The following is a 144179-nucleotide window of genomic DNA, read 5'->3' on the forward strand; positions in this document are numbered from 1 at the left end:
TTTTAAATCAGCAAATATTTCAAAACCAATAAACTATTTTGTAATTCATGATCATTTTTTGAATTTTTAGCTTATTTATAAAATTATATGAGCAGTTTTTCTTAATTTCATTAGCATCTTTTATTATTTGACAAAATCATGAACATAGTCTGTTTTCCTTTTTTTCTTAAAAATCATTATTTCTTTTGAATCATCAAACTTTTTTCATTTACTGAACATTTTCTTTTCAAATCACCATTTTTCAACATTTCAGAAGTTTTTTAATGTCCTAATTTATTTATAATACAAAATCATACAGTAAAACAGAAAAAAAACAAATAAAAAACAGGTCGCCCGCACATGGGCTGGCCCAAAAAGGCGCACTGCGTCTTGTCCCAGCTCGCAGAGCGCTGTATTGGTGGGGTGCTCCTGGCGCCTGCAGCGCCCATTTCCGCTCCTGTCGCCTGCAGCGCCCCATGCTGGGTCAGCCCAATAATAGTTGACTAAAATAACAAAGAAATAAAAAATTAATTAATTAAAAAATCGGTGTTTTAAAAAACTTCATTGATTTTCAAATACTTCAAAAACAATTATAAAGTCAACAGAATTCAAATAAGTTCACTGACTTTAAAAAAAGTTCATCGAATTTGAAAATTGTTCATAAATTTTTTAAAGTTCATCAAATTTTCAAAACGTTCACCGATTTCTTTAAGAAATCATAGAACTATATTAAAGTGCAATATTTTTGAAAAAGTTCACAGATTACGAATTTTATTTACTGATTTTGAAAAAAGTTCAGCGAATTTGATAAAAGAACATCATTTTTGGGAAAAGTTCATCGAATTTTAAAAAATCACAGATTTTGAAAAAACAAATCCATCGATTTTTATTCCCATGCCCCTGGTTCCTTAGTCGTACTCAATTTTCCCCATTTCCTTAGTTTTTGCTTACTTTTCCCCATTTGATGAAATTCTGCTTTCACATTTTCCTCACTTTTGCCCCTGAAAAATGGCTTAAAACTTACCTAAAATGAGCGTGTGGGGAAAACTGAATATGACTAAGGAACCAGGGGCTTGGGAATAAAAATCCCTTTTTAAAAACTTCATCAATTTTTTTAGAAAAATGATTGAATTTTATTAAAAAAAAGTTCATCAAACTTGTAAAAATTCATCAATTTTGAAAAAAGTCATCAAAATTTTTAAAAAAAGTTATTTCATCATAATTAAAAAAAGTTCAACAAATTTTACAAAAAGTTCGTGCAATTGAAAACAAACACGAATAAAATAGGAAAAAGGAAAAAATAAAAAGTGAAAAATGAAAAAAGAAAACGAAAAAAGAAAAAGACGTAAGGGGAAAGAACAAAGAGGGAAGAAGCATTACGAGATCAGCTAACGCAGGCGGTGGATTGGTTAGTCCATCGCACTATTGACCGATAGGTTGTCAGTTCGAATTGCAACAATGCTGTTTTTCTTTTTGTCTTACAACAGAAGATGAGCCGAGCCCAGCTAAAGCGCTGCAGGCGCCGGTTAAAGAATTTGCCTATAAACCGGCACCTGTGGCGTTAAATAGGATTCACCCTATAGGTGGTCCAAACAAGGAAATTTCCTTATGGGTAACGTTTTTGGGGAGCTCCTACCTGCCGCTCGTTGCGGCAGGAAGTCCCGATCTGCAAGGGGGCTTTCCCCGACTGGGCCGGCCCAGCTTTGGTTCCTTCTTTCTTTTCAGTTACTTTTTTTTCCTTTTCTTCTTATTTCCCTTTTTTTGGTTCGGCTTTTCTTTCCCTTTTTCTTTCATTTTTTTGTTTGATGCAAAAAAACTTTCGAATTTGAAGAACATTTTTTGAAATAACGAACAAAATTTTAAAAACGATAATTTTCTGAAATTTGGAAGATATTTTAAAATCTAGAACATTTCTCAAAATTGAAGAACAATTTTCGAACACAAACTTAGTTAATAATTGAACAAAACTTTGATATTTGAAACATTTTTTGAAGTTATAAATGTTTTTTAGAAATGCAACTATTTCAAATTTAAAACATTTTTTAAAAGTGAAATTATTTTTCGAATTTGAAGAACAATTTTGGAAAATATGTAACATTCTTTAGAAATCCCTATCATTTTTTTAAAATTCAAAACATTTTCCTAAAGGTAAAATACCTTTTTTAAATTTGAAGGACACTTTTCACAATACTGAACATTATTTCAAAATCCAGAACATTTTTTGAAAATCAAGAACATTTTTTATGAAGCGAAAATATTCTTTGAATTTGAAGAATTTTTTTGAAAATCCAAAAATTATTTTGAAAATCAAGAACATTTTTTGAAATAAAAAAGGAAAATAAAAAGGCAACATAAAAGAATTAAAAAAAGAAAAAACCGGTTTCCAAACCGGAAAAACCGGCTGGGAACCTGTGCTAACTGGAGCTGGGCCGGCGCATCTGTCGTTGCTAGCATCGCTGCTCTTGTGCGAAGCCGTGACATTTCGTCATAACAAGCGGCGTATAGGGCTTTCAACGTTTTTGCTATCACTTATAGGTGACATCGATGGATAATATTTTGTAACCTTTGGGGCAATTTCATGACTGACGGGGAGGAACACCAAACCCTTTCTTATCTTACAAATGATAAGTGTCACACGTGTGGCACGAAACAATCCAGTCTTGACGTTTAAAAAAAAAATTGTCATTCGAAAATAATAATCAAACCCAAATAGAAATGAAACCTGCCATTCTAACAGAAAGGTTCCCCTCATTACTAAACTTGCCATATAAAACTTTCAGAGTTGTCATATATTCGTGCCACACGTATAATATTTATCAGGGTCTTTTGTTATATTTAAAAAATAATATTAGTACGTAGGTTTAGATAATAGACACTATAACGTATCGCAGCAGCGTTGTCTATTTCACGCGATCCTTCTCTCAAGAAAAACGAAAACCAGGAAGACATATACACAAAACACTACATAGCCCAAGCTTGAATAAATTTGGTTCTGTTATGGAATCATGACTATCGTTTGTTATGTGACCGTTTAAAAAAAATAAACCATTTCAAAAAGGAAAAAAATGTTATGTCAGCTAGACACATATGTGCTTTGGCCATGCTTACTTCATGATCTACATTGTGATAAAGAAAATAACAGATACACAAAATATTTATGTGTTTGTTGTGGATTTTGTTCAGAAAAAAAAAAGCACAGCAAACACAGAATTGATGTGGCACATTATTATAACAAACCCAAACTCTTCAAAGATAGATAAATATGAACATGTGATGCCAAGGCAAATATAGCCGGCGCAACGAAGTGCGCCGTACCATCTAGTTCCGTGAAATGTCAGACATGTATTTTAGTAAATAGATGATGCCCCACACGTTGTAGCGGGAATTTTGATAAAAGAAATACGTTAATAATTGTTCAAAATAACTAAAACTAATACGAAGCACATATATGTTTAAAAATGATTTACAAATATGAAGCATATAAAAGTATGTTTTTAAGTTATAATCAAGTAATGTTAAATGCGAAGGCTGCACTACACTAGTATATGGAATTGCTCAACACATATATAGAATAGAATGAAAAATAATAATTTAGGACTAACGACATGATGTATTGGTGATGTGACAATCCTTTATACGTGCATAAATAAATACACAAGGTGTAACCTGTAGTAACATGCATGACTTGCTTGTGGTTTGGAATCATGACTATAGTCTGTTATGTGACCATTTTAAAAAAATAAACCGTTTCAAAAAGGGAAAACAAATTGTTATGTCAGCTCGACACATATCTGCTTTGGGTATATATGTAATATACATGTTATTGATGTGTACCTAACCAGTTCTCGTAGTAGTGTCTCGGTATTTGATACCGGTTCTGTTGCTCACATTTCAACTCGAAACAGGAACTGCGGAATAAACGAAGGCTAGCGAAGGATGAAGTGACGATGCGCGTGGGAAATGATTCCAAGGTTGATGCGGTTGCTGTCGACACGGTCTCACTTCAGTTACCATCGGGATTAGTTATGAACTTAAATAATTGTTATTTAGTGCCCGCGTTGAGCATGAACAGTATATCTGGATCTTGTTTATTGCAAGACGGTTACTCATTTAAGTCAGAGAATAATGGTTGTTCTATTTATATGAGTAATATCTTTTACGGTCATGCACCCAATGTGAGGGGTTTGTTCATATTAAATCTCGATTGTGATGACACTCATATCCATAACATTGAGACCAAAAGAAGTAGAGTTAACAATGATAGCGTCACTTTCTTGTGGCACGGCCGCTTAGGTCATATTGGTGTTAAGCGCATAAAGAAACTCCATGTTGATGGGCTTTTGGAGTCCCTTGATTTTGAATCACCTGACACATGCGAACCATGCCTCATGGGCAAGATGACTAAGACTCCGTTCTCTGGAACAATGGAGTGTGCAAGTGACTTGTTAGAAATCATACATACTGATGTGTGCGGACCAATGAGTGTGGAGGCGCGCGGCGGATATCGTTATTTTCTCACCTTCACCGACGATTTGAGTAGGTATGACTACATCTACTTGATGAAGCACAAGTCTGAAACATTTGAAAAGTTCAAACAATTTTCAGAGTGAAGTTGAAAATCATTGTAGCAAGAAGATCAAGTTCCTACGATCTGATCGAGGGGGTGAATATCTGAGTTACGAGTTTGGTGCTCACTTAAGACAATGTGGAATTGTTTCACAGTTGACACCGCCTGGAACACCACAGCGTAATGGTGTGTCTGAACGTCGTAATCGTACTTCATTAGATATGGTGCGATCTATGATGTCTCTTACCGATTTGTCATTATCTTTTGTGATATGCATTAGAGACAACTGCATTCACTTTAAATAGGGCACCATCAAAATCCATTGAGATGACACCATATGAGCTATGGTATGGTAAGAAGCCAAAGTTCTCGTTTCTTAAAGTTTGGGGATGCGATGCTTATGTCAAAAAGTTTCAGCTTGAAAAGCTCGAACCCAAAGCGGAAAAGTGCGTCTTCATAGGTTACCCAAAAGAGACAGTTGGGTACACCTTCTATCTCAGATCCGAGGGCAAAGTGTTTGTCGCTAAGAGCGGAGCTTTTCTTGAGAAAGAGTTTCTCTCGAAAGAATTGAGTGGGAGGAAGATAGAACTTGATGAGGTTGTTGAACCTCTGCTTCAACAAGATGGTGGCGCAGGGCAGAAAGAAATTTCTGTCGAGGCAACACCAGTTGAAGAGGAAGCTAATGATGATGATCATGAAGCTTCGGATCAAGTTACTGTCGGACCTCGCATGTCGACAAGAGCACGTACTGCTTCTGAGTGGTACGGGAATCATGTCTTGTCTATCATGTTGTTAGACAACAATGAGCCTGCGAATTATGGAGAAGCAATGGTGGGCCCAGATTCCAACAGATGGTTAGAGGCCATGAAATCCGAGATAGGATCTATGTATGAAAACAAAGTGTGGACTTTGAAAGTATTACCTGAAGGTCGCAAGGCTATTCAGAACAAATGGATCTTTAAGACCGTTTATAAAGCTCGACTTGTGGCAAAGGGTTTTTCACAAGTTCAAGGAGTTGACTACGATGAGACATTCTCACCCGTAGCGAAGCTTAAGTCCGTCCGAATCATGTTAGCAATAGCTGCATTTTTCGATTATGAAATCTGGCACATGGATGTCAAAACGGCGTTCCTTAATGGGTTTCTTAAGGAAGATTTGTATATGATGCAACCTGAAGGTTTCGTCAATCCAAATAATGCTGACAAAGTATGCAAGCTCCAGCGATCCATTTATGGACTGGTGCAAGCATCTCGGAGTTGGAATAAGCACATTGATGAGGTGATCAAGACATTTGGGTTTATACAAGTTGTAGGAGAAGCTTGTATTTACAATAAAGTGAGTGGGAGCTCTCTAGAGTTTCTAATATTATATGTGGATGACAAATTGCTAATTGGAAACAATGTGGAGTTTTTGGAGAGCGTAAAGGATTACTTCAACAAAAGTTTTTCAATGAAAGACCTAGGAAAAGCTGCTTATATATTAGGCATTAAGATCTATAGAGATAGATTGACGCGCCTAATAGGACTTTCACAAAGCACATACCTTGGTAAAGTTTTGAAAAAGTTCAAAATGGAATAATCCAAGAAGGGGTTCTTGCTTGTGTTACAAGGTATAAATTTGAGTAAGACTCAGTGTCCAGTAACTGCAGAGATAGAGAAAAGATGAATGTCGTCCCCTATGCTTCAGCCATAGGGTCTATCATGTATGCAATGATGTGCACAAGACCGGATGTCAGCCTGACCATAAGCATCGCAGGCAGGTTTCAAAGTGATCCAGACGGTCAAGAATATTCTGAAGTACCTGAAAATGACTAAGGAAATGTTTCTCGTTTATGGAAGTGATGAGGAGCTCGTTGTAAAGGGTTACATCGATGCAAGCTTTGACACTGATCGAGATGACTCTAAGTCACATACCGAATACGTATTTATTCTCAATGGGGGTGCGGTAAGCTGGTGCAGTTCCAAGCAAAGCGTCGTAGCAGATTCTACATGCGAAGCGGAGTACATGGCTGCCTCGGAGGCGGCTAAGTAGGATGTCTGGATGAAGCAGTTCATGATAGATCTTGGAGTTGTGCCGTGTGCACTAAATCCAATAACTCTGTTATGTGACAACACTAGTGCCATTGCTCTGGCCAAGGAACCAAGGTTTCACAAGAGGACCAGACACATCAAACGACGCTTCAACCTCATTCGCGACTATGTCGAAGGAGAGGACGTAAATATTTGTAAAGTACACACGGATCTGAATGTTGCAGATCCGCTGACTAAACCTCTTCCACGAGCAAAGCCTGATCAACACCAGAACTGTATGGGTGCTAGATTCATTACAATGTAAATCACATAGCGATGTGAGACTAGATTATTGACTCTAGTGCAAGTGGGATACTGTTGGAAATATGTCCTGGAGGTAATAATAAATAGTTATTATTATATTTCCTGTTTCAAGATAACCGTCTATTATCCATGCTATAATTGTATTGAATGGAAACATAAATGCATGTGTGGATATATAGACAAAACTATGTCCCTAATGAGCCTCTAGTTGACTAGCCTGTTGATCAAGGATGGTTAAGGTCTCCTAACCATAGACATGTGTTGTCACTTGATGATGGGATCACATCATTGGGAGAATGATGTGATGGACGAGACCCAAACTATAAACGTAGCATGTGATCGTGTAATTTTGTTGCTATTGTTTTCTACATGTCAAGTATTCATTCCTATGAGCATGAGATCATGTAACTTACTGACACCGGAGGAATGCCTTGTGCGTATCAAACATCGCAACGTTACAGGGTGACTATAAAGGTACTCTACAGGCATCTTCGAAGGTGTCCGTTGAGTTAGCATGGATCAAGACTGGAATTTGTCACTCTGTGTGACGGAGAGGTATCTCGGGGCCCACTCGGTAATACAACATCACATACAAACCTTGCAAGCAATGTGACTAAAGAGTTAGTCACGGGATCTTGTATTACGGAACGTGTAAAGAGACTTGCTGGTAACAAGATTGAAATAGGTACGGGGATACCACGATCAAATCTCGGGCAAGTAACATACCGAAGGTCAAAGGGAATGATATACGGGATTGTTTGAATCCTTGACATAGAGGTTCAACCGATAAGATCTTCGTAGAATATGTAGGATCCAATATGAACATCCAGGTCCTGCTATTGGATATTGAACGGAGAGTGTCTCAGGTCATGTCTACATAGTTCTCGAACCCGTAGGGTTTGCACACTTAAGGTTCGGTGACGTTTATGTATAGTTGAGTTATATGTGTTGGTGACCGAAGTTTTGTTCGAAGTCCCGAATGAGATCCCGGACGTCACGAGGGTTTCCGGAATGGTCCGGAGACGAAGATTGATATATAGGATTGTTGCATTTCGCTTCCGGAAAGATTTCGGGCATTTCCGGTAAAGTACTAGGAGTGAAGAATGGGTTCCGGGGTTTTACCGGGAGGGGCCACCCACCCGGGAGAGAACCTAATAGGCCCATGGGTGGCGCACCAGCCCTTAGTGGGATGGTGAGGCCAGCCCAATAGGGCTATTTCGGCCAAGGAGAAAAATAAAGGCAAAAGGAAAAAAAGAGGAGGTGGGAAGGAAGGAAGCTTGGAGTAGGATTCCTCCTTCCAAACCGAAGTGGAGGAGGATTCCTTCCTCCATCTCGGCCGAAGCCCTCCTACTTGGAGTAGGAGGCAAGCCTCACCCCTTGGTTCCTCCTATATATACTAGAGGCTTTAGGGTTTTTGAGACACAACTTTGCCACGTGCAACCCTAAACCTCTACTTTTTAGTTCTTCCTCTAGATCGGATTTCTCCGGTGCTTAGGTGAAGCCCTGCACGAATAGATCACCACCACCACCGGCGCGCCGTCATGCTGCCGGAGAAATCATCTACTTCCCCGTCTCTCTTGCTGGATCAAGAAGGTGGAGATCGTCATCGAGTTGTACGTGTGCTGAACGCAGAGGTGCCGTCCGTTCGGTACTAGATCGGGACAGATCGTGGGACGATGGTGATTTGGATCGCGAAGACATTCCACTACATCAACCGCGTTTCTTAACGCTTCCCGCTTAGCGATCTACAAGGGTATGTAGATCCGATCTCCCTCTCGTAGATGATCATCGCCATGATAGGTCTTCGTGTGCATAGGAAATTTTTTGTTTCCCATGCAATGTTCCTCAACAACTTGACGGGGGGATAACCCCAGGGTAGGCTCATCAAGCCTACTCCTCCATAATTTGGGTATAGAGGGAAGCAATAGCTTCCTCAACTACCGGCTCCTCCTGGTCGGCTATGAAGTGATTGCCGGCAAGGAGCATAGCCGGCTACTCTATCTGGCCGGCTGGCCATGCCACCAGCCGGCTGAAGGGCTCCTGTCGCATCAATCCCTAGGATGTGACGTGGGCCTTCGACAAGGTAAAGGTATGTCAGGACGGGTACGAGAGAGAAGCGTACACATGCCTACAGTGTGAGCGGCCGTACTGCTGACCGATGTCGGCTCCGATCCATCAACCATGCACAGTACCCGCACGCCAGCGCCCACTCCATTACCCGGTCCGGCGTGGCTATAGTGGAGACGACCGTATCAGTGACCGGCGCCGGATCCCACAAGACGACGCCGGACGTACAGCACGCGTCCTGCGTGGGCAGCACGCACCAACCCCATAGGCTGGCCTGCGGGTCCCATGGCCAGATGGGACCTTGCACCCGGCAGGCCCCTCAAGCGACAAGACTAAACCATAGTGGCCCCCTGGCCGGCTAGAGAGGCTGCCAGCCGGGTCCCCCATTGTGTACTTGTATCTATTTTGTAGGTCGGTGGGTTCGTCTATAAAACCCCCCGACCCCCTTCATGCAGAGGGTCGGCCATTCTTACATCCACACACACAGGAGAGGGAGAACACGAGCCGACAGCTCCTTCTTCCTCCTCCGTCGAACAGCTCAAGGAGCATCCTGTAAACACTCTGGTTCATCAACCATTCCGACAGGACTAGGGGTACTATCTCCCACGGAGAGCCCCGAACCTGGGTACATCGTGCGTCTTGCTCGCTAGTTACCAATCTCGTTCCTGGAGCCCGCCGGTGTCCTTACGGCTCCAACCACTCCCGATAAGCCTACATATGGCATATGTCGTGAGGAAACGACGACAACACTCTTATCATTCTGCAAGTTGACCATGGACAACTTCAAACGCTAAAATATATCTTGCTTGAATTTTCAAATGCCACTGGGTTGGTGATTAATTTTCATAAGATCACGTTCACTCCTATTCATGTGGATCAAGGCCTTGCCTCTAATTTGGCATCTATTTCTCGGTGTTCGGTAGCTTCCTTCCCCCAATCCTACCTAGGTCTACGTGTATCCACCCACAAACTAAACATTAAGGACTTTTTCTTCATCATCGACAAGATTGACCGGCGTCTTGCGGGTTGGCGAGGCGTGCTTCTAACCATTGCCGGTCGCGCAATTCTGGTTCGGGTAGTTCTTAGAGCTTTACCTATATATGACATGACCGCTCTTTTGCTGCCTATGGGCATTGTCGAGGAAATCGATAAATGTTGTCGGGCCTTTTTCTGTGCGGGTCGGGATAAAGTGTCGGGTGGTCAGTGTGAAGTGGCTTGGAATTTTTTGTGTGCGCCGTTCTCTCGAGGGGGTCTAGGATTTTCTTCCCTGCAACACTTAAACTCTTGCTTACTCCTCTCTCGCTTGAATAACCTTCACTCATATGTCCCATGTTCAAGAAGTTCTCGCCTTGCGGCCAAGTATGGTTGGTCAGATTCTCGTGACCTTGACACCACTCATCCTTCGGAATCCTATGTTTGTTGGGGCATCGCCAAGGGGATAAATTTCTTCCGGTCCATAACTATGGTGCATATTGGAAATGGTACGACTACTGCCCTTTGGCTCGACCTTTGGGTCCCCAACCACACCCATAATCTTGCAACAACCTTCCCCGCTATTTTCTCCCACTCTTCGGCCTTCGGCCACCGTTGCCCGTGTGCTCGGCATTCCTGAGTTGCAGCTCGACTTGGCTCCGAGACTCTCACATGTCGCCGACCTTGAACTGGATTATCTGTGTGCTTTGCTGGCAACCGTCTCCTTGAATGTGCAGGTACATGACAAACGAATGTGACATATCGATGGTAAACCTCTGACTTGCAACTCCGTATACAAGGCTGTTTGGATCAACATAACGATGGACCACTTCGCTCCGGCCATCTGAAAGAACTATGCACCCAATAGATGCATAATTTTTCTCTGGCTTGCATGCAAAAATTGCCTCTTCACCAACAAAAGACGCTTCCACAAGGAGTTGACAGACTCACACCAACTGCCCATTTTGCCCAGCTCCAGAATCAACATGTCACGTATTCCTACAATGTAGCCATCTACGCCTCCTTTGGCAAGAGCTAACATTGTTGTCTGATATGCCGCCAACGGACTTTTGGCATCTTTGGGGACCGCACCTTGCCAACAAGATTCGCTCCACGGTCATCATTGCTATCCTTTGGAATATCTGGAAAAGAGGAGATGCAAAGATTTTGAGGTGGGATCTGCAACCTATCCACCTCATCGCCCGTTCGGCGGCGGATGGCATCATGCTTTGCTCTAAAAAGTGCTCAAATGAGCAGGCCACAATCCTCCTTCGAGATTGGGGTACCATGTTGTTTCACTTATCTGAGAGATTGTAACCTAAATGCATTGTACTTTCAACCATCCCTCCAACTCCCTTCCTTTGTAAATGTACTTGATCTTATTAATGATATGATTCAGGCCGGCGTAAGCCCTCCGTAGTAAGTACCATTAAAAAAGAAATCATGATGCATGGGGGTAGAAATAAGCCCGTGTGGATGTTACCTGCTGATAGATTTTCTGTCAGATCTTTATATTTAGACATTGTTAAGATTGAGTGTGGTTTCCCACAGAAATTTCTGTGAAAAAATAAAATTCCTGTTAAAATTAAAATTTTCCGTGGCTGTTGAATAGGAAAAGTATCCTTACTAGAGACAATCTTCTGAAAAGAGGGTGGACGGGGGACAAAAACTGTGTGTTTTGTGAGGAGAGGGTGAAAGCATAGACCACTTGTTTTTCTCATGTTCTGCTGCTAAATTGATTTGGAGTCTTTTAAGATGTGCATTTGATCTAAATCCTGTTCCGTCTAGATTAGATGATTGCTTTGGCACTTTAAAAAAAAAGGAAGATCACCCCTGCCCTCTACTCCCTCCGTTCCTAAATATAAATCTTTCTAAAGGTTTTACTAATGGACTACATACGGATGTATATAGACATATTTTAGAGTATAGATTCAATCATTTTGCTTCGTATGTAGACACATAGTAAAATTGCTTAAAAGACTTATATTTAGAAACGGAGGGAGTATATCCGAATGATGCATGCGACCATATTCTTAAGCAAAATGTCGCACAAATGGTCTATGATACAGTAGTCCCTCCCAAAAGAGCCAAAGTAAAATGATAAATAAAGCTGTCACAACCGCCTAAAATAGAACAAGATGACTAAATGTCCAATCTATTATTGGGCAGTCATCCAAATCAGTTATAAGTATTTCGTGCTACCATCTCTCATCGTTTGCGGTCAATATCTTTGGTACTTGGGCTTTGTAGATGTAGAAATGATGTGGTTTTTAATGGGAGGAAAATTTATGATCCGATGACTTTTGTGAAGCTAATATATAATTGGATAGTTAATTGGTCCATCTTACATGCCTGGATCAATCATTTCGGCGGAGTGGATAATGATTGAAGCTCTTGTGTGTGATCCGTTGTCAGCAACCACAAACGTTGTATGCTTGAAAGAGACGGGGAGAGTGTGGAAACCAGGCAAGGAGAGACCTCAACGCCGAGCGACAAGAGAAGAGATAGCATGGTCCAAACATTTGCTGTCGCCGCCTGATTGGATGGATCATACGGGGTTTATAATCTGTCCACTCTTTTGGATGTTCCAATCTAGGGTTCCGATTCTGTACTAGTACTAATTGGGATTGGACCTTTTTTACAGAAAGTTTGATTCCAGAAAAGCCCTAAAACTTTAATAAAAAAAGGCTCTAAAACAGCGACCGAGGAAAGGTATGCGATGCATTTTTAAGCACCTGTTGTCGTCTCTCGGGCCGGCGGCAACACATTGGCCGTCCGATCAGAAATGAGGGAACGACGACAACAGATTCCTTGTGAAAATTTCTTGTTCTGGTTAGTGTAGTCCATTGGCTTATTAGTTAAAAGGCACGTATCTATTCCCCCATCCACACCCACAAAACAAAAGTACCTTTCGAAACGTAGTCACACTCAGTCAAGATGCTTGCGTAGGAACTTCACTGAAAGGCCGAGCCGGCATATATAAACAGCACTAGCTAGGACGCGCCGTGCACATACCATAACACTCTATCTATCTATCTATCTATCTATCTATCTGAACGCCCTATTAAGAAGTAGGGTTAAGTAAGTAAGAGGAGGTGACCCTGGGGCATATGTTGAGGTCGAGGGATCCTTTAATCGTCGGGAGGATCGTCGGCGACGTGGTCGACTACTTCGACGCGTCGGCGCGGCTCAAGGTGTTGTACGGCAACCGTGAGATGACGGTTGGGTCCGAGCTGAGGACGTCGCAGGTGGCCAACCAACCCACGGTGCGCATCACAGGAAGAGCGGGATCACTCTACACGCTCGTGAGTGGTCGATCTGCTCCATCATATTTCATGCATATAACCCGTCCATTTGTTCCGGCTACTTCCTCGCTTCAGGTCCAGGAAATACTGTATTGCAAATCCAACAACTCAACAAAAAGTTAAACCAACACCTCAACAAAAAGTTAAATTGCAAATCCAAAGGTGTTATAGTCACAGAGTCACTTACCCAGACCACGCTGCATCACAGGAACTATATAGCTAGTATCAAACCCACTACTTCCTCCATCCAAATATATAGTGCCTAGTACATATTTCGAGGTTGATTTTGACAAAGACCTAATAACTTGTTACAGTCATCAGGAGCATTATCAATGGTCAAAATCAACATCTAAAATTGTATAGGCCCTGTATATTGGGATGGAGGGAGTAGTAAGTTTCATATTCCCTCCGTAAAGAAATATAAGAACGTTTAGGTCACTATTTTAATGATTTAAATGAGTTTATATTTCTTTACATAAAGAGTAGTACTACATAGTTCCGGGATCTAGAGTAACGCTTGGAATATTTCTTGGACACACCACATACTTTATTTTGCACTCATACCGACACCCGTCAATTTTGTTTAATTCAAACACCCGTCATTTCTTTTAACAAAGGAGTTACTCACAGTTATTTGTCCATGCAATGCAATAATGTGTTCAATGTTATTTTTTTTAACTAGGTGATGGTTGACCCTGATGTGCCTAGACCAAGCGACCCTTCCGAACGGGAGTACCTCCATTGGTACGTGCGTGCATGTCGGCTAAATTAAGCTAGCTTTACCTTAATACCTACTAGTACTTCCGTTATTCGTGCGCTTTTTGGAGGGTTAATTATAACCTTTTCGACAAAAAAATATCCATTACTTTATGTATACTATATATATAGTACTTCCTCCGTCCTGATTTATTAGTCCTCCTTGTATATTATGTCAAACTTTGATTTTAGATCTAACTAACAAACTGTTAATGCATGACATTAAAAATAATATCATTGAAAACTATGTTCAAATACAAATCCAACAATATTATTTTGTATGACATGCACTAACATTTTATTAATTAGATTTATGATCAAAATTTTACATAAAATATGAAAAGGACCAATAAACCTAGACGGAAGTGATAGTTAATTAAGCTAACTGATTCAGTTTAACTCCTGCATATATTCACAGGCTTGTCACAGACATACCAGAAGGAGGTGAAGTGGGCCTTGGTAAGAAACTAATTTACCCATGCATCGAGTACGTACATGTAGAGTATCATGCCAATTATCTTCCCTAGCTGTCTTTTTTCATAAATATGAATGAAGGAAAAATAACCATGAGCTGGTGCACTGAAGAGGATTTTTTTTGGGTGCATGCATGAACCGAGGTGGTGGCCTACGAGAAGCCGGAGCCGACGGTGGGGATCCACCGTTTGGTATTCGTGGTGTTCCGGCAGGCGGCAGGGTGGTGCCATTGTTGTTGAATAAAGCTCATAGTTTCCTGAAAAAAAAAAACAACTTCGTCACGAGGGACTTGGCTGAGTGCTACAGCCTCGGCGCTCCAGTCGCAGCCGCCTACTTCAACTGCCAGAGGGAGGGCAGCTGCGGTGGCCGGAGGTGGTACACATGAGGCAAAATTAACAAATCTGACCCAAAAACGTATCAAATTCATAAAGTGGACTGTTTTCAAAAAAAATTCACTCACGTAATTTTTTTAGTGTGTCGTCCGGAAGCTTGGCGTCACACTGCATTATATGGCATCTGAGACATAGACGCCGCACCCCGGCCATGCTAGCGCCCCGTGTCAAGGCCCGACCCCACCCCCTGCAGTGTGGCGCCCTAAGACAAAGACGCCACATAGTGTAGTGTGGCACCACACTGCAGGATGGGGGCGGGCCTATAACGGAGCGTCAGCATGGTCGGAGGTGTGACGTCGTCTAGGACTTAGGCGTTATTGTGGCGTCTAGCTGTCGGGCAACACACTAAAAGATTATGCGAAAAAGATCTTCCAAAAACAGATCACTTTATGAATTTGTTGTGTCTTTAGATCAGATTTGTAAATTTTGCCTACATGAAGCAAGCTGACTATAACTACGTACCCACCATCCATCCAAAGAGATACATGAATAAATAAAACATTAGAAAATTGTAAGGGCATGTAGGTGCCGGAGCATTGCGACTGCTCTCTTAGCCCGGCCGCCCAATTGCCTCGCGATTCTTAAAGTTGTTTGATCTCATAAAAACGTACATCAAATTGTAAGTTTTAATACCTAAAACTTACGATTTGATGTTCATAGTTTTGGAAAACTTGTAATTTTTCAGTTCACTCGCACTAAGGTTCAGATCTGAACGTCCGCATTTCCGAAACTTGTGATTTTGTCGCTCTCTCGCACTAAGGTTCAGATTTGGACGTCCGCATTTCCGAAACTTGTGATTTTGTCGCTCTCTCGCACTGAGTTTCAACAATTGAAACTTAACAAAATCTCCAAATTTCCTCAAAAATATCCAAAATGAATCTTGTTTGAAATTCCTCGTCACAAGAAACACAAACCTGAAAACGAAACTTATTTTAAACTTTTGGTTGAAAAGATACGAAAGATTCAAGTCTGAAAGCCAAAGAAAAAGCACGTGAGAAGATACGAATTTTTTTGTCAGAAAACCGATTTTATACCTCGCCGCAATGCACATGCATTGTCCTAATTTAATTTAATGATGCTATATGTGTTGACGTTGGCAAACGAATATTGCTTCCCTAGCAGGAGATCCAAAAGCAGCATACCACGGTGTCCGAGAGACCAACGCAGACGACAACCGACAACTTTGGCTGCTGGGAAGTCTGGATGAGGGGCCTGAGGGAGTCCCGAATTAAGGGATCCTCAGGTATTCAGCTTACCGTGAAGAAGCCGGCCTTATGGGTCGTACTAATTGAAAGTCGGGCTGTACGGTCGTCTCGTACTCGAGTGGGAAAACACCGAAGACCGGTGTGGCGTCCAAGTAAAAGTAGACTAGGTCGGTTGTATGTAACCTTAGGTCCCCTCGTGACTATATAAACCGGGGGTCCTCGTCCATGTAGACAGGTTGATTCATCTAGGGTTTAGTATACACGATTTCGAGGTAGACTGTGCAATCAGCATCCACGTCAATATAATCAAGCAGGACGTAGGGTTTTACCTCCTCAAGGGGACCCGAACCTGGGAAAATATTGTCTCCTCCTCTTTCCTGTAACCCATCGATCTAAGGTCCACATTTCGGGACCCCCTACCCGAGATCTGTCGGTTTTGACACCGACATTGGTGCTTTGATTGAGAGTTTCACTGATTGGATCGCCGAATGGATCGATGACACGCCTAGTCATCAGCTAGGAGATCATCAACAGGGATGTCTTCGTCCCCAGATAGATCTTCGCTTTTGAAAGCGTCGTTGTGCACGCCAATCCGGTCGGCCACCTCGGCCTGGTCGGGAACTTCACCCCCAGTCAGGAAGTCAGGTTTGGGAGCCTAGAGTTCACCACTGACCCTCGAGGAGATCTTGCATTAACCAGACTTTTAGCTCCTCTCGAGGAGATCTTGCATAAATATCTCAGAGCAAATAAATAGGTAAAAGTACTCTCTCCGTCCGATAATAAGTGTACTTCCTCCGTTCGGTAATAAGTGTATTTTGTTTATGGAGCTGAGATATTTATTTATTTGCTCTGCTACTCCAACAGGGAGAGCCAGACTGCTCATGAAGAAGATTAGCAAAGAGGAAAATACAGATTTGATAAAATGGAATCTGCCATCATAAGATAGCATAGTGAACAGCCAGAGAGTCTTCTTTCAATTCGTTGCATAATGGGGTTGAAATCTTCAATTCTGGGCATGGATGTATTCATTAGAAGACCCAGATAAGTGAATGGAAATGGTCCTAGCTTGCAATCCAAAACATATAACAAAAGTGACATCTGGGTTTTAGGAACATTGATTGGCACTATGATGGATTTGCTATGGTTTACTTTCAAGCGCGTGAAACCTCAACAGCTAGAACAAAAGCAAGAGAGACGGAGGGTCCCCTTGCCTGACTCCTCTTTTGTACTGAAATATCTTGCGAGGGACTCCATTGAGGACAACACAGGTACCATATGAGAAAATCATGTGAATCCAGTTTAGCCATTTCTCTCCAAAATCTCTGGCTCTAAGAATATCAATGATTAAGTCATGGTCAATTAGATCAAAAGTTCTCTCAAAGTCGAGCTTAATTACCATAGTAGGTTTTTAGAGTCATGGCATGGATGAAGATATTCAAAAGCACAATCAAGGCAAACTTAGACAGGAAGGAAGCCAATTTTCACTTTACAGATCAAAGTCCCATATCCCCTACTCAAGGCACAATTTACCGACTCCCAAATTTCTTCCATCTATGGAAGTGGAGAGAAGCCTTACATCCTTGTACACCATGCACTCTTCGAATAATTTGAAGTCATCAACATAACATCGTCTATCATCGCTCTGCATCATCAACTTTTACTTAACTTAATTACATGGCAAGATATCCAAAAATGACAGCACAACACAATGCTCAACAACTGTTCTTACTAGTTAATTTCTTCTCTCCTAGTGCGATCGAGTGACAGAACAAAGGATTGCACTAGACTTTTTTTTAAGAACACCTCAAAACGGATAGGGGTTCATGCATTTCATTAAGAAGAAGAGAGTTGGTCCAGTTTATGAGCAAAACCGGACCTGAAAACCTAACATTGAAAACCTAACATTGAAAACCTAACATTCTCGGCTAATCAGGAAAAACCGAATGAAAACCCAAAAATAAAAAGAATACGAGAAAAAAGAGACACTAGAACTAGGGATAGGGACAAAGGCCGATCGAGTGACAGAACAAAGGATTGCACCAGACTTTTTTTTCAAGAACTTCTCAAAACGGGTAGGGGTTCATGCATTTCATTAAAAAGAAGAGAGTTGGTCCAGTTTATAAGCAAAACCGGACCTGAAAACCTAACAATCTCGGCTAATTAGGAAAAACCGAATGAAAATCCAAAAAATAAAAAGAATACGAGAAAAAAGAGACACTAGAACTAGGGATAGGGACAAAGGCGAAAACAAAATTAAGGGACATCATCAGAGCGATTGCACCAGACTCAACATAACATGTTACAAGTCCAGAAACTAAACGTTCACACCCTGCAGCATTGTGGCAAAACGACCCCACACATGCTAAACCCGCTGTTTGCTACAGAGTCGCTAATACCACCATCAGTCAAGGCCCAATTTACTTCCATCTCTAAACTACTCCTTCCGTCTCAAAATAAGTATCTTAACTTTGTACTAGCTCTTGTATAAAATTGTACTAAGTTTGAGACACTTATTTTGGAACAGGGGAGTACATGCTAGACTCCGGTCAGAGTCAGACTAGAAACAAGAACGCTGCATCTCACTGACCACTAGGAGGACGGATCCGCAGAACAAGGGTGCACGGGCCACAGATCTCTTCGCCCTCCCCCCAGAGCTGCTGCTGCTCCGGGAGAACGCCCGCCTCAGAGTAAATCCACGCCTTGATGTCGTCAACGGTCTGTGGGTGCATAAACGCATGGTCAATGATTTTCTTCCCAGCAACTGTCCTGACAACGATGCGCATGCAGCGCAACACGAGATAAATGGTAAATTCATTGAGCACGCCGTAGTCAGCTAAGAGCAACTCAGACCCCGCAAAAATCCGACGAGTATGCGGATTATGCTGCCCATTTTTTCGGTCAGAATAGAGCCCGCGTACTCGTCCGGTCCGTAAAAGAAATTTACCCCGGCCCGTACTAATCCTGCCCATTGGGCCTAGTCCGTTGGTACGTAGTGCCGGTCATAACAATCCTTGCTTGCAATCCATAACATGTAAGAAAAGTGACATCTGGGTTTTAGGAACATTGATTGGTACTATGATGGATTTACTATAGTTTACTTTCAAGCGCGTGAAATATGTAAAATGTAAGAGCGGGTTTTTCATCTGCATGAATTGAGGACTTGCAGGTAGCACTAGTATGGTATCATCAACAAATTGAATCATCGGGAATTTAGGACAAGCGTTAGTTTGAATTTGTGGGCTAATCAGGTTGTGCTGCATTGTGGTGGAAGTTAGATAAAAAGAAAGGGTTGTGGCAGGACATTGTGAGGGCTAAATATATGTTGCGTTGGTTAAACAGAAAGCCAGCGACTCCCCTTGCTGAAAAGCGCTTTTGAAAGTTAAAGAATATTATATGGCTGGTAGAGGTATTCGGGTTAACAAGGGTAATATTGCTAGCCTTTGGTTTGATGATCTGGATGATAGTTTCATTCTTAAGGATAAGTTCCCTGATCTGTTTGAGATTTGTATGGATCAGAATAATACGGTAGACAAAGTTGAATCTATGAATCCTTGTTCTTCCTTTAGAAGAAGGCTTACCAATGATATGCTCCTGAAATGGAATGAGCTTAAGAATTATGTTGTGGAGAAGATGGATATGAAAAAAGATGATGAGATATACTGGAAACTTGATAGTTCTCAGGAGCATACTACTAGATCTATGTATCGCTGGCTAGAGAGGAATTTGGCTGGTTCCAATTATAAATGGATATGGGGGGCAAAAATACCTTTGAAAATCCAGATTTTTATGTGGCAACTGTGCCAAAAGGCCATTCTAACTAGAGACAATTTGAAAAAAAAAGGCACTCGCAGGGCATCCAAACTGTTCATTTTGTGATCAGCTGGAGTCTGCCCAGCACGTGATGTTTCTTTGCCCTATTGCTAGAGTAGTATGGAGGACAGTGGGTGCAATGCTGGGGACTGAGTATGGGCCTAATTCTATGTGGCAATATTATGCTTGGATTAATGCATTCTTACCTGCCTACAATGATGTTTATATTGTTGGTCTTACTGCGATATGCTGGGCATTCTTACCTGCGTGGCCTGTCGTAGTACTGGTGGCTTTGTCTTGTTGTCTGGTAGGACTTATTGTGGTACTTGGTGGTGATTTTTCTTTCCTAGTTTCTGGCGGGTTTGGGTGATACCTAGGTTTTCGCCCCATAGTCTTGTGTTCCTGATGACAGGCGCAGACGGTGGGTTTCCTGGTATTGCCCCGAACTCGCTTCTCCCTCTTTCCCTTGTTCTTGCTCTGGTTCGGAGGAAAACTGTGTATTTCCGTCATGCTTTATAAAGGAAAGGAGAAGAGCCCGGTTCGAAAAAAGGTTGTGCTGCATTGGTTATTAAGAGTGGTCTATAGAAAATCACCAGATGAGAAAATCATGTGAATCCAGCTCTACGAGTATCAATGATTGATGTATGGTCAATTAGATCAAAAGTTTTCTCAAAGTCCAGCTTAAGTACCATAGTAGGTTTTTAGAGTCATGGCATGGATGAAGATATTCAAAAGCCCAATCAAGGCAAACTTAGACAGGAAGGAAGCCAATTTTCACTTTTCACATCAAAGTCCCATATGCTACTTTTCAGATCAAAGTTCCATATGCCCTACACAAGGCAGAATTTACGGACTCCCAAATTTCTTCTATTCTTTGGAAGTGGAGAGAAGCCTTACATCCTTGTACACCATTCTCTCCTCGAATAATTTGAAGTCATCAACTGCAGGAGACAAGCAAAAGTGAAGCAATAATTAATTTGAAGACCATCATCCATCTTCGCTCTGCATGATCAACTTTTACTTAACTTAATTACATGGCAAGATATCCAAAAATAACCGCACAGCACAATGCTCATCAACAGATTTTACTAGTTAATCTCTTATCTCCTAGTGCGAGTGATAGAACAAAGGATTGCACCAGACTCAACATAACATGTTGTTTCTTTAGGATTAGGAAAGAAAGCCAAACTGAGTCCTAGTGGTATTAGGATTCCTAGTCCTAGTCTATTTCCATAGTCCCTTGTGGACGTGTATAAAAGACACCCTAGGGGTGTTGATTGTAACAACCAGAAAAACGAAAAGCAATACAAAGCAAAGGCACGACACGGGCCTTTAGCTATCAAATCCATCGATCAGTTTTATTCGTGTCGCTAGTTACGCAAGTTCCGTCAAGTAGCCGGCCGAAGCAAGAATCGCGTAGGCACGCCTGCACAGCTGCATACGCACGTTCAAAAGCCAACAATTGGTATCTAAAGCCTCGACGATCTACGATGACGGACAGCGACGCTGAGTCGGTCAAGTCCGGCAGCGGCGGTGCCAAGGCGAACAAGAATGGCGACAAGGTGAAGAAGGGCGTCAAGTCAACAACCGGTGGTGGAGGAACGAGCGGCGCCAACGTCCAGGCGCATCGCAACATCCCCATCCAGTACCCGATGCTCACCGACGCCAACTATGGCGTGTGGGCGGTGAAGATGAAGATTATTCTCCGAACCCTTCGAGTGTGGCAGGCAATCACGGACGACGACGTCGATGACGAGTCCGACGAAGGTGCCATGGCCGCCATAGCCCAGTCCGTGCCGGATTCCGTGCTAATGACATTGGCGGAGTTCGAGACGGCAAGAGAGGCGTGGAACGCACTCAAGGAGATGAGGATCGGAGAAGATCGCGTCACCAAGGCTCGGGCACAAGTGCTGAAGCGCCAATTTCACAAGTTGCGGATGGAGGAAACTGAATCGGTGAACGACTATGCCATGCGTCTTACTACTTTGGTAGGAGAGATCCGCGCGCTTGGTGCAAAGCTCGAGGAGACCGAGATTGTGGAGAAATTTTTCAGTTCAGTGACTGACAAATTCACGTACATCATCGGCACGCTCGAGCAGCTTTACGACATCAACGACATGACCATAACGGAGGCGATCGGACGCCTGCGGACATGGGAAGAGAATGCTCGTGGCTGTCGAAAAGGCAAAGGAGGAGGTAGTGACCAACTCATGTACTCGCGCGCAGATTGGGAGGCCCCAAGTAGCAAAGGAAGGCGTGACGGTGGCGAAGGCTCAAGCAACACGAAGGGCGATGGACAAACCAGAAAAGGCAAAGGAAAAGGCAAACCACAAGGTCGTGGTAAGGCGGGCCAATCTAAAGAGCAGAAACCACGGAACTTGGACTTGTCCGAGGTCAAGTGTTATAACTGCAATAAGATGGGTCACTTTGCGAAGGATTGTCCAAAGCCTAACAAGCGGGAGATCATGGCAAATTTGGCAAAGCAGGAAGACGAAGGTCCATGTCTTCTGATGGCTGAAATTTGTGATCTCGCTGAAACAATGGTTATGAAACCAAGCCGGAAGGTGCTACTTCTTGAGGAAAAAGTGACACCAAAGTTATCCGATGATCAGAACGTGTCGTGGTATCTCGACACGGGTGCCAGTAACCACATGACGGGGTGCAAGGAGAAATTCCTCGAGCTGGAATACGATGTTGAAGGCTCGGTCAAGTTCGGTGATGGTTCAGCTGTGGAGATTTGCGGGCAAGGATCTGTCCTCTTTGAGGGTCTCACAGGCGAACATCGCATACTCACCGGAGTGTACTACATCCCACGGCTGCGCAACAACATCATCTCTATTGGGAAGCTTGACGAGGATGGATGCAAGGTGAATATCGAAAGCGGAGTGATGACGATCTTCGACAACCTCCGAAACGTGCTAGCTCGTGTTAATCGCACACGGAATAGGCTATATATCCTCAACCTTGATCAATCTCAACCGGAGTGTTGGCTCGCCAAGAGTGATGATGATTCGTGGTTATGGCATGCTAGATTTGGACACGTTAACTTCTACGCCTTGAAGAAGATGTCAAAGATGGAGATGGTATCCGGGATGCCAGTTATCGACCATGTTGATCGAGTATGTGACGGGTGCTTGGTTGAAAAACAGCACCGCAGGCCATTCCCTGCTCAGTCTACCTATCGTGCAAGTGATGCACTCGAGCTGCTCCATGGTGATCTATGTGGCCCTATCACCCCGGCAACTCACGCTGGAAAGAAGTATTTCTTCCGTGTGGTAGACGACTACTCGAGATATATGTGAGTCATTCTCCTACGGTCTAAAGATGAGGCGTTTGAAGCATTCAAGAAGCTGAAGGCTGCAACAGAGATGGAACACAAGCTGAAGGTTCGCGCTCTACGGACAGATCGCGGCGGAGAGTTTACGTCGAATGAGTTCAACGACTACTGCGAGAAGATTGGCATAAAGAGGTTCCTCACGGCACCTTACACGCCGCAGCAGAATGGGGTCATTGAAAGGCGCAATCGAACCGTCGTTGACATGGCAAGGAGTTTACTCAAGAGCAAGAACCTGCCGAGGACTTTTTGGGGAGAAGCTGTCTCGGCGGCGGTCTATCTTCTCAACCGGGCTCCAACGAAGGCGGTGATCGGCAAGACTCCGTATGAAGCAATTTATGGGCGTAAGCCGAATGTGTCTCATCTACGGATGTTCGGGGGTGTGGCACATGTGAAGACGGCGGAGCCGCATCTCTCAAAGCTTGCCGATCGTAGCACCAAGATGGTGTTCATCGAATACGAGAGGAGTTCCAGCACCAAGGCATACCGCTTCTATTATCCACAAATCAAGCGTCCACGGATTTCACGCGACGTCGTGTTTGAAGAAAACAAAGCGTGGAATTGGAGTGCAGCAGCCGACGATGCTCCAAACAGTAACATATTTGCAGTTGAATTTCCAACTGATGATGATGCAGGGGAGGATGTCCAGGTGGTTGGCAAGACGCCCAACCAAGGTGACCACAATGGTAGTGATCATCATGGTGCCGACACCGACGACGACGCGCATAGGTCGCAAGGAGATAGCGACAACGCCGCGCACGACACAGGCGGAGATCTCGACGACAACATCGACAACGAGGCGCATAGTGACGACGACAATCAAGATGATGGTCACGGTCACGACGACTACGCCGACGACAAGGATGTCGATGACACACCAGGGTCTCAGCCATCTTCCTCAAGTGCATCAACACCGACACAATTTGTGTCGCCTCCTTCGCAAGCCACAACGGACTCCTCAGGGCCTCGTCGCTACAAGACCCTCAAGAAAGTATACAAGTACACAAAGCCAGTTACGCTCGAGTACTCCGGACTATGTCTTTTCAGAGTTGAGGATCCGGCGAACTTCGTAGAGGCGAGCAAAAGTCCTAGCTGGACGCACGCCATGGATGAGGAGATGAAGGCAATTGAGAGCAATGGAACGTGGACTTTGGTAACCCGACCTCCAAACCAAAAGACGATAGGTTTGAAGTGGGTTTACAAGTTAAAGAAGGACACGGAGGGTGCCATTGTGAAGTACAAGGCAAGACTCGTTGCAAAGGGCTATGTACAACGTCAAGGAGTTGACTATGATGAGGTGTTTGCACCGGTTGCTCGAATCGAGACGGTGAGAGTGCTCCTAGCTTTGGCAGCACAAGAGGATTGGAAGGTTCATCATATGGATGTTAAATCCGCTTTCCTCAACGGCGATCTCACAGAAGAAGTGTACGTGGAACAACCCCTCGGCTACGAGAAGAAAGGCGAAGAAGGGAAAGTTTACAAGCTCAAGAAGGCACTTTACGGGTTGAAGCAAGCGCCAAGAGCTTGGAACTCAAAGTTAGACCGAAGTCTGGTCTCGCTCGGGTTCAAGAGATGCCCCCTCGAGCACGCAGTCTATACAAAGAACTCCAAAGGCTCAAACCTGCTAGTTGGAGTTTATGTTGACGATCTGATTATCAACGGAGATAGCGTACAAGAAATTGAACGTTTCAAGGCGCAAATGAAGAACAAGTTTAGCATGAGTGATCTGGTATTACTCAGCTATTACTTGGGCATCGAAGTGAAGCCAAGCTCCGGGGAGATTTCCCTATGTCAATCGGCTTACGCGGTCAAGTTATTGGACAAGTGTGGCATGTCAGACTGCTACGCGACACAAGTTTCAGTGGACCAACGTCACAAGTTGAGCAAGCGTAGCTCAAATCCGCCGGTGGACACCACAATGTATCGAAGCGTTGTGGGTAGCCTAAGATACTTGGTTCATACCCGACCTGACTTGGCTTATTCAGTCGGGATCGTGAGTCGTTTCATGGAGAATCCGACAACCGAACACATGAGCGCGGTCAATCAAATTCTACGCTATGTGAAAGGCACAATTAATCTTGGCTGCACGTACAGAAAGGGAAAGGAAGGATTGATACTTCGTGGATATTCAGATAGTGACATGGCAGGTGATGTTGATGACCGAAAGAGCACAACGGGCATGGTTTTCTACCTTGGCCCGAATCCGATTAGCTGGAATTCTCAGAAGCAAAAGGTGGTGGCATTGTCTTCATGCGAGGCAGAATACATAGCGACAAGCACGGCGGCTTGTCAAGCAGTGTGGCTGAGAAGACTCCTAGCTATTCCTGCAAAGCGGGAGGTGCAGAAGGTGTCACTGAAGATCGATAACCAAGCTGCAATCTCGTTGTGCAAAAATCCGGTTCATCACGAAAGGAGCAAGCACATAGATACCCGGTTCCACCATATCCGGGAATGCATTGAAGAAGGGTTGATCGAGGTTCAACATGTGAACACGAAAGACCAACTTGCCGATATTTTCACCAAGTCCCTCGGTCGACAGAAGTTCATCGAGATGAGGAGGAAAGTCGGAGTGCAAGAAGTGAAGTCAAGCAACAAGATTAAGAAGGTGAATGTAGAAGTTAATCATGTTGTTTCTTTAGGATTAGGAAAAAAAGCCAAACCGAGTCCTAGTGGTATTAGGATTCCTAGTCCTAGTCTATTTCCATAGTCCCTTGTGGACGTGTATAAAAGACACCCTAGGGGTGTTGATTGTAACAACCAGAAAAACGAAAAGCAATACAAAGCAAAGGCACGACACGGGCCTTTAGCCATCAAATCCATCGATCAGTTTTATTCGTGTTGCTAGTTACGCAAGTTCCGTCAAGTAGCCGGCCGAAGCAAGAATCGCGTAGGCACGCCTGTACAGCTGCATACGCACGTTCAAAAGCCAACATGAGATTCATGCCTAGCTCCACCACTAACTCCATCTAACCAGTGCCAAGGTCTGACAAATCTTATGAATTCATCTTTGGCCAGCAAAGATATCACAATTTGCAAATTATAGATGATTGACTGGCCAAAAAAACAAGCATGCATGGGGTAATGTTAAGTGCTCAACAGGAGTAGGAAGACCTTCAAATCATAGAAGGCTAATCACCACCACAATTCTCATGCGCAACAGGGGGTATGTCAGAAATGTTGGATCCACTTTTGGATGATAAAAAGTGAAACACTTAGGTCCACTCAATTTCTAGAGGAGAATAGTAAACCAACCAAATCGAGCAAAGATTCCTAGAGGAGAATAGGAACACAGATGCTATATCTGGGATGCATAGAGGAAAGATGGAGCAGCGAGGGAGGGAACTCGAGTTGAAGGAAGACTCACCGTGTGGTGTTGAAGATCCATCTCATCGGTATCTTCACTAGTCTGAGACTCTGGTCTATTAGCACTCCCCCAAAGCGGATTATCCTACGTAGACATCAGATATAATTCTTAATTACTGGTTTTTGTTTCCAGTAACACACACAGGGTCTCGTGTGTGCAGACTATCAAGAATCAGGACCCTTATGACTTTTGAGCAAAAGGCGGTTGAAAGGGAGACTTACCAATTTACCATGCCCTGTTGAAGATCCATCTCATCAGCATCGTCGTCACTATTCTCCTGTTACAAAAAAGACTCTGGTCTATTAGCACTCCCCAGATAAACTAAATATAGACATCAGATATCATGGAAATCAAATATAATTCCTAATAACTGATTTTTATTTCCAGTAACCTTCATTCAGCTCAGCTGTATCTTGTGCAGTACTAAGAAAACAACCATGCAAATATGCAATACAGATCAATGATTAAGAGAATCATGACATGCACAAGCTGAGTACAGAATGTTTTTTTTAGTTATGGAATGGTCAGTACCTTCAGTTGAGACTCTTGAGAGCTATCGGCAGCGGTAAGAGCTTCACGGGCTTGGTAATCCACCAAGTCGCTCTCTTGAAGTTCTGCATTGAACACAGAGGCAATGATATGAATAGGAAGGAGCTAGCATGCATATATATATATATATATATATATATATATATATATATATATATATATATATACCTAATAATAAAGAGGCTATCGCTTTCGTCGAAAAACCCATCGAGATGATTTTTTAAAAAAGCCCTTACTGTTTATGACATTAAACTCGTAGCATATATTAAATATTTTGTAAATACTCATATCTTTAAAACCGTAACTCCAAATTTAACATATTATACATGGAATTTGATTAGAAAAATATGTAGAATTTAAATATGATATTATTTTATCTGTTAAACGTTTAATAAAAATACTATCTAGGGTGCAATCTTAATAAATAAGTCATTATTCGTCTTTTTTCATACCGGTACTCATCCGGGTTGGGGATGAACACGTCAACAAAATCAGGATTAGAGATGAAACTGAAGGTCACTTGACTGATTCTTTGTACGTATTAAATCTACATACAAGCCGTGTTAAAATAGAAGACCTGTGAAATTTTGAACTGCATTTTTATAGGATAAGACCATCTTTATTTGTATCGTAACTATAAATTCTTAAATTATAGACATTTTTTATAAATTAAGAGCGTGTGCCGTGTGGTATTTCTTTCTCCCGTTGCAACGCATGAGTCTTTTGCTAGTATATATATATGTGTGCAATTCCACCAAAATCGGGTGCTTCGTTCTAGCTACATGTTAAAATCTCCAAATGGCCAACCAAATTGTTTGTTATTGAGCACATCATATACCAACATATATATATATAGACGATCTCCAATGGCGCCGAGCTTCCCACCCAAATCAGTCGCCCAAAACATCCTGAGAAGAAGAGGAGAGATTGGTCTCTCTTACCGGCGAGCTTGGAGTTGGCACCGGGAGGAAGCTGCTGGGTGTAGGCCGTCTTCCACCTCTCCCTGCTCGCCTCCGCCTTCAACCATCAATCGCAAACATCATCATGAGCCGCCATGAAATTCAATAATAGATTAAAACAAAGAACAAATTAAAAAAATTCAAACCCTGAAATACATACAGTAAATAAATAGGAACCCTAGCCTAGAGGGGATGCATCACCTGGAGGAGGCGGGCATAAAGGGCTTCCAGTAGCTGGTGCTGGGCCCTGTTGGTTTCCTCCACGCGCGCGCGGTCGGCGGCCAGCGCCTCCACCCGCGGCAGCATCGACTCGAGCCGGTCGGAGAGACGCCGGACGGGATCTCCGGCAACCACGCCCTTTACAGAGTGGACATCCGGCGGCGCCGGCCCCGAGCCGCCGCCGTTCATGGACACGGAAGATGATCCCTTCTTCCCCCTCCTCACTTCCTATAGCTAGCAGTGACCGATGAGAGCGGAGCGGAGAGCAGATGAGCTCAGCTCAATGCACGTGGACGAGGCTTGGGTCGATGGGAAGATGGCGGAACGGGGAGTCCGATGGTGTGGTGAGTTGAACGAGAGATAGAGGGGATTGATGAAATAGTTGTTTGTATGTATTATTAAACCTGATGGACGAGTACATATTGGGTACAAGACTTGAAGGGCAAGAAGCCTTTTCTAAAGATAAGGTAGGAGACGGATTACAAATCCGACTACCAAAATACATGTACACCAAATATATCTCTAACATCCCCCATAGTTGTAGCGGTAGCGTTGCGAACAACAGGAACGTCGCGGACGGTCAGACTGGAGAGAATAACAGCCGACGGGCTGACATCCCCCCCCCCCCCCCCCCGCGTCGATGACGGTGCCGCATCGCGGACGCGTGGTAGAGGAAGCCAATGAGTTGCTCAAGCAAGGTGATAGTCCTTTATGTCGATGTTGAGGTAGCCGAGAGCATAGGGTGGTGTAGTCGTGGTCGAGGTAGCCGTGCGAAGAATGTCGTGGTCGATGTCGAGTCGGGGTAGCCGGTGTCGAGGAAGTCACCATGAAGCTGTGGGCGCAAGGAGGCGCCGAGTTAGTCATAGGCGCAGTGGTGTCGAAGTAGTGATGCGCCGGGAAGAAGACGGAGTTGAGACGCGTCGCGCTGAGTTTGCCAAGCCCGGAGACACATCATGGACGAAGGCACACATCGGTGTTGCCAGCACCGCGCATGCGTAGACGGACGGAGTCAATGTTGACGATGCGTCGCTCCAGGTTTGCCAGGCCTGGAAACACACCGGGGACGAAGGCATGCGTCAGTGTTGCGAGCACTAGGCATGCGTAGAAGGGGACCTGCACACAACTTGTACGCCGTGTCGAGGAGGCTAGTAGAGAAGGACTCGACGACGGTTGCGGCGCAAATTGGCGGGGGGCAATGTAGCCCGCGGTGTTCGGAGTAGACGAAGTGGTCGGGGAAGACGACGGCGACGCTGGCGATGAGCTGGTTGTGGACGAAGATGAAGGAGGTGGACGGGCGGTGCGACTCGGATGCGCGAGCTGCAGCAGCGTCAAAGGAGAGCGCCGGCGGTGGCCAGATGGCGACGGCAGCGACTGGTTAGGAGCGCGGCGGCGATGCTCGAAGTAGGCGAGAAAGAGCCCGACAACATGACGAAGACCGGCGCGGACGATGGCGTTTCCGCATCGAAGGAGACGGCGCGACGCATACCATAGGAAATCGACGCGCGGGGACGGCGGAGTGGACCGCGCGCTGCGTTGCTACGACCCAAAGGGGCGACGAAGCGGCAATGCGCGGGTCGAAGCGACGGCGGGAAGACCTTGGGGGTGGCGGCGTAGACCGCGTGTCGCAACGCTATGGCCCGAAGAGGCGACGCAGCAGCGGTGCGTCGGTCGGTGCAACCACGGGGACGGCCTCAAGCGGCGGCGAGGACCGCGTGCCGCTGCACTGCAGCCCGAAGGGGCGGTGTAGCAGCGGCTCGCGGGTCGGGGCAACCGCGGGGAGAACCACTGGGCGGCGGCGTTGCGACCCGACGGGGCAACACAGCGGCAGCCCGTTGCTCGATCGATGGAGGGGCGCGCTGTTCTTGGGACAGCCTTCACAGGACCTGCGGAGGCGCATGCAACCGACTGATCAGGTCAGTCGCATGGCGTAGATGACGCGGATCGCGCGCAGGCGAGTGATCAATCCGATCGCGCGCCAGGTCGAGGCCGTCGTTCGGTGGAGGCGGGGTGGCGGCGACCGAGTAGTCGACAGCCGACAAGGCCGATGCGGCAGGAGCCGCTAGCCGGCCCAAAGCAGCCGATGCAGCAGGAGGCGGCAGCCGGCACGAGGCAGGCGGCACGGCCGGACCGACGCAGACGGCGAGGCCGATGCGGTCGGAGCCGGGAGCCGGCCCGACGAAGTCGGCCCGAGGCAGGCGGTGCGGCCGGAGGCAGCCGGCCCGACGCAGCCAACCCGAGGCAGGCGGCGCGGCCAGAGGCAGCAGCCGGCCCAAGGCAGGCGGCGGCGCGACCTAACGAGGCGACGGTGGAGATCGACGGGCAGGTGGCGCGCGAACAACGGCTATGATGGGTCGTCGCATGGCGCGAGGCCGTCGGGTCGGGGCGATGCAGGAGTCCCGATTGGAGCAGGGCGATGACGACCGGCGGAGATCGACGGGCGTGCCGGCGCGCGAACGGCGGCATTGAGGGGCCGTCGGGTTTGCGCGAGGCCGCCGGGTCGACGAAGAAGTCGGGTCGCGCCGATGTCGCAGTAGAGGCGCGGTGGTTGACGGCGACGGCGGACGATGCAACCCGATCTTAGATCGGAAAATCAAAAAGGAAGAACGACCGGCAAAAGAGAGAAAATCCGGATCAAGAGACCGGAAAAAAGACTCTTTAGGGCAGCCGGTCAACACGACCGGCGGACGAACCCTAGGTACGGGCGGCGCGGCCCCCGACGACGGTCATGGAGGCCGACCGCCCCGGAGGCGGCGCGCTGTGCGGAAGTGGCGGCGGCTAGGTCAAAGAACTTGCGGCGGATACCAAATTGAACGAGAGATAGAGGGATTGATGGAATAGTTGTTTATGATAGATGTGTTATTGAACTTCATGGACGAATATATATTGAATACAAGACTTGAAGGTTAAGAAGCCTTTCCTAAAAGTAAGATAAAAAAACGGATTACAAATCCTAGACTACAAGTACATGTACACCAAAATGTGTGTGAGAAGGCGATTTGGGTTTCTCTCCTACACGAGCAAGCAAGCTCATCGTCGTCCATCCATAGCGGCAGCCGGCAGGAGGGAGGCGGCCGTGGTCAAGTGTGCATTGGGTTTGGGGCTGGACCCAAGTGGAAGCGTGCCAAAATAGATACTGGAGCCTCCTTTGACTCGTTGACCGTCCATCTTAATTTCCTTTTCTTTTCCTATTTTCTTTCGTTATTATAAGAAAAAGGAAATGATTTTGATCAGCCGGTCCAATCAAACGCGGGCCGTCCGCAGCCGCCTTATCTTTTATCTTATTAGCAAAAGTATCCGTGCGTTGTAATGGATAATAAACTTCTTATATGTTGAGGTATCGATGCTAATTACATGAGAACTTTATAGCAAATATGTCCGTGTGTTACAACGTGTAGTAAATATTTCTTACTGAGGCACGATCATTTCGATCCAATTCTAATTCTGACTCATCATATTGATGTTGTGCACCTACGACCACATTCAGGCATCATCGATGTGGTGTCGTTCGACACTGAGGAGGCAGCGTTTATAAATTAGGTATATTCCAAAAAGCCTATATGTATAGCCATCACATGCAATAGATGAAAAATATATTAAGATTGCACTTATTAATTCAACTGTTATCCTAAAAAATTAAACTATCAACATTCATTATTATCAAATGAATAGTTTGATTTTTTTAAATAAACCTCCATGTACTTTGATGTTCATCAATTTTATAAGTGCATATACATCTTATAAAAACTGTTTGTGTATTTACTAAAAAAAGTGTAGTCCGTTGATAAGAACGCATGTGATTTCTGCCAACAAAAGGCACGTACGTAAGGTCTTAGATCATAAAATATGTATAAAGAGAGAACTTAGATTATAACATTTTCCAAATATTGACATTTACGTTTACATGTTACAATACAGATTATGAGTATAAAATAAAGACAAATACTGATTTTGTATTATATTCTATATAGTATTTTAAAAGTATTAAATAACAAACTATTCAAACTCTACACATTCTAATCAAATTTGATATATAACATGTTTAAATTGGATTTATGGCTTAAAAAATATTGTTATTTAAAATACATATTTATTCTCGATAGACTCCGGGGTTATTAAAATTATGTGACATGTAAAATAACAACATATTCAAACTAAGCAGATTTTTCTAATCAAATTTCATATATAACATGTTTAAATTAGATTTAAGGTTTAAAATATATTGTTATTTGAAAATACATATTTATTCTGAATTCACTCCGGGGTTATTAACACATATGTCGGGGGGTTTACGCAAAATTATTAAAAAAACGATTCGCTGTGACTAAAGTATGGAACGTGGGTTATTTAGCGCAAATGTTGGGGGTTTTGTGTAAATACAAAAACGGTTCACACTCACTTGAAGACAGACTGCGGTTGATTTTGGGAAACTAGAGGGTGTTTTTTGTAAAATGACCACGACGGACGACAAAAACAATAGCTGCTTTATTATTAGAAAAAGATCTTGCAACTACTTCATCTACTATCTATCATCTAAAAAGGAAAGAAAGGACAGATCCAAATACAAATTTGGACCATCTAATCATACGATCAACGGTCTAAAAGATTCGTAAAACTAACGAAAACTTGGTTAACGTTAATCCTCCCTCGCACCTACCCTAAAAAAAAGAACCTGCCTCGCACCTCGCAAAGTCGCACGTCCTCTCGTAACTGCATCGCACCCCGCTCGCACCTTCGCTCGTCCGCCTCCGCCCGCTCTCCGTGCTTGTTAGCCCCGCCCGTGCCGGCCGCCGCGCCGCACCGCGCCTGCCCGCTCGCCCTGCCGCGTCGCGCCTTGCCCGGCGCCTCTGATGACGAGATGATGAATATAAATGTTCCTCCCACGGTCGAGTCTAACAGATTCCGCGAGGTAAAGTTCAATCCTGCATAGAAAGTTTGGATAGCCATCCAAGTAGTCAAACCATGTGTAGGGCAATTCTTAACAAGAGATTTCATACGTTCCCAAGCTTGAGCAACGTGTCCATTATCCAGTTGCCTAAAATTCATAATATTACTTCTTAACTGGATAATCTTAGCAGACGGGTAATACTTCCCAGTAAAAGCATCTTTGCACTTATCCCAAGAATCTATGCTATTCTAGGCAAAGATTGAAGCCACACTTTAGCTCCTCCTCTCAAGGAGAAAGGAAAAAAGTTTAAGTTTAACAATATCACCATCTACTTCTTTATACTTTTGCATATCACATAGCTCAACAAAATTGTTCAAGTGCAAAGCAACATCATCTCGAGCACCGGAGAATTGATCTTTCATAACATGGTTCAGTAAAGCAGGTTTAATCTCATAGGACGTGGCTCCAGTGGCGGGAGACGCAATAGGAGTGCAGATAAAGTCATTGTTGTTGTGACTAGTAAAGTCAGACAACTTGGTGTTCTCAGTGGAACCCATAGCAGCAGCAAGCAAGCAAGAACAAAGCAACTAATTTTTTTGTGGTTTTTGGTATAAGAATCTAAAGCAAAAACTAGAAAGCAAACTAACAAGACTAAAAAGCAAAGGTAAAAGATAGCGTGCAACTCCCCTATCTTGAAGACTGGAGACTCCAACAACGGCGCCAGAAAACTTGCTTGATGATGAGATGATGTATATACTTCTCGCTCCTTGTTGGTTACCCCAAGTGGAAGGTTGAGATGTAGTCAGCAGCAAGTTTTCCCTTACACAGAGACTGTAAGGTTTATCGAACCAGGAGGACTCCTAGGATCAACAAGTAGGTGTCTCCCACCCTGGCGCTAGTAGAAGACGTGGACCTACACACACACAAATAAATTTGCTTCCAACGAGTACAGAGAGGTTGTCAATCTCTCCGGCCTTGTAGTTTGCAAAGGATCAAAACACAAGCGGGAATAGTAATAGTGATTGCAACGGGAAAGTAAATGAAAGCAGTAAATGATGGAGGTGTAAGCAATGGTGGTGATATGGACCGGAGTCACATGATGTTCACTAGTGATGTCTCTCTTCCAAAAGACGATAAACAACTATGCTTGGGTAAACAAATTATAGTTGCGCAATTGACAGAATTATGAACGCACCGCAATGCTAATTATGCTACTTGAAAGTTAGAGGCTCAATAATAAAGGGCAGTACATCAAGACAAGTAGACCGTTTATTCATCAGCATCTACTTACTAATCATCCACCTTGAGATATATATCTAGAACATCTCGCTGGTATTAAGTTGCGAGCCCTACCCAAAGTGTAAACTCAAAGCAACGGACAACTGCATTAACGAATTATGCGTAAGGTAAACAATCCTTGCAATCCTGGTCACAAGCACCATGGTTTTATCCCTGGTGGCAACAACACATCCCCTAGTCTCATGTTTATGTCACTCAAGCTAGACATCAAGGGGCATGAACCCACAATAATGCATAACGCTCCCTCTTGGAGTTGCAATCTACTACTAGGCCAAAGCAATACAAAGCAACGGATAACATGCATGAATCACCAAAGAACATAATATAAAAGGATAATCAAATATATAACTCGTAACAATCTGAACATAATCTCATAATCCGTCGGTTCCCAACAAACCTAGCATTGCAATAGCATGAAAATTACATAGGTGCCTTGATCATATAGAGCACCTCACAAGGACTAATCATGGAAGCACAAGATTGGAGAGAAGACATCACATAGCTACTGGTCATGGACTCATGGTCTAAGGAGGACTACTCATGGCACGTCCGGGAAGCGTCCATGGCAGTGGAGAAGCTCCCGGAGGTCAATCCTCCCTCCGACAGGGCACCGGGAAGAGGTCTCCTAACGCTCCTGATCTCGGAAGTGCTGCGGCGGCGGAACGATAGAGAAATTTGCGATTCTGAATCCCGTATAGGGTTTTTCTCGACGAGGGGTAAATATAGGCGAAAGGAGGGCACCAGAGGGCGTGGGCCCCGCCCAGGGGTCCTCTTGGCATGCCCACAGGTCGCCTAGGCGGCCCCTGGCACCCCTCTGGCCTCTTTTCGTGCTTCGTGAAGCTTCTGGTGCGCTGATTTTTATATATTTTTTTCGGGATTTTTGTGGCTCCGGAAAATTGGGTAAAAGCCCCTACAAAAAAGACATCAGCATACAAAAACTGACACTGGATGCACTGAGTTAGTAGGTTAGTCCAAATATGTGTAGAAAGATATAAAAGTGTAGCAAAACATATAACAATGATACCAAAAGATCATGAAACAAGCAGAAATTATAGATACGTTTGGGACGTATCAGCCTCGCGCACGCACCGCGCCCCGCTCGCGCCGCTCGTCCGTCGCCGCTGGCGGATCCAAATACAAATATGGACTAAGAGCAAGTACAGTAAGATGTCACAAGAGTGGTTTATGCTCCCTTTTTCGCATTGGGTGCAATTAATCCAAAATATAAAAATCCCTAAGAGCAAGTACAGTAAGATGTCACAAGGAGGTTATAAGGAATAAAATAGTATATCTTTCCTTAGTTGGAGGAGAGAGAAGAGGGAAGGAGAAGGAGGAGAAGCATGTTGTCGGTTAGTAGCCAAATATAGCACGAGCCCTAAAACTCTTTATGAGGTTGTGAGGTGGGTCAACTACTAATAAAGTGATACATATTTAGAGCCTGTTTGGAACTGCTCTACTTCAGAAAATCCAGCTCCGCTCTAGAAAATGTAAGCCAAACGGGGTAGCTCCAAGATATACCGCTCCGCAAAAAAACTAGAATCTAGGGTTCAACATCTTGTTTTTTGTGAAGCTCTCTAGGATGTGTTCCATAAAATTATAGAAGCTGGAGTTGGAAAAAAATTACCCACCACTGCCACCAGTAAGTGGATACCCTTTCGTTTCTTACCTCTCATCCAATCAAATAGATCTTTTCCACCAAAATTTTCATTCGTGAAGCTGGAGCTCAATGAGAGCCAAACATTCTCTTAAAATGGTTGCACCTTCTATATGAAACTGTTCTAAAGTGGATTTGGTGAAGCGGAACTGATTTTGATGGAACAGAGCAGCCTCAAATAGGACATTAAAACTTACTATTGTATATGTCGGTTATTAATTAGATTGGTTCTAGATGACGTGACAAATCCTTATAGCCAATAGTTAGTTGTATTATTAACCATGCTCTAACATGAGCTTGTAGTTCAGCAAATCGCCTAGAGAAGGCAAACATGGGGCATCGCTGCAGGCTTCTTGTAGCTCGTGTTGGGTTGTATTTTTTTTGAACCGGGCAACCCCTTGTGTTGGGTTGTATTGAGCGCCTCTAGGCGCATGTGGTCGTTGGTGAGCACCCCGGCAGCGGCATCAACGCCTCGAACCAATTGTAGATACGCCTCATTCGATCGGCACTCCCGCCCTTCCCGATAGAAACCTCCGACGAGTCGCCTTTGAATCATCATTGCTCATGTTCAAGGAGCAGAGAGCATACGAGCTCAATGCATGTGGACGAGGCTTGGGTCAATGGGGTGAAGAGATTCAGCTGTCCATCCATGCAGTGGCGTAGCCAGCATCCACGTATGCCCCGGGCCACAGGGCAGCCACTGCAGATACATTACGTTATTGTAGTTACATCAACAGAGGAATCACCTTCCACGCTCCAGGCCATGGGCCTCGTAATCCGGGGCCTGGCTGCGCCCCTGCATCCATGGAAGCATGAACTATAGAGGGGTTGTTGGGGTTTGGGGTGGGAAGAGACCAATCGTCTCTCGGCTAATTGACTGCATCTTTTGGACTCTCCCCAACCCCCGTCGATACAATTTGATTGGTTTCACCTTGATTCAATGTAGCGTGTTGGCCCCTCGCCCTCCTTCCGCAAACCATGACATATGAATGGCGAATCTGCTCCTCCCGAACTCCGCCAGTGAAGTTGCTGGTCCCATCTCCCTCGGATTGTAGGTTGCTACTACGACTTATTATAGAGATTAGGTTGAGTGTCATGTGGTAACCCCCCCCCCCCCCCCCCAGTGGTAACGACGATGACAAGTAGCATATATATATATAGGTCATCCCTTGACCCGACTCCATCTTGGTCCTTGGTGGTGGCTAAAAGTTCATTGGGTTCGTCTTTGGTCGTTCCTCTTGTGGTGCAGAGCACCCTAGGATAATCACCATGGACTTGACTACATCTTCAAGGAACATGTGCATCACATATACTAAGGTGAATCTTCTCCTCTTTGCGTATTTACTTGTCACCTTCGACGGTGGTATACTACTTGACCATCTTTCCTCATGCAAGTCAAGGAAGAGTGCAAGAACAAGAGTATGCTTACACCACCCACGAGGGAAGTATGGAAGCGTGGACAGAAGCGCGCATCGGAGAACAAGACGAAGGAGACTACTACTGCTGAATAGCGGCCAGATGCCTAACCAGTTACCCCGACACCCGGGTTAAGCCCGAACGAAACGACTCTCTCGATAGTCATTCAGTCCCATATCCACTAATAGAAATAAGGGCTTTCGTTCCAGCTCGAAAAACACATTAGTCCCGGTTCCTTTACGAACCAGAACTAATGTTAGTATTAGTCCCGGTTCGAGCGGCAAAGGCGTCGGTCGGGCATTAGTCCCGGTTCAAATAGGACCTTTAGTTCCGGTTCGTGTCTCGAACCGGGACTAAAGGGTTTGGAGGCTTTAGTCCCGGTTCGTGTCTTGAACCGGGACTAAAGGGTAGACCTTTAGTCCCGGTTCGTGACACGAACCGGGACTAAAGGTGTTCAGATTTTTTTTCATGTTTTTAAATTCTTGTTTGTAGTTTCTGTTTTAAATTGCTTATATCTTTTAGGATATTTGATGTTTTTGATTGATTCTTTTTGCATTAGATTCAAAATTTTGTCTAGTTTCTGTTTGTGCCATTAGTTTTCAAATTTGAATGGTTTAAATTTGAATTTGTTTAAATTTGCTTCAAACCCAGTTTTTGAATAATTTAATTTAATTTAATGAACTTCACTATTGTTGTTACTTATTAAGTTTATTTTAATAATTGTTTGTAATTCAAAAAATTAAATCATGTGACATGACATCAAGACCCAAGTTGTTTAGGATTGATAGCTTATTATTGTCAGGAAAACAACAAGTGCACACTTGGCAACTAGGGGCGATAGAACCAGAAAGTTAAGCGTGCTCGGGCTGAAGCAGTGAAAGGATAGATGATCGGCCGGGAAGTTAGACGATTTGAAATGAGTGATCCACGCTAGAGTGGTGAGGATGAGTGATTAGAGATTAAATTGTCAAATAATTCAAAGATTTGAAAATTGGAATAAAACATAAAAAATTGAAAAAAAAATCTACCTTTTTGGGTCAAACAAACAAAATAAACAGACGGATCCTTTAGTCCCGGTTCGTAAGTAGAACCGGGACTAAAGGTACTCCCTCCGAGGCGCCCACGTGGAGCACCTTTGGTCTCGGCTTGGAACAGGGCCGGGACTAAAGGTTAGGCCTTTAGTCCCGCCTCTTTGGTCCCGGTTGGTGAACCAGGACTAAAGCCCCTTGCGGGCCGGGACTATAGGCCCTGTCCCCACTAGTGATCCAGGATCAATCTGGATGTCCAACCAGCTACCCGAACATTTGGGTTAAGCCCGGACGAAACGACTCTCTCGGTAGTCATTCGACCGCCACATTCGGGATCAATCTGGATGTCCAACCAGCTACGTGGACGTCTGGCCTGTGAAGCATGCACCACGTTGGCCAACCCAGACCATGCGTCGTCTACATCCGTCTAGCAACCGGGATTGTCCCGCCAAAGCCTAGACATCCCAGTTGCTACCCGAATGCCCGACGTGTGGCATGCAGATTTGGGCAAAAGCCCTTTTTTCCTTCTCTTTTTGCACCTCACTTGCCCTTCCATACCTTGAGCCTATGGGCATGTTGTGAAGTCCTCCAACTCCGTGCTCCACGAACTCCTCGAGCGGAGCGGAGCCGATTGCCTCAGCTCCTGGAAGCTAAGCTTTGAGAAGTTGTGATAGATCGTAGTGTTATTTTGAGGTGTTAAAGAATATGAGAAAACACAACTTCATAAATCCTCCAAAAACTGGAGTTGGCTGAATTTACAAGGTATGCCACCTCGTACATGCCGTATATATACCTCTTCCCCTCCTCCTTTTTAAGGTTAGCTAAGAATTAGAAAATTGAGAGATCTTAGCTCCTCGACCTCCCCATGTGGGATCCCTCCAACTTGGAGTAGAACCTTCCATGGTTATCAAGGCATCCTAATGGGAGAATGATTTCCCAAGTTAATGATCAGCGCCTCCGCATCCTTTGGCTCGGGGACTATCTACCTATCTCTTAGGACTCGTATGTCCTAGAGATTTGGATGAACTACCTAGTATTTTCATTTCCTTTGTTGTTGTTGTTGAATGCTTGAGATCCAACACTTTGCCCTTGTGGTTTGAGTATCTAGTGTGGATTTTGTCCCATAGAGTATTCCTCTTGTGTGATTTCCCCTTTATGTTGTTCGTGTGCTTCCTCAAGTGCACCTTCATTTCGTGGAGAACACATACAAGGGCTCGACCCTACATCATTTGGTGTTATGAGAAAGGTTGACATGATTTGGAGCCCTCCCCCTGAGTTTTCTAGCCTTCTTTTGATTTATTTTTCGTGCCTATTCTGAAAGTAACCCCAAAAAATAGCCACACCCAATTTTCAAGTGTTTCATCGTTCTAGTGAGTTGTTGTTGGATATGATTATGGACCTGGTGTTTTGCAACGTGTTCTACCGTCATTTGCATTCCCTTTGAGTTGTTACCAGGTCGGTCAATTTTCGAGTGTTCTGTCGGTCGCTCGCTTTACAATTCCCTCATTTTTGTTTTCTTCTTTGTTGTCTGTCAGTTGGTTGGTCCGGTATTCACATTTATTTTTCTTTCTTTCCTTTTTTGTTTTTCTTTATAATTTCCTTAGGTTTTCACTGTTTTTTCTTTTCTTTCTTTTCTGTGCGTTTACCTTGCAATTTTAGTTAAATTTTCTATTTACTTTACATGTTTTTATTTATGTTTTTTATCAGGTTTAAATTGATATTTGTTTTTTCTTTATTTTTTGTGTGATTTCTTAGGATTTTCATCCGGTTTTCATTGTTTTTCTTTATGGTTCTATCCAGTTTTCATTATTTTTTTTGTGTTTTCATTATGGATTTCACTATGTTCCACTGTTTTGTATCGGTTTCTTAGTTTTCTTCTAGTTTCCTTTTTTTATCTTCCTTCAGTTTCTTTGTTTCTTTCTCGGTTTTTCCTGTTTCCCGTCTTTTTGCGGTAGTTCTCTTTGACTTTTTCTCCTTTTTTTTCTCCTTTTGATTTCCTTTACTTCTTGTTCGATTTTTTGTTGGTTTTCTTTATCTTTCTCTTGTTCATATGAATAAGTGTGATCATGTATTTTAAAATGTTAAACATGTATATAAAAATGTTGATATTCGACACAAACAATGTATAGTGTACATAAAAAAAGAAACACCATATAACATTACTAAACTTAATTGTGTAATTAAAAAAAAATTAAACATGCATATAAAAATGCTCATGTTGTATGCAAAATGTACATTGTGTGTAAAAATTTGCTTATTTGCACTAAATATATTTTTGAAACATGATAAATATTTTTAATACACGTTTAACATTTCAAAAATATATGATCATCATTTGTATATACATGTTTGTTTTTTTAAATACATTATCAACATTCTTTTCATACACAATGTACTTTTTATATACTTGGGGAAACCTTTTATCCATATATATTTAACATTTTTCAAATTCATAATTAATATATATTTTAATCCATGATTATTGCTTTCTATTTTTAATTAACATTTTGGAAATTCTCGTTTACCATTTTTGAACCTGGTGTTTTGCAACATGTTCTACATTCATTTGCATTCCCTTTGAGTTGTTACCGGGCCGGTCAATCTCGGCTATGAACCAGGTGACGCTTAACCTTTCAAAAATAAATAATTAACATTTTTATATACATGTTTAAGTTTTTCTAAATGCATTATCAGCATTCTTTTCATAAACAATATAACCTTTTTGTATACTTCGGGAAACCTTTTTTATATACATATTTAACATTTTTCTAATTCTTGATTAACAATCCCTCCGTCCCAAAATAAGTGTCGCTGCTTTAGTACAAAATTTATATACTAATTTAATACAAAAGTTGATTCACTTATTTTGGGACGGAGGGAGTATTTTTTTTAAATACTTGATTAACATTATCAAATTCTTGATTGACATTATGGTAATGCTTGATTAACATTTTGATAAATACATGATCAACTTTTTCATATATATTATATATTTTTTGTATATGTGAGAAATATTTTATCTATACACATTTAAATTTGTACTTCATTTAAAAGTATAAAAAAAAGTAAAAATGGGAAGCAAAGAACGGGAACAAAAAGGTGAAAAAATGAAGAAAAATACGAGCATGTGGCATGTGGCCTGTGACCTCTAGCGCCCCTGGGCTGGGCTACTCGGGTGCTAAGCGGGACATGGACGTGCCCGTGCCCAAGTTGTTGAGGGAGGTGCTGGTGCAAACCAAAATCTCCAACAGAAAATGGCCACGAATCACTAGGATTACACTAAAACAGAAACAGTAAAACGACCAGATGGCACTAATGCTCCTGATCGCTTGTTGCAAATGCTATTTCTCGCATATTGCGAGTCGTACTACGTCTCGCCTACAACGGGGCTCTACCAGTCTTTTTTAATACTGTAGCTGCATGCGAGTTTTTTCACTAGTTTTTTAATGATTTTTCACTGTTTTTTTTTTGTTTTGTATGGTTTTCTCGTAGTTTTTGTGGTTTTCTTTGTTGCTTCCTCGATTTTCATCGTTCTTCTTTAGGATTTTTTAACACGTGTCCACATTTTGCAGTTTTCATATACAACATGAACAAGTTTTATACTCCCTTCGTTTCTAAATATAAGTCTTTTTAGAGGTTCCACTAGTGGAGTACGTACGGATGTATATAAACATATTTTAATGTCTAGTTTCACTCTTTTTGCTTCGTATGTAGACCCCTAATGAAATCTCTTAAAAGATTTATATTTAGGAACGGAGGGAGTATATGTTTAACAATTTTTAATACATGATTTACATTCCTGAAATACGTCTTGATATATTTTTTTATGACATGTTTATGTTTTTTGTATATACTTCCTCCATTTCTGAATATAAGACTTCTATAGATTTTAATACGGATTACATACGGATGTATGATGATATATTTTAGAGTGTAGATTATTTTATTTTGCTCTGTATGTGGTTTGCAATAGAATCTGTAAAAGGGATTATAATAACGGACGGCTGGAGTATATAAATTTTATGTAATGTTTAAAATTTTCTAAATACATGTTTTGACCTATATTTTCATACATATTGTATAAAAAATTAGATATTTTTTTTTTCAAATACGTTTTGATGTCTATTTTTCATGCACATTGTACATATTTGGTATGTACATAGAAATTTGTAGAAACATTTAAAATTTCGAAAATACATGATTAATATTTTTATGAATATAACTTACTTTTTTATTCCCTAAAAAAACTAACTTTTTCATTGGTATAAACCATTTTAATTACATGAAAATTTTGTGCATTACATAAAAACATTTGTAAAATTTCATGTACATTTTCTTTTGAAACGTGTGAAATTTGTTTCAGCTTGACAAACAATTTTTACACTATTAACATTTTATTATACTGACTTGTTTTTACCCTGTGTTAATATTTTAAATAATTAAGTATATCAAGGTTATGGAACATATGAATTTATAATATTTTATAAAATATATAATACAGTGATAGAAACCAACAATCAAAACCTGTATAACGATCAAACGTAAGAAATAGCAGATTTATGCAAGCAAGATGCCCGTGTCCCTCACGCACGACTCTCTATGACCTGGGCAGCGCGCAAGGGGAACTCCCAACCGAAGAGCGTGAGTTATTCTTATTATTTTATATCATTTATTTATTAAACTTTTATTGTTAAATTTTAATTTAAATAATATTCTTGACTCCAACAAAATATGTGAATTAAAAAAATTCACAAATTGAAAATATGATTTGTGATTTTTAAAATGTTTATGAAATGGGAAACCCGTTTTACAAAATTAAATATATGTTCATGAGTAAATTAAAATATTGAATATGAATTTTTTGCATAAGTACTAAATATTCATGAATTCAAAAAATGTTCACAAATTCAGCAAATATTCATTAATTTGAAAAAAAGAGTTCCAAATCGAATAAAAGTTCATGAATTTCAAAAATGTTCAAAAATTTAAAAATCATCATGAATTTGGAAAAAAACATGTACTAAAAATTATGTTCGTGTAATTTGAAAAATGTGCACAAAAATTTAGAATATTCAAAACTTCAACAGTTTTTCTTGATTTCAAAAAGTTTTCTGAAATTTATATAAGTTGTTCATGAATTAAAAAATAAAAACAGAAAAATAAATAAATAAAAGGAAACCGAAGAAATCCTTCAAAAATTTGTATATGCCTTTTATATACAAACTAGCAAAAGGCCCCATGCGTTGCAACGGGAGAAAGAAATACCACACGGCACACGCTCTTAATTTATAAAAAATGTCTATAATTTGAGAATTTATAGTTACGATACAAATAAAGATGGTCTTATCCTACAAAAATGCAGTTCAAAATTTCACAGGTCTTCTATTTTAACACGGCTTGCATGTAGATTTAATACGTACAAAGAATCAATCAAGTGACCTTCAGTTTCATCTCTAATCTTGATTTTGTTGACGTGTTCATCCCCAACCCGGATGAGTACCGGTATGAAAGAAAGACAAATAATGACTTATTTATTAAGATTGCATCCTAGATAGTATTTTTATTAAACGTTTAACAGATAAAATAATATCATATTTAAATTCTACATATTTTTTAATCAAATTCCATGTATAATATGTTAAATTTGGAGTTACGGTTTAAAAGATATGAGTATTTAAAAAAATATTTAATATATACTACGAGTTTAATGTCATAAGCAGTAAGGGCTTTTTTTGTAAAATCACCTCGGTGGGTTTTCCGACGGAAGCGATAGCCTCTTTATTATTACTAGCAAAAGGGCCCGTGCGTTGCAACGGGAGAAAAAAATACAACACGCTTTTAATATTTTTATAATCATTTTAATTTATTAAAATAATAAGCTAACTAACTAATGTAGTCAGTCCTATCCTATTTTGTTGAGAAATCAACACATCCATTGTTAATTCCACCATGATGAGAAATTGAGCGGGACAAGCAAAGCAAAACAAGAGGCTACGTGAATTGATCAATGGACTGTTATCTTATTTCACTCATGGGGTAGAGAATGTGGGATCATATGACAAACTGAAGGTGGTGTTCCATTCTCTATCTCTACAACAATACAATCTTACATTCAATACATTCATTCATCAGCAAACAAATTCCCACAAAACAAAATTTCTTGCCGGTGCTTGGCACACGGTTGGAGGCATGGGGAGGGGATCTCACCAGATGATGAGTTCCTGCCGGAGGAGGGGATACGATGAGGGGAGCAAGGGTTAGGCACCTCTATCTGGCCATAAGGAGTCGCCGTTGCCGCGCCATAACCTCGGAGTTCCCCGTGTGAGCCATGGAGGCCCGTCTCCACCTGGAAGTACTTCGCTCCGCCGCGCCGCCGCCGTTCTGCATCGAGCAGACGCATCGTCCCCAGTCACTGTAGCTGTCGCGTTGATTTGATCCAGAAGCTGCGCTCGAGCGCCGAAACGGGGGCAGCAAGCGGGCAGAGGTACGGCCGCAGAGGCGGGTGGGTTGAGATCGACAACAGTGGTGGTTGAGGTCGGCCGCGGCGGCGAGTGGTGTGGCAGCGGCCTAGGCACACGCCAGGGTGGACCAGGGTCGACGCGATGCGCTCGAGCGCCGCAACGGGGGCAGTGAGCGGGGAGAGGTACGGCCGCGGAGGCGGGTGGGTTGAGATCGGCAGCGGTGGCGATTGAGGTCGGCCGCGGCGGCGGGTGGTGTTGCGGCGGCCTGGGCACAGGCCAGGGTGGCCTAGGGTCGACGGGAGGAAGCGATGTGTACGGGCATAAATTTTTGCAGCGGATCGTTTTTTTCCTTTTACGTTGCAGATAAATAATGGAGCACAGGTTGAATAACAAAATTTACAGGGGCTTTTTTATAAAAAAAATTGTCGCGGTGAGTTTTCCGACAAAAGTAATAGCCTCTTTATTATTATTAGGTATAGATATAGATTATAAAAAATATATGCCTTCTCATCAGCGGCCGTATATGCCTTTTCATCCAAGGTTTGATCCCTCGTGATTTCCAAATTTGAAACATCTGGTTAGTGGTTACCCCGATCGCCGTCCGCCCTGCCTAGGTGCCCTGACCCTGTATACGGTCGGAGCACATCTCTCTTTTCTATTTTGTAGCCCAATGTATCCACCAAATAAGATCCAATTAAAAAGAAAAATAAATGGAGTTGTCTGCTCTGGTTGTAAAATCCATGGCATGACACTTGTGTAAAAAAAAGGTGGATGAGCTTGCATGCTAAAGAAAATAAAAATGAAACTGTATTATAGATTGACGAGCGATTGCTTATTGCGTCTTTGGAATGATTAAGTTTTTCTCATAGCGAGTTTTTCTGATAGCGTGGGCACTCGTATGTCAAAAAAAAAATATGTGTATGTTGTGTGCATCCTTGGCTTGATTATATGCTGTCCCATTGTTGTAAGATGGAACAACTCTACCGACAAACAGTACTCCCTCTATGAAGAAATATAAGAGCGTTTAGATCGGCTAGAATCACTGCATCAAACTTGAGTGGAATATAAGAATAACATCACAGTTAATATTTTCTCCTAAATTTCAAAGGTATACAATAAAAATAGTGCACTATTTTATCGCCGCGAGTCAACAAGTACAAAACGAGTAGCCAAACAATGTCAATTACACATAAATTATTGTCTGAAAGCAGAAAAAACAGACAAATTGTTGAGATCACACCATGTCTAGGAGATCGGAGTTGAAAGTTTTACCCAATCGAAACCTGAGCTTCAAGACAGGCCATTCGCCAAGAAGCTTAGTTAGAATGGGCAATAAAGCTACCAGAACGGAAATTGCAGTGGCCAGCCAATGTAGACGCGAGGCTAACACCGTGTATAAAGCAGTTGAAAAAGCCGTCGTTGTTGCCACATATGCAAACCACATGAGCTTCTTGGTGAAAGATGTGTAATAAATCAAGAACTCGTAATCCTCCCACCTTGCTATGACACATATGAAGGCAACCGCAAATGAGGAGCACATTGCTAAGGTGTCGGAGATCAAGAATGCCTGAAATGCAACCTTCCGAGACATGATTGGAAGTCCCTCGCTTCCATCAACACTGCTGTATCCTCCAGGCAAGGTGAAAGCAGCAGCAAAGGTGATTGTCGTAATGAGAATGGCCACTAATGAAATGTTGGTTGTGTATGTCTTAGTTAGTGACTTTGCATCCTTCCTTCCAGCATCGACAGCCTCTTGCTTGGCTTTCCCATGAAGATTATAGAGAGATGTGGCATTTTGGGCATCTGCTTTTAGCATAAGCATCAAGACTTCATTCTGCATGAGTTCTAACGAAGGTATCAATGCAGTTCATAGGATAATAAAACTTAGCTATTCTACTATATGTGGATAAAAGATCTGTTCCTCCTAGTCTATAAGTTTTTGATGCCAAACTAATAAAGCTATGTCTACTGGAGCTGATAAATGAAATAATCAAACTTGTTACTATATTGAGTGCATAGCAGAAATAAATCAAACATTTCTGTACCATACAGCAGCAGCACCTGTGAGGCTTCCAGAAATAACATCAGTTGTCTTTCTTCATCCGGCTTGGCCTGGAGTTGGGTAGCCTGTTTTTAGTTGCTTCTCCTTTAGAGTTGTCGGGTGTTAGGGGCGTCGGTGACTAGACATTAGCCGAGTAACTGGTCATCTATGGCATATTTGGCCCGTCAGTGACGGGCATGTGTACTAGTATTGTGGACATTAATTTATCTAGGTTAATGTTTACATCGTCAAGAGTTTCCTTATAGCATGGAAAGATTTGTCCAGAAAAAGGGGGAGGAGGCACGAATGCTCTACAGCCCGGAGCAACAATTGGGTAACAGGCTTGGACTTCGACATTAAATGTGTACTTTGACTGTCCAGATAATTACAATGTATCTAGGAAAACTCTCACACATTTAACAGATAATTGGCAAGGATATGAATAAAAATGACCAAAGGGGGCATTGACAAGCAACAGCTTGGTAGCATAGCAAAGTGACTCATACTTGGGCGCTAGCGGGTGGTAGGCTGGTTTACGCACAAATCAAGCACAGCCAGTAAAAAATGTCCTGGGGGTGGGTCATTTTTCTAAACATAACAATCTCTGAAGATGATGATTATATGGCCAAATATGACTCTCCAGTACCTATATGATCGATTAACCTTTGCTAAAAGCCCGGGATGAGTAGTCATCCTAAGTAACAAGCACAGGAAACAAGGAGCAAGAATGTTCCTTCATCCGACCAGTAGCTAGAATTAGATCCCCAAGATTAACAATCAAGCCATGCTATTAAAGAACATATACATAAATAAATTTTAAGAGCCATGTAATGTCAAGTGTCAATATGTATATATGTATTTAAGCGAACGGTTTTATTTGAACAATGAATAATGGTTAACTAAACTTGAAAACATGAGTCTAATATATGTGCATACCCAGTTTAAAGTCTTGGCATTCTCCATGACGTACTTCAGTTGCCAAGCCGCTGAAACACCGTCGTTGTCAACCACTGTTACATCTATATCCTCGTGAGATAGTAAAATACTAACCAGTTCCGGATCACACTTCCGGACTGCATAATGTAGAGCGGTTTTTCCAGTCTTGTCTTGCATGTTGATGAGTTTGCGAAGTAGTGGTGTCGTCAGGACAAATTTAACAAACTTTATTTGGTTATCCCATACAGCCCTATGAAGCAATGTCCCACCATTTTCTTGGCGATAAGGAGCATCAGGACAGTGTTCCAGAAGCTCTCGAGCAGAATTAATTCGACCTCGATACGCGGCAGCAGCAAGTAGAGGATCACCCATGCTGTTTATTTCATACCCTTTGGTCGGATCATGTAACAGTATTACTCGTAACATGTCAATCTTGCCGAAAAGTACAGCATGTCTTGTTGGAGTAACTTTATTAATGTCCTCAGTGATCATTAGTCCAGGATAGTTTTCCAGAATCTGTTTAGCGATTTCTGATGACAAATTATCAAGACATGACTGTTAACATCATGAAATGATATTGTAACAATTAAGTTGATGTTTAGTGACTGTAATTTGCAGTCCATGTATTATTCAAAATCTTACCTGGATTCCCATTTCTGACTGCAGCATGTAGGCAATTGCGACCGTGTAGTCCTCCCGTATAAGAAGAAAGAGGATCTTGAACTAGTTGCTCATAGACACGTGTAAAATTCCTTGTCAATGCGAAGAACATGGGTGACTCCTTGCATTCGCTCACAGCTCGCGACAGAGAAGGCTCTGCTATAATCAACTCCAGCGCAAGCTCCTCATGGCCGTTGCGAATGGCATGGTGTAGCACATTAAATCCATATTTATCTTGTTTTAAGATTGATTGCCGCATTCTTGGCTTATGGCAGCTTCCGAGTAAAAAAGAAGCCAAAGAGACGTGACCATTTCTCACCGCTACAAGAAGTGGCGTCTCCCAATCTAAGTTTACAGCGGTGAGGAGAGACTCCTCCAGTGCCACCACATCTTCGGAGAATCTCTGGTGACCATGCATGGAGGATATGTGAAGGCAGGTGTTCAACCGCAAAGTCTTTCCGAGAAGAATGCCTGGATTATGACAAGCATAGTGCTTCATGGACGTGGAATCACCATCTGTCGCTGCTTTCAGGAGGTGTTTGTCCATCTGTATGTCCTGATGAACTAGTTGTTTGATGTACTGATTGACATCTATGTATTCGTATTAGTTATTACTACAAGAAGAGAAGAATACAATAAGTATGATGCAGTGTCAACAATAGCGATGACAATTAAATGAATAGCTACTTGTTATTAAGGGGAAATCATAAACCAGACCACACCATATTTAAGATCAATGGAAGGAAATCTTGTAAAAAAATCAAAAATAAATAACGGAAAAGACAGTAAAAAAATCAATCAATTGAAGGAAGAAGTGAGCTTGTTATTAAGCATAAACTCTGTGAAAAAAATAACACACCTTATACAATAGCAACGGGTAGTCGCAAGATGAAGATAGCATCGCAGTGATGCTGTGTTGGGATGGCCTGTACTTAAGGCAGCTGGAAGTCAATGTACCACTTCAACTATTCATGGATGGAAACCAAGTTAGTTTATCATTTGCATACGTACAAAACGACTTTACTCGTTCAACAACACGGTAAAATGGTCTAGAATCACAAACTTGCCAGTTATTGTAGCAATTACATCTCAATCATTAAGTTTTAAAAAACATCACAATCGTTCTTGTTTACGAATCACAAGTTGTTTTACCAAACAAAAGTCAAGTGGTTTATTGAACCTGATAAGGACAGGCTAGATTGTGGTTTGTTGAACTCAGCTCCCCCTATGGGAGTGGGAGGCTTATGTAAAAAATAACTACTGCAAAATAACAAATTGTGGCCATGAATTAAATATATATTGAACAACATGATCTAAATCAGTGACGAGCAACTTACGACTAATCTAAGTTGTTGTGCTTTAATTTAATTAATTAATAGGTCGACAGTGGCTTTTTTTCCTGTAAGTCCAACAGAAAAGCACAAATGCAAGTTTTCAATGAACACTCCAGGTCCGGAGGACAATGACGAGTTCTGAATCGTCAGGATATATACTACTGTAACTCATTTGGGCAATTTGCTTATTTAACTTTGACAAATGTGCAAGACCATGGATGTGCAATTCCTCAGAAACATCCTGCGTTGCCGGTTCCATGCACAGCAGTTCTTGCTGCGTCTACAGGCATAAAACAGTCCTCAATATGGAGTATCACTTCATACTCCATGTGTGTGATTGGGAACCAACACAGGAAGTCATACTCCCTTCGTCCCAATTTACGTGGCACACGCATTTCAAATTCCAAGTTTGACCATCAATCTAAACATCATTTATTTGTCACAAAATGTAAATCACCAAATTTGTATCCAGAAAAAGTTTTCAATGGTATGATTATTATGAGGCATATATTACTGATGAAATTAGTGGTCACAGTTAAATCACGAAATGTGAGGCCCCGTGTAAATGGGGATAGTGAGAATATTACTCAAGAATCCTACAGATTAGTTATTTTTTCTCTTTCAGACACAAGTTTGAAATTGATACTGCCCATCTAACAAGTCCTAAGATCAGGCAAAACCTATGAGATCAGCCCTGCATATGATGCATCACCCCTCCAAATTAATCCACGGATGGTAAATATACAAGCAAAAATACTAGCAAACAAATCAATCCAGATCAGCCGCAATGCAAGTATGCAACTGGTGGACTCTACAAGAGGATAGGACCAAAATTCCCGTGTACAAGGTTAATTGCACAGTAAAATCCTCAATTAGCAGGGCCTAAGCCTAAACAAACTCCTCCCTCGGAGATCGAGCAACAACAAGGCAAAAATAGTGACCAGTTTTCCACCACAAGCAACACGCGTCATTGAAAATAACTAAATAAGTCAATAGGAAGGCATCGAATTACCGGCGAGCTTGGGATTAGCACCAGGAGGCATCTCCATGTAAGCCGCCTTCCATCTCACAAGGCGAACACACAGACAAATCATACAGAGATAGAAGAATTTGCAGAAAAATCAAGCATGGTGTTTCTGTACATTGTGTTCTTGCTGTCAGCTACAGCAATGAGTAGAATTTTAGTTTCAGAGTTGCACTTTGGTGTCTCCTGATTTCAGCTAATTAATCATCATCATTCGGCAAGCCTACCTTGTGCTTCTGTCTTGTAATGCACTAGGTAAAGGTAAGTAGGTAAATAAGATGAGAACTATTATTTACTGAACTGAAGGTATGACTGAATGATCAAATTTCAGGGCAATTATTTTCAGAGTCCCAGGAAAGTAACCACGATAGGCTCTACTCTAGTGTATGAATTTACTGAACTGAAGTTGAACAGAAAGGAAGCCAGTTTTCAGAGCAATTGATTACTTTTGTCAATATCTCTTATCCCCTACCAAATCCATTCAAGGCATAATGTACCGGCTCCAAAATTTATATGCATGGATGCGAGTGCACAAGCCTTACTTACATCCTTGTACGACGTGCACTCCTTGAATGATTTGATGCAGGAGACAAGCATAAGTTGCAATGATCAGCCCTGGTGATTGGTGAAGATCTCTATCATCCAGCTTTGCTCTGCATCTATATGGTTTAGGGATTCTGAGAAGAAACAGAAACAAAATGTAGGCAAAACAGAGCAGCGCGATGCTCATCAACAGTTAATGTCTGAAGAGCAAGGAAATATATACACATATCCTTCTCTCCTTAATACCAAACTCAACATTACTTGTCAGGCTAACGACACCATAAGTGTCACACTGAAATTATCATTCCTTCAGAGAAACCCCAGGTACATAAGTACGTACACAGGTCTGTTATTACGAGCCCAGAAACTACAACACTTCACACATTTTACACCCTGCATATTGTTGTACTAAAATAGGTGCAATCGCAACCGAGTCTAACTGAGCTCTCACTACTAGTACCACCAAAAGCAAAGGACCAATTCACATCCATCTCACCAACCACCAGGAGGACGGATCTGCAGAACAACAGTGCATGAACTACGGATCACTTCCGCCAGGGGGGCGCCGTCCTCGCCAGAGAGCTGCTGCTCCTCCGGGAGAATGCACAACTCGGAGTAGATCCATGCTTTGATGTTGTCAATGGCCTGTCTGCGCTTCATTGCATGTTCAATGACTTTCTTCCCAGTCACCGTCTTGACAGAGATGCGCATCTCACCGCTCTGACGCGTGATGCCGCGAAGCACAACATGAAGGGTAGATTCATTTTGCACGTCGTAGTCAGCCAAGGTACGGCCATCCTCCAGCTGCTTCCCAGCAAAGAAGAGACGCTGTCTGCTTGGGGGAATGCCGGTTTCATCGAAAAACTTTGCCTTGACACTGTATAGGCTATCTTCTCCCTCAACACCAATAGTCATGGTCTTGCCACTCCGTGTCCTGATAAAGATATGCATCCCTCTGGGGACAAGATCAAGGGTGAGGGTCGACTCCTCCTCGATGCTGTAGTCCTCTAGGCTGCAGCTGTCCACCAGCAACTCACTGCCAAACATGAGTCTCTGCTCGCCTGCGGGGATGCCCTCCTTCTCTTGAATCTTATCCTTGACATCATAGATAGTATTTGATCCCATCACCTCAAGAGTGATGGTCTTTAAACAGTGGGTCTTTCTTTTTTTGCGAAAAATTGAACAGTTGATCTTGACAAAGATCTGCATCTGTTGAACGAGCGCACAGAACATTAGCATCTTAGACAAAAGGCTTTCATTGAAGACACCAAACCGTAAATGAAAAGAACAGTAGCTATTCTAACAGATAATAGAACTAAAAACAGAAATCTAATGTGCAAGTATGGGCCACTGTTAGATGATTCACTGGCCAGAAACAAGTTTGGGCCAATGCTAAGTGATGAATTGAACTGAAGCAGGAAGACCTTCAAGTTGCGATCACGTCCACAGTTCTAATGTGCATGGTTAATTTATTAGGGAGTCTGTCAGCAATATTGGATCCACTCAGATGACAAAAAGTACAAGAAACAGCTGTCTTATAAGGAATATGAACACTTAGGGCCTGTTTGGTTCCCAGCCTAAGGTTGCCACGCCTAACCTTAGTCATGCCACAACATCTTAGGCATGTGTTTGGTTCATTGCCACACTTATCTAGTTATATGGTCCACATGTCATAGGCTCGATTTTTTGCCAAATCTTGCCGCACTTGTGGTGGCCATTTTGTTAGCCACACTTTTTATGGCAGCCACCCTTTGCCTAAGGCTAGTTGTGGCAAAGTTAGTCATGAACCAAACAGGCCCTTAGATCCACTCAATTACTAGAAAAGATGACACAGCTAAATTGTTTACAGCAAATGAACCAACAAAACAGTCTCGATCTCGAGGAGATAAGCAGCACAAATGCTAAATCTGGGATGCATCGGGCAAAGGTGGAGCAGGGCGTGAGCAAAGACGAGCGAAAGGGAGACTCACCGTGCAACGTTCAAGATGCATCTCATTGGTAAGCTTCGTGCGCTTATTTTGACCAGTCTCCTCATTGGTGAGCTTTGTGCGCTTTTTTTTGTTAGTCTTGTCATTGATAAGCTTCCTTCGCTTTTGACTAGTCTCCTGTTACAAAACAGACTCCAGTCTATTAACACTCCACAGAAACTGATTATCCTATATGAAGATCAGATATCATGGAAATCAAACTTAATAATTCCTAATTAACTTTCCATTAACCTTCCTTTGGTTGTGTCTTGCATTATTGACAAAATAACCATGGACAGAATGCTTTTCGATTTATGGAACTGATGTTTCAGTAAGTATACCTTCAGTTGAGAGTTATCAGCGTCAGGAAGTGCTTCTTTGCCGGATTGGGAATCCACCAGGTCGCGCTCTTGAAGTTCTGCATTGCACACGACGTCGTCAGTAGCAGCAGCATAATTCCACCGTAATTCGGCGCTTGGTTGTGGTAGAAGTTAAAATGATAACCGAATTGTTATTGAGCAGGCCATAAAGGTACATTGACAAAGGGATCGAGCCAACAAGGGGAATTGATGCCAAATTTTTTTACCCAAATCATTCGTCACTCTTACCAGCGAGCTTGGGATTAGTACCGGGAGGAAGCTCGGCGTAGGCCGCCTTCCACCTCTCCCTGCTCGCATCCGCCTTCAATCACCAATCGCAAACACAAGAGCCACCAGCATCAATCATCAGGCGCCAAACAGATGAAAACCCTAGACGGAATCTCGCGCACGGTTGAGCGAATGGATATCACCTGGAGGAGGCGGGCATGGAGGCTCTTCTCGCGGGCGTCCGACAGCCTGACGGCCTCCTCCAGGCGCGCGCGGTCGGCGGCGAGCGCCTCGACCCGCGGCAGCAGCCCCTGGAGCCGGTCGTACAGGCCCCGCCACCCCGCGGAGGGGAACTCCAGCGGCGGCGCCGCCTCCGGACCGCCGTCGGCCATGGAGACGCAGACGACGGATGGCTTATCCGTTCCCCCCTCGCTTCCGTGAGCGGAGAGCGGAGCAGATCGGATCAAATGCAGGTGGACGAGGCTGGGATCGACGGGGAGCTCGCGGGACGGGGGATCCGACGGCGTGGCGCGGGCGAGGAGGGGGTCTGGGCTTCTCGTCGGCGAGCAATCGCAAGCTCCTCATCCATCCATGGCGGCGGCAGGAGGAAGACGAGATCAGTCCTCTTCACACTCCTTGACCGCGTCTTCTTCCCCTCCCGCAACCGCAACCATATAAATGACCGTTTTGCCCTTGATTTACTCTAGCAACATGTTGGCTCCCCTCTCCCTCCCACGTCATATGGACGGCGACGGCGACTCCGAACCTCCGGTGAGGCCGGTGGTCTCCTCTCCCTTCGTGTGCACTTCGGCGGCGAGAGGATACTCGTCTTTTGCTTTTGGTGTTTTAGGCTTGTAGCTAGGGTTTTCAGTCGACATGTCATTAGGCAGCGTTTTACGTGGTGGGGGTGGCGTTGTGCATAAATAAGTCTTCACTTAGACGATAAATGTATGGCTATCAATGTTGTGGTGGGATTTGTGAAGATTGCTTCACAAGCATGGCAACGATTGTTGTTTTGTCGGTGGCGGTGTTGCCATGCAGGAGATGTTGGTTATGGTTGATCTGGGCAAGCGGCTAGTCGAAAGGCGGATCCAACGCCTTTCTCCGATAAGGTTGAACCGGTGTGTCAGATGAGGCATATGGACAAATCTTCATTCGACGAGTCACATAAACAAGGGCTTCCATATTCGCGGCAAACCATCTTTTTGTCGATTCACAAAGTGTATGGTCAATGGTGCGTCCCGACTCTATGGGATCTTCAACGAAAGCCCAGGCATGCTGGGATTATGTGTGGTTTACCTCTGAGGGACGATTTCTTTCTTCTTCTTCTTTTTTGCACCCTTAAATGCATGCACAATGTGTGAGCTCTTAATAATAAGGGCAGTGCTCTGCGCCGGCACGCCGGTCAAAACTTTCGCACAGCGGCACGCGGGTCACCCGATCCGCTAGCTGCACGAGGGCCGCACCGTTAGATCTCCATGCAGCAAAAATTCTCGATGCAACAAATTTCGTCCACGATGCAACAAATTTCGTCCACAGTTGCAACAAAAATATAGTTGTAGCAAAAAAAAGCAATGTGGTCGTAACAAAAAAACGAAGCTGATGATGTGTGGTAACAAAACAAAATAAGGGTTGTAGCAAAACAATCCGGTAAACTCGGGTTGCAACTCTAACGAACGTGTATGTAAATTTTTTTAGTGAACAGTTGCAGTAAAAAATGATACCGGTTGTAGCAAAAATTAACACGGTTGTAGCCAAAAAATCTGACGAACTAAGGTTGCAACCAAACGTATATGCAGTTTTTTTAGTGAACAAGCAAATTTAGACACGGGTTGTAACAAATTTAAACGATCACCAGAGGAGAAAATGTTGCATGGCCGTACGCGCGGGTCGCTTGCGAGACGCGTGGGGCAGCGAGAGACCGGCGTGTTGCTTCCACCGACGCGTCGAAGGAAAACGTTTCCCTAATAATAAGGTCTGCATTTTGATGTGTGAGAACAATGGGCATCTTACTTAAGCTCGATCCATCCATCCATGATCTTTACTTAATTTGTGTGGCAAGAGGGCAATATCAAGGCAAGAAGATGGGGTCAAGGAGTCGAAGAGGAGCGGTCTCTTCCCCGCTCCACTCCCCTTCCCCTTTCCCTCTCGCCGCCGCCATGGATGGATGAGGAGCTTGTGATTGCTTGTCACAATGTGTGTGCTCTTAATTAACCGATTTGCCCTTTTATTTACTCGTGATCTAAACGTTTTTATATTTCTCTATGCAGAGAATAGTAACATGTTGGTTGTCCCATCTTTACTTGTGAGTGATGTCATATAGACCGCGACTCCACTCGACTCGACTCCTCCAGGTGAGCCCATTGGTCCCCTCTTCCTCCGCTTGCACTTTGATGGCGACGAGAGGAAGTCTCCGCTGGCTCTAGGCCCGCCTTGAGTGCAAGAGGGAGCTTGTTAATTTGTTTAACTTTTGTTGTTCCTCTTGTACGACGAACCTAGGGCTATACACGTCGTGGTGGAGTTTTGTGAAGATTGCTTCGGGAGCATGGTCGACGATGGCGTTGGCGAGCGGGAGATGCTAGGTGTGTTTGAATATGGCAAGCGATTAGTGGAAAGGTGGATCCAACGCGTCTTTCTCATGCAAGGTCGATTTATAGAATTGGCAAGCACATATACGATTCTTCATCTGAAGTGCCACAAAAGACAAGGGCTCCCGTATTCACGCCAATCATCTTTGTCGACTCACAAAGCCTATGGACGATGGTGCATCTCGAGATCTCCAATCATCTAGGGCCTGGCCACGTCAGGATTATGTGAGGTTCAAAGACGGATCGTTTTTAGGAGTGTATGCTACATACACGCATAATATGTGTGTTCTTAAATAACAAGGGTCACTTCATATAATGCACCATTGCCGACTCCTATGCCACTGCTTATTTTCATCCATTTTTCTTAATTCTTATAGCATTGAACCAGTCAATTCATGCTGAACAAGAAGAGAGACCTTGCAACCACTCACACTGGGTCAGTCAGCACCTGCAAAAAAAACATATTCAATCGGCAAGTGAGACTGACTCGTGGGGCCCAATTGACTCTAGCAGAAGATAAAAACCAGGAGTGACAGGCGAAGAACATGGACAAGACAAGAGCATTCACAGGCCGAAGAAGTATGCTGAGGAGGTGGCAATGTTCCATTTCCGCTTCAGGTTCAGAGCACAGCGGGCTCAGGAGCCTACATCAGCTGGTTGCCTAGGCTCCTGAGCCCGCTGACGACAACCAGCGGATGAAACCGCGGATCATCGGGTCGACGACGGAATGCAGCTCCAGGCATCTCTCGACGACCGGATGAAACCGCCAAAGTGCATGCATCTGCATCCCACAGGGCAAACACGGAGAAAGTAAGCCGGCAACCGAGCATAGCACTTGCTCTACATTATTCTTGCTCTCAGCTAGGGCAGTAGGTAAAGAGTTTCAGTTTCAGGAGCTCGGTGTCTCCTGATATTAGGTTACAAATCGCCAGCGTTCTGTGTGCCTAGCTTGCAAAGTTTGTGCAGCTCAAGACACATCTGCCCGCGACCGGATCAAACTTGGATGCCCGCGTCTGCATCACACAAGGCAAAACACAATGAAGTTATGTTCAGATGGAAATTGATTAGGCATTCGCAACACAATCGTGCATAGTGCTTGATGTTCATTATTCTTGCTTTCAGCTAGAGATATGGGCAGAGAGTTTCAGATTTTAGCTGACTAATCATCATCGTTGCTCTGTGAGCCTAACCTAGCTTGAGCTTCAGGTTCTGGCGTTTTGCAGTGCAGTAGGTGAAGGCAACCAAGATGAGAGATCCCAGTTTCCAGAGCCACTGTTTACAGAACTGAAGGCATGACTGAATCGGTTCGATTTCAGAGCAATTATTTTCAGAGCCCCAAGAAAGTAACCCCAGCAGGTTCTAGTGTATCGAACCACGGATGATCTAGTGATTTACTAGTCTTGATCAGGATCTATCTTTCCGATGTGGCAGAGTCCCATTTCAGCTTCAGGTTCAGAGCTTCAACTTGATAATCGAGTTTCAGAGTTTCAGTTAGAGCATCTCTTGCTGTCTGCTAGAGCCATGTGTAGAGTTTCAGTTTCAGTTTCAGCTTCAGAGTTGGATTTGGTGCGTCCTGATTTTAGGTGCTATTCATATAAGCAGTATGTACAAGTAACTAACAGGTCCTACTTTTTATTATTTTTCGAGAGAAGATACCAGTTTTCTGAGCAACCATTTACTGAGCTGAAGGTATGGATCGTCTAATGTAAGAGCAAATGTTTTCAGAGTCTCGGGAAAGTAACCACAACAGATTGTAGGGTATGAATGCTCCAGTAATTTACTCAACTCAAGTCACACAGAAGCGAAGCCGTTTTAGTGAGGATGTCCAACATCTTTCTTTACTCTACAATCTACATGCTCTAGGGATTTTGAAATGGAACAGAAACAAAACGTGGTGAGAACTTACGCGATGGAAAACGGGCAACGCCGGCATGACCATCAGGAATTGTTCTTACGATCCAGACAAAACCCTGATTTGAAATATATCATCAGGAATTGTTCTTTCAGACCAAGGAAAAATTATGCAGGGGGATGTTTGTGGAAATTATAAGTTGTCAAGTAGATTAAGATAGAGGGTGCAGTCAAGTGCAGTGGAGATTCAGAGTCATATCAGCAATGTGACGGCAGAAGCAAAAGAAACCCGTTTTCGTCATACCTGAGATTGCCTGTACTGTAATGGAACTCCAGGCATCTCTCCAGACAAAACTTTGACGCCCACATCTGCATCCATTTCACAAGTCAAACACAATGAAATTATACTCAGATGGAACTTGGTTAGGCATTCGCGACACAATCAGGCATAGTGCTTGCTGTTCAGTATTCTTGATGTCAGCTAGAGCAAATGGGCAGAGAGTTTCAGATTTTAGCTAACTATAATCATCATCATTATTCTGTGAGGCTAGCCTAGCTTGAGCTTCAGGTTTTGCAATGCAGTAGGTAAAGATAACCAAAATGAGGGATCCCAGTTTCCAGAGCAATTATTTACTAAACTGACTGTACGACTGAATGATTCAGTTTCAGAGGGATTATTTTCAGAGCCCCAAGAAAGTAACCACGGCAAGTTCTAGTGTATCGAACTAAGGATGATCTAGTAATTTACTGTACTAATGTTAGTCTCTTAGTATTATCTGATCCTTGATAAAAACAAAAATTCCTCTTCAAATACAAGTGCAGAAACCTTACATCCTTGACTGAATAATTTGAAGTCATCAACTGTAGAAAACAAGAAAAGGTAGTAATCAGCCTTGGTGATTGCTGAAGATCTTTCTCCATACTTCTAGGTTCTAGCTTTGCTCTACATATGGATGGTTTAGGGATTCTGAAAAGCAACAGTAACAAAATGTGGTAAAAACTTACTTGATCCAGACAACAACCTGATTCGAAATATAACATCAGGATTTGCTTTTTCAGACCAAGGACAAACTAACTATGCAGGGGAATGTTTGTGCAACTTATAAGTTGTCAAGAAGATCAAGGTAGAAAGTGCAGTCATGTGCACTGCAAATTCATCGTTATATTGGCAATGTGACAGCAGAAGCAAAGGAAAACCGTTTTCGTCATACCTAAGGTTGCCTGCACTGTAATGAATGGTCAGCTTCTGAAGATGAGATAATTCATCCTCCCCTGCCTCTCTGGATGCAGTATACAAGTAAGATATCAACAACATAAACTCGACCCGTTGAAATCCTGTTGAGAAAACTTATTTATTTATCTGACATTTTTAGGCCGAGTTGCACAAAAAGGAAGATGTTTCCAGTAGTAATAAAGTACTGCTTTGTACACCAAACTCCAGAGTCCAACACATTTTTTTTTCGAAAAGGAGGCCTCGCCCCAGAGTCCAACACATGGAACAAGCAAGTACATTCAGAAACAAAGTAGTACAGTGCAGATAAAAATAGTGTCTCACTGCAAGTTGGCACAAGCAGATCAGCTTAAACCTGTTGTATGCAAACTCTTGTTGTGAGTTGTGACAGCATAACCAAGCAGCACTACTCTACAGGCTCATCAAAGTTCCAAACAGCCTAACAACCAGATTTTATACCAAACAACAGATTTCACTGCTAAACTCTTGGAATAATACAAAGACAGTAGCATTAGTCGCAACTCGCAAGTGTTGTAGATTTGCAAGGTCAGATAACTATTGACAAATCAGACTGAAGAACAACACTGTCAGCTGTCATGCTGGATTCAGATATAACAGTGAGAGTTGAAGAGAAAGTGATAAACAAACCAGATGGCGACGTTAAAACAGAAGGAACCGCCATTTGCCATAAATTCGAGACAAACCTGCAAGCTGATACCCTTCTGCCCAGGATGCAAAAAAGAGCAGAGCCACCAGGCAAGATACTTATATCCTTGACAACTTTATACATGCTTCATGGCTGTAAAGCATGCTAATCTGTTGACGTTGAAAAATTCAAATAAGCTATTACAAATTCAGTGGCGATATCCATTCATTCAACAAAGAACATGATTAAATATACCTTTCTAAAAACATGTTCCCCACCACATCAGGTGTACAAATTACTCCCTGCCTGTACAAAAGTAGGCTCTGGAATATTTGAAGGGGTCTGCAATAGTGCTTTTCCAAATAAGATGAACAGGCTATAAATTAGTTAGCAACAATAGATCATACAACTAAATGTTAATGTGATCTTTCTCCCAAATAAACATCCTCCACATCAACTCAATGTTTAAACACAGATCGGTTACAGTTCCTAGATATAGGCATTAAACGATAGCATAGGTACTGCAACGATAGGCTACATCCTTGCCATAGCCAACTTGACGGAGTTCAAGATCCTAAAGTAGTCGTAAAACAAGGAAGAGTGCTCGCCCTCCAATCCATCACGATGATACCGGTTGCTTCCAGCAAGATTGTTACATGGGCTGCCGCCGATCACCAAGTCGAAGCCACCAAATCTACTAACGTATGATGCAATTTCATCATCCTTGAGGGATTTCACATCAGCTATCTCAATCAATGTGCCTGTCTGTGTCTGATCCCACCAATTCCTCAGAATCTGTCTATTAGCTTTGCATATCTCAACAGAAACTACTACCCTCATGTGAATCCCAAGCTTGTGCAAGGCAACCTCTCCTCCTCCAATACCAGTGAACAAGGATAGCACACAAACACCATTGGGAAACATGTCCCTCAGCACTGACAAGTGATAAGCGACTGTATCGACTTGGAATGAGTTCCCAAGAGACTTGTATCTCAGTGTTCTGCCGAAGCCTCTCGTGTGATCGATCCTTCGGGAAACCAAGTAAATATTCAATCTCATGAGGCTCCAATGGAGCAACCTTGTGTTTGCCGATCCAGACTAGATTCCATTTTGAGCACTGACGCCTGACATATTTCTGCACACTTTGAGGTGGTGGATTGCCTGAGCTTGAAAGAGCCTGCTGGATCCGTTCTGCCTCCTTTGCACTTGCCATACATGTTTGCAAGCAATTGAGGTGCGTCCTCTGGTCCCAGGATGGCCACCACTTCTTGTAATGAGGGAATGCCTCAAATATGGTCTTTGGAGGCAGAGGGAGAATCGGCGATCTGTTCTCAGTTGGCAAATTGTGGATGTAGCCCCTTTTCCTGGCAGCTGCACACAAATGAAGAGAATCCACAAACTCTGGTTGAATGTCAAACAGAAATCTTGAAATTTTCGCCCATACACCTTTTGGAGCTCGGGCCACATTTTCATAGTAGAAATAAGGTGGTCCGATAGCCAGTTCAGGAAGCACTCGGGTCATTGATAGTCCCCAACCAGGAAGGTTAAACCCAATCATTGGATTTGGGAGAGGCATTGGTTCCTCATCGCTGCCATCCAAGGAAGGTCGATTCCCTTGTGCTCCACCTCCATATCTCCTCCTCCTTTTCTTGCTCTCTTCAGTCAATCTTGCTCTCTTTCTCCCTCCAAAGGAATCGAAGCATCTAGCTGTAACCTGCCAATGTACACAGATTCCAGTGTCCTTCAACAAACTAAAAGAGCGAAATCATTTTCCTATTCAAATGCACATCAAACCACAAGTTACCTGACGGTCCGATAAGTTTCTAGAGTGACAAGCTTCTTCAACTTGTGATGCAGTAATCGAGTCAACCAATACAGAAATATCAGCATCCACGCCTAGGAAAATTCAAACAGAAGTATATAGCATAAGATCCCTTGTCCATGAAAGAATGACGGTCAAACGGGGGCATACCACATATCAGAATTGTCATCTTTGCTTCATCTTCAGAAAAGCCCATGCCTCGCAATGATTTGATCTTCTCGTCCTTCTCTGACATCTTTCATAGAAAATCCTGCACATAGATACGACAAAAGCCGAGATTAGACGTCAGATCTAACAGGTAGATGTTGCTTTCCTGAGGTTGGTCTTGGAGGGCAGTTTGATGCAACTAATGTGGTAAGTGATGTTCTTTTCCAGCATTATGATCATTTTGCGTAGCTGAAAGTCAAAAGAAGAATCTTGAACTATTCCATTTAAATCTTAAAGGCCTCGTTTGTCCTAACCTGCATGCTAGTTTTCAACCCACCTTTATGGAGAAGCGAGGAGCTGGGTTGCAGCACAAACTTTACAACAGTGCAGAATAGAATTATTTAGGTCTAGCTATATTCTTGCTTCTTTCTATAGTATTGAGAGTTCAAGTTTAGCTTCTGTTTTTTTCGAACTCTTCTGAGCTCGGTATGATTGTAAACTATATTTTGGACTACAAAATACATCAAAAACCATAACCGTTGCATGAATTTAGATTTCTGCAGGTTAAAGCAGCTGTAGCATGTGTAATATCTTCTCTTGGCTCAAGCAGCTGTAATATAATTTGCTTGTAGCAACATAAATCCACAAGTCGTAAGCCATGTTACTGATATTCAAATGCATAAGAACTGAAGAGAAAATGAATTGTGGCTAACAGAAATAAATTTCGTGATTCATGAAAATCACAAACAAGCAGGACAACAATACGCTCAGTTTCTACTGTTTTCCAGTTTGTTTGATTGCTCTTGGGAGGTATTGTCTAACGTTATAAAACTCACTCCTTATATTACGCTCTTATAAGATAAAATTTTAACATGGTGAAAATTCTATGTAAAAAATCAAGAGCTCAAACTTCAAGACGAAATGCTACTACACTGATGAAATCCCCAAACAGTAAGTACCAGGGGTGCTCAAGGTGTGCATAGCAAAGATTTCACAAATATCAACATACATATGATGAAATAATTCATGGCTACTGAACTGAAGATAAGTAAGCATCTACCTCACAACCAGAATCATCAGAGCTTGACTCTCTACCAGCAGCATCATAGTCGCCATCCCAGTTCTCAAAATCAAGATCATTGTCATCTTCAACAATAGGTGGGTTGCAGCCAGAAGTAGAGTGATTGCCCACTGCATCATCATCACCTAGTGCCTGCATTTCACATCTCAATCGGAATAAACGACCCTTGACATGAATCAAGAGTGCTACAGAATAAATTCAGTAATAAAGCACATGGATATAAATAGTCAAATACCTTATACGTGAGGAGTAGCTCGAGCAACGCATCTGCATCACTATGTCCTGAAATTAGAAGGCGTTAAAAAAAGGTACAAACACAAAAAGGATAAATAAAATGGAACTGATTACTTTTATATTACCAATCTCCTTAATACTCCTCACGACCATCTCTTTTGGGAAGCCCATTGCCACAAATCCCTCGATCAAAGAAGTAGGCGGTGCTTCCCCGTTGATCCACCCCTTGGAACTCTTTAGGCAGTTACATGAATAAATATCACACCATGACCATAATTATAACAAATCATGGATAGCTCTTGCGCTGAAATACAAAATTTATATCTGACTTACGAGCGTGGATGGGCCAGGAGCATCGAAGTTCCTCATAGCAGGAGTCAATGAGGGCTCAGCCTCACCATCACTGTCCCACTCGAACTTGTCATTGTCATCACTATCACTGGTCCAGTCCTATGACATGAGTTAAGCACAACTCGATTAATATTGAAAGCAAACCAAAAGAAAAGCAATTATCGAGAATAAATTGGTGCGAGAGAACAATAATTTTATCATGCCACAAGTCCACAACAGCCACAAGATACCACGATCGAAATCTCCACCATGAAATCAGTGCAACTGCATTTGACTTTAGAGTTCAGAATGCATCCAAAGGGAAGAAGGAAAAACCATATTTTTATTGAACAAACTCCCCTCGACCACTGTCACAAGAAGAAATTAAGCTAATGCCAGGAAAATATACATCAGTGCAATTAAAAACAGTTTGATTTGTAGTTTTGGGGATGTCTAAGTAACCAAAGTATGTGCTATGTTTCAGATAGCGGGAAGGATAGTTCGCTGGGCAGTATGACACGACGTGCATAGTATTTACAAATCATGATGGAGCAAACTAAAGTTATCAAGTAGGTAAAACTGAAAAGGTAAGCAGATTGATCAGGATTGCCATTATCATGCCTAGAGTAATAAGAATAACTAAACAAGCACTAGTGCAGTACCATTTCGATGCTTTTACCAAATGGATAAACAACAGTGTCTGTAGTTCAAATGAACCGTGCAGATGCATGAGCTGAAGCGCTGGACAAGTAAGAGTTTTCTTCATTTTACCATATATATAGGTGGATCACGGTAACATAAACTAAAACAACAGAATCCCGACATTAAAGAGTGCCAACCTGGTAATGCTATGGTTGACTACAACATGATAAGTAACAAGAGATCATTAATTCAGTCTCATTCAACTCTGCTGCAACTGTCTATGTCACTTGGACAGACAAATGCAGCATGCCATCTGGTGTGATCCTGATGCATGGCAACTTAGCAACTGTGTGAGACAGAATGCAGGCAAGTTCAGGTAAACCGACCCCAGGCTGTGAGGAACAGATTGAGGAGCTAATAACCGGGCAATGCAGCATCATGTCCGGTGAAAATCAATAATACAGTCCGATCCGATTCGATTCTACCACTAACCGTAACGCTGACGCATCGGGGAAGGGGGGAAAAACCCCATACGCAGAACCAAATCGCACACACACGGAGAGGTAAACTACATCAACGGCAACCCTGTATGCTTTCCATATGCATCGTAACGGAGAGAGTCTCTCTGGGATTGAGCGGCAGGAAAAAGGCGGAAGCTTTCACAAAATTTCGTACGGACGCCGTGCAGAGGAATCGCTCAAGATTTTGCCGGATACAATCCAATCCCCGCTCGGGACACAATACCTCACGATTTCTCCGAAATACTGGGAATCGAAGCGGCTGTGAAATCGAAAAGAAAGGGAGGAAAGGAGAGGTAACCCACCGCCATTGTTGGTGCCGGAGGTAGGGGGGGCCTCCGTCTATCTCCCTGCCGCGCAGAGGAGGAGGAAGAGGAGGCGAGGAGGAGCGGGGGCAGGGGCGGACGAGCAGGAGCAGATCGCTACGGCGGCGGCGGCGGGCTCGTCCGGCCCTCTGCTGGCTCGGACGAGGAGGAGCCGCGGCGTGTATGCGGGCGTGTGGTTTTGTATCCCAAAGAAAGAACTCACACACGCGGGCGGGAACATGACGTGCGGGCCCTTCCTTTGTTCACATGGGATGGATGGCCGCACACAAAACCGTCCGCACAGCGCACATCCCAATAAAAAATAGAAGCAGGAGAAAAAAGTATGAATCGGGAAAGATACATCGGTGGTGATAATAATAACCCTAGCTAGGGTTGGTGTTAGGCTGGGCATAGTTGTCAAGCTTTAACTGGTCCTGATATGTTAATTAAAATTATAATTAATATGCTATATTAGTGTTATTGATTTTGATATTTTCTTTATTTGTTATAGAATATTGTGAAGTACTCCCTCTTTACTGGTTTATAAGGGTTATATCTAAAATCTCACCAACCAAAGAAAATGTCTATTGGCTGGGATGAATTAAGCTGGTTTAGAAAGTGCCCAACTAGCCTTCTGCCTTTTTTTTCACAAAAAACGTACACGTTGTAGTATTAATTATCAGCCGTTCAACTCCGAACGCAATAACTCCAGCGCCGGCTGCGCCCTAATGACTGCATGCACGTGTTTGCTCCCGCCTTCGCTTTGGACATACTCCCTCCGTTCCTAAATATAGGTCTTTTTAGAGATTATATTAGTGGACTACATACGAAGCAAAATGAGAAAATCTACATTCTAAAATATGTCTATGTACATCCGTATGTAGTCCTTTAGTGAAATCTTTAAAACTACTTATATTTAGGAAGGAGGGAGTAATATGCATGCGTGCTCTCTCCGGCCTCCCCTTCACTTTTGCATGCATAGCATCTCATGCCCCCCTCACTCTCATCTGCATGGCGCATGGATAGATCAGCTTTACTCCCTCTATACCAAAATGTAGGTCGTTAAAGGTTCATGTGTAAATCTCGGCACGTTACGAATTTTTGTAAGCTTCCCAAAATACCCTCCCACCCGACAGCCCACTCGCCTCGCTGCCTCACACCACTTGTTGTCCAGATCCTCTCTCGTAGTCGTCGGCGGCCTTTCCTCCCGTCGTCGGCGGCCTCTCCTCTCCCTGCCCCCCGTCGGTGACGGCCTCTCTTCTCCCTGCCCCCCGTCGTCGCCAACCTCTCCTCTCCTCCCACCTTGTTTTCTCCCACCCTTGAGGTCCAAAGATTGATATTTTAGGCGTTCTCGACGAGTTTCTGGGCGGCGGATGTCCATGCTATCAGGTATCTCCATCTACTCTTCGTCGGAGTACAAGCGACGGCGACGGCCATGCCCGCTCCCCCAGATGTCGCGACTATTGCTGTGGAGGAGCCACCGTGGTCGGGCAGGAGAGGACCCACGCCACTGTTGGGAACGTCGCATGGGAAACAAAAAATTTCCTACGCGCACGAAGACCTATCATGGTGATGTCCATCTACGAGAGGGGATTTCCGATCTACGTACCCTTGTAGATCGCACAACAGAAGCGTTAAGAAACGCGGTTGATGTAGTGGAACGTCTTCACGTCCCTCGATCCGCCCCGCGAACCGTCCCACGAACCGTCCCGCGATCCGTCCCACGATCCGCTTCGATCTAGTGCCGAACTGACGGCACCTCCGCGTTCAGCACACGTACAGCTCGACGATGATCTCAGCCTTCTTGATCCAGCAAGAGAGACGGAGAGGTAGATGAGTTCTCCGGCAGCGTGACGACGCTCCGGAGGTTGGTGGTGATCTAATCTCAGCAGGGCTCCGCCCGAGCTCCGTAGATACGCGATCTAGAGGTAAAACCGTGGAGGTATGTGGTCGGGCTGCCGTGGCAAAAGTTGTCTCAAATCAGCCCTAAAACCCCACTATATATAGGAGGGAGGGAGGGGAGGAGGCAGCCTCAAAACCTAAAGGTTTGGCCGAAATTGGAGGTGGAGGAGTCCTACTCCAATCCTAATTGGAGTAGGATTCCACCTTCCCACTTGGAAACTCTTTCCACCTTGTGTTTTTTCCTTCTCAAACCTTATGGGCCTTAGTGGGAACTTATTCCAGCCCACTAGGGGCTGGTTTATCTCTTCCCATAGCCCATGAGACCCCTTGGGACGTGACACCCCTCCTGATGGTCCCCGGCACTTCCAGTACACTACCGATGAGCCCGAAACTTTTCCGGTAATGCACGAAAACCTTCCGGTAACCAAATGAGGTCATCCTATATATCAATCTTCGTTTCCGGACCATTCCGGAAACCCTCGTGACGTCCGTGATCTCATCTGGGACTCCGAACAACATTCGGTAACCAACCATATAACTCAAATACGCATAAAACAACGTCGAACCTTAAGTGTGCAGACCCTGCGGGTTCGAGAACTATGTAGACATGACCCGAGAGACTCCTCGGTCAATATCCAATAGCGGGACCTGGATGCCCATATTGGATCCTACATATTCTACGAAGATCTTATCGTTTGAACCTCAGTGCCAAGGATTCATATAATCCCGTATGTCATTCCCTTTGTCCTTCGGTATGTTACTTGTGTGAGATTCGATCGTCAGTATCCGCATACCTATTTCAATCTCGTTTACCGACAAGTCTCTTTACTCGTTCCGTAATACAAGATCCCGCAACTTACACTAAGTCACATTGCTTGCAAGGCTTGTGTGTGATGTTGTATTACCGAGTGGGCCCCGAGATACCTCTCCGTCACACGGAGTGACAAATCCCAGTCTCGATCCATACTAACTCAACGAACACCTTCGGAGATACCTGTAGAGCATCTTTATAGTCACCCAGTTACGTTGCGACGTTTGATACACACAAAGCATTCCCCCGGTGTCAGTGAGTTATATGATCTCATGGTCATAGGAACAAATACTTGACACGCAGAAAACAGTAGCAACAAAATGACACGATCAACATGCTACGTCTATTAGTTTTGGGTCTAGTCCATCACATGATTCTCCTAATGATGTGATCCCGTTATCAAGTAACAACACTTGCCTATGGCCAGGAAACCTTGACCATCTTTGATCAACGAGCTAGTCAACTAGAGGCTTACTAGGGACAGTGTTTTGTCCATGTATCCACACAAGTATTGTGTTTCCAATCAATACAATTATAGCATGGATAATAAACGATTATCATGAACTAAGAAATATAATAATAACTAATTTATTATTGCCTCTAGGGCATATTTCCAACAGTCTCCCACTTGCACTAGAGTCAATAATCTAGTTCACATCACCATGTGATTCCAACGAATCCAACACCCATATAGTTATGGGGTCTGATCACGTTTTGCTTGTGAGAGAGGTTTTAGTCAACGGTTCTGAAACTTTCATATCCGTGTGTTCTTTACAAATCTTTATGTCATCTTATAGATGCTGCTACTATGTGCTATTCGGAAATACTCCAAATATCTACTCTACTATGCGAATCCGTTTCACTACTCATAGTTATTCGGATTAGTGTCAAAGCTTGCATCGACGTAACCCTTTACGACGAACTCTTTAACCACCTCCATAATCGAGAAAAAATCCTTAGTCCAACAGTTACTAAGGATAAATTTTGACCACTGCTAGTGATTCAATCATGGATCACTCTATGTACCTCTCAACAGACTTTGAGTCAAGGCACTCATCAGGTGCGGTACCCAGCATGGCATACTTCAGATTCTACGGCCAAGGCATAGAAGACGACCTTCGTCTATTCTCTTTATTCTGCCGGGGTCGGGTTTTTAGTCTTACTCAAATTCACACCTCACAACGCAACCAAGAACTCCTTCTTTGCTGATCTATTTTGAACTCCTTCAAAAACTTGTCAAGGCATGCATCTTGTTGAAACTTCTATTAAGCGCTTTCGATCTATCTTCATAGATCTTTGATGCTCAACGTTCAAGTAGCGCAATCCAGGTATTCCTTTGAAAACTCCTTTCAAACAACCTTCTATGCTTTACAAAAATTCTACATTACTTCTGATCCACAATATGTCAACCACATATACTTATCAGAAATTCTATAGTGCTCCCACTCACTTCCTTGGAAATACAAGTTTCTCATAAACCTTGTACAAACCCAAAATCTTTGATCATCTCATCAAAGTGTATATTCCAACTCCGAGATGCTTGCACCAGTCCATTGAAGGATCACTGGAGCTTGCATACTTGCTAGTATCTTTAGGATCGACAAAACCTCCTGGTTGTATCACATACAATGTTTGCTCAAGGAAACCGTCGAGGAAACAATGTTTTGACATCCTATGTGCAATATTTCATAGATAATGCAGCAACTACTAACATAATTCTAACAGACTTTTAGCATCGCTACGAGTAAGAAAGTCTCATCATAGTCAACTGTTTGATCTTGTCGGAAACATCTTTGCGACAAGTCGAGCTTTTCTTAATAGTGACTTATCACCATCATCGTGTGTCTTCCTTTTAAAGATCCATCTTTACTCAATAGTCCTATGACCATCAAGTAGTTCTTCCAAAGTCTACACTTTGTTTTCATACATGGATCCTCTCTCGGATTTCATGGCCTCCAGCCATTTGTCGGAATCCGGGCCCACCATTGCTTTCTCCATAACTCGTAGGTTCATTGTTGCTCAACAACATGACCTCCAAGACAGGGTTACCGTACCACTCTGCAGTAGTACGCGACCTTGTCAACCTACGAGATTTGTAGTAACTTGATTCGATGCTCGATGATCGCCATCATCAGCTTTCACTTCAATTGGTGTAGGCGCCACAGGAACAACTTCCTGCGCCCTGCTACACACTGGTTGAAGTGATGGTTCAATAACCTTATCAAGTTCTACCACCCTCCCACTCAATTCTTTCGAGAGAAACCTTTCCTCGAGAAAGGATCCGTTTCTAGAAACAAACACTTTGCTTTCGGATCTGAGATAGGAGATGTACCCAACTGTTTTGGATATCCTATGAAGATGCATTTATCCGCTTTGGGTTCGAGCTTATCAGACTGAAACTTTTTCACATAAGTGTCGAAGCCCCAAACTTTCAAGAAACGACAGTTTAGATTTCTCTAAACCTCAGTCTATACTGTGTCATCTCAACGGAAATACGCGGTGCCCTATTTAAAGTGAATGTGGTTGTCTCTAATGCATAACCCATAAACGATAGTGGTAATTCGATAAGAGACATCATAGCATGCACCATACCAAATAGTGCGTGGCTATGATGTTCAGACACATCATCACACTATGATGTTCCAGGTGGCATGAACTGCGAAACAATTTCCACATTGTCTTAACTGCGTACCAAAACTCGTAACTCAGATATTCATTTCTATGATCATATCGTAGACAGTTTATCCTCTTGTTACGACGAACTTCACTCCAAAACAGAATTGAACTTTTCAATATTTCAGACTTGTGATTCATTAAGTAAATACTCTTGTATCTACTCAAATCGTCATTGAAGTAAGAACATAATGACATCCACTGCGTGCCTCAGCACCCATTGGACTGCATACATCAAAATGTATCACTTCCAACAAGTTACTATCTTGTTTCATCTCAATGAAAACAAGGCCTTGCTCATGTGGTGTGATTTGCATGTCACTAGTGATTCAAAATCAAGTGAGTATAAAGATCCATCAGCATGGATCCTCTTCATGCAATTTATACCAACATGACTCAAGCGGCAGTGCCACAAGTAAGTGGTACTATCATCATTACCTCGTATCTTTTGGCACCAATATCATGAACATGTGTAACACTACAATCGAGATTCAATAAACCATTGAAGGTGATTATTCAAGCAAATAGAATAACCATTATTCTCTTTAAATGAATAATCGTATTGCAATAAACACGATCCAATCATGTTCATGCTTAACGAAAGCACCAAATAACAATTATTTAGGTTTAACACAAATCCCGATGGTAGAGGGAGCGTGCGACGTTTGATCATATCAACCTTGGAAACACTTCCAACACGTATCGTCACCTCGCCTTTAGCTAGTCTCCCTTTATGCCGTAGCTTTCATTTCGTGTTAGTAATCACTTAGCAACCGAACCGGTAACCAATACCCTCGTGCTACTAGGAGTACTAGTAAAGTACACATCAACATCATGTATATCAAATATACTTCTTTCGACTTTTGCCAGCCTTCTTATTGTTGGGAACGTCGCATGGGAAACAAAAATTTTCCTACGCGCACGAAGACCTATCATGGTGATGTCCATCTACGAGAGGGGATGAGTGATCTACGTACCCTTGTAGACCGTACAGCAGAAGCGTTAGAGAACGCGGTTGATGTAGTGGAATGTCCTCACGTCCCTCGATCCGCCCCGCGAACAATCCCGCGATCAGTTCCACGATCTAGTACCGAACGGACGGCACCTCCGCGTTCAGCACACGTACAGCTTGACGATGATCTCGGCCTTCTTGATCCAGCAAGAGAGACGGAGAGGTAGAAGAGTTCTCCGGCAGCGTGACGGTGCTCCGGAGGTTGGTGATGACCTTGTCTCAGCAGGGCTCCGCCCGAGCTCCGCAGAAACGCGATCTAGAGGAAAAATCGTGGAGGTATGTGGTCGGGCTGCCGTGGAAAAGTCGTCTCAAATCAGCCCCAATACCTCTGTATATATAGGTGGGAGGGAGGGGACCTTGCCTTGGGGCTCAAGGAGCCCCAAGGGGGTCGGCCGAGTCCAAGGGGGGAAGGCTCCCCCCCCCCAAACCGAGTTGGACTTGGTTTGGTGGGTGGGAGTCCTTCCCTTCCTTCCCACCTCCCTTTTTTTCTTTCTCTTTGATTTTTATCTCTATGGCGCATAGGGCCCTTTTGGGCTGTCCCACCAGCCCACTAAGGGCTGGTGCGCCACCCTTATGGCCTACGGGCTTCCCCGGGGTGGGTTGCTCCCCCCGGTGAACTCCCGGAACCCATTCGTAATTCCCGGTACATTCCCGGCAACTCCGAAAACCTTCCGGTAATCAAATAAGGTCATCCTATATATCAATCTTCGTTTCCGGACCATTCCGGAAACCCTCGTGACGTCCGTGATCTCATCCGGGACTCCAAACAACATTCAGTAACCAACCATATAACTCAAATACGCATAAAACAACGTCGAACCTTAAGTGTGCAGACCCTGCGGGTTCGAGAACTATGTAGACATGACCCGAGAGACTCCTCGGTAAATATCCAATAGCGGGACCTGGATGCCCATATTGGATCCTACATATTCTACGAAGATCTTATCGTTTGAACCTCAGTGTCAAGGATTCATATAATCCCGTATGTCATTCCCTTTGTCCTTCGGTGTGTTACTTGCCCGAGATTCGATCGTCAGTATCCGCATACCTATTTCAATCTCGTTTACCGGCAAGTCTCTTTACTCGTTCCGTAATACAAGATCCCGCAACTTACACTAAGTTACATTGCTTGCAAGGCTTGTGTGTGATGTTGTATTACCGAGTGGGCCCCGAGATACCTCTCCGTCACACGGAGTGACAAATCCCAGTCTTGATCCATACTAACTCAACTAACACCTTCGGAGATACCTGTAGAGCATCTTTATAGTCACCCAGTTACGTTGCGACGTTTGATACACACAAAGCATTCCTCCGGTGTCAGTGAGTTATATGATCTCATGGTCATAGGAATAAATACTTGACACGCAGAAAACAATAGCAACAAAATGACACGATCAACATGCTACGTCTATTAGTTTGGGTCTAGTCCATCACGTGATTCTCCTAATGACGTGATCCAGTTATCAAGCAACAACACCTTGTTCATAATCAGAAGACACTGATTATCTTTGATCAACTGGCTAGCCAACTAGAGGCTTGCTAGGGACGGTGTTTTGTCTATGTATCCACACATGTAAATGAGTCTTCATTCAATACAATTATAGCATGGATAATAAACGATTATCTTGATACAGGAATTATAATAATGACTATATTTATTATTGCCTCTAGGGCATAATTCCAATAGTCTCCCACTTGCACTAGAGTCAATAATCTAGCCCTCACATCATCATGTGAATTACATTGTAATAAATCTAACACCCATACAGTTCTGGTGTTGATCATGCTTTGGCCGTGGAAGAGGTTTAGTCAGCGGGTCTACTACATTCAGATCTATGTGCACTTTGCATATATTTACGTCCTCTCCCTCGACGTAGTCGCGGATGAGGTTGAAGCGTCGTTTGATGTGTTTGGACTTCTTGTGAAACCGTGGTTCCTTTGCTAAGGCAATGGCACCCGTGTTGTCACAGAACAAGGTTATTGGATTCAGTGCGCTTGGCACCACTCGAAGATCCGTCATGAATTGCTTCATCCAGACACCCTCTTTAGCCGCCTCCGAGGCAGCCATGTACTCCGCTTCACATGTAGAATCTGCTATGACGCTTTGCTTGGAACTGCACCAGCTTACCGCACCCCCATTAAGAATAAATACGTATCCGGTTTGCGACTTAGAGTCGTCCGGATCTGTGTCAAAGCTTGCATCGACGTAACCTTTTACGGCGAGCTCTTCGTCACCTCCATACACGAGAAACATCTCCTTAGTCCTTTTCAGGTACTTCAGGATATTCTTGACCGCTGTCCAGTGATCCACTCCTGGATTACTCTGGAACCTACCTGCCATACTTATGGCCAGGCTAACATCCGGTCTAGTGCACAGCATTGCATACATGATAGAACCTATGGCTGAAGCATAGGGGACGGAGCGCATATGCTCTCTATCTTCATCAGTTGCTGGGCACTGAGTCTTACTCAATCTCGTACCTTGTAGAACTGGTAAGAACCCTTTCTTGGACTGTTCCATTTTGAACCTCTTCAAAACTTTATCAAGGTATGTGCTTTGTGAAAGTCCTATCAGGCGTTTTGATCTATCCCTATAGACCTTAATGCCTAGAATGTAAGCAGCTTCTCCTAGGTCCTTCATAGAGAAACTTTTATTCAAGTAACCTTTTATGCTCTCCAAAAACTCTACGTTGTTTCCAATCAGTAATATGTCATCCACATATAATATTAGAAACGCCACAGAGCTCCCACTCACTTTCTTGTAAATACAAGATTCTCCAACCACTTGTATAAACCCAAATGCTTTGATCACCTCATCAAAGCGTTTGTTCCAACTCCGAGATGCTTGCACCAGTCCATAAATGGATTGCTGGAGCTTGCACACCTTGTTAGCATTCTTAGGATCGACAAAACCTTCGGGTTGCATCATATACAACTCTTCCTTAAGGAAACCGTTAAGGAACGCCGTTTTGACATCCATCTGCCAGATCTCATAATCGAAAAATGCAGCTACTGCTAACATGATTCTGACGGACTTAAGCATCGCTAGGGTGAGAATGTCTCATCATAGTCAACTCCTTGAACTTGTGAAAAACCCTTTGCCACAAGTCGAGCTTTATAAACGGTCACATTGCCGTCAGCGTCTGTCTTCCTTTTAAAGATCCATTTGTTCTGAATAGCCTTGCGGCCCTCAGGTAGTACCTCCAAAGTCCACACTTTGTTCTTATACATGGATCCTATCTCGGACTTCATGGCTTCTAGCCATTTGTTGGAATCTGGGTCCACCATTGCTTCTTCATAATTCGAAGGTTCATTGTTGTCTAACAACATGATTGACAAGACGGGATTACCGTACCACTCTGGAGCAACACGTGATCTCGTCGACCTGCGTGGTTCAACAGAAACTTGAACTGGAGTTTCATGATCATCATCATTAACTTCCTCCTCAACCGGCGTCGCATCGACAGAGGTTTCCCCTTGCCCTGCGCCACCATCCAGAGGGATGAGAGGTTCGACAACCTCGTCAAGTTCTATCTTCCTCCCACTCAATTCTCTCGAGAGAAACTCCTTCTCGAGAAAAGCTCCGTTTTTAGCAACAAAAACTTTGCCCTCGGATTTGAGATAGAAGGTGTACCCAACTGTCTCTTTTGGGTAACCTATGAAGACACACTTTTCCGCTTTGGATTCCAGATTTTCAGGCTGAAGCTTTTTGACATAAGCATCACATCCCCAAACTTTAAGAAACGACAACTTTGGCCTCTTGCCATACCACAGTTCGTATGGTGTCGTCTCAACGGATTTTGATGGTGCCCTATTTAAAGTGAATGCAGCTGTTTCTAATGCATAACCCCAAAATGATAACGGCAAATCAGTAAGAGACATCATAGATCGCACCATCTCTAATAGAGTACGATTACGACGTTCGGACACACCATTACGCTGTGGTGTTCCAGGCGGTGTTAACTGTGAAACAATTCCACATTGTCTTAAGTGAGCACCAAACTCGAAACTCAGATATTCACCCCCACGATCAGACCGTAGGAACTTGATCTTCTTGTTACGATGATTTTCCACTTAACTCTGAAACTGCTTGAACTTTTCAAATGTTTCAGACTTGTGCTTCATCAAGTAGACATAACCATATCTACTTATATCGTCAGTGAAGGTGAGAAAATAACGATATCCGTCGCGTGCCTCCACGCTCATCGGACCACACACATCGGTATGTGTGATTTCCAACAAGTCACTTGCGCGCTCCATTGTTCTGGAGAACGGAGTCTTAGTCATCTTGCCCATGAGGCATGGTTCGCATGTGTCAAGTGAATCAAAGTCGAGTGACTCCAAAAGTCCATCAGCATGGAGTTTCTTCATACGATTTACACCAATATGACCTAAGCGGCAGTGCCACAAAAATATGGCGCTATCATTGTTAACTCTAACTCTTTTGGTCTCAGTGTTATGTATATGTGTATCACTATCAAGATTCAATATGAACAATCCTCTCACATTTGGTGCATGACCATAAAAGATGTTACTCATAGAAATAGAACAACCATTATTCTCTGATTTAAAAGAGTAACCGTCTCGCAATAACCAAGATCCAGATATAATGTTCATGCTCAACGCAGGCACTAAATGATTTAAGTTCATCACTAATCCTGACGGTAACTGAAGTGACACTGTGCCGACGGCGATTGCATCAACCTTGGAACCATTTCCTACGCGCATCGTCACTTCATCTTTCGCCAGCCTTCGTCTATTCCGCAGTTCCTGTTTCGAGTTGCAAATATAAGCAACAGAACCGGTATCAAATACCCAGGCACTACTACGAGAGCCGGTTAAGTACACATCAATAACATGTATATCAAATATACCTGATTTTTCTTTGGCCGCCTTCTTATCTGCCAGATACTTGGGGCAATTGCGCTTCCAGTGACCCATACCCTTGCAATAGTAACACTCCGTTTCAGGCTTAGGTCCAACTTTGGGTTTCTTCGTCGGATTGGCAACAGGCTTGCCGCTCTTCTTTGAATTGCCCTTCTTGCCTTTGCCGTTTCTCTTGAAACTAGTGGTCTTATTCACCATCAACACTTGATGCTCTTTACGGAGTTCAGACTCTGCGACTTTCAGCATCGCAAACAACTCGCCGGGAGACTTGTTCATCCCTTGCATGTTGTAGTTCAACACAAAGCCTTTATAGCTTGGCGGCAGTGATTGAAGGATTCTGTCAGTGATAGCTTCTTGCGGGAGTTCAATCCCCAGCTCAGCTAGACGGTTTGAGTACCCGGACATTTTGAGCACATGTTCACTGACAGATGAGTTTTCCTCCATCTTGCAAGCATAGAATTTATCGGAGGTCTCATACCTCTCGATCCGGGCGTTCTTCTGAAAGATAAACTTCAACTCCTGGAACATCTCAAATGCTTCATGATGCTCAAAGCGACGTTGAAGTCCCGGTTCTAAGACATACAAGACTGCACATTAAACTATTGAGTAGTCCTCCTTACGTGCTAACCAAGCGTTCTTAACATCCTGATCGGCCGTAGCGGGTGGTTCATCTCCTAGCGCAGCATTAAGGACATAATCCTTCTTCCCAGCTTGTAAGATTAGCTTAAGATTACGAGCCCAGTCTACAAAGTTGCTTCCATCATCTTTCAACTTAGCTTTCTCTAGGAACGTATTAAAATTCAGGATGACTGTCGCGTGAGCCATGATCTACAACACAAATATATTCAAAGTGGACTTAGACTATGTTCAAGATAATTAGAGTTAAACTTAATCAAATTATTCGCTAAACTCCCACTCAAAAAGTACATCTCTCTAGTCATTTGAGTGGTTCATGATCCACTTACACTAGCTCAAGTCCGATCATCACGTGAGTTGAGTATAGTTTCAGTGGTAAGCATCCCTATGCTAATCATATCCTTTATACGATTCATGATCGACCTTTCGGTCTCATGTGTTCCGAGGCCATGTCTGCACATGCTAGGCTCGTCAAGCTTAACCCGAGTGTTCCGCGTGCGCAACTGTTTTGCACCCGTTGTATGTGAACGTTGAGTCTATCACACCCGATTATCACGTGGTGTCACGACGAACTGTAGCAACGGTGCACAGTCGGGGAGAACACAATTTCGTCTTGAAATTTTAGTGAGAGATCACCTCATAATGCTACCGTCGTTCTAAGCAAAATAAGGTGCATAAAAGGATTAACATCACATGCAATTCATAAGTGACATGATATGGCCATCATCACGTGCTTCTTGATCTTCATCACCAAAGCACCGGCACGATCTTCTTGTCACCGGCGCCATGCCATGATCTCCATCAACGTGTTGCCATCGGGGTTGTCGTGCTACTCATGCTATTACTACTAAAGCTACATCCTAGCAAAATAGTAAACGCATCTGCAAGCACAAACGTTAGTATAAAGACAACCCTATGGCTCCTGCCGGTTGCCGTACCATCGACGTGCAAGTCGATATTTCTATTACAACATGATCATCTCATACATCCAATATATCACATCACATCGTTGGCCATATCACATCACAAGCATACCCTGCAAAAACAAGTTAGACGTCCTCTAATTTTGTTGTTGCATGTTTTACGTGGTGACCAAGGGTATCTAGTAGGATCGCATCTTACTTACGCAAACACCACAACGGAGATATATGAGTTTCTATTTAACCTCATCCAAGGACCTCCTCGGTCAAATCCGATTCAACTAAAGTTGGAGAAACCGACACTTGCCAGTCATCTTTGAGCAACGGAGTTACTCGTAACGATGAAACCAGTCTCTCGTAAGCGTACGAGTAATGTCGGTCCAAGCCGCTTCAATCCAACAATACCGCGGAATCAAGAAAAGACTAAGGAGGGAAGCAAAACGCACATCACCGCCCACAAAAACTTTTGTGTTCTACTCGAGAAGACATCTACGCATGAACCTAGCTCATGATGCCACTGTTGGGAACGTCGCATGGGAAACAAAAATTTTCCTACGCGCACGAAAACCTATCATGGTGATGTCCATCTACGAGAGAGGATGAGTGATCTACGTACCCTTGTAGACCGTACAGCAGAAGCGTTAGAGAATGCGGTTGATGTAGTGGAACGTCCTCACGTCCCTCGATCCGCCCCGCGAACAATCCCGCGATCAGTCCCACGATCTAGTACTGAACGGACGGCACCTCCGCGTTCCGCACACGTACAGCTCGACGATGATCTCGGCCTTCTTGATCCAGCAAGAGAGACGGAGAGGTAGAAGAGTTCTCCGGCAGCGTGACGGCGCTCCGGAGGTTGGTGATGACCTTATCTCAGCAGGGCTCCGCCCGAGCTCCGTAGAAACGCGATCTAGAGGAAAAACCGTGGAGGTATGTGGTCGGGCTGCCGTGGAGAAATCGTCTCAAATCAGCCCTAATACCTCCGTATATATAGGTGGGAGGGAGGGGGCCTTGCCTTGGGGCTCAAGGAGCCCCAAGGGGGTCGGCCGAGCCAAGGGGGGAAGGCTCCCCCCCAAACCGAGTTGGACTTGGTTTGGTGGGTGGGAGTCCTTCCCTTCCTTCCCACCTCCCTTTTTTTTCTCTTTGATTTTCTCTTCTTGGCGCATAGGGCCCTTTTGGGCTGTCCCACCAGCCCACTAAGGGCTGGTGTGCCACCCTCAAGGCCTATGGGCTTCCCCGGGGTGGGTTGCCCCCTCGGTGAACTCCCGGAACCCATTCGTCATTCCCGGTACATTCCCGGTAACTCCGAAAACCTTCCGGTAATCAAATGAGGTCATCCTATATATCAATCTTCGTTTCCGGACCATTCCGGAAACCCTCGTGACATCCGTGATCTCATCCGGGACTCCGAACAACATTCGGTAACCAACCATATAACTCAAATACGCATAAAACAACGTCGAACCTTAAGTGTGCAGACCCTGCGGGTTCGAGAACTATGCAGACATGACCCGAGAGACTCCTCGGTCAATATCCAATAGCGGGGCCTGGATGCCCATATTGGATCCTACATATTCTACGAAGATCTTATCGTTTGAACCTCAGTGCCAAGGATTCATATAATCCCGTATGTCATTCCCTTTGTCCTTCGGTATGTTACTTGCCCGAGATTCGATCGTCAGTATCCACATACCTATTTCAATCTCGTTTACCGGCAAGTCTCTTTACTCGTTCCGTAATACAAGATCCTGCAACTTACACTAAGTTACATTGCTTGCAAGGCTTGTGTGTGATGTTGTATTACCGAGTGGGCCCCGAGATACCTCTCCGTCACACGGAGTGACAAATCCCAGTCTTGATCCATACTAACTCAACTAACACCTTCGGAGATACCTGTAGAGCATCTTTATAGTCACCCAGTTACGTTGCGACGTTTGATACACATAAAGCATTCCTCCGGTGTCAGTGAGTTATATGATCTCATGGTCATAGGAATAAATACTTGACACGCAGAAAACAGTAGCAACAAAATGACACGATCAACATGCTATGTCTATTAGTTTGGGTCTAGTCCATCACGTGATTCTCCTAATGACGTGATCCAGTTATCAAGCAACAACACCTTGTTCATAATCAGAAGACACTGACTATCTTTGATCAACTGGCTAGCCAACTAGAGGCTTGCTAGGGACGGTGTTTTGTCTATGTATCCACACATGTAAACGAGTCTTCATTCAATACAATTATAGCATGGATAATAAACAATTATCTTGATACAGGAATTATAATAATGACTATATTTATTATTGCCTCTAGGGCATAATTCCAACACTTATCTACCAAGTATCTAGAGTTGCTCCGCCTCAGTGACTGTTCCCCTCATTACAGAAGCACTTAGTCTCGGGTTTGGGTTTAGTCTTGGGTATCTTCATTAGTGCAGCAATTGTTTTGCCGTTTCACGAAGTATCCCTTCTAGCCCTTCCTTTCTTGAAACTTAGTGGTTTTACTAACCATCAACTATTCATGCTCCTTCTTGACTTCTACTTTCGCAGTGTCAAACATCGCGAATTGCTCAAGGATCATTGTATCTATCCTTGATATGTTACAGTTCATCACGAAGCTCTAACAGCTTGGTGGCAGTGACTTTGGAGAACCATCACTATCTCATCTGGAAGATTAACTCCCACTTGATTCAAGCGATCGTCGTACTCAGATAATCTGAGCACACGCTCAACGATTGAGCTTTTCTCCCTTACTTTGTGGACAAAGAATCTTGTCAGAGGTCTCGTACCTCTTAACAAGGGCACAAGCATGAAATCACAATTTCATCTCTTTAGAACATCTCTTATGTTCCGTGACGTTTCAAAACGTCTTCGACGCCTTGCTTCTAAGCCATTAAGTATTTTGTACTGAACTATCGTGTAGTCATCAGAAACGTTTATGTCGGATGTTCACAGCATCCACAGACGACGCTCGAGGTGCAGCACACCGAGTGGTGCATTAAGGTCATAAGCCTTCTGCGTAGCAACGAGGACAATCCTCTGCAAAGTTTGCTACTATCAACTTTCAACTAAATTTTCTCTAGGAACATATAAAAATAGTAGAGCTATAGCGCAAGCTACATCGTAATTCGCAGAGACCATTAGACTATGTTCATGACAATTAGTTCAATTAATTATATTACTTAAGAACTCCCACTCAAAAAGTACATCTCTCTAGTCATTTGAGTGGTACATGATCCAAATCCACTATCTCAAGTCCGATCATCACGTGAGTCGAGAATAGTTTCAGTGGTAAGCATCTCTATGCTAATCATATCAACTATACGATTCATGCTCGATCTTTCGGTCTCATGTGTTTCGAGGCCATGTCTGCAAATGCTAGGCTCGTCAAGCTTAACCCGAGTGTTCCGCGTGTGCAACTGTTTTGCACCCGTTGTACGTGAACGTTGAATCTATCACACCTGATCATCACGTGGTGTCTCAAAACGAAGAACTGTCGCAACGGTGCACAGTCGGGGAGAACACAATTTCGTCTTGAAATTTTAGTGAGAGATCACCTCATAATGCTACCGTCGTTCTAAGCAAGATAAGGTGCATAAAGGATTAACATCACATGCAATTCATAAGTGACATGATATGGCCATCATCATGTGCTTCTTGATCTCCATCACCAAAGCACCGGCACGATCTTCTTGTCACGGGCGTCACACCATGATCTCCATCAACGTGTCGCCATCGGGGTTGTCGTGCTACTCATGCTATTACTACTAAACCTACGTCCTAGCAATATAGTAAACGCATCCGCAAGCACAAATGTTAGTTTAAAGACAACCCTATGGCTCCTGCCGGTTGCCGTACCATCGACGTGCAAGTCGATATTAACTATTACAACATGATCATCTCATACATCCAATATATCACATCACATCGTTGGCCATATCACATCACAAGCATACCCTGCAAAAACAAGTTAGACGTCCTCTAATTGTTGTTGCATGTTTTACGTGGTGACCATGGGTATCTAGTAGGATCGCATCTTACTTACGCAAACACCACAACGGAGATGTATGAATTGCTATTTAACCTCATCCAAGGACCTCCTCGGTCAAATCCGATTCAACTAAAGTTGGAGAAACCAACACTCGCCGGTCATCTTTGAGCAACGGAGTTACTCATAGCGATGAAACGAGTCTCTCGTAAGCGTACGAGTAATGTCGGTCCGAGCCGCTTCGATCCAACAATGCCGCGGAAATAAGAAAAGACTAAGGAGGGCAGCAAAACGCACATCACCGCCCACAAAAACTTTTGTGTTCTACTCGAGAAGACATCTACGCATGAACCTAGCTCATGATGCCACTGTTGGGAACGTCGCATGGGAAACAAAAAATTTCCTACGCGCACGAAGACCTATCATGGTGATGTCCATCTACGAGAGGGGATTTCATCTACGTACCCTTGTAGATCGCATAGCAGAAGCGTTAAGAAACGCGGTTGATGTAGTGGAACGTCCTCACGTCCCTCGATCCGCCCCGCGAACCGTCCCGCGATCCGTCCCACGATCCGCTCCGATCTAGTGCCGAACGGACGGCACCTCCGCGTTCAGCACACGTACAGCTCGACGATGATCTCGGCCTTCTTGATCCAGCAAGAGAGACGGAGAGGTAGATGAGTTCTCCGGCAGCGTGACGGCGCTCCGGAGGTTGGTGGTGATCTAATCTCAGCAGGGCTCCGCCCGAGCTCCGCAGAAACGCGATCTAGAGGTAAACCCGTGGAGGTATGTGGTCGGGCTGCCGTGGCAAAAGTTGTCTCAAATCAGCCCTAAAACCCCACTATATATAGGAGGGAGGGAGGGGAGGAGGCAGCCTCAAAACCTAAAGGTTTGGCCGAAATTGGAGGTGGAGGAGTCCTACTCCAATCCTACTTGGAGTAGGATTCCACCTTCCCACTTGGAAACTCTTTCCACCTTGTGTTTTTTCCTTCTCAAACCTTATGGGCCTTAGTGAGTACTTATTCCAGCCCATTAGGGGCTGGTTTATCTCTTCCCATAGCCCATGAGACCCCTTGGGACGTGACACCCCTCCTGATGGTCCCCGGCACCCCTCCCGGCACTCCCAGTACACTACCGATGAGCTCGAAACTTTTCTGGTAATGCACGAAAACCTTCCGGTAACCAAATGAGGTCATCCTATATATCAATCTTCGTTTCCGGACCATTCCGGAAACCCTCGTGATGTCTGTGATCTCATCCAGGACTCCGAACAACATTCGTAACCAACCATATAACTCAAATACGCATAAAACAACGTCGAACCTTAAGTGTGCAGACCCTGCGGGTTCGAGAACTATGTAGACATGACCCGAGAGACTCCTCGGTCAATATCCAATAGCGGGACCTGGATGCCCATATTGGATCCTACATATTCTACGAAGATCTTATCGTTTGAACCTCAGTGCCAAGGATTCATATAATCCCGTATGTCATTCCCTTTGTCCTTCGGTATGTTACTTGCCTGAGATTCGATCGTCAGTATCCGCATACCTATTTCAATCTCGTTTACCGGCAAGTCTCTTTACTCGTTTCGTAATACAAGATCCCGCAACTTACACTAAGTCACATTGCTTGCAAGGCTTGTGTGTGATGTTGTATTACCGAGTGGGCCCCGAGATACCTCTCCGTCACACGGAGTGACAAATCCCAGTCTCGATCCATAGTAACTCAACAAACACCTTCGGAGATACCTGTAGAGCATCTTTATAGTCACCCAGTTACGTTGCGACGTTTGATACACATAAAGCATTCCTCCGGTGTCAGTGAGTTATATGATCTCATGGTCATAGGAACAAATACTTGACACGCAGAAAACAGTAGCCACAAAATGACACGATCAACATGCTACGTCTATTAGTTTTGGGTCTAGTCCATCACATGATTCTCCTAATGATGTGATCCCGTTATCAAGTAACAACACTTGCCTATGGCCAGGAAACCTTGACCATCCTTGATCAACGAGCTAGTCAACTAGAGGCTTACTAGGGACAGTGTTTTGTCTATGTATCCACACAAGTATTGTGTTTCCAATCAATACAATTATAGCATGGATAATAAATGATTATCATAAACTAAGAAATATAATTATAACTAATTTATTATTGCCTCTAGGGCATATTTCCGACAGCCACCTCGTCTTCTCCACAACCAAGGAGGAGAGGAGCTGCCAGCAGGCAGTCGGCGGCGACAACAAGAGTGACACTTGCACCTCCGTTTGCTTGGCGGCGATGTGGATTTAGGTGCATTTGACGACAATTGACTTAAAGAGAAGAAGGGTAGCAACAGTTCAACAAAGAAGTGGAGAAACTCGAGCGACAACACGGGATGGGGAAACAACATTAGTAGCAGGGGATGCTGGAGGTGGTGGGGTTGGATGGAGGCGCTGGTGGACTGGACATGGCTGAGGAGGTGAAGGTGGTGGGCATATGCGGGTGTGGAGGTGGAGAGCAGAGGGAGGATGGAGGGCGAAAGCGCGTCTGGAGGTAGGAGACGACAAATCTGGCGAAAGTCAAACTAGGAAGGTGGAGGGCAGAGGGAAGGGTGGAGGGCGAAGACGGGTCTGAAGGTAGGAGACGACAAATCTGGCAAAAGTCAAACTAGGGAGGTGGAGGGCAGAGGGAAGGGTGGAGGGCGAAGACGGGTCTGAAGGTAGGAGACGACAAATCTGGCAAAAGTCAAACTAGGGAGGTGGAGGGCAGAGGGAAGGGTGGAGGGCGAAGGCGGGTCTGAAGGTAGGAGACGACAAATCTGGCAAAAGTCAAACTAGGGAGGTGGAGGGCAGAGGGAAGGGTGGAGGGCGAAGGCGGGTCCGGAGGTTTTTCACGTGGTCGAAAAAAAAACGACTTACATTTCGGTAGGGAGGGAGTAGTTTTGATGGTTTGCATGCACAAATCCTCTAGCGCCATTAGCTCAATTATTTGTTTTTTCAGTGTTGACGCCGTGAACTCGAACACCGCATCTCCTGCCATAGCAAATCATACATGCATTGCAGTATAAAGTCGTGGACAGCAAGCAAGTTTTGCCACACCATTCTTCTCCCGCATCTCCATCTTTTTTTTGAAACCATGATCCTCATTAGACACATCATACGGGTCAGGTTCATGTCAAGTCTTACCGGAACTAACTCTATCGAGAACGAGTCAAAACATATATCCATTCTTTTGTCGACAATCACTCACCGTCCTTTAGAACTTGGACCACCTCTACGCTGTCGGAGCTGTTCTCAAACTTAATACGATTTCCATTTTACTCGCTGGATGCGGAAGCGTCAACACTTAGAAGTGTCACATAGGATTTGCGGGAGACAAGTCGGACTCATCCCGGCCCTCTTCGGGCCGGACTGCCCATGCCCAGATTAGATCCGGACAGAATAACGAAGCGATCCAAGGATGAAAACGCAAAATTCCCCTCCCCTCCCCTCCCCTGCCGGCGTCCGCCAAGGAAAGGAAAGGAAAGGAAATGAAAGGAAAGGAAGAGTGTTCCGTTCCGTTCCGTCCGATAAAGCATCCATCCAAGGAAAGGAAAGGAAAGGAAGTCTCTCCCACGGCGCCGAGTCAAACCTCCCCAATTCCCATTCCATTCCCCCAAATTTTTCCCCACCGGCGACGCCCTCCCCGAATCCGATCCGCCGTTGACGTTGACGCCAGCCATGGCCGCCCGCCGCGTGCTGCTCCTCCTCGCCGCCGCCGCGGTGGCCCTCCTCGCGGCGCCCCAGGCGGCGACCGCCCGCCCCTGCGGCCGCGCGCAGACGCTGCTCATCTCCTTCTCCTCCTTCTCCCGCCCCAACCCGGACCCGGCCGACCCGTCGCCCCTCACCACCACCGTCGTCACCGTCCTCCGCGTCCGCCGCCTCGGCCCGCACCGCTTCCACCCCCACCACGACCACCTCCAGATCCGCCGCCCCGCCGAGCCCCTCCACGCCGCCGTGGCCGTCGGCACCCCAGAGACCGACGCCGAAGCCGCCTCCTCCTCCTTCCAGGAGCGCGCCAAGGACATCCTCGTCGTCGTCTCGGGCCTGCTCTTCGGGTTCGGCTGCGGCGCCCTCACCGCCGCATCCATGTACCTCGTCTGGTCCCTCGTCGCCTCCACCGGCGCCGCCGGCCCCTACGAGGAGCTCTACAGCGACGACGAGGACGAGGACGACGTCTCCGACGACGGCGCCGAGAGCCCCAAGAAGGCCGGCTACGTCATCATCCACGGAGCCGAGGACGTCGTCGCCGCCGGTAAGAACTAGGATCGGGCCTTGCCGCCATGGCCGGCAAGCCGAGGATTCGGGTTGCATAACTACATGGAATTGTCGGGGTACTGCTATTACTATTTTCGCACCTATGATACGCGTCGCGCCTGTCTACCGTTCTCTATGTGTATGGTTGGGGAGAAGAAATCGTGAATGTGCTTTACCCTATCTGTTCTTACATATGGTCAATTTCATGCCCAAACATGATTATGTATCCATCCTTAAGCATGGTACCTGTTGGTTTATGCTGCTTAGTAAAATTGCGACATGTAAGCAACCTGTGGTGAATTGTGGTAAGACGTTTGTGCAGTTATCGTCGCCCTATGTGCAGAATTTTCACCCCTCACAGGGGTATTAGTTGAGCGATGTGTCTATTTCGGCGGGATCGGGGCCCGGTGTTGATCATCCTGGAGTGATCAGTCATTTGTCTGCATAGTGACACCTCATATAGTCATCTTTTATCATTTCTTACTAAAACCTGACCCCTGAGTGTGACTCTGGAACCTCCTTGGATGTATGCATGACCTCCAATTAGGCAAAGTTAGGTGCAGTGCACCGACTACTCTAACGCTATGGTTTCTAGTTATAGACTGATTTCTGACCCCCCTTGGATTTCTCCACATCCACTACTTAATCACGGAACCTACTCTTGAAATGAAAGTTTATGAAATGTGAACTCTTGGAAGGCTCCATTTCTTCTCTTTACCCCTGATCCACATTAATAACGTTATGGCACCGTCAATCTAGCACATTGGCTTCTAGTAATAGACTGATTTCTGATCCCCTTGATTTTACCCCTGACCCATACTAATATACCGTCCACGCCTATATAATATGTATTGCACCTGCCTAATGTTCTCTATGTGTATGGTTGCCTGGTTGGGGACAAGAAATTGTATATGTGCTTTCTATCTGTTCTTACATATGGTCATTTTCAAACTGAAACATGCTTAGTATCCATCCTGAAGCATGGAACCTGTTGGATTCTGTCTGCTGGTTCGTACCTATGGTAAATCATACTCCCTCCGTTCTTAAATATAAGTCTTTTAAGAGATTTCACTAAGGGACTACATACGGAGCAAAATGAATGAATCTACATTCTATAGTATGTCTATATACATCCGTATGTAATCCCCTAGTGAAAACCTCTAAGAAGACTTATATTTAGGAACGGAGGGAGTAGTAAGCTGTTTGTGAAGTTGTGCATAAATTTAGGCGTGATGTAGATCATACTGGAGTGATCAGTCATTTGTCTGCATAGTGACACCTCATGCAGTTATGTTTGTATAATTTCTCACTAAAACCTGACCTCTGAGTGTGACTCTGGAACCTCCTTGGCAGTATGCATGACTCTCAATTTGGCAAAGTTAGGTGCAGTGCAGCAACAATCAAACGCAATGGTTCCCAGTAATAAACCGATATCTGATCCCCTTGAATTTACCACTGACCCATAGTAATATACCGTTGACACCTATATACGTGTTGCGTGTGCCTGTCAAGAGTTCTGGTTGGGGAGAAGAAATTGTGAATGTGCTTTTTTTTTAATCTGTTTTTGCATATGGTCAATTTCAAACTGGAACATGCTTATGTATCCAGCCTAAAACATGGAACCTGTTAGGTTCTTTCTGCTGTTTAGCAGAATCGCCACATGTTTACAACCTGTGGTGAATTGTAGTTAGCTGTTTGTGCAGAAATTGGAGCCTGATGTAGATCACCATTGACTGATTAGTCATTTATCTGCATAGTGACACTCGTGTGGTCGTGTTTTTATCATTTTTCACTAAAACTTGTCCTGTGAGGGTGACTCTGGACCTCCTTGGCAGCTGCATGGCTTTGAATTAGGTAATGTTAGGTGCAGTGCATGTGAGGCCGATAACCTAACGCTAAGATTCATTATGTTGCCCCCCTTGAATTTTTGTGAAAGTGAAGTCTCCATATTGCTTTATGGAAACTATCATATCAATTTGCTTTATGGAAGCTATCTGCCTTTACCTTACTGCATTCACCAACAAGCCTTCATTAAATTGGGTAGCTGATTGGATTTGGTATACTAGTACCCTGCCTTACTGATATAAATGTTGCTTTACTGAAAGCATCTCTTCAGCTTACTGATTTGGTATATTGCCCTGCCTCAGCGATCCAATTTATTGCTTTCTATATTTCTGCTAGTAATTAAGAACTTGAGCAACTGCAGTTTGTCCTTATGAATTAAAGGAGCTTGAACAAACCCTAGCTTGCCTTTTCCTGAACATTAGGTGTAGCGTTTCTTTTGTAGTACATACACACGTTTTTGTTCAATTGTCATATGTTACTGATGATCAAGATCGAAATCCTTTTGACCATATATATATTCTCTCTTATTAAGCTGCACTTTTAGTCTTATCTATATGAACTGGGATTCATTTTGCCGAGGGCAAGCAACTGATTTGGTACCACTGTAGTTTTGCCCTTTCTAAGCAGTAGGTGAAGCGTTTCTTTCGTAGTACATGCATTTTGTTCCACTGTCATACGTTCCTGATGATCAAGCTTGAAATCCTTTTATTCTCTCTTAAGCCGCACATTTAGTAGCTCCCTGCCTCGTCCTACTGGGATTCATTTTGCCGAGGGCAAGCAATTGATTTGGGATGCATGATTGCATATAATCGTGCAGTGTATGCCGTTCATACCCACATATGTGTTTTGCTTGGGCAGTTGGGGATGTTTTATATTTGTTCTTACATTGTCAAAATTGAACAAAAACAATGCCTCGATCGGATTGGTTTATGGTACTTAGCAAAACTGTAGTAACATGTTACGACGTCTGGTAATTAATTTGTAGCGTAGCAGTTTGTTTGTGTGTAGTTGTGATGAATTAATGTGCAGAATTTTCTCCCCTGTTGGGGCAGTTTAGTCCATTTGGTGGGATGTGTGACGATCGTTGCTGGAATTTGAAATTTTCCATGAATATGTTTTGACCTCTCTTGCAGCGTAGACTATTTTGAATTTACTTATTAGACAAGTTGTGATTGCATTGGGAGTCAACATATATGTGTACAATTCAGCAAACAACCAGTAACATTTTCACAAATAGCTGTATATAATTGGTACTACTACGTTAGTATGTTTTATGTCAAGGCACAGTGCCATAATTTCGCACGTGGGCAATATTCAGTTTGTAGTTCCTGATCCACTGAGGGCTGAAGGGGTTAGCCTGATGTTGGGAGAATTCCCTCAAGTTTTCTCACACCCCGTTTGGATGTAGAAGGTTTAGCCGTGCCACCACCCTCATACTCGCACGCCTTGAGCCCTCGTTTGCCAAGCGCGTCGACTAACTGATGCATGTTTATATGTGTGTGTGTTAGCGTGAGGGCGTGGTCCATATAGGCCGTTTTCATTTCGTAATTTGATAAGAACTGAACTGTCGGACTTTAAGCATGGCAACCCGAACGTTTTTCATGTTAACTTTTTTTTTATGCCGACTTTAGTTGACAAGATAATGGCTAGTTAGGAGCAAGTACGGTAATTTTTTGTTAAAAAATAAACTGAAACATGAAACTTGTTATGCTTGACAACTGAAGTTGTCATCCTACTATCAGAAAGTACACTTTTCCCGTGGCCAAAAACCCACAGGAAAAGTCATATTACCGTCAGGAAAATATTACCCCTCGGCCGACCGACAGACCAAATCCGTCAGGAATACAATGATAGGTAAATGTGTAAATGCCTGATGCTGCACCGACAGGAAATAGTTTCCTAAAGGTTTTTCTAGATGGCCACTCCTAGGAAAATGTTGCTCCGTCAGGTTTAGACATCAACTTAATGTGACAGAACCGTCAGGATCAGGGAAAAACGGTTACAGAAATTATATTTTGTGTGAGTACCCACCAGGAAAATGACATTGCATCACATATATGGACGGCCGCCAGGAAAACATCATTGTCCACATGAAATTGAGCTTAAGGTGACTAACCATGCATTCAATCAAGCAAATTCATAATAAGGAAAAGTGTCCACATGATATGTCAATGTCAGCCAAGCATCCAAGGACAATATGTACACGTCACATAAAAGTTCCATATATACATTGAAGCAAGAGTAATATACAATTATGTTAGAGCATCTCCAGCCGCGCCCCCAGGATGACCTCCCAAGCGTCTTTTTAATCGCCGGGGTTAAAAAAATTTGCCTGGTCACGTCCCAGGACGTCGTTTTACGTTGGATTTGACCAAAACTAGCCCCGGCGACCTCAGGTCAAACCCAACCCCTCGGGGGGAGGGGGGGGGGCTTGGGGGTGTCTGGCGCAATTTTTGTATGCACAAACCCCATAGGCCAGCCTCTCTCCTTCCTTTTTCTGCTAAGCCCGTCATGTGCATACAAAAAAGAATATTTCCTCTCTCTCTATCTCTCTCCTCATGTGGCCGGCTGGGGTGGGGGTTGAGTGGAAAAGTATGTCCCCCCGGCCAAAAAATTCGTTGACAGCCCCCCAAGCGGCGAAAAAATGCCTCCTGAAGGGGCCAAACGGCTGGAGATGCTCTTACACACCAGAAGCCACCAACACACTACATATCGCTAATTATCAAAGACACTGATAGCAAAATACATGGATAGTAGTTTGGCCAGTAGCACTATGTTTTTGGATGCCACCATGTTGCATCATATTTGGATGCCACCATGTTGCATCATATTGCACAAAGCAACACACTGATAGTAAAATACATGGATTCAAAATATTCTAGGTTCACGATCAGAGACATCACTTACATACATATCACATCACACAAGTGAATGCAACAAAAGGTAAGCAACTAAGTTTTGCCAGCAACATATGGTACTAGAAAGACCACTAGTTGACATGCAAGTAGACTAGTGAGATCCTTCTCCAGATGCACCATCAAGATTGAAGCCACAATTGTTATCGTCACCACCAACGTTCCCACCATCATTGTCGCCTTCAATGTTGCCATGCACGACGTCATTGTCCATAGGGCCATCTTCTAAACTAAATGAGATGAATTGGTGTTTCACTATGAAGTCATACACAACTTAATGATAAAAGGCACATACGAACACATGATTTGAAGATATTTCAGTGATCTCCAACCATTTTATAACAGGCAGGCCTTGCTTTCAAAGTAACAATATTTACGATATTACGATTAATTTCAATAGAAGCAAGCTACACTTCGTTCTGTTTACATCTATGCCTTCGGTTGTGCTTCACGTTTCTTAAATCTTTTATCTAAAATCCATAAGATCTCATAATCACATACACCAACAAACATAGTAAAATATACTCCCTCTGTCCAGTAAAAAGTGTACATTTGGCTTTAAAAGCCCAAAAAGAGTGTATTTCTATTCCAGTGCACTTTAATATTAAGAAAAATGCTTCTCTCTTATCACACGACAATCAAGACCAGTAACATTCTACACATATTCTTCTTGCACTTAGCTTATTGGGGGCTTGGGTAATTAAAGAGGGGAGAGACGATACCTTACAAGTTACACCTTTCAAAATGCATTTTTAATTGCATTCCATAGATTGTCCCAAAAATTCTATATGTATAATTTTCACCGGACAGAGGGAGTAGAAGGTTTACCACCACCAGAAAAGAACATGGCTAAGAATGCTGCATAACCACTTAATTAAACAGATAACTTATAGCTAAAGAATTACATCCTAACCATGATATGAAAAGGAAAACCCGATCTACAACTTACCACGTTGCTACACAGTCATACAAAAGAAACATCTAGAAATAATCCTAGCTTGAACCAACAAGACAAGCTCGAGCTAATCAGAACTTAAAAAAAGATGCTATAAATGACAGCTAACTTACTCTAGCTAACCACCAAAGAAATCAACAAACGGTTGCTGTAGAAGATTGTGTGAATCGATGCAAGGTTCCAATTTTATAGGCAATCAACAAGCAAGATGTTTTACTAGCAATAAATGATAGGTTCCATTCGCAGTAGGCAATCAACAAGTAGTAAGTTTAACTACCAAACATAGGTCAACAAGCAATAGGATGTACTGACCTGTGTATGAGCATTAGATCGACCCGAAGGAACCACCCGGGTAGCTCTCCTCCCATCTTCACAAAAAGCACTAGCGAAGAATAAGGTAAAACATATTTATTCAAACTTACACAAGGATTCTAGTAAAGGATATTTACATTACCATGAACATTTGGTCGTGCATTTTCCTTTTCCTTTTTAGACTCTCATTTGCATGACGTAATTATTCATTCTCTTGGATAGCATTCCGGTAAGCAATGGAAATGGATGGCTTTAGATTGAGTATATAGCAAAAAACTATCACATTACGGGCGTTGATCACAAGAAACTACCACTTCTTTAATTTTCAAAAAAAACTATCACAAAATTGGTGGGCTGTTTAAAAAAAACCAAGTGATCGAACAATTATGTTCTTGATCCGGATTATGACATGGAGGGCCCGCTCGTCAGGTCAACGTGGAAAAAAGTCAACACCATTAAGTAAACAGTTAGTTGACCGTTATGAGCGGGTGTCGGATCGATAGAAGAGGTGTCTAGGGGGGAGGGGGGGGTGAATAGACTACTTGCATAAATTAAAATCCTAGCCTTTTTCCAATTTCAGTGGTTGGTAGATTTTAGCGATTCTAACAAGCCTAGTGCACCCTACACATGCTAGTCAACAAAAATGGTAGCGGAAAGTAAAGACATTGCACATGTAGTAAGGAGTAGAGTTTAGGAAGATCAAACGCAAAGAAGTTGACACGACAATTTTTTGGCATGGTTCCGATAGGTGGTGCTATCATACGTCCATGTTAGTGGAGGCTTCAACCCACGTAGGGTAACGACTGCGAGAGTCCATGGAGGGCTCCACCCACAAGGGGTCCACGAAGAAGCGGCCTTGTCTATTCCACCACGGCTTCCGTCCAAACAGGACTAGGCTCACTCACGGTAGATCTTCACGAAGTAGGTGATCTCTTTGCGTGTACAAACTTCTTGGTTTAACTCTACAACACAAAGTAGGAGGGTCCCAAGAGACACCTAACTAATCTAGGAGGTACCACCATCCAAAAGGTAATAGATGCGGTTGAACGATGAAGTCCTTGCTCTTGTGCTTCAAAAGATAGTCTCCTCAACACTCAATCACTCTCTCACATATTTGGCATAGGTAGGAGAGATTCATCTTGTGGAAAGAAACTTGGGGAGGTTATAGATCAAGTTTCAAATGGTTGGATTGGAATCTCTTGATATCAACAAATGAGTAGGTGGATCTCTCTCAAAAAAATGGATCTGGCAAGTGTAAGTGTGTTTTGAGTGCTTCTTCTGCGAATGAGAGGTAGGTGGAGGGGTATATATAGGCATCCCCCAAAATCCAACCGTTACAACATTATTGCCCAACTCGGTGACACTGAAATGAATCTCGATGGTACCAAGTTGCACTAAATGTGGCCACTTTTAAAATCTCGGTGAGACCGATATAGGAACCTCGGTGGTACCGATACGATGACCTAGACCACTTTCCAAATCTCGATGAGACCGATTTCAAACTCGGAAATTCCGATTCTGAAATCTTCTTAATAGAAAGTCGGTCACTGAATCTCGGTGGCACCAATGTGAAAGTTGGTGTGGTACCGAGATGGTAGGGTTTGGTATAGGATGTGTCAAGTGTAAAATTGGTAGGACCGAGTGGAAATAGTTGGTGGGACCGATTTTACTGGTTTGGCTTTGGACAGAGATATTTTGTGGGAGAATGGATGAGTATTTTTGGTGGCTACCTCTAAGCACTTGAGCAACCAATTCATCATAATACCTCACCACCTTTTAATAGTATTGACTTTCCTATGGACTTAAAGTGATTTCTCACGAATGTAGAGTCTTCTTGTTTGAAGCTTGAGCCAATCCTATTCCTTTCCCGCATCAAGGGGCTTCTCCTCACAATCCTATAGCCAAGGCTCTTTGTGGATTATACCTGAAATATACTAGGTAAAAGTGCTAGTCCAAGAGACAATGTATGTTGTCATGAATTATCAAAACCACCAAGGGAGCATTTGTGCTTTCAATCTCCCCCTTTTTGGTAATTGATGACAACATACAAACAAAGCTTCAAAAAAAGATAGGCATTAGAATATGACAGCTTTGAAAGACACACGCCTAGTACAAGCTCCCCCTAAATGTGTGCAATCCCTTTTTAAAGGATAGTTGCTTTGGACTGCATGGGCACACACATGGTAGAAGGACAAGACAAGTCATATAAATCTTGGCTATATGCATCAAACATATGTGAATGAAGAGCTTCCATGTTCAAGACTCACTCTTGCAAACAATATGTGCAAGAGACAAGAGATCATCATGAACAAAGATATGGTGCATATACTTACCTTAAGGTTCTTGAGCGTCTTAGCAGTAGGAGTACACTTGGGAAAACAAATGATAGATAACACAAGAGTACTCTATCATAAAGATGCAAAGTGCTGCAAAAGTACCAAGATATTGAAGACATATTGAAAATAGGATTTGATGATAGATATGTCTCGAAGAGAATTTAGACTTTCTCCCCTAAGGATGAATATGTAAAATTTCTTGTCCCCCTGAAGCATAGCATGTAGATATTTGGAGTAGGTAGGGTGAGACAAGATCAATCCAAAGATAGTGAAAAAAAATAATATCTGAAACAATTTTATCTCTCTCCCCCTAAATGGTATTTCTCCCCCTGAATATGTAAGGTTTGATATATCTCCCCTTAGGCAGATTTTTCCTTAGGTAGACCTTCCCTTAGGAACATATATCTCCCCTCTAGATATTTCTCCCCCTTATGTAAGCTTATTGGAAGATTTGATACTTCTCCCCCTTTGGAATTAATTTCCAAAAAGGTCATAGGGTGAGGGCTCATTGAGAGAAAGTGTTCCTTGATTCTTCTCTCTTAGACAAGCGTTCCTTGAATTTGACTTTTCTCCCCCTTAATAATAGATAAGAGTTCCTTGAACTATCTCCCCCTATGTTAGGGATCCTAGATGTTTCTCCCTCTTATATTGTATGGAATCACCGAGGTTTTCTCCCCCTCTAAAATAATGGGAAACAATATTATATCCTCCTTTGGCAAAAAATGAAAATGATCATTAAGAGCTTAGGAGGTAATAAAGCTTGGGATCATTGAAAATCTTTCTCCCCCTAAGGCAAAAGTCCGGAAAATATTGGAAAATCATAGGACTGGTAAATTTTGGAGTCACCGAGGCATACAGATTCAGTAGATTCGAGAATGATAGCAGGCCTGTGGGACAAATCGGTTGGACCGAGTTTTCGAGATCGGTGAAACCAAGTTGCATTGAAAATCAACTCCTTAACAAAAATAGAGAGACAATATCCAAACTTGAAAAAGGAAATATCCAAAGATTAAAAAAATAGAAATCATTTTTTGTTTTGTTTTTTTAAATATATACATACATATAGATGAGAGTTGAATGGTTTCAAAAAATCATGCAAGGAAAATGCGAACAATACAGGAATCTCCATCTAGATGTGGGGCGGTGACTAGGTCATCTATATTAGAGTATATTGACTTGAGGAGTCAAGCAAGAATGTGCTTGATCATAGGTCATACCCATCGTTAAGCACAAAATGGGGTTACCATTTTTCGATTAGGCTTTTAATGTTTTCATATCACTTGAGTTGCTTTACCTCATGACTTGGTGCAAAGCTTTATCAATGATATGCGTACATACCTTTAAATGATGTTGATGACATGGCATGTAGGTGAACTTGTCATGGATGCTTGATGACGAGTTGATGGAACTATACTCCTCGCCCCTTGTTGGTTACCCCAAGTGGAAGGTTGAGATGTAGTCAGCAGCAGATTTCCCTTACACGGGGATTGTAAGGTTTATCGAACCAGGAGTACTCCAAGGATCAACAAGTAGGTGCCTGCTACTCTGGCGCTAGCAGAAGACATGGACCTGCACACACAACAAATAACTTTGCTCCTGACGAGTTCAGAGAGGTTGTCAATCTCTCCGGCCTTGTCGTTTGCAAAGGATCAAACACAAGCGGGAATAGCGATGGTGATTGCAACGGAAAAGGAAATAAAAGCAGTAAATGGTGGAGGTGTAAACAGTGGTGGAAATATGGACTAGAGTCCCATGATGTTCACTAGTGATATCTGTCTCCCAAAAGACAATAAACAACTATGCTGGGTAAACAAATTACAACTGGGCAATTAACAGAATTATAAACGCACCGCAATGCTAATCATACTACAAGAAATTTAGAGGCTCATAAGTATGGTCAGTAAACCAAGACAAGTAGACCATTTATCCATCAACATCTACTCACTAATCATCCACCTTGGGATATCTATCCAGAACATCTCGCTGGTATTAAGTTGCGAGCCCCACCCAAAGTGTAAACTCAAAGCAACGGACAACTGCATTAACAAACTTTGCGTAAGGTAAACAATCCTTGCAACCGTGGTTACAAGCACCGTTGTTTTCTCCCTGGTGGAAACAACACATCTCCTAGTATCATGTTTCTATCACTCAAGCTAGACATCAGGGGCATGAACCCACAATCATGCATAACGCTCCCTCTCGGAGTTATAATCTACTACTTGGCCAAAGCAATATAAAGCAACAGAGAACATGCATGAATTACTCAAGAACAAAATATAAAAGGAGAACCAAATATATAACTCATCACAATCTGAACATAATCTCATAATCCATCGGATCCGAGCAAACTCAGCATAGCAACAACATGTAAATTACATAGATGCCTTGATCATGTAGGGCAGCTCACAAGGGCTAAGCATTGAAGAACAAGATTGGAGAGAAGACATCACATAGCTACTGGTCATGGACCCATGGTCTAAGGAGGACTACTCACGGCACGTCCGGGAAGCGTCCATGGTGGTGGAGAAGCTCCCGGAGGTCAATCCTCCCTCCGACAGGGTGCCAGGAAGAGGTCTCCTGCGCTCCCGATCTTGGAAGCGCTACGGTGGCGGAACGGTGGTGAAATTCGTGATGCGGGATATATCTTTAGGGTTTTCGCTTCGGGAAGTAAATATAGGCCAAAGGAGGGTGCCAGGGGGTGGACCCGCCGCCAGGAGGGGGACCGCGCCAGGTGGCCGCCTGGGCGAGGCCTGGCTCCCCTCTGGCCCACCTTGGTGCTTCCTGAAGCTCCCGTCACACTAATTTTTATATATTTTTCTTGGAATTTTTCGGGCTGTGAAAATTGGGGTAAAGTCCCTGCAATTAAAAGACATCAGCAGACAGAAAGTGGCACTGGGTGCACTGAGTTAGTAGGTTAATCCAAATATGTGTAAAAAGGTATGAGAGTGTAGCAAACCACATAACAATGTCACCCAAAAGAGCATGGAACAAACAGAAATTATAGATACGTTTGGGACGTATCAATGCTCAAAGTTGATGAAGATCATCTTGAGTTGGGAGCTATCCATGTAGTTTTGGTTCACTTTTCACCTACAATGGTTAATCATGCAAGGAAGAACATAATGTATCCAAATGACATGAGTGAATTTCATTATCATATAATTGTCAAGGATATGATTTTGTTGTCTTCTTCCTCCATCTCAGAAGAAGGAGATTGTTGATACTTGGCTATGTCAAGATTGCTTTTGATGTGGGTTGATGGCAATCTTGTGGAGTGTAGTTCTTCCAAGTACCTACAAAAGGTTAGATGCAATAAAAGGGAGCATAGTTTCCAAGATATAAGATAGTGTCAAATCAATGACATCAAGGAATAGACAAGTAAGCTCATGCCCTTGCATGCATCCGAGTGAGCCTAGCTCAAGTTTGAAGCATCAATGATGTTCAACTCACTCGTCAAATGGCAAAACACCTTCTCATCAAGTGGTTTGGTAAAGATGTCAGCTAATTGTTTGTCAGTACGAACATGCTTAAGATCTATCTTCTTTACCAACATGATCATGAATGAAATGATGTCACACTTGAATATGTTTTGTTTGAGAATGTTGTATAGGATTATAGGAAATTTTAATAGAACTTTCATTGTCACACAATAATGGAACATGTCTAACATGAATGACATAATCCATAAGAGTATGAGTCATCCATAGTAATTGCGCACAACATGATCCAGCGACAATATATTCCGCATCGACAGTAGATAAAGATATCAAGTTTTGTTTCTTGGATGACCAAGACAGAAGAGATCTCCCAAGAAATTGACATGTACCCGAGGTGGATTTCTATCAACCTTGTCTCCGGCATAGTCCGAGTTGGAATAGCCAACAAGATTAAAAGAAGATCCCTTGGGATACCATATGCCAAAGTTTGGTGTATGTATCATGTATCTCACGATTCTTTTCACATCCAATAGATGACACTCTTTAGGTGCCGCTTGATATCAGGCACATATGCAAACACTCAACATGATATCAGGACGGTAGGCACATAGATATAGCAATGAACTAACCATTGATTTATAAACCTTTTGATCAACTGGTTTGTACTCCTTAGTGAGGTCAACATGTCCACTAGTAGGCATGGGGGTTCTCATACCTTTGCACTCTTGCATGTTGAACTTCCTGATTAAGTCCTTGGTGTACTTGGTTTAAGAGATAAATGTACCTTCTCTTGATTGTTTGATTTGCAATCCAAGGAATAATTTCAGCTCACACATCATAGACATCTCATACTTCTGTGATATCAACCTTCCAAATTTCTCACTAAAATGTGGGTTAGTAGAACCAAAGATAATATCATCCACATATATTTGGCACACAAATAGTTCACCATTGGCTCTTTTTGTGAATAAGGTTGCGTCAATTTTACCAATATCAAAACCCTTTTCAATGAGAAACTTTGTTAGGCATTTGTACCAAGCTGCAGGGGATTGTTTAAGACCATATAAAGCTTTACGAAGTTGGTAAACATGATTAGGTTTCCTGGGGTTCACAAAGCGAGGAGGTTGTTTGACATAAACCTTCTCCTCAATTTCACCGTTTCGAAAAACACTTTTGATATCCATTTGGTAAAGAGTAATATCATGGTTATTAGCATAAGCGAGAAGAATGCGAATGACTTCAAGTCTCGCAAAGGGGGCATATGTCTCACCATAGTCCATACTGTTGGGGAACGTCGCATGGGAAAAAAAAAATTCCTACGCGCACGAAGACCTATCATGGTGATGTCCATCTACGAGAGGGGATTTCCGATCTACGTACCCTTGTAGATCGCACAGCAGAAGCGTTAAGAAACGCGGTTGATGTAGTGGAACGTCCTCACGTCCCTCGATCCGCCCCGCGAACCGTCCCGCAATCCGTCCCACGATCTAGTGCCGAACGGACGACACCTCCGCGTTCAGCACACGTACAGCTCGACGATGATCTCGACCTTCTTGATCCAGCAAGAGAGACGGAGAGGTAGATGAGTTCTCCGGCAGCGTGACGGCGCTCCGGAGGTTGGTGGTGATCTAATCTCAGCAGGGCTCCGCCTGAGCTCCGCAGAAACGCGATCTAGAGGTAAAACCGTGGAGGTATGTGGTCGGGCTGCCGTGGCAAAGTTGTCTCAAATCAGCCCTAAAACCTCCGTATATATAGGTGGGAGAGGGGGGCCTTTCCTTGAGGCTCAAGGAGCCCCAAGGGGGTCGGCCGAGCCAAGGGGGGAGTCCTCCCCTTCCAAACCGAATCCAACTAGGTTTGGAAGGTGGAGTCCTTCTACCCTTTCCCACCTCCTCTTTTTTTTTCTCTTTGATTTTCTTCCTATGGCGCATAGGGCCTTCTTGGGCTGTCCCACCAGCCCACTAAGGGCTGGTGCGCCACCCCCAAGGCCTATGGGCTTCCCTGGGGTGGGTTGCCCCCCCCCCCCCCGGTGAACACCCGGAACCCATTCGTCATTCCCGGTACATTCCCGGTAACTCCGAAAACCTTCCGGTAATCAAATGAGGTCATCCTATATATCAATTTTCGTTTCCGGACCATTCCGGAAACCCTCGTGACGTCCGTGATCTCATCCGGGACTCCGAACAACATTCGTTAACCAACCATATAACTCAAATACACATAAAACAACGTCGAACCTTAAGTGTGCAGACCCTGCGGGTTCGAGAACTATGTAGACATGACCCGAGAGACTCCTCGGTCAATATCCAATAGCGGGACCTGGATGCCCATATTGGATCCCACATATTCTACGAAGATCTTATCGTTTGAACCTCAGTGCCAAGGATTCATATAATCCCGTATGTCATTCCCTTTGTCCTTCGGTATGTTACTTGCCCGAGATTCGATCGTCGGTATCCGCATACCTATTTCAATCTCGTTTACTGGCAAGTCTCTTTACTCGTTCCGTAATACAAGATCCTACAACTTACACTAAGTCACATTGCTTGCAAGGCTTGTGTGTGATGTTGTATTACCGAGTGGGCCCCGAGATACCTCTGCGTCACACGGAGTGACAAATCCCAATCTCAATCCATACTAACTCAACGAACACCTTCGAAGATACCTGTAGAGCATCTTTATAGTCACCCAGTTACGTTGCGACGTTTGATACACACAAAGCATTCCTCCGGTGTTAGTGAGTTATATGATCTCATGGTCATAGGAACAAATACTTGACACGCAGAAAACAGTTGCAACAAAAAGACACGATCAACATGCTACGTCTATTAGTTTGGGTCTAGTCCATCACATGATTCTCCTAATGATGTGATCCCGTTATCAAGTAACAACACTTGCCTATGGTCAGGAAACCTTGACCATCTTTGATCAACGAGCTAGTCAACTAGAGGCTTACTAGGGATAGTGTTTTGTCTATGTATCCACACAAGTATTGTGTTTCCAATCAATACACTTATAGCATGGATAATAAACGATTATCATGAACAAAGAAATATAATAATAACTAATTATTATTGCCTCTAGGGCATATTTCCAACAGTCTCCCACTTGCACTAGAGTCAATAATCTAGTTCACATCACCATGTGATTTCAACGAATCCAACACCCATATAGTTATGGGGTGTGATCACGTCTTGCTCGTGAGAGAGGTTTTAGTCAATGGTTCTGGAACTTTCAAATCCGTGTGTTCTTTACAAATCTTTATGTCATCTTATAGATGCTGCTACTACGTGCTATCCGGAAATGCTCCAAACATCTACTCTACTATACGAATCCGTTTCACTACTCATAGTTATTCGGATTAGTGTCAAAGCTTGCATCGACGTAACCCTTTATGACGAACTCTTTAACCACCTCCATAATCGAGAAAAATTCCTTAGTTCATCAGTTACTAAGGATAAATTCTGACCGCTGCTAGTGATTCAATCATGGATCACTTTCTGTACCTCTCAACAGACTTTGAGTCAAGGCACACATCAGGTGCGGTACCCAGCATGGCATACTTCAGATTCTACGGCCAAGGCATAGAAGACGACCTTCGTCTAGTCTCTTTATTCTGCGGGTCGGGTTTTGAGTCTTACTCAAATTCACACCTTACAACGCCACCAAGAACTCCTTCTTTGCTGATCTATTTTGAACTCCTTCAAAAACTTGTCAAGGCATGCATCTTGTTGAAACTTCCATTAAGCGCTTTCGATCTATCTCCATAGATCTTTGATGCTCAACGTTCAAGTAGTGCAATCCAGGTACTCCTTTGAAAACTCCTTTCAAAAAACCTTGTATGCTTTACAGAAATTCTACATTACTTCTGATCCACAATATGTCAACCACATATACTTATCAGAAATTCTATAGTGCTCCCACTCACTTCTTTGGAAATACAAGTTTCTCATAAAGCTTGTAAAAACCCAAAATCTTTGATCATCTCATCAAAGTGTATATTCCAACTCCGAGATGCTTGCACCAGTCCATTGAAGGATCACTGGAGCTTGCGTACTTGCTAGTATCTTTAGGATCGACAAAACCTCCTGGTTGTATCACATACAATGTTTGCTCAAGGAAACTGTCGAGGAAACAATGTTTTGACATCCTATGTGCAATATTTCATAAATAATGCAGCAACTACTAACATAATTCTAACAGACTTTTAGCATCGCTACGAGTGAGAAAGTCTCATCATAGTCAACTGTTTGATCTTGTCGGAAACATCTTTGCGACAAGTCGAGCTTTTCTTAATAGTGACTTATCACCATCATCGTGTGTCTTCCTTTTAAAGATCCATCTTTACTCAATAGTCCTATGACCATCAAGTAGATCTTCCAAAGTCTACACTTTGTTTTCATACATGGATCCTCTCTCGGATTTCATGGCCTCCAGCCATTTGTCGAAATCCGGGCCCACCATTGCTTTCTCCATAACTCGTAGGTTCATTGTTGCTCAACAACATGACCTCTAAGACAGGGTTACCATACCACTCTGCAGTAGTACGCGACCTTGTCAACCTACGAGATTTGTAGTAACTTGATTCGATGCTCGATGATCACCATCATCAGCTTTCACTTCAATTGGTGTAGGCGCCACAGGAACAACTTCCCGCGCCCTGCTACACACTGGTTGAAGTGATGGTTCAATAACCTTATCAAGTTCTACCACCCTCCCACTCAATTCTTTCGAGAGAAACCTTTCCTCGAGAAAGGATCCGTTTCTAGAAACAAACACTTTGCTTTCGGATCTGAGATAGGAGATGTACCCAACTGTTTTGGATATCCTATGAAGATGCATTTATCCGCTTTGGGTTCGAGCTTATCAGACTGAAACTTTTCACATAAGTGTCGAAGCCCCAAACTTTCAAGAAACGACAGTTTAGATTTCTCTAAACCTCAGTCTATACTGTGTCATCTCAACGGAAATACGTGGTGTCCTATTTAAAGTGAATGCGACTATCTCTAATGCATAACCCATAAACGATACTGGTAATTCGATAAGAGACATCATAGCATGCACCATACCAAATAGTGTGTGGCTATGACGTTCAGACACATTATCACACTATGATGTTCCAGGTGGCATGAACTGCGAAACAATTTCCACATTGTCTTAACTGCGTACCAAAACTCGTAACTCGGATATTCATTTCTATGATCATATCGTAGACAGTTTATCCTCTTGTTACGACGAACTTCACTCCTAAAACAGAATTGAACTTTTCAATATTTCAGACTTGTGATTCATTAAGTAAATACTCTTGTATCTACTCAAATTGTCATCGAAGTAAGAACATAATGATATCCACTGCGTGCCTCAGCACCCATTGGACTGCATACATCAAAATGTATCACTTCCAACAAGTTACTATCTTGTTTCATCTCAATGAAAACAAGGCCTTGCTTATGTGGTATGATTTGCATGTCACTAGTGATTCAAAATCAAGTGAGTATAAAGATCCATCAGCATGGAGCCTCTTCATGCAATTTATACCAACATGACTCAAGCGGCAGTGCCACAAGTAAGTGGTACTATCATCATTACCTCGTATATTTTGGCACCAATATCATGAACATGTGTAACACTACGATCGAGATTCCATAAACCATTGAAGGTGATTATTCAAGCAAATAGAGTAACCATTATTCTCTTTAAATGAATAATCGTATTGCAATAAACACGATCCAATCATGTTCATGCTTAACGCAAGCACCAAATAACAATTATTTAGGTTTAACACCAATCCCGATGGTAGAGGGAGCGTGCGACGTTTGATCATATCAACCTTGGAAACACTTCCAACACGTATCGTCACCTCGCCTTTAGCTAGTCTCCGTTTATGCCGTAGCTTTCATTTCGTGTTACTAATCACTTAGCAACCGAACTGGTATCCAATACCCTCGTGCTACTACGAGTACTAGTAAGTACACATCAACATCATGTATATCAAATATTATTTTTTTCCGACTTTTGCCAGCCTTCTTGTCTACCAAGTATCTAGAGTTGCTCCGCCTCAGTGACCGTTCCCCTCATAACAGAAGCATTTAGTCCCGGGCTTGGGTTTAATCTGGGGTCTCTTCATTAGTGCAGCAACTGCTTTGCCGTTTCACGAAGTATCCCTTCTAGCCCTTGCCTTTATCGAAACTTAGTGGTTTTACTAACCATCAACTATTGATGCTCCTTCTTGATTTCTACTTTCGCAGTGTCAAACATCGCGAATCGCTCAAGGATCATTGTATCTATCCTTGATATGTTATAGTTCATCACGAAGCTCTCACAGCTTGGTGGCAGTGACTTTGGAGAACCATCACTATCTTATCTGGAAGATCAACTCCCACTTGATTCAAGCGATTGTCGTACTCAGATAATCTGAGCACACGCTCAATGATTGAGCTTTTCTCCTCTACTTCGTGGACAAAGAATCTTGTCGGAGGTCTCATACCTCTTAACAAAGGCACAAGCATGAAATCACAATTTCATCTCTTTAGAACATCTCTTATGTTCCGTGACGTTTCAAAAACGTCTTCGGCGCCTTGCTTCTAAGCCATTAAGTATTTTGCATTAAACTATCGTGTAGTCATCAGAAACGTGTATGTCGGATGTTCACAACATCTACAGACGACGCTCGAGGTGCAGCACACCGAGTGGTGCATTAACGACATAAGCCTTCCGCGCAGCAACGAGGACAATCCTCGGTTTTACAGACTCAGTCTGCAAAGTTTGCTACTATCAACTTTCAACTAAATTTTCTCTAGGAACATATAAAAACAGTAGAGCTATAACGCAAGCTACATTGTAATTCGCAAAGACCATTAGACTATGTTCATGACAATTAGTTCAATTAATCATATTACTTAAGAACTCCCACTCAAAAAGTACATCTCTCTAGTCATTTGAGTGGTACATGATCCAAATCCACTATCTCAAGTCCGATCATCACGTGAGTCGAGAATAGTTTCAGTGGTAAGCATCTCTATGCTAATCATATCAACTATCCGATTCATGCTCGAACTTTCGGTCTCATGTGTTCCGAGGCCATGTCTGCACATGCTAGGCTCGTCAAGCTTAACCCGAGTGTTCCACGTGTGCAACTGTTTTGCACCCGTTGTATGTGAACATTGAGTCTATCACACCCGATCATCACGTGGTGTCTCGAAACGAAGAACCGTCGCAACGGTGCACAGTCGGGGAGAACACAATTTCGTCTTGAAATTTTAGTGAGAGATCACCTCATAATGCTACCGTCGTTCTAAGCAAGATAAGGTGCAAAAAAAAAAGATTAACATCACATGCAATTCATAAGTGACATGATATGGCCATCAACACATGCTCCTTGATCTCCATCACCAAAGCACCGGCACAATCTTCTTGTCACCGGCGCCACACCATGATCTCCATCAACGTGTCGCCATCGGGGTTGTCGTGCTACTCATGCTATTACTACTAAAGCTACATCCTAGCAAAATAGTAAACGCATCTGCAAGCACAAACGTTAGTTTAAAGACAACCCTATGGCTCCTGCCGGTTGCCGTACGTTGTTATCTATTACAACATGATCATCTCATACATCAAATATATCACATCACATCCTTGGCCATATCACATCACAAGCATACCGTGTAAAAACAAGTTAGACGTCCTCTAATTTTGTTGTTGCATGTTTTACGTGGTGACCATGGGTATCTAGTAGGATCGCATCTTACTTACGCAAACACCACAACGGAGATATATGAATTTCTATTTAACCTTATACAAGGACCTCCTCGGTCAAATCCGATTCAACTAAAGTTGGAGAAACCGACACTTGCCAGTCATCTTTGAGCAACGGGGTTACTCGTAGCGATGAAACCAGTCTCTCGTAAGCGTACGAGTAATGTCGGTCCAAGCCGCTTCAATCCAACAATACCGCGGAATCAAGAAAAGACTAAGGACGGCAGCAAAACGCACATCACCGCCCTAAAAAACTTTTGTGTTCTACTCGAGAAAACATCTACGCATGAACCTCGCTCATAATGCCACTGTTGGGGAACGTCGCATGGGAAACAAAAATTTTCCTACGCGCACGAAGACCTATCATGGTGATGTCCATCTACGAGAGGGGATTTCCGATCTACGTACCCTTGTAGATCGCACAGCAGAAGCGTTAAGAAACGCGGTTGATGTAGTGGAACGTCCTCACGTCCCTCGATCCGCCCCGTGAACCGTCCCGCGATCCGTCCCACGATCTAGTGCCGAATGGACGACACCTCCGCGTTCAGCACACGTACAGCTCGACGATGATCTCGGCCTTCTTGATCCAGCAAGAGAGACGGAGAGGTAGATGAGTTCTCCAGCAGCATGACCGCGCTCCGGAGGTTGGTGGTGATCTAATCTCAGCAGGGCTCCGCCCGAGCTCCGCATAAACGCGATCTAGAGGTAAAACCGTGGAGGTATGTGGTCGGGCTGCCGTGGCAAAGTTGTCTCAAATCAGCCCTAAAACCTCCGTATATATAGGTGGGAGAGGGGGGGGGGCCTTGCCTTGAGGCTCAAGGAGCCCCAAGGGGGTCGGCCGATCCAAGGGGGGGAGTCCTCCCCTTCCAAACCGAATCCAACTAGGTTTGGAAGGTGGAGTCCTTCTCCCCTTTCCCACCTCCTCTTTTTTTTTCTTTTCTCTTTGATTTTCTTCCTATGGCGCATAGGGCCTTCTTGGGCTGTCCCACCAGCCCACTAAGGGCTGGTGCGCCACCCCCAAGGCCTATGGGCTTCCCCGGGGTGGGTTGCCCCCCCCGGTGAACACCCGGAACCCATTCGTCATTCCCGGTACATTCCCGGTAACTCCGAAAACCTTCCGGTAATCAAATGAGGTCATCCTATATATCAATCTTCGTTTTCGGACCATTCTGGAAACCCTCGTGACATTCGTGATCTCATCCGGGACTCCGAACAACATTCGGTAACCAACCATATAACTCAAATACACATAAAACAACGTTGAACCTTAAGTGTGCAGACCCTGCGGGTTCGAGAACTATGTAGACATGACCCGAGAGACTCCTCGGTCAATATCCAATAGCGGGACCTGGATGCCCATATTGGATCCCACATATTCTACGAAGATCTTATCGTTTGAACCTCAGTGCCAAGGATTCATATAATCCCGTATGTCATTTCCTTTGTCCTTCAGTATGTTACTTGCCCGAGATTCGATCGTCGGTATCCGCATACCTATTTCAATCTCGTTTACCGGCAAGTCTCTTTACTCGTTCCGTAATACAAGATCCCGCAACTTACACTAAGTCACATTGCTTGCAAGGCTTGTGTGTGATGTTGTATTACCGAGTGGGCCCCGAGATACCTCTCCGTCACACGGAGTGACAGTCTCGATCCATACTAACTCAACGAACACCTTCGGAGATACCTGTAGAGCATCTTTATAGTCACCCAGTTACGTTGCGACGTTTGATACACACAAAGCATTCCTCTGGTGTCAGTGAGTTATATGATCTCATGGTCATAGGAACAAATACTTGACACGCAGAAAACAGTAGCAACAAAATGACACGATCAACATGCTACGTCTATTAGTTTGGGTCTAGTCCATCACATGATTCTCCTAATGATGTGATCCCGTTATCAAGTAACAACACTTGCCTATGGTCAGGAAACCTTGACCAAATTTGATCAACGAGCTAGTCAACTAGAGGCTTACTAGGGACAGTGTTTTGTCTATATATCCACACAAGTATTGTGTTTCCAATCAATACAATTATAGCATGGATAATAACCGATTATCATGAACAAAGAAATATAATAATAACTAATTATTATTGCCTCTAGGGCATATTTCCAACACATACCTTCGACTTGCGTGTATCCATGGGCTACGACACACGCCTTGTTGCGTAAAACTTGACCATCTTTATCTTGCTTGTTCCAAAACACTCATTTTGTACCAATGATGTTGTGATCGTGCTTGGGCTTTTTAAAAAGTGTCCACACTTGATTTCTCTTGAAGTTGTGTAGCTCTTCATGCATGGCATTCACCCAATCTGGGTCTTGAAGGGCTTCTTCTACCTTCAAAGGCTCAATTTTAGAGATAAATGAATAATGCTCACAAAAGTTAGCTAAACGACATTTAGAGCGAGTGATTCTCCTGGTTTGCATGTCACCGAAGATTTGATTCAGTGGATGATCTTTGTCCACTCTTGATCAAAGTCGTGACAGCTTCTTCTTGTTGGATGGTGGAGCATCTTCATCATCATCCTCTTGCTCGTTGTCATTGACGGTGTCATCTCCTTGAGGTGGTGGTGAGGAAGGTTGATGTGGATCATCACGATGTACTTCTTACTCTTCTTCATCATGCCGTGTATCGCTTGTGGATCCCTCCATGTTGTTTTGTGGCTCGCCTTGCACTAGGGAATCAAAAGGCCCATATATAGACGGCAAATATTTTGCCGTCAGTCAGCAGATGACAAAGCTTGACGACATACTATGAATGGGCAAAGAATACTTTGCCGTCAGCTTTTTATCGGGTAGACGACAAAGTCTTTGCCGTCAGCCAAACTCGTGTTTTGCCATCTTGGAATTACATAACAGATGACAAAGAAAAGGTCATTTGCCGTCTGCCAAACACCATATTTGCTGTCAGCCCTATTAATTTATAGATGGCAACATTTTTTAAGTTAAAAAACGTTGCCGTTTTTTAATTAAAAAAGCAGGACACCTGAAGAACAAAACATTTTCCATAACATTGTATATAGTTCAATTTATGCAACATTTGCTATAATCAATTTCTAGGATACTTGACCACCAAATATTTGTAGCTATAACATTCTTTGTAAATCAATTTACATATCAGATCTGAACATCAACATTTTTCACAACCGTTTACAAAGTTCAGGAACAGAGAAAGAGGGTAGTCAGGGGCGTTTGCTCGGGGGCTGCTCCCTTCGATGATGCCGGCTAGTGGCATGAGCAGAGCCGGGCTCCGGTGGGCGGACGTGGGCACAGACGTGCGACGCACCACGGCGTGCAGACACGGGCGGATGCAGGGGCACGCAGAAGGGACGGGGACGATGAGAGGAGAGGGACGGGGCCGGCGGCACCATGGCCGGCCGCGTGAGGTTACTCCGTGTGACGGGAGGTGGGGCCGGCCACGCCATCGCCGGCCCCACGACTGGCTGCTCTGGGCGACGGGGGAGGACCGGGGCCGACAACTGTTGAAATTAGAGATGGGCCTTAGGCCCATAAGACAAATTTCAGAAAAATCTCCAAGGGCCCATGTAGGTGGTGGCATGACAAGGTGGTGGGAAGTTTAGTCCCACCCTGCTAGTGGAGGAGAAGTTGGACCCCTTTATAAGGGTCTCTCTTCCACATGCTATTGGAGAGTGAGAAGAGAAGGTGCCCTCGCGCACTCCTCCTCCGCCGCCCGCCTCGCCACGCCACGCCTCATCACGACGCGCCGCGGGTTGCGGGAACGAGCCGAGCTCATACCTACGCGCTTATTTTTGCCGGTCAGGAACGGAGAATACGTAACGGACAAGGCACGATCCGAGACGTCGGATCGTGGCTTTTACCGACTCGGACGTGGGTTTGGCCCACGTCTCTCCACCCAGCCGCCTTTATAAGCAGGCTATCGCCTACCCTAGCCGTCACGAGAATCAGATCACATCTGCCTCACGCGTTCGTTCCTTGACTGCTGCTGCCGCCGGCGACTCCGTCCCGTTTACCGCGTACACGGTCGACGGGAGAGCAGGCCTCCGAAACCTCGCCTCTCCGGTTCCTGTACGGGAGAGGGGCGATTAGGTTTTTGGGGAGCGATCACGCGACTGCTCGCCTCCGTCCGTCTGCTTCGTCTACGTCCGCGTCGCCCTCGTCATCGCCATGTCTTCACCAAGCGAAGCTGACCGTTTCGTCCGCGAGAAGGCCGAAGCCGAGAAGAAGGCGGTAGAGGATACTGCCGCCGCCGCCGCTGCTGCTACGGCCAACTGGCTGATCGGAGGGTATGATGTGTTTGTCTCTCTCCTGTTTCTGTGTGCACTAGTAGTATTGCCTATATGCGTAGATGTTTCTGCTATATGCGTAGTACTTGCTAGTATACTCCGTGATCAGTATGTTATGAACCTAGTCAATAACATGTTAGTAATTATTTCATGGATTAATCTGCTTGGAAAATTGCCTATTTACTCAACAATCCAAAAACCTAATTTCTGTAGGAATTTTTCGAGTAATGGTTTTGCTGCTGCACTGAAACCGGATAAATTTACCGGTACCTTTTTCAAGCGTTGGCAAACGAGAACCACCTTATGGCTCACAGCTATGAACGTGTTCTGGGTAGCCGGTGTCACTCCTACGGAAACTATCACTCCTGAACAGGAGAAGATGTTTAAGGAGGCCACCGTCCTATTCCTTGGAGCAGTCATTAGCGTGATCGGAGATAAGCTGGTTGATGCATATTTACATATGCATGTTGCCAAGGACTTGTGGGAGGCGCTCGAATCTAAATTCGGGGCCACCGATGCTGGGAGTGAGATGTATGTTATGGAGCAGTTCCACGATTACAAGATGGTTGACAACCGTTCTGTATTGGAACAAGTGTTGGAATTATGCCCTAGAGGCAATAATAAATATAGTTATTATTATAATTCCTGTATCAAGATAATCGTTTATTATCCATGCTATAATTGTATTGAATGAAGACTCATTTACATGTGTGGATACATAGACAAAACACTGTCCCTAGCAAGCCTTTAGTTGGCTAGCAAGGTGATCAACGATAGTCAGTGTCTTCTGATTATGAACAAGGTGTTGTTGCTTGATAACTGGATCACGTCATTAGGAGAATCACGTGATGGACTGGACCCAAACTAATGGACGTAGCATGTTGATCATGTCATTTTATTGCTACTGTTTTCTGCGTGTCAAGTATTTATTCCTATGACCATGAGATCATATAACTGACTGACACTGGAGGAATACTTTGTGTGTATCAAACGTCGCAACGTAACTGGGTGACTATAAAGATGCTCTATAGGTTTCTCCGAAGGTGTTAGTTGAGTTAGTATGGATTAAGACTGGGATTTGTCACTCCGTGTGACGGAGAGGTATCTCGGGGCCCACTCGGTAATACAACATCACACACTAGCCTTGCAAGCAATGTGACTTAGTGTAAGTTGCGGGATCTTGTATTACGGAACGAGTAAAGAGACTTGCCGGTAAACGAGATTGAAATAGGTATGCGGATACTGACGATCGAATCTCGGGCAAGTAACGTACCGAAGGACAAAGGGAATGACATACGGGATTATATGAATCCTTGAAACTGAGGTTCAAACGATAAGATCTTCGTAGAATATGTAGGATCAAATATGGGCATCCAGGTCCCGCTATTGGATATTGACCGAGGAGTCTCTCGGGTCATGTCTACATAGTTCTCGAACCCGCAGGGTCTGCACACTTAAGGTTCGACGTTGTTTTATGCGTATTTGAGTTATATGGTTGGTTACCGAATGTTGTTCGGAGTCCCGGATGAGATCACGGACGTCACGAGGGTTTCTGGATTGTTCCGGAAACGAAGATTGATATATAGGATGACCTCATTTGATTACCGGAAGGTTTTCGGAGTTACCGGGAATGTACCGGGAAAGACGAATGGGTTCTGGGAGTTCACCGGAGGGGTGGGGGGCACCCACCCCGGGGAAGCCCATGGGTGTTTGGGGTGCCGCACCAGCCCTTAGTGGGCTGGTGGGACAGCCCAAGAGAGGCCTATGCGCATTGGGAAGAAAATCAAAGAGGAAAGGAAAAAAAAGGAGGAGGTGGGAAAGGGAAGAAGGACTCCACCTTCCAAACCAAGTGGGACTCTGTTTGGGAGGGGAATCCTTCACCCCTTGGCTCGGCCGACCCCTTGGGGGTTCTTGGACCCCAAGGCAAGGCTCCCCCCTCCCTCTCCTATATATAGTGGGGTTTTAGGGCTGATTTGAGAAAAACTTTGCCACGGCAGCCCGACCACATATCTCCACGGTTTTACCTCTAGATCGCGTTTCTGCGGAGCTCGGGCGGAGCCCTGCTGAGACGAGATCATCACCAACCTCCGGAGCGCCATCACGCTGTCGGAGAACTCTTCTACCTCTCCGTCTCTCTTGCTGGATCAAGAAGGCCGAGATCATCGTCGAGCTGTACGTGTGCGGAACGCGGAGGTGCCGTCCGTTCGGCACTAGATCGTGGGACTGATCGCGGGACGGTTCGGGGGCGGATCGAGGGACGTGAGGACGTTCCACTACATCAACCGCGTTCACTAACGCTTCTGCTGTACGGTCTACAAGGGTACGTAGATCACACATCCCCTCTCGTAGATGGACATCACCATGATAGGTCTTCGTGCGCGTAGGAAATTTTTTGTTTCCCATGCGACGTTCCCCGACAGTGGTATCAGAGCTAGGTTCATGCGTAGATGTCTTCTCAAGTAGAACACAAAAGTTTTTGTGGGCGGTGATGTGCGTTTTGCTGCCCTCCTTAGTCTTTTCTTGATTCCGCGGTATTGTTGGATTGAAGCGGCTTGGACCGACATTACTCGTACGCTTACGAGAGACTCGTTTCATCGCTACGAGTAACCCCGTTGCTCAAAGATGACTGGCAAGTGTCGGTTTCTCCAACTTTAGTTGAATCGGATTTGACCGAGGAGGTCCTTGGATGAGGTTAAATAGCAACTCATATATCTCCGTTGTGGTGTTTGCGTGAGTAAGATGCGATCCTACTAGATACCCGTGGTCACCACGTAAAACATGCAACAACAAAATTAGAGGACGTCTAACTTGTTTTTGCAGGGTATGCTTGTGATGTGATATGGCCAAGGATGTGATGTGATATATTGGATGTATGAGATGATCATGTTGTAATAGATAATATCGACTTGCAGGTCGATGGTACGGCAACCGGCAGGAGCCATAGGGTTGTCTTTATACTAACGTTTGTGCTTGCAGATGTGTTTACTATTTTGCTAGGATGTAGCTTTGGTAGTAATAGCATGAGTAGCACGACAACCCCAATGGCAACACGTTGATGGAGATCATGGTGTGGCGCCGGTGACAAGAAGATCGTGCCGGCGCTTTGGTGATGGAGATCAAGAAGCACGTGATGATGGCCATATCATGTCACTTATGAATTGCATGTGATGTTAATCCTTTTATGCACCTTATTTTGCTTAGAACAACGGTAGCATTATGAGGTGATATCTCACTAAAATTTCAAGACGAAATTGTGTTCTCCCCGACTGTGCACCGTTGCTACAGTTCGTCGTTTCGAGGCACCACGTGATGATCGGGTGTGATAGACTCAACGTTCACATACAACGGGTGCAAAACAGTTGCGCACGCGGAACACTCGGGTTAAGCTTGACGAGCCTAGCATGTGCAGACATGGCCTCGGAACACATGAGACCGAAAGGTCGATCATGAATCATATAGATGATATGATTAGCATAGGGATGCTTACCACTGAAACTATACTCAGCTCACGTGATGATCGGACTTGAGCTAGTGTAAGTGGATCATGAACCACTCAAATGATTAGAGAGATGTACTTTTTGAGTGGGAGTTTAGCGAATAATTTGATTAAGTTAAACTCTAATTATCTTGAACATAGTCTAAGTCCACTTTAAATATATTTGTGTTGTAGATCATGGCTCACGCGACAGTCACCCTGAATTTTAATACGTTCCTAGAGAAAGCTAAGTTGAAAGATGATGGAAGCAACTTTGTAGACTGGGCTCGTAATCTTAAGTTAATCTTACAAGCTGGGAAGAAGGATTATGTCCTTAATGCTGCGCTAGGAGATGAACCACCCGCTACGGCTGATCAGGATGTTAGGAACGCTTGGTTAGCACGTAAGTAGGACTACTCAGTAGTTCAATGTGCAGTCTTGTATGGCTTAGAACCGGGACTTCAACGTCGCTTTGAGCATCATGGGGCATTTGAGATGTTGCAGGAGTTGAAGTTTATCTTTCAGAAGAACGCCCGGATCGAGAGGTATGAGACCTCCGATAAATTCTATGCTTGCAAGATGGAGGAGAATTCGTCTGTCAGTGAACATTTGCTCAAAATGTCTGGGTACTCAAACCTTCTAGCTGAGCTGGGGATTGAACTCCCGCAAGAGGCTATCACTGACAGAATCCTTCAATCACTGCCGCCAAGCTATAAAGGCTTTGTGTTGAACTACAACATGCAAGGGATGAACAAGTCTCCCGGCGAGTTGTTTGCGATGCTGAAAGTCGCAGAGTCTGAACTCCGTAAAGAGCATCAAGTGTTGATGGTGAATAAGACCACTAGTTTTAAGAGAAACGGCAAAGGAAAGAAGGGTAATTCAAAGAAGAGCGGCAAGCCTGTTGCCAATCCGACGAAGAAACCCAAAGCTGGACCTAAGCCTGAAACGGAGTGTTACTATTGCAAGGGTATGGGTCACTGGAAGCGCAATTGCCCCAAGTATCTGACAGATAAGAAGGCGGCCAAAGGAAAATCAGGTATATTTGATATACATGTTATTGATGTGTACTTAACCGGCTCTCGTAGTAGTGCGTGGGTATTCGATGCCGGTTATGTTGCTCATATTTGCAACACGAAACAGGAACTGCGGAATAGACGAAGGCTGGCGAAAGATGAAGTGACGATGCGCGTGGGAAATGGTTCCAAGGTTGATGCAATCGCCGTCGACGCAGTCTCACTTCAGTTACCATCAGGATTAGTTATGAACTTAAATCATTGTTATTTAGTGCCTGCGTTGAGCATGAACATTATATCTGGATCTTGTTTATTGCGAGACGGTTACTCTTTTAAGTCAGAGAATAATGGTTGTTCTATTTCTATGAGTAACATCTTTTATGGTCATGCACCCAATGTGAGAGGATTGTTCATATTGAATCTTGACAGTGATACACACATACATAACATTGAGACCAAAAGAGTTAGAGTTAACAATGATAGCGCCATATTTTTGTGGCACTGCCACTTAGGTCATATTGGTGTAAAGCGCATGAAGAAACTCCATGCCGATGGACTTTTGGAGTCACTTGACTTTGATTCACTTGACACATGCGAACCATGCCTCATGGGCAAGATGACTAAAACTCCGTTCTCCGGAACAATGGAGCGTGCAAGTGACTTGTTGGAAATCATACATACCGATGTGTGTGGTCCGATGAGCGTAGAAGCACGCGGCGGATATCGTTATTTTCTCACCTTCACTGACGATTTGAGTAGATATGGTTATGTCTACTTAATGAAGCACAAGTCTGAAACATTTGAAAAGTTCAAGCAATTTGAGAGTGAAGTTGAAAACCATCGTAACAAGAAGATCAAGTTCCTACGGTCTGATCGTGGGGGTGAATATCTGAGTTTCGAGTTTGGTGCTCACTTAAGACAATGTGGAATTGTTTCACAGTTGACACCGCCTGGAACACCACAGCGTAATGGTGTGTCCGAACGTCGTAATCGTACTTTATTAGAGATGGTGCGATCTATGATGTCTCTTACCGATTTGCCATTATCATTTTGGGGTTATGCATTAGAAACAGTTGCATTCACTTTAAATAGGGCACCATCAAAATCCGTTGAGACGACACCATACGAACTGTGGTTTGGCAAAAGGCCAAAGTTGTCGTTTCTTAAAGTTTGGGGATGTGATGCTTATGTCAAAAAGCTTCAGCCTGAAAAGCTGGAACCCAAAGCGGAAAGGTGCATCTTCATAGGTTACCCAAAAGAGACAGTTGGGTACACCTTCTATCTCAAATCCGAGGGCAAAGTGTTTGTTGCTAAAAAACGGAGCTTTTCTCGAGAAGGAGTTTCTCTCGAGAGAATTGAGTGGGAGGAAGATAGAACTTGACGAGGTTGTCGAACCTCTCATCCCTCTGGATGGTGGCGCAGGGCAAGGGGAAACCTCTGTCATTGCGATGCCGGTTGAGGAGGAAGTTAATGATGATGATCATGAAACTCCAGTTCAAGTTTCTGTCGAACCACGCAGGTCGACGAGACCACGTGCTGCTCCAGAGTGGTATGGCAATCCCGTCTTATCAATCATGTTGTTAGACAACAATGAACCTGCAAGTTATGAAGAAGCGATGGTGGCCCAGATTCCAACAGATGGCTAGAAGCCATGAAGTCCGAGATAGGATCCATGTATGAGAACAAAGTGTGGACTTTGGAGGTACTGCCTGAAGGCCGCAAGGCTATTCAGAACAAATGGATCTTTAAGAGGAAGACGGACGCTGACGGCAATGTGACCGTTTATAAAGCTCGACTTGTGGCAAAGGGTTTTTCACAAGTTCAAGGAGTTGACTACGATGAGACATTCTCACCCGTAGCGATGCTTAAGTCCGTCAGAATCATGTTAGCAATAGCTGCATTTTTCGATTATGAAATCTGGCAGATGGATGTCAAAACGGCGTTCCTTAACGGTTTCCTTAAGGAAGAATTGTATATGATGCAACCCGAATGTTTTGTCGATCCTAAGAATGCTAACAAGGTGTGCAAGCTCCAGCGATCCATTTATGGACTGGTGCAAGCATCTCAGAGTTGGAACAAACGCTTTGATGAGGTGATCAAAGCATTTGGGTTTATACAAGTGGTTGGAGAATCTTGTATTTACAAGAAAGTGAGTGGGAGCTCTGTGGCATTTCTAATATTATATGTGGATGACATATTGCTGATTGGAAACAACGTGGAGTTTTTGGAGAGAATAAAGGATTACTTGAATAAAAGTTTCTCTATGAAGGACCTAGGAGAAGCTGCTTACATTCTAGGCATTAAGATCTACAGGGATAGATCGAAACGCCTGATAGGACTTTCACAAAGCACATACCTTGATAAAGTTTTGAAGAGGTTCAAAATGGAACAGTCCAAGAAAGGGTTCTTGCCAGTTTTACAAGGTACGAGATTGAGTAAGACTCAGTGCCCAGCAACTGATGAAGATAGAGAGCATATGCGCTCCATCCCCTATGCTTCAGCCATAGGTTCTATCATGTATGCAATGCTGTGCACTAGACCGGATGTTAGCCTGGCCATAAGTATGGCAGGTAGGTTCCAGAGTAATCCAGGGGTGGATCACTGGACGGCGGTCAAGAATATCCTGAAGTACCTGAAAAGGACTAAGGAGATGTTTCTCGTGTATGGAGGTGACGAAGAGCTCACCGTAAAAGGTTACGTCGATGCAAGCTTTGACACAGATCCGGACGACTCTAAGTCGCAAACCGGATACGTATTTATTCTTAATGGGGGTGCGGTAAGCTGGTGCAGTTCCAAGCAGAGCGTCGTAGCAGATTCTACATGTGAAGCAGAGTACATGGCTGCCTCGGAGGCAGCTAAGGAGGGTATCTGGATGAAGCAATTCATGACGGATCTTGGAGTGGTGCCAAGCGCACTGAATCCAATAACCTTGTTCTGTGACAACACGGGTGTCATTGCCCTGGCAAAGGAACCACGGTTTCACAAGAAGTCCAGACACATCAAACGATGCTTCAACCTCATCCGCGACTACGTCGAAGGGGAGGACGTAAATATATGCAAAGTGCACACGGATCTGAATGTAGCAGACCCGCTGACTAAACCTCTTCCACGGGCAAAGCATGATCAACACCAGAACTGTATGGGTGTTAGATTTATTACAATGTAATTCACATGATGATGTGAGGGCTAGCTTATTGACTCTAGTGCAAGTGGGAAGCTGTTGGAATTATGCCCTAGAGGCAATAATAAATATAGTTATTATTATAATTCCTGTATCAAGATAATCGTTTATTATCCATGCTATAATTGTATTGAATGAAGACTCATTTACATGTGTGGATACATAGACAAAACACTGTCCCTAGCAAGCCTCTAGTTGGCTAGCCAGTTGATCAACGATAGTCAGTGTCTTCTGATTATGAACAAGGTGTTGTTGCTTGATAACTGGATCACGTCATTAGGAGAATCATGTGATGGACTGGACCCAAACTAATGGACGTAGCATGTTGATCGTGTCATTTTATTGCTACTGTTTTCTGCGTGTCAAGTATTTATTCCTATGACCATGAGATCATATAACTCACTGACACCGGAGGAATACTTTGTGTGTATCAAACGTTGCAACATAACTGGGTGACTATAAAGATGCTCTACAGGTATCTCCGAAGGTGTTAGTTGAGTTAGTATGGATTAAGACTGGGATTTGTCACTCCGTGTGACGGAGAGGTATCTCGGGGCCCACTCGGTAATACAACATCACACACAAGCCTTGCAAGCAATGTGACTTAGTGTAAGTTGCGGGATCTTGTATTACGGAACGAGTAAAGAGACTTGCCGGTAAACGAGATTGAAATAGGTATGCGGATACTGACGATCGAATCTCGGGCAAGTAACGTACCGAAGGACAAAGGGAATGACATACGGGATTATATGAATCCTTGACACTGAGGTTCAAACGATAAGATCTTCGTAGAATATGTAGGATCAAATATGGGCATCCAGGTCCCGCTATTGGATATTGACCGAGGAGTCTCTCGGGTCATGTCTACATAGTTCTCGAACCCGCAGGGTCTGCACACTTAAGGTTCGACGTTGTTTTATGCGTATTTGAGTTATATGGTTGGTTACCGAATGTTGTTCGGAGTCCCGGATGAGATCACGGACATCACGAGGGTTTCCGGAGTGGTCCGGAAATGAAGATTGATATATAGGATGACCTCATTTGATTACCGGAAGGTTTTCGGAGTTACCGGGAATGTACCGGGAATGACGAATGGGTTCCGGGAGTTCACCGGGGGGGGGGGCACCCACCCCGGGATAGCCCATGGGTGTTGGGGGTGCCGCACCAGCCCTTAGTGGGCTGGTGGGACAGCCCAAGAGAGGCCTATACGCATTGGGAAGAAAATCAAAGAGGAAAGGAAAAAAAGGAGGAGGTGGGAAAGGGAAGAAGGACTCCACCTTCCAAACCAAGTAGGACTCGGTTTGGGAGGGGAATCCTTCCCCGTTGGCTCGGCCGACCCCTTGGGGGTTCTTGGACCCCAAGGAAAGGCTCCCCCCTCCCTCTCCTATATATAGTGGGGTTTTAGGGCTGATTTGAGAAAAACTTTGCCACGGCAGCCCGACCACATATCTCCATGGTTTTACCTCTAGATCGTGTTTCTGCGGAGCTCGGGCGGAGCCCTGCTGAGACGAGATCATCACCAACCTCCGGAGCGCCGTCACGCTGCCCGAGAACTCTTCTACCACTCCGTCTCTCTTGCTGGATCAAGAAGGCCGAGATCATCGTCGAGCTGTACGTGTGCTGAACGCGGAGGTGCCGTCCGTTCGGCACTAGATCGTGGGACTGATCGCGGGACGGTTCGCGGGGCGGATCGAGGGACGTGAGGACATTCCACTACATCAACCGCGTTCACTAACGCTTCTGCTGTACGGTCTACAAGGGTACGTAGATCACACATCCCCTCTCGTAGATGGACATCACCATGATAGGTCTTCGTGCGCGTAGGAAATTTTTTGTTTCCCATGCGACGTTCCCCGACAACAAGCTCATGAGATAATATGCATAGCTAAGGAACTTGAGGTTCTTAAGTGCAATTTGTCGGGCAAGTTTGTCGCGGGCTGTATAATTGCTAAGCTCCCTAATTCCTGGAGGAACTTTGCTACTACTCTGAAACATCAGAGGCGTGAGTTCTCAGTAGAGGACATCATCGGTCATCTGAGTGTTGAGCAGAACTCGAGAGCAAAGGACTCCAATGGAAAAGCGGTGGAAAGCTCTTCTGCTGCCAATATGGTACATCAGAGGAACTTCAATTCCCACAAGCCCAAGGGAAAGAATTCTGTCCAACAGAATACCGACTTCAAGAAGAAGGGAAAGAAGCCCTTCAAGAAGAACAAGAAGGGAGATGGCTGCTATACTTGTGGTTCAGAGGAACATTGGGCGAACAAATGCCCAAACAAGTACAAGAAGCCGGCGCAGGACTCCAAGTCTGCCAATATGATTGTGGGCAACAATGAAAGTGGTGCATCTGGGTACGGTAATTTACTTACTCTATTTACAGTTTGTCAGTCCACCGATTGGTGGGTGGACACGGGTGCAAATATTCATGTGTGTGCTGACTTATCATTGTTCTCTTCTTATCAGGCCACCGGTCACGGGTCCGTATTGATGGGGAATGGCGCGAGTGCTTCTGTTCTTGGTGTTGGCACGGTCGATCTGAAGTTTACTTCGGGAAGGATCGTGCAGCTGAAGAACGTGCAGCATGTCCCCGCCATCAAGAAGAATCTCGTTAGTGGCTCCCTTCTGTGTAGAGAAGGGTTTAAGTTGGTATTCGAGTCTAATAAAGTAGTAGTTACGAAATATGGACTTTTCGTTGGAAAAGGTTATGAATGCGGAGGTCTGTTCCGCCTTTCTCTTGCAGATTTTTGTAATAAAGTCGTGAACAATATTCATTCGAGTGTTAATGAATCTGAAATTTGGCATTCACGTCTTTGTCACATAAGTTTCGGTGTTATGTCGCGGCTAGCAAAACTGAATTTAATCCCAACTTCCACTTTAGCCAAAGGTTCTAAGTGCCATTCGTGTGTGCAAGCAAAGCAACCTCGCAAGCCTCACAAGGCTGCAGAGGAGAGACACTTGGCACCATTAGAACTCATACATTCTGATCTTTGTGAGATGAATGGTGTCTTGACTAAAGGTGGAAAGAAATACTTCATGACATTGATAGATGATTCCACTATATTTTGCTATGTGTATCTGTTAAATACTAAAGATGAGGCTCTACACTACTTTAAAATCTATAAGGCAGAAGTTGAGAATCAACTTGAAAAGAAAATTAAACGAGTCCGGTCTGATCGTGGTGGAGAGTACTTCTCAAACGAATTTGATTCATTTTGTGCGGAACACGGCATTATTCATGAGAGGACGCCTCCCTATTCACCCCAGTCAAACGGGGTTGCCGAGCGGAAAAACCGTACTCTAACTGATTTGGTTAACGCCATGTTAGATACATCGGGTTTATCCAAGGCATGGTGGGGGGAGGCTATATTGACCGCGTGTCATGTCCTGAATAAAGTTCCTACAAAAGATAATGAGGTCACTCCCTACGAGGAGTGGTCGAAGAGAAGGACGACGCTCTCGTACTTACGTACTTGGGGCTGCTTGGCGAAAGTCAATGTACCGATCCCCAAGAAGCGTAAGCTTGGACCAAAGACTGTGGACTGCGTTAATTTGGGATATGCTAAGAATAGCGTAGGCTATAGATTTCTAGTAGTGAAATCTGAGGTACCTGACGTGAAGGTCGGTACAATAATGGAGTCGAGGGATGCTACATTCTTTGAGGATATATTTCCCATGAGAGATATGCAAAGCACTTCTAGACAGGAATCTGAGATAACTCCTGAGCCTGCCATTCCTATGGAATACTATGAACAAACACATGATGAAAATCCTGAGGAGGATGACGAGGAAGCCCGTGGTAGGGGCAAGAGACAAAGGACTGCAAAGACCTTTGATTTCTTCGTATACCTCGTGGATGATAATCCCACTTCTATTTCAGAAGCGTATGCTTCTCCAGATGCTGAATACTAGAAAGCTGCGGTCCGTAGCGAGATGGATTCCATCATGGCTAACGGGACATGGGAAATCACTGATCGTCCCTATGGTTGCAAACCATTGGGATGCAAGTGGGTGTTCAAAAAGAAGCTTAGGCCCGATGGTACGATTGAAAAGTACAAGGCTAGGCTTGTGGCCAAGGGCTATGCCCAGAAAGAAGAAGAAGATTTCTTCAATACTTATTCACCTGTGGCTAGACTGACCACCATTCGAGTACTACTCTCATTGGCGGCCTCTCATGGTCTTCTCGTTCATCAAATGGACGTTAAGACGGCTTTTCTGAATGGAGAGCTAAATGAGGAAATCTATATGCAACAGCCAGATGGCTTTGTGATAGAAGGTCAGGAAGGAAAGGTGTGTAAGTTGCTGAAATCTTTATATGGTCTGAGACAAGCACCTAAGCAATGGCATGAGAAGTTTAATACAACTCTGACATTTGTTGGCTTCGTTGTAAATGAAGCTGACAAATGTGTATACTATCGCCATGGTGGGGGCGAAGGAGTTATATTGTGCTTGTATGTTGATGACATACTGATATTTGGAACCAACCTCAAAGTAATTGAGGAGGTTAAGTCTTTTCTGTCTCAAAACTTTGAGATGAAGGACCTTGGGGTGGCTGATGTTATCTTGAACATCAAGCTGTTGAGAGATGATAAGGGTGGGATTACACTTATGCAATCCCACTATGTTGAGAAGATTTTGAGTCGCTTTGGATATTCAGACTGCAAAATTTCTCAAACACCATATGATCCTAGTGTGCTTATTCGAAAGTTTAAAGGCACGGCTATAGATCAATTGAGATTCTCTCAAATTATCGGTTCACTTATGTACCTAGCTAGCGCAACGAGACCTGACATCGCGTTTGCTGTGAGCAAACTTAGCCGGTTTGTCGCAAACCCGGGCGATGTTCATTGGCGTGCTGTTGAAAGAATTATGCGCTACTTGAAAGGTACTGTCAACCACGGGCTTCACTATACGGGATTCCCATCGGTACTTGAAGGGTATAGTGATGCGAATTGGATCTCTGATGCTGATGAGATGAAGGCCACTACTGGGTATATGTTTACTCTTGGGGGTGGTGCTATTTACTGGAAGTCTTGCAAGCAAACGATCTTAACAAGATCGACAATGGAAGCAGAATTAACAGCATTAGACACATCTGGTGTCGAAGCAGAATTTCTTCAAGATCTTTTGATGGACTTACCTGTGGTTGAGAAGCCGGTTCCGGCTATCCTTATGAACTGCGATAATCAAACCGTTATTGTTAAAGTGAAGAGTTCAAAGGACAATATGAAGTCCAACAAACATATAAGAATGAGATTGAAGTCTGTCAGACGTTTGAGAAACTCCAGAGTGATAGCGTTGGATTACATCCAAACGGCTAAGAATCTGGCAGATCCCTTTACTAAAGGGCTATCACGTGTTGTGATAGATAGTGCATCGAGGGAGATGGGTATGAGACCCACATGAGTTGCCATGGCAGTAACCCAACCTATATGATCGGAGATCCCGTGAAGTAGGACCTGGGAAAACAAGCCAGTGGTGAACTGAGGAGAGTAACTTTACTAACCCACTCCGTTGGAGATGCAATACTCTCGGATACTGTATGGTAGGATGACTACTGTCTTAATGTGTTCTAAAGCTTATATGTAAGCAAGATGCTGTCCTACATAGCGATCTTTGGAGGAACACACCTATATGAGCTTGACTGCTGGTCACAGTCTATGAGATTTGGGTGATCTCTAGTAAACTCATGAATAGGACAGGAGTGTGACTAATATGCTCCACCCGAGGGGTCACCTTCGGCAGCCTAGTACTAGTAAGACTTGTGGTGAAGCTCCTTTACGCCAAACTGACAATTCAAGGCATAGTCCATTGTTCAGTTGTAAAGGGGTGTAGCTACTTGCTCTAGGTGAAGCTCAACCTTAACAGGTCTTCACTGAAATGCTGGTATATTAAAACAGTGTTTGGAACGAGGGAACACGATGTGCCCTTGAGATCTGGTGGGGGATTGTTGAAATTAGAGATGGGCCTTAGGCCCATAAGACAAATTTCAGAAAAATCTCCAAGGGCCCATGTAGGTGGTGGCATGACAAGGTGGTGGGAAGTTTAGTCCCACCCCGCTAGTGGAGGAGAAGTTGGACCCCTTTATAAGGGTCTCTCTTCCACATGCTATTGGAGAGTGAGAAGAGAAGGTGCCCTCGCGCACTCCTCCTCCGCCGCCCGCCTCGCCACGCCACGCCACGCCTCGTCACGACGCGCCGCGCCGCGTCGCGCCGCGGGAATGAGCCGAGCCGAGCTCATACCTACGTGCTTATTTTTGCCGGTCAGGAACGGAGAATACGTAACGGACAAGGCACGATCCGAGACGTCGGATCGTGGTTGTTACCGACTCGGACATCTCCACCCAGCCGCCTTTATAAGCAGGCTATCGCCTACCCTAGCAGTCACGAGAATCAGATCACATCTGCCTCACGCGTTCGTTCCTTGACTGCTGCTGCCGCCGGCGACTCCGTCCCGTTTACCGCGTACACGGTCGACGGGAGAGCAGGCCTCCGAAACCTCGCCTCTCCGGTTCCTGTACGGGAGAGGGGCGATTAGGTTTTTGGGGAGCGATCACGCGACTGCTCGCCTCCGTCCGTCTGCTTCGTCTACGTCCGCGTCGCCCTCGTCATCGCCATGTCTTCACCAAGCGAAGCTGACCGTCTCGTCCGCGAGAAGGCCGAAGCCGAGAAGAAGGCGGTAGAGGATACTGCCGCCGCCGCCGCTGCTGCTACAGCCAACTGGCCGATCGGAGGGTATGATGTGTTTGTCTCTCTCCTGTTTCTGTGTGCACTAGTAGTATTGCCTATATGCGTAGATGTTTCTGCTATATGCGTAGTACTTGCTAGTATACTCCGTGATCAGTATGTCATGAACCTAGTCAATGTCATGTTAGTAATTATTTCATGGATTAATCTGCTCGGAAAATTGCCTATTTACTCAACAATCCAAAAACCTAATTTCTGTAGGAATTTTTCGAGTAATGGTTTTGCTGCTGCACTGAAACCGGATAAATTTACCGGTACCTTTTTCAAGCGTTGGCAAACGAGAACCACCTTATGGCTCACAGCTATGAACGTGTTCTGGGTAGCCGGTGTCACTCCTACGGAAACTATCACTCCTGAACAGGAGAAGATGTTTAAGGAGGCCACCGTCCTATTCCTTGGAGCAGTCATTAGCGTGATCGGAGATAAGCTACTTGATGCATATTTACATATGCATGTTGCCAAGGACTTGTGGGAGGCGCTCGAATCTAAATTCGGGGCCACCGATGCTGGGAGTGAGATGTATGTTATGGAGCAGTTCCACGATTACAAGATGGTTGACAACCGTTCTGTATTGGAACAAGTGTTGGAATTATGCCCTAGAGGCAATAATAAATATAGTTATTATTATAATTCCTGTATCAAGATAATCGTTTATTATCCATGCTATAATTGTATTGAATGAAGACTCATTTACATGTGTGGATACATAGACAAAACACTGTCCCTAGCAAGCCTCTAGTTGGCTAGCAAGTTGATCAACGATAGTCAGTGTCTTCTGATTATGAACAAGGTGTTGTTGCTTGATAACTGGATCACGTCATTAGGAGAATCACGTGATGGACTGGACCCAAACTAATGGACGTAGCATGTTGATCATGTCATTTTATTGCTACTGTTTTCTGCGTGTCAAGTATTTATTCCTATGACCATGAGATCATATAACTGACTGACACAGGAGGAATACTTTGTGTGTATCAAACGTCGCAACGTAACTGGGTGACTATAAAGATGCTCTACAGGTATCTCCGAAGGTGTTAGTTGAGTTTGTATGGATTAAGACTGGGATTTGTCACTCCGTGTGACGGAGAGGTATCTCGGGGCCCACTCGGTAATACAACATCACACACAAGCCTTGCAAGCAATGTGACTTAGTGTAAGTTGCGGGATCTTGTATTACGGAACGAGTAAAGAGACTTGCCGGTAAACGAGATTGAAATAGGTATGCGGATACTGACGATCGAATCTCGGGCAAGTAACGCACCGAAGGACAAAGGGAATGACATACGGGATTATATGAATCCTTGACACTGAGGTTCAAAAGATAAGATCTTCGTAGAATATGTAGGATCAAATATGGGCATCCAGGTCCCGCTATTGGATATTGACCGAGGAGTCTCTCGGGTCATGTCTACATAGTTCTCGAACCCGCAGGGTCTGCACACTTAAGGTTCGACGTTGTTTTATGCGTATTTCAGTTATATGGTTGGTTACCGAATGTTGTTCGGAGTCCCGGATGAGATCACGGACATCACGAGGGTTTTCGGAGTGGTCCGGAAATGAAGATTGATATATAGGATGACCTCATTTGATTACCGGAAGGTTTTCGGAGTTACCGGGAATGTACCGGGAGTGACGAATGGGTTGACAACCGTTCTGTATTGGAACAAGCTCATGAGATAATATGCATAGCTAAGGAACTTGAGGTTCTTAAGTGCAATTTGTCGGGCAAGTTTGTCGCGGGCTGTATAATTGCTAAGCTCCCTAATTCCTAGAGGAACTTTGCTACTACTCTGAAACATCAGAGGCGTGAGTTCTCAGTAGAGGACATCATCGGTCATCTGAGTGTTGAGCAGAACTCGAGAGCAAAGGACTCCAATGGAAAAGCGGTGGAAAGCTCTTCTGCTGCCAATATGGTACATCAGAGGAACTTCAATTCCCACAAGCCCAAGGGAAAGAATTCTGTCCAACAGAATACCGACTTCAAGAAGAAGGGAAAGAAGCCCTTCAAGAAGAACAAGAAGGGAGATGGCTGCTATACTTGTGGTTCAGAGGAACATTGGGCGAACAAATTCCCAAACAAGTACAAGAAGCCGGCTCAGGACTCCAAGTCTGCCAATATGATTGTGGGCAACAATGAAAGTGGTGCATCTGGGTACGGTAATTTACTTACTCTATTTACAGTTTGTCAGTCCACCGATTGGTGGGTGGACACGGGTGCAAATATTCATGTGTGTGCTGACTTATCATTGTTCTCTTCTTATCAGGCCACCGGTCACGGGTCCGTATTGATGGGGAATGGCGCGAGTGCTTCTGTTCTTGGTGTTGGCACGGTCGATCTGAAGTTTACTTCGGGAAAGATCGTGCAGCTGAAGAACGTGCAGCATGTCCCCGCCATCAAGAAGAATCTCGTTAGTGGCTCCCTTCTGTGTAGAGAAGGGTTTAAGTTGGTATTCGAGTCTAATAAAGTAGTAGTTACGAAATATGGACTTTTCATTGGAAAAGGTTATGAATGCGGAGGTCTGTTCCGCCTTTCTCTTGCAGATTTTTGTAATAAAGTCGTGAACAATATTCATTCGAGTGTTAATGAATCTGAAATTTGGCATTCACGTCTTTGTCACATAAGTTTCGGTGTTATGTCGCGGCTAGCAAAACTGAATTTAATCCCAACTTCCACTTTAGCCAAAGGTTCTAAGTGCCATTCGTGTGTGCAAGCAAAGCAACCTCGCAAGCCTCACAAGGCTGCAGAGGAGAGACACTTGGCACCATTAGAACTCATACATTCTGATCTTTGTGAGATGAATGGTGTCTTGACTAAAGGTGGAAAGAAATACTTCATGACATTGATAGATGATTCCACTATATTTTGCTATGTGTATCTGTTAAATACTAAAGATGAGGCTCTACACTACTTTAAAATCTATAAGGCAGAAGTTGAGAATCAACTTGAAAAGAAAATTAAACGAGTCCGGTCTGATCGTGGTGGAGAGTACTTCTCAAACGAATTTGATTCATTTTGTGCGGAACACGGCATTATTCATGAGAGGACGCCTCCCTATTCACCCCAGTCAAACGGGGTTGCCGAGCGGAAAAACCGTACTCTAACTGATTTGGTTAACGCCATGTTAGATACATCGGGTTTATCCAAGGCATGGTGGGGGGAGGCTATATTGACCGCGTGTCATGTCCTGAATAAAGTTCCTACAAAAGATAATGAGGTCACTCCCTACGAGGAGTGGTCGAAGAGAAGGACGACGCTCTCGTACTTACGTACTTGGGGCTGCTTGGCGAAAGTCAATGTACCGATCCCCAAGAAGCGTAAGCTTGGACCAAAGACTGTGGACTGCGTTAATTTGGAATAATGGAGTCGAGGGATGCTACATTCGTTGAGGATATATTTTCCATGAGAGATATGCAAAGCACTTCTAGACAGGAATCTGAGATAACTCCTGAGCCTGCCATTCCTATGGAATACTATGAACAAACACATGATAATCAGGCTATCGCCTACCCTAGCCGTCATGAGAATCAGATCACATCTGCCTCACGCGTTCGTTCCTTGACTGCTGCTGCCGCCGGCGACTCCGTCCCGTTTACCGCGTACACGGTCGACGGGAGAGCAGGCCTCCGAAACTTCGCCTCTCCGGTTCCTGTACGGGAGAGGGGTGATTAGGTTTTTGGGGAGCGATCACGCGACTGCTCGCCTCCGTCCGTCTGCTTCGTCTACGTCCGCGTCGCCCTCGTCATCGCCATGTCTTCACCAAGCGAAGCTGACCGTCTCGTCCGCGAGAAGGTCGAAGCCGAGAAGAAGGCGGCAGAGGATACTGCCGCCGCCGCCGCTACGGCCAACTGGCCGATCGGAGGGTATGATGTGTTTGTCTCTCTCCTGTTTTTGTCTGCACTAGTAGTATTGCCTATATGCGTAGATGTTTCTGCTATATGCGTAGTACTTGTTAGTATACTCCGTGATCTGTATGTCATGAACCTAGTTAATGTCATGTTTGTAATTATTTCATGGATTAATCTACTCGAAAAATTGCCTATTTATTCAACAGCAACACCATGGCCGGCCGCGTGAGGGTGCTCGGGGTGACGGGGGAGGGCTGGTGGCGCCATGGCTGGCCGCGTACGGCTGCTCGGGGCGACGGGCGAGGCGGAGCACATGGCTGGCAGGTGAGGAGCAACTTGCGGTTCGAACGGCTCGGGTACGCATCCAACGGAGACCGGGTGCGCATTGCCGGAGGAGCACAAGTGGGCGGCCGGACGAGCTTGGCCGATGACGAGCTTTTTTTTTTGAGCTGGAAAAACACTTTTCCATAACTTAAACACGCACAGCAGACTCGCTGGCGACCAAATCTAAGTACTCCATCCGTTCCTAAATATAAGTCTTTTTGAGCTGCAGCGAGTCGTCTGATTGGAAAAGAACCCTGTGGACGCCCATCTCACTTGCCGCCTCAATAGCTTTTATACACACCATCGCTTCAGCAAGCACGGGGAGGTCAGGTACTCGACTCGAGAATGCCAGCACACGCAGCAATGAACTGAACTCACCCTCACCTGGTCCGAGCGAACAACTACGACAGCCCCAGGCACCATTCCCCTGCTCCATGTAAAAGGCAGCATCAAAGTTTATTTTGACAAAGCCCTCACATGGCCGACAACAGGTTTGAGTCTCGGGAGGCAGTGATTGTGCTCGATACGATACCCCTCCTCCGAAGCGCAAAAGTCGTCATAGAGCTTCCGGATGAAGTAACAAGTTTCCCCCGCAGACTTGATTTTCTCTCCCCGCATTCGCCTTCTTTCACACGTACGTTTCACCATTCCCACATCAGGATCAGGGATAGGTCTCACCTTTCTAGCTTCAAAGACCACAAATCATCAAATACTGTATCTCGGAGGGATTAGCACATTGGATCAGAGCCATCCGAACATCCTCAAGCTGCAGCTCACGCCACACCTGTTTAACCTGCTTGCATTTTAAGAAAAGATGCCCTCCATCTTCGTCCAGCCTGAAACACATTGGGCACCTTGTATCCAATCCAGCTCCACATGTTTCTGTTTGATGTTCATGCGTAGCGGCAGGCTATTATGTCACAATCTCCAGAGGAACATTCTGATCTTGGGTCGTAGTTTTAGGCTCCAGAACCTATTCCACTTATGAGACACAGCCAGTGCTGGAATAGAAGAGCTCGCATCCCTATATGCATGAGAGCTTCTTGGCAGCGTGCAAAGAGCACCGTGATTATGTGAGCAAGTACATCAACGACTTCCTGATCGCTAATAAGGACAAGGAGACGATTCTCCTGCCTTATCATCCCACGTAAGTTATCTGCGAATATCCTTTCGTAAGTGTTGATCATCCCTTTGCAAGCATGGAGGCTAATTTGAGGTGTACTTATTCTGCGTGGGGGGGGGGGGGCATCCTCATCTGTCTGTACCCACAATACTCCCATGCTCTGTACTTGGACTCATCGAAGAACATCAAGAAAAAGGATTACACACAAATAAAGAGTGTTCTCGATAGTGTCATTTTAACCTTCAGCCTTACTAGTGGATATATCCAGGTGAAAAAGTATAGGAATAAAGGGCCAACTTTTGGCCATAAGACCGACTTCTGCTGCATCCAGCAACCGAACGATAGTTGTAGGCTATTAATTGAGAGAATAACAAAGTTCTTTTAAACTAGCATCCAAATTATTCCCAGAAAAAAGACTAGCTTCCACTTTGATTCATGTCTTACTTGTGTATGTTATTGATTTGTGGTGTTAGGATCTCCTTCGGTTCCAAACTAAACTCACGGAGCCACCTCGACCGCTCTAGTTTCGCAAAGTTGAATTTGTGATCGCGGTGAGCATCCTGTGATCCAATTTTATGAAGTAGCTAAAATGAAGATCTAGTATTTTGTATGATGTGGAGTTCAATGAAATTACAAGGCGTGTGCCACCTCTAAGTAAAAATTGCGTATTGTTTAGGATGCGGCTAACAAGTGGCAGTTGGCTCACTAGACGTCTGAATTGGCCGGCCATATTTGGAAATAATTTGCCCCCCCTAATCCATATAGCAAAAGTATCACATGATTTTTTTTATTTTTTTGCAAAATTACTCATGTGAACAAGTGTGAACACATTTAATTTGGATTTTTTTTAAAGCCATAATGTTTGAATCGAACAATGGAATTCAGATCTGTTATCATCATTGGAATTCTTGCGACGTGGTTTCAAAAACAAACCCCGGATGGGTATGCTTTGATGAACCTTTTGTGCAATTTAGTCCCTATTAGGTGCAACTATATAGTCGTCGATGTGCAACTAGCTGACAATTGATGTGTAGTTTCCCCCTCGCCCCAAGTACCCCCACAAGTGAGATGAAACGTGCCCTAAGCATCTTCTTTTGGTTCTGCATTGTGCAACTCAAATTAGTGCATATAGCATTAAAGTTGCACATCGAATGTTAGTCAATTGGCGTAGGAAATAAACGAAACTGGACATCTATTTTTTATGTTGAGTTTGTGCTACATTACCACTACATGATGCAACTTTAGTGCCACATGTGACGACTTCCAGTTTAGATGTAAAGTTGCACATCAATTGCTAGTCAGTTAGCCGGTGTAACAAATGAAATTGCACATCCCACTAATACGGTAGTTGGGACAAGGTCCAGCAGTGAAAACTGAACATCCATGATTAGGAGGAAAAACCACCACATCAACTCCTAGGTGGTTGATGGGGCTAGCACACAAGGTTGCACATCTCACTTGTAAAGATTTTTTCTGAGACAAATCTCACTTGTAAGTTAAGTGAGGGAGGTGTGATACGCCCATTCTTCTTCATTCTTTTTTCATTTGTTTCTTTGGTTTGGAATGAATTTTTTGTTTCTTTTCTTTCTTTTTTACTTCTCCAGTTTTTCGTTTTGCTCTCATTATTTTTTCTTCTTTCTACATTTGTTTCTTTGTTTTTTATTTTTTCTTTATTCTGTTTGAATTCCTGTTTTCGTTTTTTGGTTTTCTTTGTTTCTTTTGTATTCATTCTATATTTTTTATAGATGTAAACAACATTTTTCAAATACATGCTTAACATTATTTCAATACAAGTTTAACATTTTTAAATACATGGTCAACCTTTTTTCTGCATACATTTTAATCAATTTTGAAATGCTTGATCATTATTTTTCAAATACTAGATTATCATTTTTGTGCACATTTTAACATTTTTTAAATCCTTAATTTTTTCTGAATATAATAGTTTTTTGAACACATGTTCAAAATCTTTCCGTACACATTTAACATTTTCTAAATTCTTGATTACCATATTCAAATACTTGTTCAATATTTTTTCAAAAGCTTGTTTAACTTTTTATATACATCATCAAAATTGTTTATGTTTTTTTGAATACATGGTCAACATTTTTCTATCCAAATTTAACATTTTTTATATGCTTGATTAACTTTTTAAAATACACAGTCAACATTTGTTCTATACACATTTAACATTTTCCAAATGCTTGTTTAAAAATTCTCAAACACTTGTTCAACATTTTTTCAAATGCTTGATTAACTTTTTTAAATACATGATCACATTTTTTCACACACATTTTCTGTATAAAGTTTTGTGTACGTGATAAATATTTTCTCTATACTTATTTAATATTTTTCAATTGTTTGGTCAACATTTTTCAAATGTTTTTATGAACAGTGATTTTTATAATATATTTATCTGAAATATTTGCAAGTATGAACAAAAGTATAAAGAGAAAGCAAGAAACAAAAACAAAAAACCTGAGCAAAACAAAACAGAAAATAGGGCTGGTGTTTCCGGCGAGCCTGGCCGACACAACTGGCTGTTCCCTTCAGCAAGAGGTTCGCTGCTGTCACCCTTAATGCAGGACATTGGGGCCCATATTTAACCTCAAAGGATTAGTAGTTATGTGGGAGAATATTCCCAAATATATTTACCTGTTCAACCTTGATACATCCATATTTTCAAATGCACGACAATATATCTCCTACGAATTCCCGGTGCAAGGTGCAGTGTATCATTTGATTAATACAAATCACAAGACCAAATAAAAAAACAATCCTACCTGTGTTAATGGACCATATCAGATAATACCCATCCATAGGATGCCTTTTTCTTTTTGTCCACAATTGAGCTAGGGTGACGCAGTATATATCAGATAATACCCATCCATAGGATGCCTTTTTCTTTTTGTCCACAATTGAGCTAGGCTGGCCCCAAATTCCATTAACCGAAAAAAGCTAGGCTGACGCAGTATATATTTATCCCTCAGACTTAAGGCCCATGAATTATAGCGCACAAAATCCTACAAGCATGCCTGGTTAACTACCCCTCCCCCCTCCCTAAGGAAACTATTTCTCTCCTCGATAATATCTTAAAAAAAGGAATTGTTTTCCAAATTTTGAACATATTATGAAACTCCAGAACAAAATTGAAATAATGATCATTTTTGAAAAATATTGGACAATTTATGAAACCGGGACATTGTTTGAAACTCTGTAAAAAATGAAAACATGAACAATTTTCGATTTTTCTGAATAATTTTCAAAAAAGGGAATAGTATTCTGAAAATTTTGAACAAATACATACCGAATATTTTTTCAAACAATTTCCCGAACAAGTTTTTACAAATGGGAACATGGTTTTAATTTATGAATAATATCTAAACATGAACATATTTAAAATTGTGAACATTTTCTAAAATACACGATAATTTTTTTAAGTTGTCAAACAATTTTTGGAAGATGAACTTCAAAAAAAGAATAAAAGTGAAAAAGAAAAGAAACCAAAAAATAAACATAAACAAAAAATAAAATAAAGAAAAAAGGGGAAAAAGCTGAAAAAACTGAAAATGAAAAAAACCCAAGAAGGAACAGGAAATCCAATTCAGGAAACCTTCTATAAGGTTCTCAAAACCGACTGGGTAGGTTTCGTATAATGGGCCGACCCATTGTTGGGGCTGCGGGGTTTGGCCTATGCGTTGTGTTGATAGTTTGACATAAGGAGCGACGAATAGGGTTTTTCGAGCTAGGCTGGAATTTTTTTCATAAAATGAAAAAAAAAGTTAGCTAGCACAGTATATATTTTTTCGTCAGGCTTAAGGCCCAAAACTATAGCCCACAAAATCCTGGCTAGCATGCCTGATTAGCTATTTCCCTCCCCCCTAAAGAAATCATTTCTCTCGATAGCTCAGATAGCAGATCCATTAAAACGCGGGACCTTACAATCCATTTAAGGTACCCCTTAAAACTTCTATAATGTAGACCAGCCTGTTGTCTTACTCCAGCCGCCCTGCTTGCTGCCCGCATCGCCAGCCCAAACCGTCGCCCTGCTGCTCCGCCCCCCTCCCGCGACTCCTTGCTTGGAACACTAGGCCGACGACGCACGGCTGGGTGACAGGTCGGTGGCGTGCGGGTATGGAGGCGGAAACACACGGGATGCTAGGCCGGTGACACGCGCGGTGGCAGGGTGCAATGGCACACGGTGTCGGGCTGTCCGTGGTGGCAGGCCGTCGACGGTTACAGCTGGAATTCCATTCCCACCAACCGTTGACTGGGGTACGGGAAATCATAAAATTTGGCCCAAAATCATTAAATATAAAAGATAGACGACTCATCTTAAGGTATGGGATCTAAAGTGGACGAGTTTTACGCGAAAACTGGTTTGCGGTTTTAAGGGATTTGCAGGAGATGGACGCGACTCGAAATTGTTTCTTTCGACATTGTATTTGGATCTTTTTGCTTTAACATGATCTAGTTTGAGGGTTTGGGTCCTGTATAGTGGGGGAGTTGCGCCGCCGCTGAGGACGGGGCTGTTCATGGGGATCAACAGGAGAATATCTTATGGAAACCAACATTAAGTGAAAACGATGAAAACTACAAAAAAGGATGTTTTGAAGTTTCGAAAGAATATGAAAAAAATACGGGATGTTAAGAGGATGATGTTTTATTGCCATGCAAAATTTCAAGTTAAATCACATTACGAGATATGAGCAATGAAAAAGAAATAAATATGTGTTGAATAGTGCCAAATAGTAATATCATTGTTTGACGCTGAATTTGTTTTTTTTCATATCTCACATCTCGTAATGTGTATCAACTTAAAATTTTACGTGACAATAAATCCATATTTTTCAGAACTTTGAAATATGATTTTTGTGAAGTTTTTATTAAACATTGGTTTCCGTATTATATTTCCCGGGATCAAGACGGCGTACGTCGTCACCACGCGCGAGCTTGTTGCAACCCAAAATGGATTAGCTCTCCTCAGCTTGCTAGTTGGCACACTAGGCGCGCGGAAACTTGAAATGCTTGTATAACTTGTTCCAGATAGAGATAGCCAAATGCTAAAGTACATTTGCTGAAGTGGATGTTTTAACGGCTAAAGTGCGTGTGTAGGGACCGTGCAACTATATATTGGAGTTACTGTCGGTTGATGTCACTGAACGTATGTAACAATGGTTTTCCTTGGAACTTCCACATCGGTTTCTCGTTTAGCTGCTGAGAGCACGGCGAACTGGTCATGAGATTTCTGAGAATGACAGCTTAGTATACTATTTGAAAGGGACTCATTTGAAAGCTCAAGTGAACATGCATGCATTCATTCAGAACGGTCACCTTTCTAATATTGGAACGATAGGCGACTGGTGACTTCATCCATTGAACAGATTGATACCGTATTGATGCGGTCGCATATGTAATTTGTTGAAATTGGTAGTGGGCTTTAGGCCCATTAGAGAATTTCAAAAAAATCTCCAAGGGCCCATGTAGGTGGTGGCATGACAAGGTGGTGGGAGTTTAGTCCCACCCCGCTAGTGGAGGAGAGTTTGGACCCCTTTATAAGGGTCTCTCTTCCACATGCTATTGGAGAGTGAGAAGAGAAGGTGCCCTCGCGCACTCCTCCTCCTCCGCCCGCCTCGCCACGCCTCGGCACGACGGGTTGCGGGAATGAGCCGAGCCGAGCTCATACCTACGCGCTTATTTTTGCCGGTCAGGAACGGAGAGTCCGTAACGGACACGGCACGATTCGAGACGTCGGATCGTGGGCTGTTACCGACTCGAACGTGGGCTCGGCCCACGTCTCTCCACCCAGCCGCCTTTATAAGCACGCGATCGCCTACCCTAGCCGTCACGAGAATCAGATCACATCTGCCTCACGCCTTCGTTCCTTGAACTGCTGCTGCCGCCGGCGACTCCATCCCGTTTACCGCGTACACGGTCGACGGGAGAGCAGGCCTCCGAAACCTCGCCTCTCCGGTTCCTGTACGGGAGAGGGGCGATTAGGTTTTTGGGGAGCGATCACGCGACTGCTCGCCTCCGTCCGTCTGCTTCGTCTACGTCCGCGTCGCCCTCGTCATCGCCATGTCTTCACCAAGCGAAGCTGACCGTCTCCGCGAGGAAGCCGAGAAGAAGACGGCAGAGGATACTGCCGCCGCCGCCGCTGTTGCTGCTACGGCTCGTTTATCCTCATGTTCGTATTTATCCTAGCAGTACTACTTGTTTGCATGGATGTGTCCGTTATATGCGTAGTATGTGCTAGGTTAGCTCAAGATCAGTATGTCATTAGCCTAGTCAATGCCATGCTAGTTATTATTTCGTGGATTAATATACTCGGAAAATTGCCTATTTACTCAACAATCCAAAAACCTAATGTCTGTAGGAATTTTTCGAGTAATGGTTTTGCTGCTGCACTGAAACCGGATAAGTTTACCGGTACTTTTTTCAAGCGTTGGCAAACGAGAACCACCTTATGGCTCACGGCTATGAACGTGTTCTGGGTAGCCGGTGTCACTCCTACGGAAACTATCACTCCTGAACAGGAGAAGATGTTTAAGGAGGCCACCGTCCTATTCCTTGGAGCAGTCATTAGCGTGATCGGAGATAAGCTGGTTGATGCATATTTACATATGCATGTTGCCAAGGACTTGTGGGAGGCGCTCGAATCTAAATTCGGGGCCACCGATGCTGGGAGTGAGATGTATGTTATGGAGCAGTTCCACGATTACAAGATGGTTGACAACCGTTCTGTATTGGAACAAGCTCATGAGATAATATGCATAGCTAAGGAACTTGAGGTTCTTAAGTGCAATTTGCCGGGCAAGTTTGTCGCGGGCTGTATAATTGCTAAGCTCCCTAATTCCTGGAGGAACTTTGCTACTACTCTGAAACATCAGAGGCGTGAGTTCTCAATAGAGGACATCATCAGCCATCTGAGTGTTGAGCAGAACTCGAGAGCAAAGGACTCCAATGGAAAAGCGGTGGAAAGCTCTTCTGCTGCCAATATGGTACATCAGAGGAACTTCAATTCTCACAAGCCCAAGGGAAAGAACTCTGTCCAACAGAATACCGACTTCAAGAAGAAGGGGAAGAAGCCCTTCAAGAAGAATAAGAAGGGAGATGGCTGCTATACTTGTGGTTCAGAGGAACATTGGACGAACAAATGCCCAAACAAGTACAAGAAGCCGGCGCAGGACTCCAAGTCTGCAAACATGATTGTGGGCAACAATGAAAGTGGTGCATCTGGGTACGGTAATTTACTTACTGTATTTACAGTTTGTCAGTCCACCGATTGGTGGGTGGACACGGGTGCAAATATTCATGTGTGTGCTGACTTATCATTGTTCTCTTCTTATCAGGCCACCGGTCGCAGGTCCGTATTGATGGGGAATGGCGCGAGTGCTTCTGTTCTTGGTGTTGGAACGGTCGATCTGAAGTTTACTTCGGGAAGGATCGTGCAGCTGAAGAACGTGCAGCATGTCTCCGCCATCAAGAAGAATCTCGTTAGTGGCTCCCTTCTGTGTAGAGAAGGGTTTAAGTTGGTGTTCGAGTCTAATAAAGTAGTAGTTACGAAATATGGACTTTTCGTTGGAAAAGGTTATGAATGCGGAGGTCTGTTCCGCCTTTCTCTAGCAGATTTTTGTAATAAAGTCGTGAACAATATTCATTCGAGTGTTAATGAATCTGAAGTTTGGCATTCACGTCTTTGTCACATAAGTTTCGGTGTTATGTCGCGGCTAGCAAAACTGAATATAATCCCAACTTTCACTTTAGCCAAAGGTTCTAAGTGCCACTCGTGTGTGCAAGCAAAGCAACCTCGCAAGCCTCACAAGGCTGCAGAGGAGAGACACTTGGCACCATTAGAACTCATACATTCTGATCTTTGTGAGATGAATGGTGTGTTGACTAAAGGTGGAAAGAAATACTTCATGACATTGATAGATGATTCCACTAGATTTTGCTATGTGTATCTGTTAAATACTAAAGATGAGGCTCTACACTACTTTAAAATCTATAAGGCAGAAGTTGAGAATCAACTTGAAAAGAAAATTAAACGAGTCCGGTTTGATCGTGGTGGAGAGTACTTCTCAAACGAATTTGATTCATTTTGTGCGGAACACGGCATTATTCATGAGAGGACGCCTCCCTATTCACCCCAGTCAAACGGGGTTGCCGAGCGGAAAAACCGTACTCTAACTGATTTGGTTAACGCCATGTTAGATACATCGGGTTTATCCAAGGCATGGTGGGGGGAGGCTATATTGACCGCGTGTCATGTCCTGAATAAAGTTCCTACAAAAGATAATGAGGTCACTCCCTACGAGGAGTGGTCGAAGAGAAGGACGACCCTCTCGTACTTACGTACTTGGGGATGCTTGGCGAAAGTCAATGTACCGATCCCCAAGAAGCGTAAGCTTGGACCAAAGACTGTGGATTGCGTTAATTTGGGATACGCTAAGAATAGCGTAGGCTATAGATTTCTAGTAGTGAAATCTGAGGTACCTGACGTGAAGGTCGGTACAATAATGGAGTCGAGGGATGCTACATTCTTTGAGGATATATTTCCCATGAGAGATATGCAAAGCACTTCTAGACAGGAATCTGAGATAACTCCTGAGCCTGCCATTCCTATGGAATATTATGAACAAACACATGATGAAAATCCTGAGGAGGATGACGAGGAAGCCCGTGGTAGGGGCAAGAGACAAAGGACTGCAAAGACCTTTGGTGATGATTTCTTCGTATACCTCGTGGATGATAATCCCACTTCTATTTCAGAAGCGTATGCTTCTCCAGATGCTGATTACTGGAAAGCTGCGGTCCGTAGCGAGATGGATTCCATCATGGCTAACGGGACATGGGAAATCACTGATCGTCCCTATGGTTGCAAACCATTGGGATGCAAGTGGGTGTTCAAAAAGAAGCTTAGGCCCGATGGTACGATTGAAAAGTACAAGGCTAGGCTTGTGGCCAAGGGCTATGCCCAGAAAGAAGAGGAAGATTTCTTCGATACTTATTCACCTGTGGCTAGACTGACCACCATTAGAGTACTACTCTCATTGGCGGCCTCTCATGGTCTTCTCGTTCATCAAATGGACGTTAAGACGACTTTCCTGAATGGAGAGCTAAATGAGGAAATCTATATGCAACAGCCAGATGGCTTTGTGATAGAAGGTCAGGAAGGAAAGGTGTGTAAGTTGCTGAAATCTTTATATGGTCTGAGACAAGCACCTAAGCAATGGCATGAGAAGTTTAATACAACTCTGACATCTGTTGGCTTCGTTGTTAATGAAGCTGACAAATGTGTATACTATCGCCATGGTGGGGGCGAAGGAGTTATATTGTGCTTGTATGTTGATGACATACTGATATTTGGAACCAACCTCAAAGTAATTGAGGAGGTTAAGTCTTTTCTGTCTCAAAACTTTGAGATGAAGGACCTTGGGGTGGCTGATGTTATCTCGAACATCAAGCTGTTGAGAGATGATGAGGGTGGGATTACACTTCTGCAATCCCACTATGTTGATAAGATTTTGAGTCGCTTTGGATATTCAGACTGCAAAATTTGTCAAACACCATATGATCCTAGTGTGCTTATTCGAAAGTTTAAAGGCACAGCTATAGATCAATTGAGATTCTCTCAAATTATCGGTTCACTTATGTACCTAGCTAGCGCAACGAGGCCTGACATCGCGTTTGCTGTGAGCAAACTTAGCCGGTTTGTTTCAAACCCGGGCGATGTTCATTGGCGTGTTGTTGAAAGAATTATGCGCTACTTGAAAGGTACTGTCAACCACGGGCTTCACTATACGGGATTCCCATCGGTACTTGAAGGGTATAGTGATGCGAATTGGATCTCTGATGCTGATGAGATGAAGGCCACTACTGGGTATATGTTTACTCTTGGGGGTGGTGCTGTTTCCTGGAAGTCTTGCAAGCAAACGATCTTAACAAGATCGACAATGGAAGCAGAATTAACAGCATTAGACACATCTGGTGTCGAAGCAGAATTTCTTCGAGATCTTTTGATGGACTTACCTGTGGTTGAGAAGCCGGTTCCGGCTATCCTTATGAACTGCGATAATCAGACGGTTATTGTTAAAGTGAAGAGTTCAAAGGACAATATGAAGTCCAACAAACATATAAGAATGAGATTGAAGTCTGTCAGACGTTTGAGAAACTCCGGAGTGATAGCGTTGGATTATATCCAAACGGCTAAGAATGTGGCAGATCCCTTTACTAAAGGGCTATCACGTGTTGTGATAGATAGTGCATCGAGGGAGATGGGTATGAGACCCACATGAGTTGCCTTGGTAGTAACCCAACCTATATGATCGGAGATCCCGTGAAGTAGGACCTGGGAAAACAAGCCAGTGGTGAACTGAGGAGAGTAACTTTACTAACCCACTCCGTTGGAGATGCAATACTCTCGGATACTGTATAGTAGGATGACTACTGTCTTAATGTGTTCTAAAGCTTATATGTAAGCAAGATGCTGTCCTACAGAGCGATCTTTGGAGGAACACACCTATATGAGCTTGACTGCTGGTCACAGTCTATGAGGTTTGGGTGATCTCTAGTAAACTCATGAATAGGCCAGGAGTGTGACTAATAGGCTCCACCCGAGGGGTCACCTTCTGCAGTCTAGTACTAGTAAGACTTGTGGTGAAGCTCCTTTACGCCAAACTGACAATTCAAGGCATAGTCCATTGTTCAGTTGTAAAGGGGTGTAGCTACTTGTTCTAGGTGAAGCTCAACCTTAACAGGTCTTCACTCAAATGCTGGTATATTAAAACAGTGATTGGAACGAGGGAACATGATGTGCCCTTGAGATCTGGTGGGGGATTGTTGAAATTGGTAGTGGGCTTTAGGCCCATTAGAGAATTTCAGAAAAATCTCCAAGGGCCCATGTAGGTGGTGGCATGACAAGGTGGTGGGAGTTTAGTCCCACCCCGCTAGTGGAGGAGAGTTTGGACCCCTTTATAAGGGTCTCTCTTCCACATGCTATTGGAGAGTGGGAAGAGAAGGTGCCCTCGCGCACTCCTCCTCCGCCGCCCGCCTCGCCACGCCACGCCACGCCTCGCCTCGCCTCGCCTCGTCACGACGCGCCGCGGGTTGCGGGAATGCCGAGCTCATACCTACGCGCTTATTTTTGCCGGTCAGGAACGGAGAGTCCGTAACGGACACGGCACGATCCGAGACGTCGGATCGTGGGCTGTTACCGACTCGAACGTGGGTTCGGCCCACGTCTCTCCACCCAGCCGCCTTTATAAGCACGCGATCGCCTACCCTAGCCGTCACGAGAATCAGATCACATCTGCCTCACGCCTTCGTTCCTTGAACTGCTGCTGCCGCCGGCGACTCCATCCCGTTTACCGCGTACACGGTCGACGGGAGAGCAGGCCTCCGAAACCTCGCCTCTCCGGTTCCTGTACGGGAGAGGGGCGATTAGGTTTTTGGGGAGCGATCACGCGACTGCTCGCCTCCGTCCGTCTGCTTCGTCTACGTCCGCGTCGCCCTCGTCATCGCCATGTCTTCACCAAGCGAAGCTGACCGTCTCCGCGAGGAAGCCGAGAAGAAGACGGCAGAGGATACTGCCGCCGCCGCCGCTGTTGCTGCTAAAATCAAAGTAAAGTATTGATCAAATGTTATTACTGTAAAAATAAATACATAACATAGTTCTCAGAAAACAACATACAACTGTGTAACACATTTAAATACAATGTTTAGTATGTAATACATTTAACTCTTTATCATGCATACAATTAGAGCGAGAGCTTAGTATATAAGTCCTACTCTATCTTATGTTTCCTAACTAATCAATATACTCAGCACCCCCGTAGTCACAACGGTAGCGACGCAGACGGTGAAACTAGAGAAGAATCCGAAGGTAAGCCAATGGTCATCCCCCCCCCCAGTCGTAACGTTCGATATATCGCGGAAGTTGTGGCTGGAATGGAAACCGACAAGGTTGCTCAAGCAAGGCAGTAGCCCTTTGTGCCGATGTCGAAGTAGCCGAGAGCATAGGGTGGTGTATCCGTGGTCGAGGTAGCCGAGAGCATAAGGTTGCTCAAGCAAGTCGGGGTTGCCAGTGTCGAGGAAGTCGTCGTGGAGCCGTGGGTGCAAGGAGGCGCCGAGTCAGTTATGGGTGCAGTGGTGTCGAAGTAGTGATGCGCCAGGAAGGAGACGTAGTTGACGACGCGTCACGCTGGGTTTGCCAAGCCAGGGACACTCCGTGGACGAAGGCACGCATTGGTGTTGCCAGCACCGCGAATGCGTAGATGGACGAAGTCGATGTTGGCGATGCGTAGCTCCAAGCTTGCCAGACCTGGGAACACACCGGGGACGAAGGCACACGTCGGTGTTGCCAGCATCGGGCATGCGTAGATGAGGGACCTGCACAAGCTGTACGTCATGTCGAGGAGTTGGGGTAGACGACGTCGACACTGGCGAGGAGCTGGCGCGGGACGAAGATGAAGGAGATGGACGGGTGTCACGGCTTGGTTGAGCGAGCTGTGGCGCCAGAGGAGAGCGGCGGCGGCGGCGGCTGGGTAGGTACACACCAGCAATGCTCGAAGTAGGCGAGAAAGAACCCGACAATGTGACGAAGACCAACACGGACGATGACGTTCCCGCACCAAAAGAGACGACACGACGCATACCACAGGAAGTCGACGCATGGGGAAGGTGGAGTGGACCGCGCGCCGCGTGGCTATGACCCGAAGGGGGACGAAGCGGCAGCGCACGGGTCAGGGCGATGGTGGGAAGACCTCGGGGCGGGGGCATAGAATGTGTGCCGTAATGTGACGACCCGATGGGGCAGCGTAGTGGCAGTACGCGGCGATGCAGCTGAGGGGAGAACCATGGGGCGGTGGCGCTGCGGCCTGATGGGGCGACGCAGCAGCAGCCCGATGCTCGATCGGTGGAGGGGAGCATACATACTGTCCCGTTTGGTTTGCATGACTATTTTATGAATTTAGCGGATTTATATGGTACATCGTATGTATAATTTAGTTTATTAGGTTCATTAATTGGCTCAGTGATGTACACTTCATAACCGAAGATAAGAGCTAGCTAGATAGCAATGAAACTTGCTCGTGTACCGCAAGCATGTTTCTTTTCTGATCATGATCGAGATGCAGATAATTTAGCATGAGTTTGTATTCAGTTCGTTAATAATTGTGAACAATTACATTACTTTCTAGTTTCTTCCCATCGGGGGGTCTTTGCCGAGAACAACTCGCTCGTACTCGTACTAGCTAGCTAGCAATGATTCGGTCGTACCACATGCTCTCGCTTACCGCCCGCCAAGCATGTTTCTACTTCAATGAACAGAAGTTCAAATATGACTTGGTTTCTCGCATTTTCTTGGAAATATTCTCTCGCACAAACGACTAGCACAACAAATCGATCGATGATAGGTTTATTATAGTAACACAAACTCACATTTAGTGCAAGTTGTGCAATGCCAAAAGGACAGAAGACCATTTAAGAAATAATAATAGGCCACTAGGAGAACATTTGGTCCATACTTTGTTCTGATGTGCCATGTTGCTGGAAAAAGAAAACCGGCAATCTAGGATTAAATAAATGAAATTCTCATGAAACAGCGATAGGTCCCATCACCCCCTGCTTCTAGCATGCGCTTCCTACCACCCGACGGCTAAGCACACACGTGCATACATCTTCTATTTGACGTCTTTCACTTGCTTAAATCCAAATCAATTTGATTTTTCTCGGATGATATTTCATTTTTTCCAGGGTTGACCGGAATTTCCAAAAACAGCTGGTTTCTAAAACCTCGTTAACAAAAAGCAAAACCCGCAACAGTGATGATAAAGGATTTCCTCCTTTTTATATTATAAATCAACCACCCGAGCATACAGCAGGCCATACAACGAAAAAACAAAAGATGAGCAAGACCGGTAAAGAGACAAGACACTGAAAAAGCCGCTAACGATCATCGATAGCTAGAAGTGCAAGCCTGAGCACCGAGGCCCTCGGTGAACACAATCCTGCACATGACACGACC

General features: G+C 44.1%; 4 protein-coding genes and 1 pseudogene across 4 annotated transcripts; 2 read left to right on the plus strand and 3 right to left on the minus strand.

Annotated features, from left to right (window-relative positions):
- Positions 1-13028: 13028 nt before the first annotated feature.
- Positions 13029-14838, plus strand: LOC123447574 (protein FLOWERING LOCUS T-like). The gene is made up of 5 exons (XM_045124184.1): positions 13029-13223; positions 13906-13967; positions 14398-14438; positions 14589-14677; positions 14719-14838. The coding sequence occupies exons 1-5, from the start codon at positions 13029-13031 to the stop codon at positions 14836-14838; spliced, it is 507 nt and encodes a 168-aa protein (XP_044980119.1).
- A 31323-nt stretch (positions 14839-46161) lies between these two features.
- Positions 46162-49387, minus strand: LOC123450039 (ankyrin repeat-containing protein At5g02620-like). The gene is made up of 3 exons (XM_045127435.1): positions 48648-49387; positions 48006-48535; positions 46162-46862 (listed from the first exon to the last, which is right to left on the minus strand). Exons 1-3 carry the CDS (start codon positions 49210-49212, stop codon positions 46263-46265), a joined length of 1695 nt encoding a protein of 564 aa, XP_044983370.1. The 5' UTR covers positions 49213-49387; the 3' UTR covers positions 46162-46262.
- A 2440-nt stretch (positions 49388-51827) lies between these two features.
- On the minus strand, positions 51828-54828 carry LOC123450040 (polyubiquitin 12-like). Its single transcript, XM_045127437.1, has 5 exons — positions 54324-54828; positions 54142-54214; positions 53875-53951; positions 53537-53671; positions 51828-52775 (listed from the first exon to the last, which is right to left on the minus strand). Exons 1-5 carry the CDS (start codon positions 54510-54512, stop codon positions 52059-52061), a joined length of 1191 nt encoding a protein of 396 aa, XP_044983372.1. The 5' UTR covers positions 54513-54828; the 3' UTR covers positions 51828-52058.
- A 5976-nt stretch (positions 54829-60804) lies between these two features.
- LOC123447577 lies at positions 60805-63640 on the minus strand (annotated as a pseudogene).
- A 22229-nt stretch (positions 63641-85869) lies between these two features.
- Positions 85870-86913, plus strand: LOC123450041. Its single transcript, XM_045127438.1, has one exon. The coding sequence runs from the start codon at positions 86053-86055 to the stop codon at positions 86635-86637; it is 585 nt and encodes a 194-aa protein (XP_044983373.1). The 5' UTR covers positions 85870-86052; the 3' UTR covers positions 86638-86913.
- Positions 86914-144179: the final 57266 nt, after the last annotated feature.

This window comes from Hordeum vulgare, chromosome 4H (genome assembly GCF_904849725.1).
Source record: "Hordeum vulgare subsp. vulgare chromosome 4H, MorexV3_pseudomolecules_assembly, whole genome shotgun sequence".
Classification (NCBI taxonomy): domain Eukaryota; kingdom Viridiplantae; phylum Streptophyta; class Magnoliopsida; order Poales; family Poaceae; genus Hordeum; species Hordeum vulgare.

What these genes read in the sequence shown, in the direction of transcription:
- LOC123447574 (XM_045124184.1), top strand. Translation starts at nt 13,029, where the DNA reads ATGTTGAGGTCGAGGGATCCTTTAATCGTCGGGAGGATCGTCGGCGAC. An exon ending in CGGGATCACTCTACACGCTC is followed by an intron (nt 13,224 to 13,905) that starts GTGAGTGGTCGA and finishes TTTTTTAACTAG; the next exon opens with GTGATGGTTGACCCTGATGT. An exon ending in GAACGGGAGTACCTCCATTG is followed by an intron (nt 13,968 to 14,397) that starts GTACGTGCGTGC and finishes ATATATTCACAG; the next exon opens with GCTTGTCACAGACATACCAG.
- LOC123450039 (XM_045127435.1), bottom strand. Translation starts at nt 49,212, where the DNA reads ATGGACAAACACCTCCTGAAAGCAGCGACAGATGGTGATTCCACGTCC. An exon ending in AGTCAGAAATGGGAATCCAG is followed by an intron (nt 48,536 to 48,647) that starts GTAAGATTTTGA and finishes ATTTGTCATCAG; the next exon opens with AAATCGCTAAACAGATTCTG. An exon ending in ATGCCAAGACTTTAAACTGG is followed by an intron (nt 46,863 to 48,005) that starts GTATGCACATAT and finishes GAACTCATGCAG; the next exon opens with AATGAAGTCTTGATGCTTAT.
- LOC123450040 (XM_045127437.1), bottom strand. Translation starts at nt 54,512, where the DNA reads ATGGCCGACGGCGGTCCGGAGGCGGCGCCGCCGCTGGAGTTCCCCTCC. An exon ending in TACTAATCCCAAGCTCGCTG is followed by an intron (nt 53,952 to 54,141) that starts GTAAGAGTGACG and finishes TGTGCAATGCAG; the next exon opens with AACTTCAAGAGCGCGACCTG. An exon ending in TGCATCTTGAACGTTGCACG is followed by an intron (nt 52,776 to 53,536) that starts GTGAGTCTCCCT and finishes CTCGTTCAACAG; the next exon opens with ATGCAGATCTTTGTCAAGAT.
- LOC123450041 (XM_045127438.1), top strand. Translation starts at nt 86,053, where the DNA reads ATGGCCGCCCGCCGCGTGCTGCTCCTCCTCGCCGCCGCCGCGGTGGCC.